Here is a 144,179-nt window from a genome sequence, read left to right as displayed (position 1 = left end):
CCAGATGTCAGGGGTATCAACATAAAGAATAGACAACATAAATTGGCGCTGTACGTTGACGACTTGCTCTTATACGTGTCGGCCCCCCCACATCTCAATTCCATCTCTACTCCGTGAGTTTGATAGATTCGGACATCTAAGTAACTTTAAGGTGAACCTCTCAAAGACGGAGTTATTAAATGTATCTCTGGCCCCTGAAGCTGTAGCCACTCTCAGTGATAACTTCTCCTTTAAATGGAAAGAGCAAAGCTTGACGTATTTGGGCATCCAAATCCCCGCGCAACTACATTTGCTTTTCCCGCTTAACTACTTGCCACTGCAGAGGAGGACGCTGGAGGATATTCAAAAATACTACCTTAAACATCTCTCTTGGTTTGGCCGTATGGCCGCTTTTAAGATGGATATCCTACCGAGGTTTCTATACCTCTTCCAAACTATCCCGGTACATGTTCCTAGATCATACTTTCGAGAACTACAAAAAGGGCTGAACAAGTTTATCTGGCAGGCCAGCAAACCCAGGCTACAGAAACAGGTTCTGACTAAGCAGAAATCTTTAGGAGGCTTTGGACTCCCTGATATGTCCATCTATCATAGTGCGACTGTACTCACCAGACTGAGAGACTGGCTACACAAAGACTCTCAGAAACTGTGGGTTGGCCTTGAACAATCACTATCTCCTCTGTCTCTTCAGGCGTTGCCCTGGATTGTTTGGCTGACAGACCACCTATTGATGGATGGCCATACCTGGTGAGACATACCCTGGTAATATGGGATTACTGGATATCCTCTTCACAGGTTTCCACAAGACCCGGTCCTATGACTCCTTTACATAGTAACCCGGCCTTTGCACCGGGCCTTACCCCCTCCTCACTCCTCATTAAAACTGTTCGGGACAGTTTATTGAGGGTTAGAGATGTAATCACTTCTGGTCAGATATCCTCCATTGGGACACTTCGACAGAATACAGCCTTCACAGTAGTTTCGTGGTTGGGTTATGCTCAGGTACGGTCATTTATTAGACGCATGTTTTCAGGCAAAGAGATAGGCCGGCTGACAGACTTTGACAAACTTTACTTAGCTCCCGCGGACGGTCGAGGTACAATATCAGTTATGTATCAGATTCTGTTAAATCTCCAAAACGGAGAAAGAGCCCCATTTATTGATAAATGGGAGAGAGATCTACAAACTACCTTCTCGGCAGATGAAGTGAGGAAATTGTGTGCACTCTCCCATGGAATGTCAATGGCGACTCAAGTTAAAGAGAAGAATTATAAAATTATCTCCAGGTGGTACTATTGCCCTACTACTCTACACCAGATGTTTCCTTCGGTTTCAGATCAATGTTGGCGTTGTAAACAGGAAAGAGGCTCCATGCTTCACATTTGGTGGGGCTGTCCTTTGATAAAGTCTTTCTGGGAGCAGGTTTTAAAGATATATGCTAGCTACTCTAGTAAATCCATACCTAATACACCTCAAATCACTCTGCTCTCACTCCTTCAGGGACTCATTTCGCAAGTCAAGAAGGGGGCTTTACGGCTCTTTTTGGCGGTAGCGCGTATGGTAATTCCAAGACATTGGAAAACCAGTTCCTCCCCCACTTTGTTGGAATGGGCGAGTGAATTGAAACACATCTTAAGGATGGAAGAACTGATAGCAGATAGTGAAGAAAGAACAGATATACCTCTCTGACCTTATTTTTGGACTCTCAGGGATTTAAGGATATGATGTGAATTTGTGGATATTCTACTGCATTTTTCTGCAAGCATACATCGATACCCCTTGCCCCCCCTCCCATCCTTTCCCTCCTTCTTTTTGTATCCTATATGTTTTGTTTGACTTAGATATTAGCTATATTGAGGCAGAAGAATGCCTGATGCTCTCGTTCGAGTTTTGTGAGGTTTGTGACAAGCCTTATATTGTTACAAGCTATTGTGTCTTCCTTCCTTAAGGTCCCCTATTACATACAGGACGATAAGGATTTCTTTAGACGTATTGTATACTTATAATATGGCTGTACTATGAGGGTCCTGCGAGACCCATTGTTGGGCATTTTCCCGTTTCCTGTTTTCTACTATCTTTTTCTGTAAAATGTCATTTGAAAAGAAAAATTAATAAAATCAGATTACACATAACAAATCTCATGAAGAACAAAGACATTGTCATCAAGAGTGCAGATAAGGGGGGGAGTTGTGATCATGGATTCAGAATATTATGCAGCAGAGTCACTTAGAATATTGTCAGATCCTGAATATTATAGAACATTAAAGAAAGATCACACCAAGGTTTTTAAAATATGAACGAGGGATCATTGATAAAAAGGGAAAACTCTTTCTGAAAATCTTACATCTTCACGGTTCTATTTTCTACCAAACATTCATAAGTCCCTACTAAACCACTCCGAGAGACCCATAATCTCGGGGGTAGATTGCCTGACCTCCAATCTTTCAGCCTATATAGATAGCTACCTACAGAATTATGTGTCCATACTTCCATCCCACATCAGAGACACATCTCACCTCATACAGTCACTTGAATCCATCCAATGGGAGGAAAATTTTATATGGGTAACACTGGATGTCTCTGCCCTATACAGCAATATCAAACACAAACTAGGGATTGCAGCCATCTCACACATACTCTCACAAGACTCCTGCATGCCAGAATCCCATAAGGACTTTATCCTGAGGGCGATCGAATTCATAATTCAAGACAACTATTTTGGGTTCAATGACACCTTCTATATCCAGGTTCAAGGGACAGCAATGGGCACCAAATTTGCACTATCATATGCAAATCTTTTTATGGGTACTTTTTGAAAACAAATTTGGTTTACTGTCACACCCCAGGATAAAGTTCTACCGTAGATTTATTGATGACATAATTTTTATTTGGCAAGTAGAAGTTGTAGAACTCTGCCAGTATATTGAAATGATCAATTCAAATGATTGGAATCTGTCATTTACTCGTGAGTATGACCCTACAGAAGTAGTATTTCTAGACTTACATCTTACAATTGAGAACAAAAAGATAGTCACTAAGACCCACTTTAAGAGTGTGGACGCCAATAGTTACTTGGACTACAAGAGTTGTCACCACCGCAAGTGGAAGCGAAATATTCCTTATAGTCAGATGAAGAGGATCAGGAGGAACTGTTCGGATGATCAGACTATGAGAAATCAGATAAAATAGGTTTAGGGAAAAGGGATATCCCAAGAGACTTTTAGAGGACTCCACTAGGAGAATTTCCAACATCTCCCAAAAAGAACGTTTATTACCTAAAACACACAGGGACAAAAATAAGAGTTCATTTCATCACCTTGGTCTGGTTACTAGATATAGCTCCCAACACACCTTGATCAGAAAAACTCTGATAAAAAATTAGCCGATCCTAATGAAAGACCCTATTTTGGGCAAATTAATTCCTCCGGCCGCTATCATCATATTTCGAAGAGCGAAGACCCTAAAAAACCTACCAGACCCCTCATTCCCTAAATTAGGTAAGGAATCGAGAAAAACTGTGCTAAAAAAAATCAAGAAATTTCCAAGTGTAGAATAAACAGATGCAAATGTTGTAACATGATTACACATGGGATAAAATAAATTACAATTCCCTCTAGTGGAGCCAATTTCGCTATTAAACATAGAATGGACAGTGGGACCACAAATGTAATTTACCTTCTCCAGTGTCCCTGTAATCTCTCCTATGTTGATGAATAAACATAGGCCCAATATAACTAGGAAGATTACAACCTATGGTGTCTCCTGACATTTCGCAATAGCCCATAATGGGGACCCTTCATCCCTACGAGTCACTCCGATCGAATGTGACACTCAATCTTACCAACCCTTATGTCGTAGAGAGATGTATTGGATTTTTCTCGTACTTTTATCCATTGGGGGACACAGACCATGGGTATAGCGTAGAGGTATTAGTAGGAGGGACACTATGCAAATACAAAAGAACTCCTCCTCCTCGGGCTATACCCCCCGACTCCACCAGGAGGAACTCAGTCTTTGCTTAGTGACTGGTGAAGGAGGTTGACACTTTTTTGATTCGTCTCCCTTTTGTTATTTTTCTTCTAGATGGGGACACAGGTCGGCATGGCGCCTTCCTGGTCCCCCATGGAGTGCCCGCCGCCGTCTGTGGGACGTTGCCAGGCTGCCTATATTATCCCCCCAAGAAGGCAAGTGGATCCGGGCTCGACCTGTTAGCTCCGGCATCCCACCAGCTCCTGGGTCACCTGCTGCCACCCTCCACCAGAGCACTGCACTCCTGGTCAAGGAGTCAGAAGTCTGAAGAGGTGCATCCCTGCTGGTCCTGGAGTCGAGGGAGAAGATCAGCAGGAGCAGATAAGTATGAAGCTGCATCCTCTGTGTCCCCCCCCCCCCCCTCCCTCCCTCTGCACTAAAGACCTATGGGCCTCCTGGGTGAAGGGGATCTGGGTGTCATTGCTTGTTCTGTCTGGGGCGCAAGGGTCTGGAGGCACTTAGCTGGGCAGGCGTCTCTTGACGCTCCTGCTCCTTACGGCTTTCTTTGGCAGCATATCATTTTCTATGAAGCGGCTACTCTCTGCAGGCAGCGCACTTCCCCCTCCGGTCTTCGCTCTCTCTGGGCCTTACAACCCCCTTGCTGGGGATGCCATATCTTTGTTACTCCCCCGCCTCGCCGAGGGCGTCGGGGGCCATTTTATTCATCTTCTTTAAACAGAGAGCACGCTCTTTTCGCGCTCCTATGATGCGGCCGGCGCGGAGCCAAATCGCGATCGGGGGCGGAGCCTAATCGGCACTTCGGCTTCTTTCTGCTGCTGCGGCCGGGGGCGGAGCCTAATCGGCGCTCCGGCTCCTTCCTGCTGCTACTGAGAGGCTTCTCTCACTGAACGGCTGCTCCCCCGCTCCTCTCTGGGTTTGTGCTTGCGCTGTTACCTGAGCGGTAGGTTTTTTCATCACTTTTTGTGAGGGATCATCATGCCTAAGCCTAAGTCCGTTAGACCTCTTCTCAGACCCCAATAGGGTCCTGTATGGAGTGTCTGCTCCCACTTTCGGTCACTGGTACCTGTGCCTCCTGCCATGTTCTGCGCTGCCGCTGATTTGGCCCTGTTCGCCAAGGCAGCCATGTCTTTTATGGAACGTATGTCCGTTTCCAATCCTGCGGCGCCAACCACTCCGTCCCCTCACAGTGGTTCCCGCAGAGGACGCCTGACTACTAATAGGCAGCGTGAGCGACAGCATCCCTCCTCGGATGACTCCGCTTCTCCCCCTCGGCTAGAAGCTTGCTCAGACTCCTCTGCCCCCCCTAGGGAGCGCAGGTCTGAAGGGGAATTGTCCGGCTCGGACGAGGTCACGGAGAGGGATCTTCCGCCAAAGCTCTCCACCATGGTGGCTGATCTAGTAGCGGCTGTCCGTGACACCTTTAATCTCCAAGGGGATTCTCCTCCTTCCACTAGGAGAGAGTTCGCCCTTTTTCCTCCCAAAAAAACGGAGGCTGCTGTCTTTCCGGTCCATGAGGACGGCTCGGACGAGCCATGTCCTTTTTGGATTATAGGGCATTTGCAAATCCTGTGACGCCAACCACCTCTCGGTGTTTTTTTCCACAGAAGTTCGCCCGACTACTAACAGGGAGCGTGAGCGGCAGTATCCCTCCTCGGATGACTCCGTCTCTCCCCCCCCCCCCCCCCTTCGCCCAGAGGCGCGTTCGGACGACTTTCCCCTCCCCCTTAGGGAGCGCAAGTCGGAAGGGGAATTGTCCGGCTCTGACCAGGTCATGGAGCGGGACCCCTCGCCTAAGCTCTCCACTATGTGGCTGACTTAGTGGCGACTGTCCGAGACACCTTTATTCTCCAGGAAGATTCTCCTCCTTCCACGGGTCAGGAGTTCTCCCCTTTTTCCATCCAGGAAGCGGAGACTACTGCGTTCCCGGTCCATGAGGGATTTTTTTGCGGTCATATCCAGGGCCTGGGGCCGTCCTAATAAGGTTCTCGACCACCAAGCGCATGAATACACTTTCTCCTTTCCCTGCTGACGGCAAGGAGAGGTGTCTCCTCCCCCTAAGGTGGATCCCTCAATGGCCGGACAAGCCAGTTATACGGCCCTCCCTGTCTTAGACAGTTCCTCTTTGCAGGACGCTGTAGACAGGCGCATAGACTCTCCTTCCAGGTCCATTTTTCACTGGCAGGCTGTGACCTACCTTTGACTCAGCAGGGGTGGCCAGTGCTCTCTCGGTGTGGTTACAGTGCCACCACCAAGAACTGGCGGAACTAGATGCGTCTACTGACACACTGGATTTGGTTCTCCAGATGTCTCAGGCTTCTAAGCTTCTTTGCGAAGCTTCTGGGGCATTGTTTCCCTCTTTGCCCGCATGTTAGCCATTTCTGTCATTCAGTGCAGAGAGGTCTGATTAAAGGTGTGGGTCGTCGACGCATCCACCAAGCGTTCCCTCGCTAATCTCCCCCTTGGGGTTTTCAGACCTTATGGGGATCAGCTAGACGAGTTCATCTCTGCATGCCTTTTGCCTTTTCTCGTCTGGAAGGCCGTCACCTGCTTCCTCCGCTGGAGGTATCAGGTCGTCCGCAATAAGGCCCGCCTTCAAACCAGCCTTCTGGCGCTAGGGGCCCAGTCAACCCATCCTGCTGCTACTAAGCCTATCTACATGTCCCGATCGCGGAATCCCACCAACGATTCCTGCGCTTCGACATTGTCAGTTTGTCGACATTGTCAGTTTGTCACCCTTCCTTCGGGTTAGCGACCACCCCTCGGGTCCTTACCAAGGTCCTGAACCACTCATGGCGCTTCTTCGTACCAGGGACATTCCTTTGCTGCCCTATCGGGACGATATCCTGATAAAGGCCCCCTCTCTACCGCAGGCCGAGGACAGAGTCCGGATCACTGTTCAGACTTTGGAACAGTTCGGCTGGCTGATAAATCTCCCAAACTCCTGCCTCTTCCCGTCCCAGAAACTCTTCTTCCTGGGGATGATTTTGGACACCTCAGCCGCCAGAGTATTCCTGCCAGCCTTCAAGTCCTCCCAGATCCGGGGGCAGTGTCGCATATGTTGCGCTCCCCGTGCCTCTCCATACGGGAATGCATGCGGGTCCTGGGTCTTATGGTAGCCTCTTTCGAGGCCGTTCCAGGTGCCCAGTTTTCACACTCCCTGTGGCAACAGGAGATCCTTTCCCTCTGGGACGAGACCTCTCGGGGTCTGGATGATAGCATCTGCTTGTCTCAGCGGGTTCAGGCAGCTCTCCCTTGGTGGCTGTCCCCGATGAACTGAGGTCGGGGAGATCTTGTCTCCCATTCTCCTGGACGATCATCACCACCGATGCCAGCCTCCTGGGTTGGGGCGGCGTTCTCCAGTCTCGCACAGTTCAGGGGGTTTGGTCGGCGGCGGAATCTCACCTTCCGATCAACATTCTGGAGCTGAGGGCGATTTTTTCCACTGGACTTCTCTCCTTGCTTGCCTCCCGATGAGGATCCAATCGTACAGTGCCTCGACTGTGGTCTACATCAACCATCCGCAGCCGGATGGTGGTGCAGGAGGTGACGAGAATTCTGACGTGGGTGGAGTTGCACGTTCCGATGTCGTCAGCAGTTTACATTCCAGGAGGGGGCAACTGGACAGCGGACTTTCTAGGCCGCATCAAGGTGGATCCAGGCATGTGGTCTCTGAATCCAGATGTATTCGAAGAAATCTGCCACAGATGGAGCCGTCTGGATGTGGACTTGATGGTGTCTAGGCTCAACAACAAGCTCCCGGTGTTCCTGACTCGCTCCCGGGATCCGAAGGCGTACGGGGTGGACGCTGGTGTCTCCATGGCAGGACTTCAGTCTCCTCTATGTCTTCCCTCCGCTCTTTCTACTACATACGCAAGATCGGAGCGGAAGGGATTCAGATCGTTATCATCGCCCCAAAGTGGCCTCGACGCGCATGGGTCTCAGAGGTGGCTCGAATGTGGCGGAAGCCCCATGGCCTCTTCCCGACAGAAGGGATCTACTGTCTCAGGGCCCGCTCTTCCACCGGAATTTACGGCCTCTTCGTTTAGCGGCGTGGCTTTTAAACCCGCCATCCTGATGTAGAGGGGGTGCTCGGATTCAGTGATTAGAACCACGATCAGTGCGAGGAAGCCGGCTTCCTCCATGATTTACTATCATACCTGGAAGGCCTTCCTGACTTTTTGTGAGACCTCGGGGGTTCCCTCCCCTTCGTTTTTCCATCCCGGTGGTGCTGTCGTTTTCTTAAGTCCGGGCTTGAGATGGGACTGTCGTTGAGTTCCCTGAAAGGCCAGGTTTCGGAGCTGGCCGTCTTCTTTCAGAAGTCCCTTGCTCTTATGGGTCCTGTGAAGACCTTTCTTCAGGGATGTGGCACTTTCGATTCCCGCGTATGTTCCCCCCTTGCCTCCTTGGGATCTTAAATTAGTCCTGCGCGCTCTGAAGATGGCCCCCCTTCGAGCCTCTGAGAGAGGTCTCCCTGACTTTTCTCACCTGGAAGGTGGTCTTCCTTGTGGTCATAACTTCCATCAGACAGGTGTCGGAGCTGACTGCTCTTCCGGCCAGGAGCCTTTTTTCTGGTTTTTCTCCAGGACGAGGTTGTGCTCCGTCCGGTTCCCTTCTTTTTGCCCAAGGTGGTCTCTCCCTTCCACCTTTAACGGGGATCTTGTTCTGCCCTCCTTTTGCCCTTCCCCGGCGAACCACATGGAACGCGCTCTACCTTCCCTGGATGTCGTATGGGCCCTTAAGGGTATCTCGCGGCTTCCGCTTCCGTCCGCCGCTCGGATTCCCTCCTTGTGGTTCCCGAGGGACCTCGTGGGGGTCTGGCGGCCTCCAAGGTCTCTGTGGCGCTATGGATCCGCTCGGCTATTTCCGCGGCTTATCGCGCTCGTGGTAGGGTTCCCTCTGCTCAGATTACCACTCACTCCGCTAGGGCGGTGGGGGCTTCCTGGGCAAGGCGCAATCGTACCTCTGCGTCTCAGCTGTGTAAGGCGGCCACCGGGTCGTCCTTACATGCCTTTACGAAGTTCTATCAGTCTTATTCACTGGCTTCGGCTGGTGCTGTCTTTGGCCGCAGGGTTTTTGCAGGCTGTGGTTCCTGTTTGACCATTGGACATTCCTCCTGGCGGTGCTGTGATTTTTTTCCCACCCCATGGACTGCTTTAGGACGTCCCATGGTCTGTGTCCCCTATTGGATAAAAGTACGAGAAAAGGAGATTTTTTGTGAAACTCACCTGTAAAATCTTTTTCTTGACTTTTCCATTGGGGGACAGAGCTCCCACCCATTCTGCCTGTTGCAGGAGGGGTCTTCAGTTCAGTTTCTGTTTGGGGTTGGACCTTATGGCTTGGTCCGATGGTTCCATGATTTTTCTTGCTCCTTCTCCTACTGCTTGTGCAACGCCTGAGTTCCTACTGGTGGAGTCGGGAGGTATAGCCCGAGGAGGAGGAGCTCTTTTGTATTTGCATAGTGTCCCTCCTACTAATACCTCTAAGCTATACCCATGGTCTGTGTCCCCCAATGGAAAAGTTGAGAAAAAGATTTTACAGGTGAGTTTCACGAAAAAATCTCCTTTTCCGTCTCAAGCCTTTCAGGCTTAATGAATCGTTGGAGTATACCAACCACTAAAGGACCCTTAATGGGGGCAGTACAGTCCTGTGCAAACTAGAGTCTAATGCAAACGTAGGGACCTTTAATAGGGTCAGTACAAATTTAGTGCAGACTAGGATATACTGTATATTGTATACGAATGTGGATATAAAGTATATATTGTATATGGATGTGGACAGACACCTTAATGACAAACTATGAGGTGTGAGCTGGGATACATATTTATATATATTTTTCATACATTTCTCAGCTTTACTGCTTATATGTGTGTGCAGCCATTATTTATTTATTTATTATGTTTGCCTTATGGATGTGCACCCATGACTATGATTATGAATAAGAATATGCCAGTCTAAACTTTCTTGTAATATTTATCTGAGGGTGGCGTCTCTTTTAGACTGAGCACACGCCTATCTGCCTGGGGCTTCTGAGCAAAGTACAAATGAAGCTGGTTCCTTCACTGCCCTAATAATGTGGACTTGGATAAGTCCAAGAGAGGCGGTATATTAGTGATAGGGACCCATCTGCGGAAGCCACTTTAACGCCTGGTGGATGGGCCCGACACAAGTTTGATCAAAATGTGTGCTAAGAGCTTCCATTGATCCAAATAGTAGGTATAGTACCACTTGAATTTAGAATGATCCCCATTTCTCAGCTTTACTGCTAATGTGTGTGTGCAGACATTATTTTTTTATTTATTATGTTTGGCTTATGGATGTTCACCCATGACTATGATTATGAATAAGAATATGCCAGTCTAAACTTTCTGGTAACATTCATTAATCTTGTTACCAGGGACAGAGAACTGTTCATGAAGTAAAAGGAGGCGAATACAGGCTCTCACCTAATCTTATGAACATTGAGAGGCAAGCCGTCTCTTCATTAACTAATAACCGCAATTTAATTATCAAACCCACAGAGAAGGGAGGAGCCATTGTTGTGATGAATCGGACAGATTACATGTCAGAGATATATAGAGTGACACCAACATCTATACTAAACTTCCATATAATCCAACTACACAGATAGCCAATAAGATCAGGGCAATACTCACCTACCATCAGAATCAGGGCACTATCAATGAACATGTTATATCCTTTTTCACTAATCCCCACCCTATTATTCCTGTATTCTATATCCTACACAAAGTTCACAAAACCTAAGGGCTCTTTCACACTTGCGTTATTGTCTTCCGGCATAGAGTTCCGTCGTCGGGACTCTATGCCGGAAGAATACTGATCAGGATTATCCTAATGCATTCTGAATGGAGAGTAATCCGTTCAGGATGCATCAGGATGTCTTCAGTTCCGGTACGGAACGTTTTTTGGCCGGAGAAAATACCGCAGCATGCTGCGCTTTTTGCTCCGGCCAAAAATCCTGAAGACTTGCCGCAAGGCCGGATCCGGGATCAATGCCCATTGAAAGGCATTGATCCGGATCCGGCCTTAAGCTAAACGTCGTTTCGGCGCATTGCCGGACCCGACGTTTAGCTTTTTCTGAATAGTTACCATGGCTGCCGGGACGCTAAAGTCCTGACAGCCATGGTAAGTGTAGCGGGGAGCAGGGGAGCAGCATACTTACCGTCCGTGCGGCTCCCCGGGCGCTCCAGAGTGACGTCAGGGCGCCCCAAGCGCATGGATCACGTGATCACATGGATCACGTCATCCATGCGCATGGGGCGCTCTGACGTCATTCTGGAGCGCCCGGGGAGCCGCACGGACTGTAAGTATACCGCTCCCCCGCTCCCCGCTCCTACTATGGCAACCAGGACTTTAATAGCGTCCTGGGTGCCATAGTAACACTGAAAGCATTTGGAAGACGGTTCCGTCTTCAAATGCTTTCAGTACACTTGCGTTGTTACGGATCCGGCAGGCACCTCCGGCAACGGAAGTGCATGCCGGATCCCAACAACGCAAGTGTGAAAGAGGCCTTAGACAAACCTCCGGGACTCCAGATAGTGACCTCCACCGACTCAATCCTGTCCCTTCTGAACATCCTTTTCGGGAAAGTTCTCACCCCCCTCATTAAAACAGCTACGTCTTTTCTACTGGACAAATCTTCCTTTATACAATTTATTAGACAATTAGGACCAATGTCGGTTGTGACCAGATTAGTCACATGGGACATCAATAGTCTGTATACTTCCATTCAACATGACAGGGGTATACAACCAACCAAACTACAAGAAGCTGACATATTGATCCCTCTCACTCGTTTCTATCTAGACCTCTTGATGCTAGTCCTACAGAACAATTTAATGTTTGATGACACTTTCCATTTACAGACACAAGGGACCGCTATGGGCTCAAAAGTAGCACTCCCCTATGCTAATAGCTAATATGGCCCGAGTAGAACAAGAACACATTTACCCACATCACCTCTTTATACAACATGCAAGAACATGGAAAAGATATATTGATAATATATTTTGCGTATGGGAAGGTCCGGTAAACTCCCTATTTACATTTCATCAACACCTCATCTCTATATATTCAGAATTGCAATTCACTATGCATCACGACAACAATTCAATCAGCTTCATGGATACCAAGGTCATTAAAAACAGTCTAAGCATTCTCACTACAGATTTATACCGGAAACCTACAGATCGCAATAACCTTCTTCATTATACCAGTGGCCATGCCCAATCCAATAACCTTCTTTACCCAAATCACAATTTGAAAGAGTGAAAAGAATAGTCGCAACTGGTGATATGAAACCACTTAGACTACAAGAAAAGATAAGAAATTCCAAGAAAGGGGTTACCCCCAAACAGTAATCAAAGGTCTACTCCCAACCACTAGATCAGTATAGTATGAGAAGGTTACCTTTTGTCCACACTTTCCATTCTTACTCAAAATAGTTAATATTACCAAACAGCATTGGAACATTCTTACTAAATCACATCCATCTCCTATCATTTCCTGTACCCGTCGTCCGAAAAACCTACGTGACATTTTGGTCAAAGCCAACGTAGGTTCTAGTTTGAGAATATCCAAACAAAGTCAGACATCCACTAACTCGTCAACTATTCCAAATAAAAGGCTTCTATACATGTGATTTCAACTATGTAATATACAAAATGTCCTTGTGGGTTAATATATGTAGGTAAGACTACACAAAGTATCAGAGATCGTATATGTCAACATAAATCTACAATACGTTCCATTTCCACACAGCGAAACATATCTCTCAATTGAGATTTCAAGTCATTGAACAAGTATCTACACCTAAAAGACCATACAGCGGTTTAACAAGACAGGTTCCACTCAGAACAGGCCTCGCCATGGTCGACCAAAGAAGTTGAGTGCATGTGATCAGAGTCGTATCCAGAGGTTGTCGTTTCAAAATAGACATATGAGTGCTGCCAGCATTGCTGCAGAGGCTAATGGGGTGGGGGCTCAGCCTGTGAGTGCTCAGACCATATGCCGCACACTGCATCAAATTAGTCTGAATGGATGTCGTCCCAGAAGGAAGCCTCTTCTTCAGATGATGCAAACAGTTTGCTGAAGACAAAAAAATTACTGGAACCATGTCCTGTGGTCTGATGAGACCAAGATAAACTTATTTGGTTCAGATGGGGGTTCATTAAGAAGACCATAATTGCCAACATGTACTGTGAAATACTGAAGAGCATGATCCCTTCCCTTGAAAACTGGGCCGCAGGGCAGTATTCCAACATGATAACCAACTCCAAACACACCTCCAAGAAGACCTCTGTCTTGCTAAAAAAAAAAACTGAGGGTAAAGGTGCTGGACTGGCCAAGCATGTCTCCAGCCCTAAACCCAATTAAGCATCTGTGGGGCATCCTCAAACGTAAGGTGGAGAAGCGCAAGGTCTCTAACATCCGCCAGCTCCGTGATGTCGTCATGGAGGAGTGGAAGAGGATTCCAGTGGCAACCTGTGAAGCTTTAGTGAACCGCATGCCCAAAAGACTTAAGGCAGTGCTGAAACATAATGGTGGCCACACAAAGTATTGACACTCAGGGCACAATTTGGCCATTACACTGACTACTTTACGTTGTTTCAAAGTGTCACATCTTCTGTGTTGTCCCACGAAAAGATATAATAAAAAAAATACAAAAATGTGAGGGGTGTAATCACTTTTGTGAGATACAGTACGTACCAATATCATCCATTTCAAATTTTTTTTTTTTGTTTTTTAAAGATCTCTGTCTTTCTGATGATCTGGGCTCATAAGATTATAGAAAGGAGACTGCCTGCAATAACATAATCCTGCCACTCTCTACATTCAAGTAAAGCGATTCCAGTGGGTGAACTTACAAGAGCCAAATGGAATTGTTCCACTGTAGAAATCTATCATAGAGAGGCAGCAGACATCAAGTGTGGATTATCAGACTGGGTATTTCACAGAGCAGAAAATATTGTCAGCAAGAAAAATAGGGATCATTTATTGTTCTCCACGTCAGAACATAGAAAGGACAAAACTCAGGCTAGGTTCACATCACCGTTTCGTTTTCCGTTCTTTTGATGCATTATTTTAGACAGGAAATAAGTACTTTGTGGAGGACTGTAATTTAATAAGGATTTCAAAACATTTTGTCTTCTTTTAATGGTTTAAAATGTATCAACCACCAATACATCAATTGTAACAGAATGTGGTTTATTTCATTAACTGTACATTATTCAATTTAAATTAAATAGGGAGTACTCTCAGGACCTTTGAAGGTGAGCATCTATCTTATGCTGTGTATTTTGAAAAAAAAACAAAAAACGCTATGGCATACTGTATTGTCAGCGGTATCGCATCATGTTCTTCAAAGGGTGACACTTCTCACCTCACAGTCCAGGATGTTGAACTTATTAGTCTCCATCGCAAGTTACTGAATAGGGAATCACAGTTGATATTTAAGCTTAACACCTGTGCCCCATTAGGTATGGATCGAGATTAAGATTTCATATTACCCCACTAATGCTTTATATTCAACTTTTCTCTATATGTGCATGGCGTCTACCATTCTTTCAACTTTTATTTTGTTGAATATACTATTTTTGTATGTAACATAATATGTCTAGGGAAATGCAGGAGCAGAAGCTTCCCAGCTAATACGCTTCCTTCAGCTCACATAGATTACCATGGTGAGCGTGAACCTATGTTTTATGACTGAAGGTGGATTTAGACATATAGATAAACAGGCAAATCCTTGGCGCGTCTAAATGCACCTTAAGAATGCTTTTCCTACATTTGAAACGCGTCCAAAGGTTCCGTGTACCTCTGCTTGTGTTTTCAACCTTGGAATTTTATGAAAATTAAAATCTGTGAATTTTGTTTCCCGGCGGGATGCTTCTTTATTTATCATTATGCAACACTTAATCTGATTGTGACCTGCACCAACCCAGTAAAACATCCTTGATGCAAGAGCGCTGCTGATAAATTGAGATTTTTAAATTCTTGACCGAAACAAGAAGAAATTTAGTGTGAACCAACGGCGTTCCCAGCCGCCACTACTTTTCCAGGCGGGCCATCCCTGCCCTGTACAAACAAGTGGCGGGCAAATTAAGGTGTGCGCTGAGCAACGCCATCAGTGGCAAGGTTCACATAACCACCGATACGTGTACCAGTAAGCATCGACAGGGACGTTATATCTCCCTAACTGCTCACTGGGTAAATGTAGTGGCAGCTGGGCCTGAGGCGAAAAGGCTTTTGGCAAATGTCTGAGCGCCACCAAGGACTGATTGACGTTTATCGTTGCCTCCGTTTCTTCCTCGACCGCCTCCTCATCCGCTCAGCATACCACCTGCACCACCAACTTCAGAATAGCCAGGGTGAAACGACAGCAAGTTATTCTGAAACATCTGAGCCTGGTGGTGTGCAACAACGGGCAAAATCTCATAGCAGCTCTAGGCCTAGCCATTTTGATGCACATCCCTTACCTGGCGCATGTGCTGATCACATCTTTTTAGGGTGGCCTATCACATCCCCTGATCTAACTCCTCTCCATATATAGCTTATTTATCATTTCCTAAACCTGATCCTCCATCAAACTCTCCACCGCACCCACAAGCACTTTATATATCGGCTGGTGACTGACTCATGCAGCTTTACATCTACTCCCCTTTTTCCCCAAGATGGCTGGACCATTGTACAAAACTTGCACTTTTACCTTTTGTGTCACCCCTAAGTCCACATAGATTGTAAGCTCTTGCGAGCAGGGTCCTCATTCCTTTTGTAATTATTGACTTGTCTGTTATATTATTTATGAATGTTTATACATGAACCCATTAACTGTAAAGTGTTGCGAAATATGTTGGCGCTATATAAATTATTATATATAAATATTATTATTGTGTGACGTCCCCACAAGGTAGAACTCCACCTTGCACATGCTGGAGAGACTGTGCGAGCAGCAGCAGGCCATAGTGGAGTTTCAGTTGCAGCACGCACGGGTGCGTCGCTCTGTACCACTTCCACACTGAGTGGGCCTCCATGCGGGACTTCTGTGTCGTGTTGCGCTGTTTCAAGTACTCTACCAACATGGCCAGCGTTACTATCCCACTTCTAGGCCTTCTTGAAAAAAACGCTTCAGGCGTTGATGGATGAATGGAATTGCAGCTTACGTGAGCATCTAGAAGAAGAATTCAAGGCAGTGGATAAGAGGTTAAAAGCTAGGAATTATCCAGATTGGATGTTACAGAGAGGCAGAAAAATAGCTTCCCAGAAAGTCAGACACAGCATGCTTTTCGGGTCCAATGAGAAAAAAGTTGGTGATATGAAACAGGTGCTGGGTGTGAACGGACACGGGGTCGGGAGACAGAGTAATATCCCAGTTTTATCTATAACTTACAGCAAGGAATTTAATAAAATCTGTTCTATTATTAAAGGGTGCCTCCCAATTTTATACGATGATACGATTTTATATAAAGCACTCAAACTGGGCTGCAAAATAGTGTCTAGGAGGGCACCCACTCTGTCTAATTCACTGTCTCCTTCTCTGTTCACATCCAGCACTCAATTGAGAGGGAATGGAGGGGGATCCAGTTGGTTAAGGTATAGAGGGTTCACAAAATGTGGAAGTAATCCATGTAAATGTTGTAATTATGTGACCCCGGTTCAAACCTTCGATTCTTCAGACCACTCATGCAGCTTTCCAGTTAAAAATTACATTAATTGCAACTCTATGGGAGTCGTATATGTCATCCGATGCACAGAGTGCGACTTGATGTATATAGGCAGTACCGTGCGCAAACTCAAAAATAGACTCTTGGAACATTTGAACTATATCAGCAATCCAAATGCATTGGGTATTTCAAATGTGGCAAGACATCTTGTGCAGGTACATGCCCGTAAAGTCAGCAGTTTTACTGCTTATGGAATAGAGAGAGTTTCTGCCCCCCAAAGAGGAGGGGACCATCGCAAAAAACTCCTCCTGCGGGAGGCATTTTGGATCTATAGATTGAATAGTAGGGTCCCTGCTGGTCTGAATCTAAAAAGGGAGCTAATGTATATCTATCAATAACCATTCTAATCTGGTAATGCAGGAGTACTTCATAGGTATATGCTCTTTATTTATGTTATATATATATTTTTTCGTTTCTTCATGTTCTCATTTTTACCTAAAGGGAATAAAGTTGTCCTTTGAGGGTGAGAACGGTGCAGGCCGCACCTCTCCCCAAGGTACTGCTAGAAAGCGTAATAGGAAAATCAAAGGGGCAGTAACGTTTAAAACATGGTATTTATTGATATGACTAAAACATATATAGTCCCCTTACAAACAAAACAAAAACAGACAGACACAGTCGGGACCTGGGTACAAATGAGCCGCTGGAGATGCGGGTCACGGTACACAGAGTCCCTAGGGCGAGCCCTTTGTTAAGGCTGTGTGGACCCCAAGGGTCAAGAGGATCCACAATTGGTGCTGAGAAACACCCCCGCGTGGACGTCCTGAATCCCACTTGGAGAACAGGTGAATGCCCAATCGGGGTAAAATAAGGGTAGATCTTACCGGTATTGAGTCAAACCATGCGTGTGTACAGCGGACACAGGAGACAACCGGAAAGTTCTTTTCCCAGCACGTGGATAAGGTGTTCCTATGCGGGGGAGGGGTTCTTAATAGGTTAGGTCATACCTAATCAAGGTCCGCAGGGAAATGAGCTGTCCCTGTTGTACCCTGCTTGACCTACTATGACCCTGATACCCTAACACGGGATCCGTGCCCCGCAAGGGGTGGTCCCGTCCAGAACCTTACCCTGGTATAAGGTCCCTATAAGACCCTGCCAGGGTGATGAATAGGACACCTAATCTAGTGAAACTAGAATAAATGATGACAGAACCGTGGATATAAAGGAGTTATGTTCATGTGTCCCTACGCGTTTCTTCAATAGAACATACACGGAAAAGAAATAGTACTACATGCAACCCCTAGAATCGTCAGGGGACGGGGGTAAGTACTAGTAGCTGCTGCCTAAACCACTTAGTGTCAGTGATGTGCTACTGAGCACGGGTGGAAGAGGGCAGACTGAAGTGCATCACTCAGAAAGTTTAGTCTGTTTGCACTAAGAAAAACCTCATAACCAAATAAGAAACTATGCTTATGTTAGGCAGTTGGGAGGGAGGTGCTGGCTACCTCTAACCACTTATTGATAAGTAACATGGTTAATTTGTATCTAGAGTGCGTATGGCAGAGTCCAGGTACATCTGAAACACACAAAAAAAAAGAGGTACAAGACGCCCTATAAACTACTGTAAGGTAGTAGATATATCTGCTAGAAAAAACACAGGCAAGCACAATGACCCCTTAATGCCGATGTGTAAATGAACACTATCCAGGCATATATATAGGGACTCAGACATCAACCAGTGATTCTACTTACAATCAGGCCTAGGTGCGTGTGGCATCCATCTGGCCGGACCGGCATCAATCGGTTTGTGTGACGCCGGGTGTATGGCGTCTGGCAGCGCTGTAATGCGTGCCGCTTCTATTTTTAAATGGTAAGGGGGCGGGGGTCAGGCTGCGCATGCGTGCGCCGATCTCTGGTGGAGGGCGCAGTCTGATGACAGAACTAGTCGCAGTCAGATGAACGCATGATCACAGTCTGACGATGCGTCCGGCGGCGTGTATCACGTGGGCACGCGTCATCAGTCCGGAGGGCTGGAGCCGTCCTCCCACTATCGGCATCTGTCTGCCATCACATCTCCTAATGCACAGGTCAGAGCCAATGGATGGGCAGGGCTGGCAGATGCTGGTTGGACGGACGTATCAACACTTCCAGAGGGCTGGGTGGGTGGAGCTGAGCACGTCAGTTATGCTCAGCTTCAGCAGGCCACTCGCATATAATAAATCCGTGGCGGGTCATGGTCCCAGACCCTCCACTCCGGACAACAAAGTGAATATTTAACGGCAGGGGTAACCACAGTACCTAAGAGTAGAGCCCCTTTTATAAACAGTAGGAGAGCAAGCTAGTATGCAAGACTGCATGATGTGATCAATGCATACTCGGTCGGACACAGTTAAGTTATGACAACACAGTACCGCTCCCCAACCCACGCCCCCCAAAAGAGGGAAGAGGGTGTCCACAGATGGTCCTGTCAGAGGAAGCACCCAAACTGCAGTTGTTCGTTGAGCCCTAGGGGGTTAGTGGTTTTTAATTTAAAAATCCACCAGCACTCACGTTGGAGTATGCGCTTGTCCCAATCTCCTCCACGCTGGAGTTTATGGACATGTTCAATGCCCATGAAAGTCACTGCTGAGGCACGGCCCCCATGATTGGTCTGGACGTGCCTTGCTACCGCAGTGTCTCTCTGGTTGCGTATATCCCCAAAATGCTCCCCCATCCTCTTGCGTAGTTCCCTGCGGGTCTTACCTACATACCTCTTGCAGCACTCACAGGTGATATGGTAGATAACACCCGTGGTGCGGCAGTTGATAAAGTCACGTATGTGATAAGTGTGACCCGCCGGGTCCAACGCAAAGGATTTGCCCTGGGTAAGCTGGCCGCAGAAGCTGCAGTGTCCACACCTATAGCAGCCCTTAACCGGGTTGTCAAGCCATGTGCGTGGTTTCTCAGGTGGACTGTAGTGACTGTTTACCAGCTTATCCCTCAGATTTGTGCCTCGCCTGAAGGTCACCGAGGGTTGGGGACTTAGAACAGCAGTCAGGTCGGGGTCCATAAGAAGGGTCCCCCAGTTCCGGCTTATGATTTCTCTTACACTAATGGATGCCGAGTCAAAGGTCCCTATAACCCGTATCAGTCTCTGGGGGTCGCTGACTGGGTTCTTAGTGGGATGTAAAAGTGAAGTGCGCGTTTCAGCGCACGCCCTTTGGTAGGCCTTCTTAAGTGACCTCTCCGGATAGCCACGTTCACGGAAGCGCCTCCTCAGGTCGCCGGCCTGCCGCTTAAACTCCCTATTTTCGGAGCAATTGCGTCTGAGCCTTAGGTATTGCCCAACCGGTATGCCCCGTTTGAGTGGGGTCGGGTGGCAACTATCCCACCTGAGGAGGGAGTTTGTGGATGTAGATTTACGGTAGATAGTAGTCTGTAGTTTACCGCAAACACCCCTAGATATAGAAATATCCAGGAACGGGAGATGATCCTTCACTATGACGGAAGTGAACCTAGGACGCCCCTTGATGGGCGTTGTCTCTTTGTGGACCTTTGGCAAACAATAGAATGTTGCCATTACTGGGTGGGCGGGATAGAGGAACTCGAATTCGTCGGCACTGATGAGTTTGTCCGATTTAGCTTCTGTTAAGATGTCTAACAGTTCTTTTTGAAATCTGCAGGTAGGATTAGCAGACAAAATTTCATATCCCTGGGAATCTTGGAGAATTGTTAGACACATATTTCTATAGTCTGAGGTGTTCATGACGACTACGTTGCCCCCTTTATCTGAGGGTTTGATCACTATTTGTCTATCTTTTTCCAGGGCCTGTAATGCACACCTCTCTTCCTTGCTGCAAATAGACCTCATGGGGGTAGAGTCCATGGTAGCCAGTTCGGATAGGGTGTGTTTGAGGAAGACATCGATGCACGAGATTTCCCCATTAGGCGGCATTTTGGTACTTTAGTTTTTTAGGCCTGTGAAAGGACCTCTACCCTCAGGGTTGCTAGGCATGCTATCCAGATTGTATAAAAAACGGACGTCACCAAGGATCTCCACCGGTATCCCCAGCTCGCGACTTTCTTTTTTGTCCCTTAGCTGGAAATGCTTATGCCACTTAAGCTTGCGGGCAAACATGTGGAGATCCTTGGTCCAACGAAAAAGGTCGAATCTGGTAGTAGGTACGAACGATAGGCCACGTCTCAAGACCCTGACCTCTGTTAAGGTTAGAGGGCGAGATGATAGATTGATCACCAACCTATCATCGGTTAACACTATTGTGTTGCCGGGGGTTGGATGTTGCGATTCCGCAGTTGGTAATGCATCCCTTGATCTAAAAAAGAAGAAAATGAGGAAGAGGATGGTTGTGGGACGGGGGGAGTGCAATGCGGTTGATTACTATATTGGTTCGCGTTATAGCGGCCTCCCCGACGTCTTCCTTTATACCCACCACGGCCCCGGCCCCTAGTCTTGGGGTGTCTCTCTCTCTCACTGTCCGAGATATCAGTCTAGGTAGAGGATTGGTCTGTTCTTTGGGGGTTATCGGGGTTTGTCAGGAATAGGTATGCTTTATTTTCTTTAAAGTCCTGTGAGTCTCTGGTGAACTGCCTATGTTTGCGTTCTTTAAGGTGGTACTGATAACGCTCGATGGTGTTCTGCAGTTGCGTTTCCTTGTTGACTGATACGGGTTATAGGGACCTTTGACTCGGCATCCATTAGTGTAAGAGAAATCATAAGCCGGAACTGGGGGACCCTTCTTATGGACCCCGACCTGACTGCTGTTCTAAGTCCCCAACCCTCGGTGACCTTCAGGCGAGGCACAAATCTGAGGGATAAGCTGGTAAACAGTCACTACAGTCCACCTGAGAAACCACGCACATGGCTTGAAATCCCGGTTAAGGGCTGCTATAGGTGTGGACACTGCAGCTTCTGTGGCCAGCTTACCCAGGGCAAATCCTTTGCGTTGGACCCGGCGGGTCACACTTATCACATACGTGACTTTATCAACTGCCGCCCCACGGGTGTTATCTACCTTATCACCTGTGAGTGCTGCAAGAGGTATGTAGGTAAGACCCGCAGGGAACTACGCAAGAGGATGGGGGAGCATTTTGGGGATATACGCAACCAGAGAGACACTGCGGTAGCAAGGCACGTTCAGACCAATCATGGGGGCCGTGCCTCAGCAGTGACTTTCATGGGCATTGAACATGTCCATAAACTCCAGCGTGGAGGAGATTGGGACAAGCGCATACTCCAACGTGAGTGCTGGTGAATTTTTAAATTAAAAACCACTAACCCCCTAGGGCTCAACGAACAACTGCAGTTTGGGTGCTTCCTCTGACAGGACCATCTGTGGACACCCTCTTCCCTCTTTTGGGGGGCGTGGGTTGGGGAGCGGTACTGTGTTGTCATAACTTAACTGTGTCCGACCGAGTATGCATTGATTACATCATGCAGTCTTGCATACTAGCTTGCTCTCCTACTGTTTATAAAAGGGGCTCTACTCTTAGGTACTGTGGTTACCCCTGCCGTTAAATATTCACTTTGTTGTCCGGAGTGGAGGGTCTGGGACCATGACCCGCCACGGATTTATTATATGCGAGTGGCCTGCTGAAGCTGAGCATAACTGACGTGCTCAGCTCCACCCACCCAGCCCTCTGGAAGTGTTGATACGTCCGTCCAACCAGCATCTGCCAGCCCTGCCCATCCATTGGCTCTGACCTGTGCATTAGGAGATGTGATGGCAGACAGATGCCGATAGTGGGAGGACGGCTCCAGCACTCCGGACTGATGACGCGTGCCCACGTGATACACGCCGCCGGACGCGTCGTTAGACTGTGATCATGCGTTCATCTGACTGCGACTAGTTCTGTCATCAGACTGCGCCCTCCACCAGAGATCGGCGCACGCATGCGCAGCCTGACCCCCGCCCCCTTACCATTTAAAAATAGAAGCGGCACGCATTACAGCGCTGCCAGACGCCATACACCCGGCGTCACACAAACCGATTGATGCCGGTCCGGCCAGATGGATGCCACACGCACCTAGGCCTGATTGTAAGTAGAATCACTGGTTGATGTCTGAGTCCCTATATATATGCCTGGATAGTGTTCATTTACACATCGGCATTAGGGGGTCATTGTGCTTGCCTGTGTTTTTTCTAGCAGATATATCTACTACCTTACAGTAGTTTATAGGGCGTCTTGCACGCACTCTAGATACAAATTAACCATGTTACTTATCAATAAGTGGTTAGAGGTAGCCAGCACCTCCCTCCCAACTGCCTAACATAAGCATAGTTTCTTATTTGGTTATGAGGTTTTTCTTAGTGCAAATAGACTAAACTTTCTGAGTGATGCACTTCAGTCTGCCCTCTTCCACCCGTGCTCAGTAGCACATCACTGACACTAAGTGGTTTAGGCAGCAGCTACTAGTACTTACCCCCGTCCCCTGACGATTCTAGGGGTTGCATGTAGTACTATTTCTTTTCCGTGTATGTTCTATTGAAGAAACGCGTAGGGACACATGAACATAACTCCTTTATATCCACGGTTCTGTCATCATTTATTCTAGTTTCACTAGATTAGGTGTCCTATTCATCACCCTGGCAGGGTCTTATAGGGACCTTATACCAGGGTAAGGTTCTGGACGGGACCACCCCTTGCGGGGCACGGATCCCGTGTTAGGGTATCAGGGTCATAGTAGGTCAAGCAGGGTACAACAGGGACAGCTCATTTCCCTGCGGACCTTGATTAGGTATGACCTAACCTATTAAGAACCCCTCCCCCGCATAGGAACACCTTATCCACGTGCTGGGAAAAGAACTTTCCGGTTGTCTCCTGTGTCCGCTGTACACACGCATGGTTTGACTCAATACCGGTAAGATCTACCCTTATTTTACCCCGATTGGGCATTCACCTGTTCTCCAAGTGGGATTCAGGACGTCCACGCGGGGGTGTTTCTCAGCACCAATTGTGGATCCTCTTGACCCTTGGGGTCCACACAGCCTTAACAAAGGGCTCGCCCTAGGGACTCTGTGTACCGTGACCCGCATCTCCAGCGGCTCATTTGTACCCAGGTCCCGACTGTGTCTGTCTGTTTTTGTTTTGTTTGTAAGGGGACTATATATGTTTTAGTCATATCAATAAATACCATGTTTTAAACGTTACTGCCCCTTTGATTTTCCTATCTCATTTTTACCTCCATGCAATTTCTGTGAATTTACCCTAAGGATCCTCCTAATGCAATTTAATACAATTGTATATAGTAAAAAACGGTATAGCAGTTAAAGAAGGCCAGAATTTTGTCACTTTGTATATTATTTTGCATATGTCACATTATGTGGTTCACACTGTGCGGTTTCTGATGTGTTTTTCCCGCATGGATCTCACCAAAGCCATTATGGATCACCAGGGGTTAAGAGGCCATGGGTCACGGCGCAGTGTGAAACACAGGCTCTATTTGATTGAGTGAAGGGTGTTAACCTAATGAAACAACCAATAACGTCATTTCCCCTCCTAGCAATTTGGGGAGGAGATTTTGGAGATATGTATAAATTTTTGTGTTTCATTATGTTATGCTGTTTACGACTAAGGACTCAGTTCTGAAACGCGTCAACAGCTTTTGTGTACCGGGTGGATGTGTCTGCTGTTAACTATTATGTCTGAATAAAGAAGAAGTTTTTAGAGGACCTCTATGAGAATCCGGAGCCATTTCTTTCAATATTGTGATGATGGATGAGGTGGTGGCACAGGAGGAAGAAGAGGAGGAACAGGGATCATTCACACGGATATCAGGCCAGTCGTCCACGTGTGGCTCGGAGGGTGGGTTCCTGCACCAACAGCGGCCAGGTACACAACTTTCCAGCCAGGTTACAGTTTTGGAGGATGAGGATGATGACAAGGAGGAGGAACCGTGTTCACAGCAGGGTGGCACCCAAAGCAGCTCACGGGTATCAGGCATGGATCCCACAGGACTTGTCCATACCTTTAGCTTAGTAATTATAATAATAATAACATTTATTTATATAGTGCCACCATATTCTGCAGCGCTTTACAAGTTCATAGGGTTCATATACAAAACAAAAATAACTGGATAATATGCAACTGAAACACTAGGAGTCAGGGCCCTGCTCGCAAGAGCTTACAATCTATGAGACAAGTATACCGGCCGCACCCAGCCATTGTTATTATTTTAAAATGTTTTTATTTCAGGTTGACATAATAAAGAAGTACATACGATATGATGTTATAAGTAGTACTTTACATCAGTTCTTTTAGTATCATGTCATCAATAAAAGTTCCAACATATACCATCAGGATAGTGTATTGGAGCTGCTGCGTCAACCTTCCGACATTAGTCGGTTTTTCCATATAAGTGGAAAAGGGGGAAGGAAAAGGCATGGGATATGGGAGATTTAGCAGCACAGCTGATTCAGAAACCATAACTTGATACCCCGCAAACCACAGGGTGGGTAGAACATAACAGTAGCCCAACACGTTCACCTCTTCTCCACAGTCAGTGGATTTAAAACCCCATGAAGGCACGCGGTGTGCGGAGCGCCCTCCCCTGCCCAGCCATTGTTATACTGCAGCACAGTTTGTCCCAATGTTTTGGGGCTTCCCTCTTGGTGTGCACAGGCTCTGTGCCGGCCCAGAGTTTGTTCAATATTTAAATATATATACCATACGCCCACAACTAGTATAATATTTTTGGGGGTATTTATTATACCAAGCAAAAACACAAATCAAAAATCGAAATGAGGCTGAATGGACCCTTATTTGCGCAGTTAAAAACAATCAAAAATGGGTTTGCTTAGTTCAGGGAATACTTCTAGTCAACACAATCAGAGAAAAAGTAGGGTGCATTTACACGACCTGGAGAACCACTGTTACAAACCTCCAAGAAGAGATGCTAAAGGTGGTGCTTGTTGAGGATTTTCTCAGCAATTATTTTGAGATGACCCTAAAGATAAAATTTGAGTGGTGTGAGTTTGACGATCTGGGCAGCCATTCCACAGGACCACAAAGGCCAATCTAATGACCAGGGAATTGAATATCCAGCCACTGACGCACATATACTCTGTAGTGTGGTGTACTTTGTTTGCATACTATGTTTTACTTAGGGCCCATTCACACGACCGTATGAACGGATCCGCATCCGTTCCGCATTTTAGCGGATGGTATGCGGATCCATTCATTTCTATGGGCTCTGAAAAGATTCGGACAGCACACCGTGTGCTGTCCGCATCCGTAGTTCCGTTCCGCTGATCCGCAAAAATAAACTCACATGTCCTATAGTTGTCCGCATTAAACGTTCCGTAGCGCCATTCAAGTCTATGGTTCCGCAAAAATGCGGATCATACGGAAGTGCTTCCGTATGTTATCCGCTAAAATACGGATGAATGTCCGCAATTTACATATCCCTGCCCCCAGTAAAAATAGATACATTTATCAGACATGTCTATGTGCCCCTCACAAAAATCAGATAGAAGAGCCATATTTGTCTGACAGCAAAGATGTCTTTCTCTGTGGAGCGCTTGATAGTATTAATACAAGAAAAGCCAGAGCTGTGGGATACGTGTCCGTAAGGATAGGTCGTGGTACGAAATTGCTGAGGAGCTTATGCCTGAGGAGTGGGCGAAGGGCGATGGCAAGGTGCACAAGAAACTTGGTAAGTAAACTAAAAATGTATAAAAAAAGAAAAAAATTTAAAGTTGTATAGATTTTATTGTAGTGTAGCATGCTCGGAGAACTTTGCAAACTTCCCTGAGCATCCACATCATGTTATATAAGTGCACGTGCATCATGTCATTTGCTTTTAGTGTACTTGCATGTACTTTATTTTTTACATTTTGAAATTGTATTGTGACATTAAAAAATTCACACTATATAAATTTTTTTCTTTTATTAATTTTATTTAAATACAGTCAAAAACTTGAAAACAAGATGGCACTCTTGCCGTGATCAATTTCGGCGGGAGGAGACGTAAAAAAAAGGACGTAGTGGCGATAGTGGTGAAAAAAAAAAAAAAAAAAAAAAAAAACATATCTATACACCCAGCAACTTCAGTTCCTGAAGCCCATTTTTGAAATGCGGCCGTAAGTTTATTTACGTTAATTTTTTTCAAAAAACAAACAAACTATAAATTAGAAATTATTAATTTAAAATTATTTTTTTATTCCTTATTAAGAACTGTCGACAGTCTGGATGAAGGCCCATCTGAAACGCGGTCTGTGGATAGTAATCAGGTGATGTCACCTCCGGACCCCTGCTCTCCAGCGCGTACACCACCGCAGCCTTCAACTCCACCATCTGACCTTCCTGATGAACCCCAGAATAGCAGAGCATCCAGGAAGAGGAGACGACAGAGTCCCCCTCCGCAGCCTATTTCGGGATCAAATACTCGAGACCTGGTGGATACTCACGTTCTCGAGTATTTATCCCGAAACAGGCCGGAGTGCCAGGAGGACTCTATAATGCTAGGACTGGGACCATTTCTACAAAGAGTACCACGGTCAAGGCAGCATATGTGCGTGTCGTCATTGACTGCTGTCCTTGAATTATTTGCAGGGCCAATAATACCCATGAATATTTTTAATTCTTTAAATGAGGTGAGAAAAAAGCTGCATGTAACGTCTGACCAGCCAACGTTTGAGCCAGTATTGAGCCAGCCTCAAAGGGTCACACGAGTTTACCCCCCCCCCCCCCCCCCCCCCGCCTCTACCTCCTCAACATGTGAGGGTTACTCTTTTACCCAAGACCTGTATGAGTTATGATTTCAATTATTTTTTTTATACATTTTTTTTGGTTCAAACACATTTATGGCTTTTTCATACTGTTTTATTAATTCAGGTAACTCTAGATTGTGTCCAATGAGCTAGAGCAAGGTAATGTAAGCTCTTACACTACATTGTTTGATAAAAAATGTCTCAGCAGTTTTTTTTTTCTAATTTAAGTGTTCTTAAAAAAAAAAATGAAATACACAGCTAGATTGGAAGAGGTTGCACCTTACACACTGTAGTTTCGTTAATAACAGGATTCATCAAACTGCGGCCCTTCAGCTGTTGGAAAACTACAACTCCCACCATGCCATGTAGTAGGCTGATAGCTGTAGGCAGTCTGGGAGTTGTAGTTTTGAAACAGCTGGAGGGTCGAGTTTGGCCATCCCTGGTCTAGCCATTCAATAATTTTATGGCCTCTAATTACACACGGCCATTGGGCGGCCATGGCCGTGCCTGACTACATTCAGCCGTGATATAGCATAAAGTTTGTTTCTATATCCCAATGAGGTATTAGTCAGTTTTTTGATAAATCATTGATTAAATGTTTTAATGATTTTCCAAAATACCTTAGCTCGCAAGCCAACGTCAAGGCTCCTCATTATATTGCGAGTCCCTAATCTAATCTAACAATATGGGAACTAACTAACTAGAAAATTATTTTAAATTAATTTAGATAACCATAACCCAAAAATTAATGACGAGTACCACGGATGCTGTTCAGCTGCCATGATAATGCACCCTCTCTACTAATGAAGTAATCGGCAAAGAGTTTTCGAACTGCTAGTCCAGCAGATCCAGGCCTTCCTTGCGGATTATGGTCTAATCCAACAGATGTGGTTGTTGGAAAAGGGGCCACTTCAGGTTCAGAGGGTTCATCATGAATCCTGGTGAAGTTGTGTAAAATCACTCATGCCTGTATCACCATTTATTGGACAGTATCCCAAAAGCACATTCTACATATCGACGTGCACGAGACAGACGATAATTGAATATGCGCTTTCGGTCATCCAAATCGCGTCTAGGAAAAGCTCGCATTACATGTGGAGATAATGCAAACCCTTTGTCTGCCACGATTACAAATGGAGCGGCTGAAGCAGAAGATCCGGGTAGTCGTCTGGGCTCTGGCAAGGCAAGTTGGTTGGTGCGAAGCCGTTCACCCATTCGGGAAGAACAGAAGATGCGGGCGTCTGCTGTGCTTCCATATGCCCCAATATCAACAATAATAAATCTATAATTACTGTCAACTAATGCCAACAGCACTATAGAAAAATATTGTTTAAAATTAAAATACTGGGACCCTGAGTGAGGCGGTTTCTTAACACGTATGTGTTTGCCATCCAATGCCCCTAGGCAGTTTGGAAACTGCGCAGATTGATAAAACCCATCAGCAATTCTAAGCCAATCTTCTGCCTTGGGTTGGGGCATCACCGCATCTCTGAGTCGCTGCCAGATAAGTTGACATGTGTGACAGACGATCCCAGATATCGTTGAGATTCCCAGCAGATACTCATAATGTAAAGATGCAAAAGAGTTGCCAATCGCAAGGAATCTGCGAAGAGAAAAATGACATTATTAAGGTTTTTTTTCACTAAATAATAAAGGATAGACTAATAAACTTACCTCAACGTGACTAGAAGTCTTTCTTCAGGTGAGATGCTGCGCCTCATGTTGGTGTCCTGGAAAGTGAGCCCAGAACGGAGAGACGCGAGCAACATATCAAATGTCTGTACAGACATACGGCAGTAACCATGGAATTTATCAGGGTGCTGCCGTAAGTCAAAGTATAATTTGTGAAAGTGGCCCTTCTGTAGACGCTGCGAGACAATGGGATGAACCCACCGCCTCCTCCTCGGTTCTTCAGACAGCATTGCTGGCTGCTGTCCAAATCTGCGAGAAATTAGCCAGTACAGAGGAACCTCTCGATGAATAGCCATGATAGACCAGAAATATAGCACGAAACAGATGCCGACCAAGCACAAGTCTCACACTAAGCTCTCGGTGCAATCAAAGCCAGACAAAATGGCGCTCAAGCTATCTGACAGGAATTATTTATATCACTTTTTTTTCTGCACAGAGATCTTTATATAAAAATTACAAAGACACCTTCCTTTTTTTGCGGATCCGCAAAAACGGAACACCATCCGTTCCGGTTTTTCACGGAAGAACGGATCTGCATGTTTGCAGATCCGCAAAACACATACGGTCGTCTGAATGAGGCCTAAAACACATAGTGATACCTCCTAAAATAATTACTTTACATTCCCCATATGTCTACTTCATGTTTGGATCATTTTGTAAATGACATTTTCTTTTTGGTGACGTTAGAAGACTTAGAAGTGTAGTAGCAAATCTTGAACTTTTTCAGAAAATTTCCAAAACCCACTTTTTAAGGACCAGTTCAGGTCTGAAGTCACTTTGTTAAGGCTTACATAATAGAAACCACCCATAAATGGCCCCATTTTAGAAACGACACCCCTCAAGGTATTTAAAACTGATTTTACAAGTGTTCTTACCCCTTTAGGTGATCCACAAGAATTAAAAGAAAAAGTAGATGAAATTTCAGAATTTCACTTTTTGGGCAGATTTTCCATTTTAATTCAATAAAATTTTTCCAGTAACAAAAAAAGAGTTAACAGCCAAACAAAACTCAATATTTATTACCGTGATTCTGTAGTTTACAGACACACACCCATATCTGGTCGTAAACTGCTGTACAAGAACACGGCAGGGCGCAGAAGGAAATGAACACCATATGGTTTTTGGAGGGCAGATTTTGCAGGATTGGCTTTTGGGAGCTATGTCGCAAATGAAGACACCCTGAGGTGGCCCTACACTGAAAACCCCCAAAAGGTGACCCCCATTACAGAAACTAGACCCATCAAGGAGTATTTCAAGGAGTGTAGTGAGCACTTTGACCCATCAGGCATTTCACAGAATTAGGAAACACTTGGATGTGAAAATGAAAAATTAAAATTTTTTGCAGAAAAAGTTAATTGACACCCACATTTTTCACTTTCACAAAGGGTTACAGGACAAAATGCACCCCACATTTTGTTACCCATTTCCCCTTGAATACGCCAACACCACATATGTGCTCAAAAAAGAATGTATGGGCTCACAGCAGGGCTCTAGAGGCAAAGTGGAAAATATAGTTTTTGCAGGCTTGAATAAACAGACATGGATTTTAGGTGCCATGTCACGTTTAAAAAAAATCCTGAGGTCCCCAGAAATAAAAAAAAAACAAGAAGTGACCCCATTTTGAAAGGGCACCCCCATACGACCATTTTGACTGGCAGAAAGGGTACTTTTCAGCAAACAGGTGTCTCACAGTAGGCAGCAACACTTGTTAAAGGATTTCAAAGCACACATTTCTGAAAATGAAATATTACTAGCAGACCCCAATTTTTCACTTTCACAAGGGGTTAAAGGAGAAAATTCACCCCAGTATATGTTCCCCGTTCAGGAAACCCCCAATATGTGCTTGTAGCCTGCTGTATGGGCACACAGCAGACAAACAGCTAAATATGGATTTTGCAGACAGGCCTAAATTGGCAGACATGGATTATAGGTGCAATATCGCATGTTAAAAAATTCCTGAGGTCGCCAGACATTAAAAACCCCAAGAAGTGACCCCAATTTGGAAAGAGCACCCCTGTACGAACATTTTTGGTGGTATAAAGGGTACTTTTCAGCAAACAGGTGTCTCACAGAAGTAAGAAACACTTGTTAAAGGATTTCAAAGCACACATTTCTGAAAATGAAAAATTACTAGTAAACCCCAATTTTTCACTTTCACAAGGGGTTAAAGGAAAAAATGCACCCCAGTATGTGTTCCCCATTTTCTCCCCATTCAGGAAACACCCCATATGTGCTTGTGGCCTGCTGTATGGGCGCGCAGAGGCAAACAGCTAAATATGGATTTTGCAGACAGGCCTGAATTGGAAGACATGGATTTTAGGTGCCATGTTGCATGTAAAAAAATTCTTGAGGTCCCCAGAAATCAAAAACCCCAAGAAGTGACCCCATTTTGGAAAGAGCACCCCTGTACCAACATTTTAGGTGGTATAAAAGGTACTTTTCAGCAAACAGGTGTCTCACAGAAGGCAGAAACACTTGTTAAAAAAGTTCAAAGCACACATTTCTGAAAATGAAAAATTACTAGCAGACCCCAATTTTTTACTTTCACAAGTGGTTGAAGGAGAAAATTCACCGCAGTATGTGTTCCCCATTTTCTCCCCATTCAGGAAACACCCCAAATGTGCTTGTAGCCTGCTGTATGGGCGCACAGCAGAGGTCTAGAGGCAAAGTGCAAAATATGTTTTTTGCAGGCTTGAATAAACAGACGTGGATTTTAGGTGCCATGTCACATTAAAAAAATTCTTGAGGTCCCCAGAAATTTAAAACACAAAGAAGTGACCCCATTTTGGAAAGATCACTCCCGTACGAATATTTTAAGTGGTAAAAAGGGTACTTTTCAGCAAACAGGTGTCTCACAGAAGGCAGAAACACTTGTTAAAAGTTCAAAGCACACATTTCTGAAAATGAAAAATTACTAGCAGACCCCAATTTTTCACTTTCACAAGTGGTTAAAGGAGAAAATGCACCCCAGTATGTGTTCCCCCATTTTCTCCCCATTCAGGAAAAACCCCATATGTGCTTGTAGCCTGCGGTATGGGCGCATAACAGGGCTCTAGATGCAAAGTGCAAAATATGGTTTTTGCAGGCCTGAATGGGCAGACATGGATGTTAGGTGCCATGTTGCATGTTAAAAAATACCTGAGGTCCCCAGAAATTAAAAACCCCAAGAAGTGACCCCATTTTGCATAGAGCACCCCCGTACAAACATTTTAAGTGGTGTAAAGGGCACTTTTCAGCCAACAGGTGTCTCACAGAAGGCAGAAACTCTTGTTAAAGGATTTCAAAGCACACATTTCTGAAAATGAAAAATGACTAGTAAACCCCAATTTTTCGCTTTCACAAGGGGTTAAAGGAGAAAATGCACCCCAGTATATGTTCCCAATTTTCTCCCCATAAGTGCATGTAGCCTGCGGTAGGGGCGCATAGCAGATCTCTAGAGGCAAAGTGCAAAATATGGTTTTTGCAGGCTTGAATAAACAGACGTGGATTTTAGGTGCCATGTCGCATGTTAAAAAATTCCTGAGGTCCCCAGAAATTAAAACCACAAAGAAGTGACCCTATTTTGGAAAGAGCACCCCGTACGAATATTTTAAGTGGTAGAAAGGGTATTTCTTAGCAAACAGGTGTCTCACAGAAGGCAGAAACACTTGTTAAAGGATTTCAAAGCACACATTTCTGAAAATGAAAAATTACTAGTAAACCCCAATTTTTTACTTTCACAAGGGGTTAAAGGAAAAAATGCACCCCAGTATATGTTCCCCATTTTCTCTCCATTCTGGAAACACCCCATAGGTACTTGTAGCCTGCTGTATAGGCGCACAGAGGCAAACAGTTAAATATGGATTTTGCAGACAGGCCTGAATTGGCAGACATGGATTTTAGGTGCAATATCACATGTTAAAAAATTCCTGAGGTCCCCAGAAATTAAAAACCCCAAGAAGTGACCCCATTTTGGAAAGAGCACCCCCATACGGACATTTTAAGTGGTAGAAAGGGTACTTTTTGGACTGTTTCAGCAAACAGGTGTCTCACAGAAGGCAGAAACACTTGTTAAAGGATTTCAAAGCACACATTTCTGAAAATTAAAAATTACTAGCAGATCCCAATTTTTCACTTTCACAAGTGGTTAAAGGAGATAATGCACCCCAGTATATGTTCCACATTTTCTCCCCATTCAGGAAACACCCCATATGTGCTTGTAGCCTGCTGTATGGGCGCACAGCAGAGGTCTAGAGGCAAAGTGCAAAATATGTTTTTTGCAGGCTTGAATAAACAGACGTGGATTTTAGGTGCCATGTTACATTAAAAAAATTCTTGAGGTCCCCAGAAATTTAAAACACAAAGAAGTGACCCCATTTTGGAAAGAGCACTCCCATATGAATATTTTAAGTGGTAAAAAGGGTAATTTTCAGCAAACAGGTGTCTCACAGAAGGCAGAAACACTTGTTAAAAAAGTTCAAAGCACACATTTCTGAAAATGAAAAATTACTAGCAGACCCCAATTTTTCACTTTCACAAGTGGTTAAAGGAGAAAATGCACCCCAGTATGTGTTCCCAATTTTTCACTTTCACAAGTGGTTAAAGGAGATAATGCACCCCAGTATATGTTCCACATTTTCTCCCCATTCAGGAAAAACCCCATATGTGCTCATAACAGGGCTCTAGATGCAAAGTGCAAAATATGGATTTTGCTGACAGGCCTGAATTGGCAGACATGGATTTTAGGTGCCATGTTGCATGTTAAAAAATTCCTGAGGTCCCCAGAAATTAAAAACCCCAAGAAGTGACCCAATTTTGGATAGAGCACCCCCGTACAAACATTTTAAGTGGTGTAAAGTGTACTTTTCAACAAACAGGTGTCTCACAGAAGGCAGAAACACTTGTTAAAGGATTTCAAAGCACACATTTCTGAAAATGAAAAATTACTAGCAGACCCCAATTTTTCACTTTCAAAAGTGGTTAAAGGAGATAATGCACCCCAGTATATGTTCCACATTTTCTCCCCATTCAGGAAACACCCCCCATATGTGCTTGTAGCCTGCGGTATGGGCGCATAACAGGGCTCTAGATGCAAAGTGCAAAATATGGATTTTGCTGACAGGCCTGAATTGGCAGACAGGGATTTTAGGTGCCATGTTGCATGTTAAAAAATTCCTGAGGTCCCCAGAAATTAAAACCACAAAGAACTGACCCCAATTTGGAAAAAGCACCCCCGTACGAATATTTTAAGTGGTAGAAAGGGTATTTTTTTAGCAAACAGGTGTCTCACAGAAGGCAGAAACACTTGTTAAAGGATTTCAAAGCACACATTTCTGAAAATGAAAAATTACTAGTAAACCCCAATTTTTCACTTTCACAAGGGGTTAAAGGAAAAAATGCACCCCAGTATATGTTCCCCATTTTCTCTCCATTCTGGAAACACCCCATAGGTACTTGTAGCCTGCTGTATGGGCGCACAGAGGCAAACAGCTAAATATGGATTTTGCAGACAGGCCTGATTTGGCAGACATGGATTTTAGGTGCAATATCACATGTTAAAAAATTCCTGAGGTCCCCAGAAATGAAAAACCCCAAGAAGTGATCCCATTTTGGAAAGAGCACCCCCGTACAGACATTTTAAGTGGTAGAAAGGGTACTTTTGACCTAACAGGTGTTTAACAGAAATGAATATGTAGTGGTTGGTGAAAAGTGGGTCTGTAAGCTATGCGGACTAAATCAGAGATATCAGGTGGAAAAACTACAGGGTACATCATGGATGAAATTAAATAATTGCTCCACACCTTGCATCTTTTTTAGGTCCTTCCCTTCCTCGCTGTTTGGGGGACTTCACCAGGGAAATGTTGGGACACCGTAACTTGTAGAAGTTTTGGGGCCCTCAATAGCTTGATTTGGAAGAATTTGGGCCTTTATCGCCACCTCTTGAAATTGTAGGAATGTTCTTGTCTGGCCTCTAGATCTAAATAGCAAGTATGCACTGTACAGCGCCATCTGTACGAGGTGCACGGCCAGCTTTTTGTACCACACGTTTGTTTTTCGTGCGGCACTGTAGGGCTTCAGAACAGGATCTGAAAGATCAACCCCTCCCGTGTGCCTGTTGTAGTCCAGAATGCAGTCTGGTCTGGGGACAGTGGTAGTGGTACCACGTACAGCGGCAGGGGTGCTGGTGTTACTGTGAATGGTGGTCAGCAAAAGGACATCCCTCTTGTCCTTAACCACCACCATGTTCTCATGGAGTAGAGCACGGCTTTCTCCTTTTCTTAGTGGTTGCCCTACCAGGGATCTAGGGAGGCCTCTCTGATTTTTGCGTACTGTGCCGCACGCCACAGTACCTCTGGAACTTAGTGACCGGAACAGTGGTAGACCCGTGTGGTAATTATCCACGTATAGATGGGAACCCTTATCCAGCAGTGGGTGCAGTAAGTCCCATACTATCTTCCCACTAACTCCTAGGACAGGGGTACATTTTGGGGGTTCAATCCGGGTGTCCCTCCCTTCATAAACCTGGAACTTGCGAGTGTACCCAGAGCTACTCTCACAGACTTTAAACAGTTTTATGCCCTACTTTGCCCGCTTGCTGGGCAGGTACTGGCGGAATCTTACCCTGCCTTTGAAAAGTAATAGGGATTCATGTATGCAGACATTTTGTTCTGGGGTTTACACTTCTGAGAACTATGCATTGAAGTGGTCCAGGTCGGGCCTAATTTTGAACAGACGGTCAAATGCGGGGTCATTCTGGGGTGGGCACTGTGCATTATCGTTGTAATGCAAAAATTTAAGTATTGATTGGAATGGGATTACTGTAAATTGGAGTGTGGTACAAGACATGCGCACTCCAATACTGAGAAAACTTTGGTTTTTTAATAATAACCCCCATATGCAGCAAGAGCCCCCAAAATGTCATCATCTCCGCTGCACTTACTGGGGTCCAACCTTGGGGTCTAGCGTACGGCGAGGTGGGGTTCTGGGAAATAAATTGCTGGGCGTATAAATTTGTTTGGGTTACCATAAAATGGATTAAATCTTCAGAGAAAAAGATTTTAAAAATATAAATTTCTGTTAAAACCCGCACAGTCTATGTGAATTTCTGAGTTGCCCACAAACTCAGGAATTTGGGGCTGATAATTGTCAGGGGCTCACTCTGGGGGGGCTGCCTCCGCTGCTACCCTGGGGCGCCTTCTAGAGGGTCCCTCATCAGCGGATGATGATGAGGGGGTAGAGGAAAGTGGCATCCTCTTCTCCCTGCAGACTCAGTATCGGAGGCAAGGATGGCGTATGCCTCTTCAGCTGGTAGTACACTCATTGGGACGGATGGACCATTTTTATTTTATTGGGGTGTGACGTGTGAAATGTGGAAACCTTTATTTAGCGCGAGGTGTGTGTGTAGTGTTTTCACACGTGAAGGTGCTTCTAATAAATGTGAAATTAAATTTTGTAAAAAAAAAAAAAGTCTTCTGCACAAAAAAATTAACTTGCAGTGCAAACTGAGCGGATGCGATCAGTAATGGACACTACTGATCGGTGCTCAGTGGTTGCAAAATTAACGTACGCAGATGGTGCGCTCGTGCAAAAATCTAAACTGACACTTAGGGTCCCATTCGCACGTCCGTAGAATGTGTCTGCACCCGTTCCGCAATTATCCGGAACGGGTGCGGTCTCATTCATTCTCTATGAGGCAAGAATGGATGCGGAGAGCACACAGTGTGCGCGGCCCCGAACTTCCTGTCTGAGGCTCTGGAAAAAAAAAAGGACATGTCCTATTCTTGTCCGCAATTGCAGACAAGAATAGGCAGTTCTATGGGGGGTGCCGGCCGGGGGTATTTAATTTGCGGATCCGCAATACACTACGGACGTGTGAATGGACCCTAACTGAAATATATATCTAACTACCACTAACGGCAGGTGTTTTTTCACACAAAAAAAATGTAAAATAAAATAATGAGCAGAGGCGAATGAGCACACTACTGATCGGTGCTCTGCAGCACGCGCACAGATCGTCCGTAATAGCGTCCGTAAAAAAAAAAAAAAAATTAAAAAAAAAAAAGGACGGGGGGTGGTGCAGGGATCTGGAACTGCTGCAAATGCTACCCATAGCTCTCCCCAACATGAGTATCAGCGAAGTCAAGTGACCACTGACATCACACCTGATTTACCATCATGAAGACCCTCAGCAAAGATCTGCGCCCTCATGGCCCTAGAACACCGCACGTGCCCCCTCAGATCTGCGCCCTCGTGGCCCCAGAACACAGCACGTGCCCCCTCAGATCTGCGCCCTCGTGGCCCCAGAACACAGCACGTGCCCCCTCATGGCCCCAGAACACAGCACGTGCCCCCTCCCCCCTCAGATCTGCCCCCTCATGGCCACAGAATACACCCGGATCTGTACTATGAGCCCCCGTAATTGCACCAGATTCCACCGCCCCCCGTGTATGAGCTCCATATGCTGCCCCTCACTGTTCCCCTCCCCATGAAGGTCTGTGTAGTGTGCACTCCAGCAGCACTAGCACTGTAACGCAGTGAACGCACATTACGTCACTACGCCGCTCGCACGCACGCACAGCCCCTCCTCCTCCTTCCACAAGCAGTCGGTGTTTGTGTCATGTGACCATGAAGGAGCATGTGACCAGTGACGTCACGAACCTCCTTCTAACACCTCCATTCTAGCGTCCACCGTTCAGCCATTAGCGCTCTCGTACAGATCTGACCGATCATGTCGGGGGGGCCGGCGGTTCAGATCAGCATCGAGTCTTCCGCCGAGAAGCAGATACAAGAAGTGGGGCTGGATGGCTCGGAGACCTATGTGCAGCCGCTGTCTATGTCGCAGAACCTGGCCCGCCTGGCGCAGAGGATAGACTTCGGCCAGGATTCTGATGAAGAAGGGACTGGAGAGGGGATCGCACCCCAGGAGAACGACTGGGTGGATCAGGAGGAGGAGGAGGAAGGTGAGTGTGGAGGGAGATCGGCCGATGTGGTTGCTGTCATTGATCGTACGTGGGGTTTTGACTGATTGCAGATCTCATTGGATTTCCCATTGGTTATATCTTATTGCTGACATCCCTTTCCCCGATTCCACCTCCCATTGAACATCCCTGGCCAACCTGCGGCAACTACAACTCCCAGCGTGCCCAGACTGCCTACAGCTATCAGCACACAACCGGGCATGGTGGGAGTTGTAGTTTTACAACAGCTGGAGAGCCGCAGGTTGCCATAGAAGATGCTCTCTATAGATTTCAATGGGATGTGAGCCGATGATCTAATGTTGTGGCAGATGTCGGGGTAGAGAATGATTGGCCATGTTGGATTCCCACATGCCCGCTCCCTTTTTTTTTTTCTTTTCGGGGACACAAGCCTCCTCCAGAGGTGCTGAGCTTGTTCCCCTCTCTTCACGTGTATGGGGGGCAGCGACAGGCGTCAGCTCCAATGCCCCTGCTGCTCCTTTGGACCCCTTCATTTCTTGTTTTCCTGCTGCGGTGCCGTACATCCATGTGACCGCGGCTGATCACTGGCCTCAGAGGGGACGAGTCCGCGGATGGCGGTGATTGGCTGCAGCAGTAATGTGTATGTCCGTGTCATCACATCAAAGACAAGTAGACAAGTGGCACCGGAGCTAGAGCGACGGGGGATTCAACAGGTGGAGTAATGGATAGTTTTTATCACATTGCCTTAAAGACGACCTCTTTCCATCCCCTTCACACACATTTGCTGCTGCTGCAAAAAAAAAGAAGCCTGTTTTTTGCCGACCAAAAAATGTTTGGGTTCATTTGTCAAACTGATGTAAAGTAGAACTGGCTTAGCAACCAATCAGAGTCCACCTTTCATTTTCCAAAGTGGAACCTGACTGGTTGCTATGGGCAACTAAGGCTACTTTCACACTTGCGGCAGGACGGATCCGACATGCTGTTCACACTGTCGGATCCGTCCTTCTGCTATTTCGCCGGACCGCCGCTCCGTCCCCATTGACTATAATGAGGGCGGAGCTCCGGCGCGGCACGGCAAAAGCCGCCGGACTAAAAAGTCGGACATGCAAGACTTTTTAGTCCGACGGCTTTCGCCATGCTGCGCCGGAGCTCCGCCCCCATCCCCATTATAGTCAATGGGGACGGAGCGGCGGCACGGCGAAATAGCGGAAGGACGGATCCGACAGGGTGAACAGCCTGTCGGATCCGTCCTGCTGCAAGTGTGAAAGTAGCCTAAGCCAGTTCTACTTTACACCAGTTTGACAAATGACCCCATTTATGTATTTTTCAGTGTTTATTTTTTTTCTTTACACTTGTATGGAGAAGAAAATGAGAAAATTCCAGGAAAAAAAGCCATTGAATTAAAATTTAAAAAAGCCTCAGACACAACAAAGTGCCCCAAATGGTAAAAATAAAAGGCAGTAGTGGGAAAAAAAACCTGTGTCCTGCGTTTCATATTTAAAGGTCTGTCTCACTTCAGTAAGTGGCATTTATTATGTAGAGAAAGTTAATACAAGCCACTTACTAATGTATTGTGATTCTCCATATTGCTTCCTTTGCTGGCTGGATTCATTTTTCCATCACATTATACACGGCTGGTTTCCATGGTTACAGATCACCCTCAAATCCATCAGCGGTGGCCGTGCTTGCACACTATAGGAAAATGCACCAGCCTATGTGCGCTCCCGCGATCCCGGCCACCAGAGAGGCTGACACTTTTTTCTATAGTGTGCAAGCATGACCACCGCTGATGGATTGCAGGGTGGTCGTAACCATGGAAACGAGCAGTGTATAATGTGATGGAAAAATGATTCCAGACCGCAAAGGAGGCAATATGGAGAATCACAATACATTAGTAAGTGCCTTGTGTTAACTTCCTCTACATGATAAATGCCATTTACTGAAGTGAGACGACCGCTTTAACATAGACTTTGAGCTCAGATCTAGAGCCAGTGGTTTTGGGGGGGGGGGAAGCCACTAAAAAGCTATGAAGGGGATCATCTCATCTGAGACATTGGCGTATCGCTAAGACAGGTTGGGTCCCACCTCAGAACGTGAGAGCAGCCGCGCAAGCACAGCCACCCCCCGTTCATTTCTGTGGGACTGATGAAAGTACAATCTACAATCGCTCAACTATTTTAAGAACTGCCATAGAAATGAATAGAGAATGCTCCACCGGGGGGGGGGGGGGGGCGGGGGTGACGGAGATGGGTCCCAACTCTATCTGAGACTGTCTCAGATAAGACAACCCCTTTAAGATAACATCTGTAATAACTGATGATGTGGAACCCACAGACTCAGCTCTGTTTGCAGATTTCTCTTACGTGCCGCCTGCAGCACATCGCACTTTTGAGGGGTTGTCTCTAGTGTTGAGCGAACTTGTGTTTTCAAGTTCGGCATTCGGGTTATCTAAGAATTCCATTATGGATTCCGCTACCATGGACCATAAGTTATCCTCCGTGGTAGCGGAATCCATAACGGAATTCTTAAATAAAAACCAAAATTTGTACTCCGACCTTGAAAACACAAGCTGTCTCACTTCAGCAAATAGCATTTATCATGTAGAGAAGGTTAACACAAGGCACTTCCTAATGTATTGTGATTGTCCATATTGCCTCCTCTGCTGGCTGGATTCATTTTTCCATCACATTATACACTGCTCGTTCTCATGGCTATGACCACCCTGCAATCCATCAGCGGTGGTCGTGGTTAGAGGTCGCAATAACACCTGCTCAAGCATCCAGGCCGTTTTACTCCCTGGGAAAAGTCTGAGGCCCCTTGCAGACAAACAGCGCAGCTCCCGTCCTGACCTCCCAGCGCTGACGGGTCACATAGCATTAAGATGCTGTGTAACCCTTACAGTTCTGGAACGTATTGGATACCACTGGCAGCGTTATGTGCTGGGACATCAAGCCGGGAGCTGCGCTTCAGACTCGCAGCGTGACGAAGCGCTCGTCTGCAAGGGGCCTAAGGCGTACCGATACATCTTAGACTTTTCCCTCACATTCATCAGCGCAGCCTGTAATAACCAATAACAAAGCTCCTCACAGCAAGGAGCTTTGTTATTGGTTGGTTTGGGCGATCGCCGGAGCGATACAGGTCCTGGAGCAGGGGAGGCTGGCGGGAGCTGGAAGAAGGAGGAGGAGGGGGGTGTGTGGGATGTACAGTACAGACCAAAAGTTTGGACACACCTTCTCATTAAAAGAGTTTTCTTTATTTTCAGGACTTTGAAAATGGTAGATTCACACTGAAGGCATCAAAAGTATGAATTAACACATGTGGAATTATATACATAACAAACAAGTGTGAAACAACTGAAAATATGTCATATTCTAGGTTCTTCAAAGTAGCCACCTTTTGCTTTGATTACTGCTTTGCACACTCTTGGCATTCTCTTGATGAGCTTCAAGAGGTAGTCCCCTGAAATGGTTTTCACTTCACAGGTGTGCCCTGTCAGGTTTAATAAGTGGGATTTCTTGCCTTATAAATGGGATTGGGACCATCAGTTGCGTTGAGGAGAAGTCAGGTGGATACACAGCTGATAGTCCTACTGAATAGACTGTTAGCTGTTTTTTTTCTTGCCATAATACAAATTCTAAGTAAAGAAAAACGAGTGGCCATCATTACTTTAAGAAATGAAGGTCAGTCAGTCAGCCGAAAAATTGGGAAAACTTTGAAAGTAAGGGCTATTTGACCATGAAGGAGAGTGATGAGGTGCTGCGCCAGATGACCTGGCCTCCACAGTCACCAGACCTGAACCCAATCGAGTTGGTTTGGGGTGAGCTGGACCGCAGAGTGAAGGCAAAAGGGCCAACAAGTGCTAAGCATCTCTGGGAACTCCTTCAAGACTGTTGGAAGCCCATTTCAGGGGACTACCTCTTGAAGCTCATCAAGAGAATGCCAAGAGTGTGCAAAGCAGTAATCAAAGCAAAAGGGGGCTAGAGTTGTTGCGATACCAAATTTTTGATTCGGTTTCGATACCATGAAAAAGTATTGCGATACTCGATACCATTCGATACCACGCGAAAAAAATAAACAAAAAAAGCCACGTGCATTCCTCATTTTTAAAAATGGCGAATCGCGCAGTTTTTATTTTATTTTTTCTGTTCCGGCATTCACCACCTAGATTTTTTTTTTATATTTTAATAGTTTGGACTTTTCTGACGTGGCGATGTAATATGTTTATTTATATATTTTATATGTGAAATTGGGAAAAGGGGGGTGATTTATACTTCATATTTTAGTGTTTGTTTTTTTTCACTTTTTATTTAATAACTATTTCCCCCCTTAGGGGCGAGAACCTGGGATCTTTCATCCCTTTTCCTATTCACCCTGATAGATCTCTATCAGGGTGAATAGGACTCCACACTGTCCCTGCTGCTCTGTGCTTTGTGCACACAGCATCAGGGATGTTACCATGGCAACCAGGGCTTCTGTAGCGTCCTGGCTGCCATGGTAACCGATCGGAGCCCCAGGCTTACACAGCTGGGGCTCCGATCAGAAGCTGCCACTGCACCACCAATGAGGGGGAGTGGAGAGGTCCCTGTGGCCACTGCCACCAATGATTTTAATACTAGAGGGTTGAGAGGGGCCGGCGCACTGTGCCACCAATGATTTTAATGGGATGGGGGGATTGAGGGGGGGGGGGGCACACTGCACCACCAATGATTTTGGACCACCGCTGATCGCAGCTCCCTGTCAGGGGCAGGGTGCCGGCAATGCGATTCTGCTGCCGGCACCCGCCTCCTGTATGTGTTAAAGACTGACTACTGTATATGAGTCCAGACTTTCACTATTAGGCCACACAGAGCGGCGCCCAGCGATGTCTCAGCACTCACCATTTAGTCCTGGGCGCCGCTCCGTTCGCCCGCAGTGCCTAGGGTTGCCACCTTTTCTTCAAGCCAAACCCGAACAGAAGGGAGGGAGGGCCCTTTCCAGGCCCCACCCATGTCCCACCTCCAGCCACGCCCATGCCCCGCCTCCAACCACGCCCATGTCCCACCTCCACCCCTGATTGCTGTCGCACCGCAATCGTTACGCCCCTGATCCCACGCCTGCGCCGTACTGTTTAGTATTCGACGCAGACGCAGGATTTACGGGACGAAGAGGAGAACTCGGACGTCAATCAACTAAACATGGGCGTGCCACTGCCAAAGGTGAATGGACGGAGCCTCTAGGTGCTGCAGCAACGCCCTCATAGCACCTAGAGGCTCATTAGCATATCATGTCTTTATTTTAAAGGGGTTCTGTCACCCCACTAAAGTGATTTTTTTTTTTGGGGCTAGTTAAATTAGTTATATTGCAATATATGAAAATATAATGGTGTTACTTACTTTGATCCAGCAGTTTATTAAAAAAATGAAGTTTTATAATATGTAAATTCGGTCTCTACCAGCAAGTAGGGCGTCTACTTGCTGGTAGCTGCTGCAGAAATCTGCCCCCTCGTCGTGTTGATTGACAGGGCCAGCCGGCATTTCAAAAATCGCGCGCCTGTGTGGATTCGGCGCAGGCGCTCTGAGATGAGGAGGCTCGTCTCCTCAGAACTCCCTCAGTGCGCCTGCGCCGATGACGTCTTCTATTTTGGTGATGTCATCGGCGCAAGCGCACTGAGGGAGTTCTGAGGAGACGAGCCTCCTCATCTCAGAGCGCCTGCGCCGAATCAACACAGGCGCGCGATTTTTGAAATGCCGACAGGGCCAGCCGGAGGAGGAGATCCCGGCTGGCCCTGTCAATCAACACGACGAGGGGGTGGTTTTCTGCAGCAGCTACCAGCAAGTAGACGCCCTACTTGCTGGTAGAGACCGAATTTACATATGATAAAACTTCATTTTTTGAATAAACTGCTGGATCAAAGTAAGTAACACCATTATATTTTCATATATCGCAATATAACTAATTTAACTGGCCCCAAAAAAAAACAACACTTTAGTGGGGTGACAGAAGCCCTTTAAGAGAACGGCAGCAGGCAGGGAGTTATAAAACACACTGTTATGCACTGCTGACATCAGCCCATCGCTAATGTCAATCAGCTACATAACATAAATGTTTTTTCTGATTGACAGATTCAGAAACCTGAGGCTGTTTAAACACTGTTACAAACATGCTTCAAATGTTTTATATTTATACCTTTTTAGAAGTAAAGTAAGTGATTACCTAGTGTCACAGTCAGACTCAGTCTTGGTCATGTTGAAAAACTAGCAGGGCACAGCGGGCACAGTCTGGGCTGGGCACTAGTTGGGCAGGCTGCTGGAGCCTGGAGCTGCTGGAAGAATGATTTCAAATCTCCCTCCCTGCCTCTCTCTCTGATGTCACTTCCTGTGGACTTGACTTAGTTCCTTATCAGAGAGAAGGAGGGAGGGACTGAGAGGCAGAGGAGGAGCGAGGAGACTGGAGACTACTAAACAGTGAGTGAGCTGCTGCGGCTGCGCTGCCTGCCTGGCAGCCGCATCACTGTAGTGATTGTAGACTGGAGGAGGAGGAGGAGGAGGGGGACTGGGGGAGGGAGCGCTCCGCTCAGCTGATCATCAGTGACAGTGCAGTGCACTCAGACAGCAGCAGCTTAAATATGCGATCGGACGGACTCCACACTGACTGTCTGCAGTTTCAATGAATAGAATAGAATAATCCTGTGTCCGGGTCTAAGAAAGGCTTGTACCCGGGCACAGGATTGCAAACCCGGACTGTCCGGGTCAATCCCGGACGGGTGGCAACCCTAGCAGTGCCCCATTACTGTCTCCTCTCCTGCTCCACATGCTGCTGATTACTATCGGAGCGATGGGAGGAGACATCAGCTTCACTAGTGGGCGTTCCTTCTCCCTGGCTGTAGCGCTGTCCAATCGCAGCGCAGGGAAAAGGAACGCCCACTAGTGAAGCTGATGTCTCCTCCCATCGCTCCGATAGTAATCCTATCATTGGTGGCGCAGTGCGCCCGCCCCTCCTCCGCCCCTCTCTTCTCATTGCCGCCCCTCCTCCACCCCCTCTCTTCTCATTGCCGCCCCTCCTCCACCCCCTCTCTTCTCATTGCCGCCCCTCCTCCGCCCCTCTCTTCTCATTGCCGCCCCTCCTCCGCCCCTCTCTTCTCATTGCCGCCCCTCTCTTCTCATTGGTGGCAGCGGCAGCAGCACAGGGGGAGGGAGGACAGCTTCCTTCTCCCCGTGCTGCTGAGAGAGAACATGAGCGCGCCGATAGCAGCGCGCTCATGTTCAGAGATACTAGACTGCGCAGCAGCGCAGCCCAGTATCGAAAAAACGGAAATCCCGGTATCGTATCGATACCGGGACAAAAGTATCGATTGGGTATCGAAATTTCGATACCCGCAACAACCCTAAAGGGGGCTACTTTGAAGAACCTAGAATATGACATATTTTCAGTTGTTTCACACTTGTTTGTTATGTATATAATTCCACATGTGTTAATTCATAGTTTTGATGCCTTCATAGTCATGAAAATAAAGAAAACTCTTTGAATGAGAAGGTGTGTCCAAACTTTTGGCCTGTACTGTATGTGGTGCGGTGTGTGTCATGTATCTGTGTGTGTGTGGTGAATGCACAGCAGGCTATTATAGCCAAGTGATAAAGTACAGGGAAGATCCGCCATATTGGACTGGACTTCATCACTTCGCTATAGTTACCTCATGTTACTCAGACCAGTAATGGTTCCCTGCATGCTCTCACCTCTCAGGCCCCGTTCACACCACCGCTGTTTATTTCTTTTGTTCTGCTCCATTAGACGACCAGAATACTGAAACTAACGGGCACATAAGGGTGGGTTTTTGTCATACGTTTAGCATACACAAAAACCGTATACGTTAACGGACGCCTCAGACAGATGCCATACTGTGTCACCCGTCATCATAGAGTTCCATTGTAAAAAAAAATATATGAAAGTTTTCTTTTTTTTCTTTTTCAGGATGGGAAAGCGTGGTGTATCATGTTTTTCCATCCTGCAAAGTGCAGCACAGGCTAACGTATACTGTTTTTTAAATGTATTTATTTTATTTTTTTACAAACTCTATGGTGACTGATGACACAGTGCGGCATCTGTCTCAGGCGTCTGTTAACATATATACGTTTTGTTGTGTCCGTTAAATGTATGACAAAAATGTGATGTAATCCCGGCCTGACTGACCGGAAAGAAGCTGAACAGACCCCGCCGACTAGGATGGAGTCCATTCAGTTTCCATTCACGAGCTTGTCTTTTTTACCAGACAAAAAAGTGCTGCACACAAGGCTTTTTTGTCCGGTCTTTCGACAGAGCCCCTCACTCACTGAGGGTGGGAAAGGTACAGTAGAAAACAGCTATGGTGGTGGCTCACTCCAACGCAGATGGGAACAAGTGTAGTCCTGCGGATTATGTATTTGTGTTCCTGCAACTTTTGTTCTCCACCTCTGCTAAAAATACTCTTCAAAAATGGTAAGAGGGGTATTTTTACTGTTACAGAAAAAATGTAGTGCGACCTCTGGCCATAACAGTGTGTCCTCCACAGATCCCTGACATATCGCATGCGGAAGCCTCCCACCCCCCCTCCCCTCGAGCTGGCGGCGCGGCCCTGCTCAGAAGTGGGGAGCGGCAGCGGGACACAGAGAGATGAGCGCTTCCATTGTGGAAGCGCTCATCTCCATAGTCACCTGTATCGCAATCGCCGTCCTCAGGACAGCGATACAGATAGAAGTGCTGCGTCAGGGGAGGGAGAGGCGTGTCCCTTCCTCTGATAGGCTGCCGGCAGCCTATCAGAGGCCGGCGCAGGCAGCGCAATGACGTCATCGCGCCGCCTGAGCCATACAGCGCGGGACACAGGCCGGAAGAGGTCAGCATCGCTGACATGGCGGTAAGTATAAGTGTTGTTTTTTTTTTTTTTTTTTTTTATATGTACAATCGTTTTACTGGCACATTCGGGGGGGCTGTTATTACTGGCACATTCGGGGGGGGCTGTTATCACTGGCACATTCGGGGGGGGCTGTTATTACTGGCACATTCGGGGGGGGCTGTTATTACTGGCACATTCGGGGGGGGGGCGGGGCTGTTATTACTGGCACATTCGGGGGGGGCTGTTATTACTGGCACATTCGGGGGGGGCTGTTATTACTGGCACATTCGGGGGGGGGCTGTTATTACTGGCACATTCGGGGGGGGCTGTTATTACTGGCACATTCGGGGGGGGGCTGTTATTACTGGCACATTCGGGGGGGGGCTGTTATTACTGGCACATTCGGGGGGGGGGCTGTTATTACTGGCACATTCGGGGGGGGGGCTGTTATTACTGGCACATTCGGGGGGGGGCTGTTATTACTGGCACATTCGGGGGGGGGGGCTGTTATTACTGGCACATTCGGGGGGGGCTGTTATTACTGGCATATTCGGGGGGGGCTGTTATTACTGGCATATTCGGGGGGGGCTGTTATTACTGGCATATTCGGGGGGGGCTGTTATTACTGGCATATTCGGGGGGGCTGTTATTACTGGCACTTTGGGGGGGGGCTGTTATTACTGGCACTTTGGGGGGGGGGGGCTGTTCTTAGTGCCCCCCGTAGATGACACTGATAAGGGGTATTTTATACTTGCAAATTATGGGGGACACTGAGGGCATCTACTGGGGCATTTTATACTGGTACATTATGGGGGGCACTAAGAGGAAGGGGGAGAGGAGTACTATGGTGGCATTTACTGGGGGCACTATATAGCGGTATTTTATACTGGCACATTATGGGGACATTCATGTGGAGTATGTTTATGTTATACACATAAAGCATACACTGTGCCACACAATGTACAGTATACCGCTACACTGTGCCACACAATGTACAGTATACCTCTACACTGTGCCCCACAATATACAGTATACCTCTACACTGTGCCCCACAATATACAGTATACCTCTACACTGTGCCCAACAATGTACAGTATACCTCTACACTGTGCCACACAATGTACAGTATACCGCTACACTGTGCCACACAATATACAGTATACCTCTACACTGTGCCACACAATGTACAGTATACCGCTACACTGTGCCACACAATGTACAGTATACCTCTACACTGTGCCACACAATGTACAGTATACCTCTACACTGTGCCACACAATGTACAGTATACCGCTACACTGTGGAGTCTGTTCTATAAGCACTATTGTTTTGTGGCAGCGGTCAGAAAATCGGCATATAATCTGGAAGTGCCCCTCCCGAGACCAGGCTCTGCATCCCACACATGTCAGTTTGTGTCCTGATGGCACAGATACAGTTGAAATCAGAACATGCGGGGGTCCAGACGCCTGGGTACCGGGATTTGGATTTGGACCATGGTCCGCCTTTTCAGTACACCAGTAAGAAAAGGGAATACCTGGAGGGGACGGCACCCAAAAAGGGAGCTAGAAGTGGGGCCATACTGTATTAATACAGGGACCAAACCCTGCTGGGGGGAAATGGTAGGCAGCCCGCTGTGATCAGAAAGATGGAGAAAGAAAAAGCATTCACTCATCAATAAGAATGGACGAGCAGAAGTACGATAAGTCACCAGCAATATTTATTCTTCAAGAAGTGGAGGTGGACCATAGATGTTCCGTGGTCTCCTACAGTCCATTAGGAAGTGTCCATGGCAGGTGCTGATGGATCGAGTAAGAATTTTTGCAGATCAGGAGGTCCAAAGACTGACCCAGGTTCTACTTAGGGGGTTCAGGTGGAAGTCCACCCCAAAAAAATAACTCTTGGTAGTAGCTGTAGTCTGTGTGGTGCTGCACACGTATCGGTCTTGTCATTGCTGTTTATGTGCATGAAGTTGGATGGTGATGAAGATGGAGTCTTCCCATAGGTTGGGTTCTGAAAAGCAAATATAAATATGAACAGATGTAGCAGAGCTTAAAGGGTATTCCGGTGCGGTGAAAAGCCGGTCTGATGGGCTACTCCTCTCTAAAAACAGTCCAGGACGTTACTCACCTCCCCGATGTGATGATACCCAGACCGCGCTGCGCTCCACCTCCTGCTTGTGTACCCGACATGGCAGTAAATGGATGGAAATGCCGTTCTGCCAGTCATTGGATGATGGGAGTCATTGCCGCAGCCAGTGATTGGTGGAGCGGCATTCCCATCTATTTCCTGCCGTGCTGAGTCCACAAGCAGGAAGTGGAGAGCAGCGGCACCCGGGCACCGTCAGACCAGGAGCGACAAGGTAATAGAGTAATATCCTTTATTGTTCTCAGACATTCCCAGCCCATCGGGCCGGCTTTTCATGGCTCCGGAATCCCCCTTTAGTTCCTTATTGAGGTCTTTGTGGCTGCACGGTTATAACGCTCTGTGTTAGGACGTCTGTGGATCTTTTCTATTACAGTATGAAATATTTATGGAGGAAAATGTCTTTAATCTACAATTTGATTTGGTGGGAAAATGATGGAAATTTTGCTGCATGTAAAAGTCACTTACCTGGAAAAACTCCAAAGACTCTTACAGCAATTTCCACGCCCCCTCGGAGCACCGCGCAGTTTTCTTCTGTCTTGATGTTGATGACAGAAGAAGCGGATGTTGGTCTTGTGCTCCGTTAAAAGCAGTCCCTGCGGCACAGGGGACAGCGGGTGTTATTCTGGAGCCACTGGTCGATGCAGGCCTGGTGGTAGATGTGGCCGCAGGGCAGGGATGTCACCTGCTCACCCCGGATGAAGTCAGTGAGGCAGATGACACAAGACTCCTCTGCATTGATGGTCCTTGCAGGGATGTCTCCAATTTGCGCGGCCCTGGAGCTTGGTGGAGGCTGGTGGGGCACACCCAGTGGAGCCGGTGTTGGGGGCTCTGGCGGTGGTATGGCCTGAGGTCTCATGGTGCCCATCCCCTGCAGCTGTTCTAAGATGTTAAAGAGGCGATCCCATGCAGGGTGTATGGGAGACCTCCTGGGTGGCTGCATCTCCCTGGTCCTAAGGCTCGGTGGTATGGGCCGAGGATGGCGGAACTCAGGGGTGGTGGGCCCAGCACTCTCCCGGCTGCTCTCCCCAGATGGTCGGGGGTCTTGGGCCGGCGCAGGTGTTATTGGAGAGCGGCTCCTCTCTCTGGCAGATGGTATTTGCTGAGGAGGAGCTCTGGAGACATTACGATGTTGCCTGTCTCTCCTGGATGTTCGCTGAGCTGATCTTAATCGCTCTCGAATGATAGTCTGACCTAAAAGAGTAAGAATGGAAGTATTTCTAGTATATGATTGATATAGAGCCCTACAGACCATAAACACAATGGTCAGGAGAGGACCTCACTGACTTCTATGGGAGAGTTTTCTAGGCATGCTCTGTGACCTGTGCAGAGGTCATTGTACAGGGAAAGAAGAGATAAGCTCTGACCATCACCTGGTGGATCCTGTGTTATCTGTCATCCAAATCCTGCCTGTAATGACATCATCTCTGTGTATAGATAAGGGTACTTTCACACTTGCGGCAAGGAACTCCGGCAGGCTGTTCCGGCGGGTGAACAGCCTGTCGGATCCGTGCTGCCGCTAGTGCACACATACCTCCAAACTACCGCTCCGGTCCCATTGACTATAATGGGGGCGGGCTGGAGTTCCGGCAATGGGGCTGGAGTTCCGGCAATGGGGCTGGATCGGTAGTCCGGGGAATGCGTGCACTAGCGGCAGCACAGATCTGGCAGGCTGTTCACCCGCCGGAACAGCCTGCCGGAGTTCCTTGCCGCTAGTCTGAAACTAGCCTAAGCAGGTAACTGCAGTTAAGTGATCTGTACAGACCAAGAAGTTGCGCCTATTATGAGGCTTAGTGGAATTCATGCAAAAACTGCAGGATTTCATGTTTTTTGTTAAAGTATAGCTATTGACTTAGAAAATTAAAACAACATCACCAAAAATTCTTTAAAATATGTTAAATTAAAAATGTGATTTATACAATAGGTCATTTTTTGGTGAGACATTTCCTTTAAGTCAAACTTTTTTGTCTTGGGATGTTCCTCCACTTTCTGCACCTCCCCTTCACTGGAGCAGTTTTTGGGTGTTTTTTTTATAAAGTCTCCATTGATGAATGTGGGTTAAAGGGGTTGTCTCACCTCATCAAGTTATATTTATTATCTTTATACCACTGAGTAAAGTAATTTACTAATGTAGTTTCATTAGCAGTAATGCCTCTCATCCCCACTATCTTCTTTCTTCTTCCTCGTTTGTAGACTGCTCTTCTCTAGGGGTTACGGCCACCGCTGCGGTGACCGCGATTACGCACAGAAATGAAGAAAAGCCTGCCTTTCTGGTGGCCGGGAATTGATGGAGCGAGCGCGCACACGGGGCCGCACGCATGCGCATTACCTCCCGTTCCCGGCCATCTCTCGTTCTCCACATTCATGTAGAAATCAGAACGCGGCAACCTCTTATCATTGGTTGTCACGATCTGGACAGGGTCTGCTTCCACTGAGACTGCTAGTGATTCTGATACACTAGCAGCCTCAGGAGTGTGCACCTACAGGTAAGGGGCGGGATTATATTATTTAAGCACCCCTTGCCTGCTGCATCACTTAAAGCAGAGGCACCGCCCCCACTACAGCACGGGAAGTGCCCCGGGAGCCGTGCACAGAGGACTGAAATGAGCAGGTGAGACAACCCCTTTATAGAGGACCTTCCACCGGTCCTGACATTACAATAGAAGTACCTGGCACTGTAGGACATGTTGAGGCGATGTCCTTAAGCTTATTCTTTTTCCCTATGGGCTGCTCCGTTCCCCCGTTGTGCCCCCTTTTCTGGTTTCCCTCCCTGTATGCTAATCCATACCATCTGTACAAGAAGGAGGACATAGCCATGACACCCTCTGAGAAACATGGCCATCTCCTCCTCCCCTTACGAATGGTATGGATTAGTAGAAAGGGCGGGAAACCAGAACTGGGGGCACAACAGGGGATCGGAGCAGCCCATAGGGAAAAAAATAAGCTTGAGGACATTTCCTCAACATGTCCTACAGTGCCAGGTAATTATATTGTAATGTCAGGACCGGTGGAAGGTCCTCTTTAAATCAGCTAGACAGGCTAACCATACCACCCACTTTACATATCTTGAGTGAGTGGTGTAAAAAAAACTAAATGTCTCAAAATATGTGAGTAAGTAAGCTCCAAAAAGTATAAGAACTCTATTTTGGGACATTTTTAAAAGCAGAATTTTGGTGTGCAGCCCCCTCCCCCCCCCCTCCTTCAACATCTCAATATTCACCCCCCTTAAACATCTCAGTTATCACCAGATGACATAGTTGCCCCCATGTGTCCTGGTGGAGTATAGACTGGTTGTCCCCATTACAGATAATGAAATCAAAGTCTGACCAATTCTTCTTCAGAGTGTCACTTACCCTCGTTCTCGGGGCGACTCAGCCAGGTGTTGTTATCCGCAGTCAGTTGTCTTAATTCCCGGGATCCCATCTCTGGTTTCCCGAGCCGGACCTGATGACAATGTCCTCAAGTGGCCCCGATGTTTTTGGGCCTTGAGGAAAAAAATCTAAGGACAAAATAATCGGAAGCAAACACTAGAAAAGGTTCTAGCTCTCTCTTCCGGAGCCAAAAACGAGTTTACACCGAGGTGTGAACTCAAGAAAATGGCGCTGAGCTGACTGTGCAGAGGTGTCTTCTAGGTTCCTGGACATTGTGATGTCATAGAGAGGAACCTGTTGTAGATCACTGCTCTGTGACATCACCACAGCCTGGCCGCCATGTTGCTTCCTGCCAACTGCTCAGTATCTACAATGGTTGTTATCTCCTCTAGATTATTAGTCTCTTATTTTTTAATAATTTCTTATTAAACTTTTTCTTCTTTTTGGATCCCCTCCCGGCTTTGTCTGTAGGGAAACCGCATCATGAAGTTTATGTGTTTCCAATAGTGGCGGAAAAAAGTCACAGATTGTGGCACATGCTGTATTTACACCATAATATCTGACTTTTGTGCTTCTCGACAATTTTCCAAAGTGGTTAAAGGGTTTCTATCACTTCGTTTTCACCTAATTAGCTTTCAGACACTAGCGATCCGCTAGTGTCTGCTCTACCAAACCATCCTAATATAACAGCTTATTGTCCTGCCGTTTCACTAAAAAACTAACTTATATCGATATGCTAATGAGCCTCTAGGTGCTATGGGGGCGTCATTAGCACCTAGAGGCTCGGTCTACCTTCACAAACTGCCGCCGCCCAGCGCGTGCCTCCAGCTCGCCCATCTCCTCCGGAATGCGATCCTCCCCGTGCGCGTCTGTATTCGGCGCATGCGCAGTGAATGTCTGACCGCTTTCTGCAAAGACATCTCCACTGCGCCTGTTCCTCGGAGCACTATGACGTCATCGGCGCAGGCGCAGTGGAGATATCTGAGCAGGGAAGCAGTCAGACATTCACTGCGCATGCGCCGAATACAGACGCGCACGGGGAGGATCGCATTCCGGAGGAGATGGGCGGGCTGGAGGGACGCGCTGGGCGGCGGCAGTTTGTGAAGGTAGACCGAGCCTCTAGGTGCTAATGACGCCCCCATAGCACCTAGAGGCTCATTAGCATATCTATATAAGTTCGTTTTTTAGGGAAACGGCTGCCCCAAAACCTATCATATTAGGATGGTTTGGTAGAGCAGACACTAGCGGATCGCTAGTGTCTGACAGCTAAATATGTGAAAACTAAGTGATAGAAACCCTTTAAAAAGCTGAGGAGCGAAGCCTCCCCGGATTTACTATAATTTACACCAGGAACCGACATAAATTATAACTCCTATCTAATCCAGCTTCTGGAGGACATGGATTTGACTTTGTGGCGCACGGAGGGTCTGAGATGTCTCTGATTTATTAAGAATCGTCTTCCCCTTCATATATCTGGTCCATCTCACTCCGGGGCCCAGAAGATCAGGTCTGACGTGGTAATCTCCAGTCTGGATGAATCCGGGCACAGAGTCCCTGCCGCTCAGGACTGTGCAGTGTGGACCCTCTTTGTGTCGCTGTATGGTGCTCTGTGGGGTCCGTGTTACATAGAGAATACATTGGTTACATGGCACCCAGTGGGGCGTGCCGCCATTTATTTTCAGTGGATTGATTGGGCGACCCCTTTACGCCGCACACTGCAGGGCGCTGACATAGGAAATCCACCCCTCCCCCATCTCTTAGTGCAGCTCACCAGTTCTGGGCCCCTCGCATGGATTCTGTGTGTAAACAGTTGACTCCAGCATCACGTCCATAGCAGTGAAAATGGCAGTTGAAAGCATTCAGCGCATGTGCAGACATACAACAAGTGCCCCTGTATCTGCGCATGCGCTGAATGCTCTGTGAGCCGGCACAGAAGAGGACACAGCCGGGCACACGGGTAAATGACGTGACCTCCGCCATCTTGATTGCTGTAGACGGGGCTGCTGCTGGCGGCCACTGTTTGCTCACGGAGTCCATGGACGGCAGGTTTCCCAACACACACCTGTTTATGGCATTGTAAAGGGGGCTTCAAAAAGTGACCGACCCCTTTAATCATCTCCATGTGGAATACAGTAGAAGACCACCACCGGTATGTTTTGCCTATAAGATACACGACACAGGGGTCAGCAGCCTTCACACTTTAGCCCTTAGCTGGAACTCTATGCCGCAGTATGTCATCTGTCTGAGGCGTCTGGTAACATACATACGTTTTTTGTCTGTCCTTTTTAAATGTATGACAAAACGTGATGTGAACCCAGCCCGGCCAGCGAAGAAGCAGAACAGACCCCGCCGACTAGGATGGAGTCCATTCAGTTTCCGATCGGGATCCTGTCTTTTTACCAGACCAAAAAAGTGCTGCACACAAGGCTTTTTTTGTCCGGTCTTTTTGACAGAATCTGCAACAGCGGCTCCGAACGCAGATGTGAGCCTACGTATTATGTATCTGACTTACCGCGACTTTCATACTCCTCCTCGGGTAAAAATACTCCTCAAGAATGGTAAGAGAAGTATTTTTACTCTTCCAGAAAAAATGTAGTGCGACCTCTGGTCATGCTTGCTCACGACAGAAAAAAATGGCGGCCTCTCTGGTGGCCGAGCCTGCAGGAGCGCACATAGGCTGGTGCTTTTTACTATACTGTCCAAGAACGACCACCACTGCTGGATTGCAGGGTGGTCATAACCATAGAAACGAGCAGTGTATAATGTGATGGAAAAATGAATCCAGCCAGCAAAGGAGGCAATATGGACAATCACAATACATTAGTAAGTGCCTTGTGTTAACTTTCTCTACATGATAAATGTCATTTGCTGAAGTGAGACAACCCCTTTTAAGCCTCATTCACACAACAGTATTTTGGTCAATGATTGTGATCTGAAACCAGGATTGGAGTCTCCACAGATACAAGGTCTAAGGAAAAGGTCTTCTCCTGTGTTTAGAGCCGCACCTGGTTTTGACTCGATCACAGATGGAAATCACTGACCGAACACTGACTGTGTGAATAAGGCCTTATCCAGCGCTGTTGGAATGTAGAACTCGGTGCATTTTACGATGTGAGGTCCGGTAGCTTTATACTCCTTTGTTCTGGATGAAAGTGAATAAATGTTTAGTATTTTATTCACCATTTCCGAACCTCGTTCCCCGCAGGTCTGGTGAAATTTCAGCCATCCCTGTGGCCCTGGGACTCTGTGCGGAACCATTTACGAGGAACCCTGACTGAGATGTGTGTATTGCACGATGTGCTGGCTGTGGTGAAAGACAAGAGGTTCATGCACCTGGATCCTGTCTCCCAGGAGCCCCTAACCCCAAAGCAGGTATGTACGCCCCGGGGTCACTACTGCAGCCTGTAGGTTCGTTCCTATTGTGGATCTCTATGCAGATTTGTGCAGCCGCCCTCCATTCATTTTCTATGGGGCCACCGAAAAATAGCCGAGCGCTGACTCTGCTATTTTTATGGGGAGAGTGCTTGGTGGTGGCCGGACCAGAGTCCTCCAGCCACCACCTTGCGGGGCTCTGTTCCCGATATAGGGACCTGCACATATAAAACAATGGGGGCATATCCTAGCGAAATGCCCCCATTGTCTGTGATGAGACAACTTTAAAGAAGCTCTGGTATAAAAACGGTTCAATCTCAGGTCCTTCTCTCTCCTCATCTGAACCATCGTCTAAACGGATTTATGGCCAAATCAAACTTGAACTTGGTTCTAAATCAATATAGAAGATAATTTAGGGATAGAGAGAGAAGGGTTGGAGACTGGACCGTCAGACGAGATCTTGATTTCACTGATAATAGCTGTGATACATAGAAGCAGCAGAATCCAAACAATGCAAAATTTTAATTAAACCGTATTGCAAAAATACATGGATTTAATAAAAAAAAGAATGCCCGCCGTAGATGCTCATAGATGCCTATTGGGCACCTCTGGGGCAGTTTTTTTGCACAGGGCCCAAGGTGATGACTATGACATATCGAAAGTTTTTTTGTGTAAGTACAGGTACACTTTAAGCTAAATTCTTATTGAACTGATAAAAATTTAGCTTAAACGGGTTCTCCGGGAATTAAGAAAATGAAAATACTTAAATATTACTTTATTATAAATATATTCTCAAATACCTTTCATTATTTATAATGGCTCGTTTTGTCTGGGGAGCAATCAGCGTAACAAAATGGCTACTGTCCTATTAGTTCACACAAAACCTGTCCTGATTACACATAAGGACAAGTTACTTTACAACGCTGAGGTAAAGAGCTGCCTCGTCCTCCTCTCTGCTCTGCTTGTCAGGGGTTATGATCCTGGATACAGATGATAAGATCTTCAGCTAAATTTCTGGGGAATTTAGTTCATGAGGAGACATGAAGTACAGAGAGGACGGACAGGACAGGTTGTGGTAATGGAGACTGTAAACAAGTGCTGCTGCTCATTATCCACACCTCACCCTCCTCTCATGTCTCCTCATCATCTCCATTCCCACAGAGATTCACCTGTATTCAGGATCATGATTCCTGACAAGCAGAGCAGAGAGGGGGATGAGGCAGCACTATGGCTCTTTGTGGTGAAGCAACTTGTCCTCCTGTGTGATTAGGACAGGTTTTGTGTGTACTGATAGGACAGCGGCCATTTTATTTCTCCTAATGATTGCTCCCTAGACAAAACAAGCCATTCTAAGTAATGAAAGGTATTTGTGAATATATTTATTATGAAATAATATTTAAGTATTTTAATTTTTTTAATACCTGGAGAACCCCTTTAAAGGGATTAGCCCATTTTACACTTTGGTGGCATATCGTTGGGATATGCCACCCGTGTCCGATAGATGAGGATCCCAGAGGCGGGATCTGCACCTATCTCTAGAAGGGGAAGCCCAAAGTGAACAAGGGCGCACCGCCCTCCAATCACTTCCATGGAAGTTCTGAAAATAGCCGATCACTGGCTCAGCTATTTTTGAATCTCCCATAGAAGTGAATGGAGAATGAATTTTGAATTGACTTCGATGGAAGTTCCGGGAATAGCCAAGCGCGCTCACTTGGCTCTTTTTGGAACTCCCATACAAGTGAATGAAAAGCATGCCACACATGTGCGGTGCGCTCTACTTCTCTTTGATGGTCCAGTTCCTGAGATAGATGCTGGTCCCATTAGTGGCATTTCTTAGCTGTATGCCACCAAAGTGCGAGATGGGCCAACAGCTTTAAATCAATGTTTTTTAAGCGGTCAGGAAACTACAAATGGAGCAGTCAGAGCTGCTTTCTGACCGATCGGTGAGGAGGAGAAGCAACTGTCTGAAGAGGTGGTGGAGATGAAAGCTGTAGAGGAAAAACTGCTGAACATTTGTAATAAAGACCAATTTTTAGCCCAAAAATAAGTAGAATGCAATGATAAAAAATGGCCCCAAAGGTGTCCATAGCGTTTGAAGGGATTCTCAACCATTTGAGGGAACAATTCCCACGGATAATCTGATAGTGTTCTGCCGTTGGGACCCCCAGTGATCACCTGTAATCTAAAAGTGAACCTGACGCCGGGGAAGTAAAGTATAGAAATCAGTAGCCCGTCAGTGTAATACATAGGTGTGAGGGGTCGCTGGCAGCAGCAGTGACCCCCCCCCCTCGCCACTGACTGACCAAGCACCTCCTGCATGTCCAGTGGGGACCCGGTAAGCGTTGGAACGGTGGTGGAGCGGTGAGGTGAATAATGGTTTGAAGTTTGTTTTTGTTTTTTACTTCTTTCAGAGTCAGAACAGTTTGCTGTTGGTTTCTAAAAGGAAATCCCTTCTCGGCGCTGCCCAGATTCTACTTAAAGGAGGCGAACGACTGTCAAAGTCTGTAGCAGAGAACCAGGAGAACAAGAGGCAGCGCGACTTTAATTCTGAACTGCTGAGGTTACGCCAACATTGGAAGCTGAGAAAGCTGGGAGACAAGATCCTGGGGGACCTGAGCTACAGGAGCGCAGGTAGATCTCCTATAATATGGTATATGAAGCTCGGCTTTCAGCTTCTACACTATGAGCAAATGGGGCTCGGATGACGAGGACAAAGTTTGTCACTTCTAATCTATCCCCCCGAAACCGTGATGTCAGAAAATCCTTGTATGCAGCACTCGTCCTTCTGGTAGACTGTGCAATGAAATAGGAATTGGTCTTACCGGTAATTTGATTTCCAGGGAGTCCATCATGACAGCACCACTAGAGGTTGTTCTCCTTTGATCTTCATGGGACAGGAAACACAGAGGTTAAAGGTGTTATTCGAGACATAAAAATGTCCCCCGTGTGCCCGGGCCCCTCACACTGAATATACTTACCTGGCTCCCCGTGCCGCTCCCAGTCCCCACACCGCCGCTCCTGCTTCTCCCCGTGCGTGGATGAACACATCCAGTGTTTGCGGATAGCCAATGGCAGACGACAACAAGCCTCGTCCCCGCCTGCCATTGGCTGCTCCCCCCGACACCGGATGTTTTCATCCACGCACGGGGAGAAGCCGCTGTAGCGGTGCGGGGACCAGGAGCGGCGCGGGGAGCCAGGTAAGTAGATTCAGCATGAGGGGCTTTTTTTTTTTTTTTTTTCGTCTGGGACAGGGTGGATTTGATTTATATCACGATTTATATCACTAGTCAGTAAGGCTTGATTTAAATCATAGTTTTCTACATAAAGACTAATTCTTGCTGGTATAACTTATAACATGCAAGTAGATGAAGATTTTTAGAATAACAGCTTTTCATATTAGTTTGATTAGGTTGATTCTGCATTCATAGGTTTGTAGAAGTTAAGATTAAGGTCTTTTTCTCAACTCTGCTCATGTTATAACATTTTTGCTGTGAAGAAGAGGCCTGTGATCTCTGCTGAGTCAAATTCAGTTTTGAGAACTGCAAAAGTAAACCAAGCATCTGTGATAATATCTTGTAGGCAGAGAAACTGCCCAATAATCTTAGGCTACTTTCACACTTGCGGCAGTGTGATCCGGCGGGCAGTTCCGTCGTCAGAACTGCCTGCCGGATCCTCCGATCTGCATGTGACTGAAATCATTTGTGAGACTGATCCGGATGCGGATCTGTCTCACAAATGCATTGCAAGAGCGTATCCGTCTCTCCGCTTGTCATGCGGACAGACGGATCCGTCTTGTATCTTTTTTTTCACATTTTTACCAGTCTGCGCAAGCGCAGGCCGGAAGGACGGATCCGGCATTCCGGTATTTTGAATGCGGAATCCAGCACTAATACATTCCTATGGGGAAAAATGCCGGATCCGGCATTCCGGCGAGTCTTCACCGGAGATAAAATGGTCGCATGCTGCGGTTTTATCTTTTGCCTGATCAGTCAAAATGACTGAACTGAAGACAACCTGATGCATCCTGAACGGATTTCTCTCCATTCAGAATGCATGGGGATAAAACTGATCAGTTCTTTTCCGGTATTGAGCCCCTAGGACGGAACTCTATGCCGGAAAAGAAAAACGCAAGTGTGAAAGAGGCCTTACAAAAACCTCTGGAAGAGCATGACATTGTGAATGGAATTTATTTACCAAAAAAATTAAACATATACAGCCTTATTCTACATAATTAAAAAACGAATCTTTATTTCATGATGGAATAACCTTTGGATGGTAATATATTTTCCTCAAAAAGCATTTTTAAAAAAAAAAAAAATCAGATTTTAAATAAAAAAAATCAGATTTTTTTTATTTTTTAAAAATCATAGATTTTTATCCACCCTGGTCTGGGATGTCCCTTCTTACCTCCAGCCTCCAGTGTTTTCCAGATTACCACACCAAGATGGATGCAACTGATTTAGTAAAACCATAGGAAGTCTTATATGCTAAATTCCCATAGTAGTTAGTAAGGGAGGGAAAGTACGGGTGCTGTCATGAGGGACTCCTGGAAATCAAATTACTGATAAGTCTAATTTCTATTTCTCTGTTCATCCCTCATGACGGCACCACTGGAGTAATGCTGGATTACAACTCCTTTGGGGGGGGCAAAGCCTGAGGACAACATGTCCGAGGTGTTTCTGACTAGATACAACATCCCATCTAGAATCGGGGAATAACCACGAGAACAGAAATCTGAGTCTTCAAGAGAATCTAAATCTTGAAAAGATTTTATTTGGAAACCCAGGACCAACCCTGACACTACCTCTCATCCAAATCCCTGACCAACAATCCTGCGTCTGTCCATAGACTTGTATACTTATTTAGAAACGTAGGCGGTTCATTTACTAACCAGAAATACACCTATGGTAATCGCAGTCTGTGACCTTTTCCCACTCACGCCAGGTCTAAAAAAGAGGTGGAGGAGGGCTGGGCGGCCCGTCTCATGTACTATTTTCTACACCTGCTTTAGGCATAGAAAATGGTCTACATGTAAGACAGCTATGAAGCGGTCTTGCATTTAGCAGTGGCGGCGGATTAGCATCTACATAACTACTGCGGATCCACCGCCAGCTATAGGGGATATTAAGACCGATGTCTAAAACGCCGGTCTGAAAAAAATTACCTCCTTAGAATATTGGTGATCAGGAAATAAAGTATTAGACATTGGCAAGAAAGATGGCTGACCTCCACTCCTAAGACTAGTTCAGATGATAAGTACCACCTGAGGAAAGGGCAAGATGCCACGGTCTCAGATACTGTAACATCCTATATAAAGATGTGGACCCCTTGCTGATGTTCATTCCCCAGAGCCCATAATATGATGATTGACCGACCCCGGGATGAGCTACAAGGCATTGGTAAGAGGCGAGCTCTGGTGCGCAGTGTGCTCTCCTTCACTTTGGGGGAGGGTCTGAAGGTAGGTGCGCACCTATTGGTGACCTATACTAGGGGTCTGCCATTAATGTCTGAGATGGACAAACTCCTTTAACCAACCCATGTAGGCTAGAGGCAGCAGCCCACTGGATAACAGATCAGTGGAGGACTGACAGCTGAGGCCCCATCAATTTTGAAAACAGGGGCCCCATATGCCTGAAATGAATGGAGCGAGGGGTCAAACATTTATATTGCTGCCCCACTTTTATTAGGGACTGGCGAGATAACCGCACAGAGCTTTGCTGTCTCCGGCAGTCTGAGAATGAATGATCAACCTCCTCTCCATTCATATGGGGCCCTCTGTCTCGTGACTGGTGGGGGCCCCAGCGGTTGCCCCCACCCTTTAATAATGGCTGGATATTCTATGTTCATGGGTGTCCGACCAACAAAACAGTGACCATAAGACTCTAAGCTTATGAGACAGTCTGGTGCCTCTTGTGTTAGACCTCATGCACACATGTTTGAGACCCTACTGTTTCTCTTTATGCCCCCAATTTGATGATGTGGGGGGGGGGGGGCAGACATCGGCCGTGACCCAGTAATTGTGATACATTAGTAGTAATGTTAATGTGGCCGACCCCTCTAAAGTAGCAGGGCTGTTGAAAACACCATGAAGACCACTGCAAAAATGCTGAAACGTGTGTGTGAAGCCAGGCTAAGGTGCCATTCTCGCAAAAGGCCACTGGGCAGCCACGCGGGACCCACTTCCTATTGTTTTCAATGGGAGGCCGAGGTTAATGGTCGCAACTGCACCAAGAAACCGTGGATGCATGAACAGCACCATGGCCTCCCATTAAAGACAACTGGCGGTGGATTATGTGCAAGTGCCCGATGGCATTAAAGCACAGAATCCGCGCCACATTATGTCTGTAAAAACCGCCATATGACTGGCCCCTTACTTACAGGTTTAATGGCTGTTCATTTGCCGGATGTCCTGTAGAATTCTCAGGATCTGATCTCTGCTGGTTCTTCATGTTCCTGCTCTGATGTCCTCTCCTTTCTTTTTCCTCCATGGGGTAGGTTCACTCTTTCCTCACCAAGGAACATTCGAAGTCATAAAGAACACGGACCTAGATCTAGATAAGAAAATCCCAGAGGACTACTGCCCGCTAGACGTACAGATACCCAGCGATCTGGAGGGCTCCGCGTACCTGAAGGTCTGTCATTTTGTTTTTTAGATCCTTATAGCATCTTAAACCTAAAATGTCACTGTGTGTTACCCCAATGCCACACACTCATTCACCCCATGTAGGACTCCCTGATTAGGTCCGATGACTATCTTAGCTCTGTCTGCATCTACTGGAAGCCACTGTGCTGGTGTGAACTAGACTTGGCTCATTCCTTTTTGTATTGGCAGCAGACACACGTCCTTCATAACATGGGGGGAAAAAACTTTATAAATTTGGTATCGCCATAATCGTGCATAGGTGCAGAAAAACGTTAACAGGTATTCACATCTCAGTATTTGTGGCATGCCGCCAGGATATGCCAAAAATGTCCTATAGTAGTAGATCCCAGCTCTGGGACCTGCACCTATCTCCAAAACGGGGCCTCTAAAGCGAAGCGAGAGCAGTTGCGCATGTACGGCCACTGTTCTTTCACGACTGGAGGAGTTCTGAAAACCTGCTCTGCTATTACCCGAAGTCCCAGAACGGTGAGTGGAGAGGTATCTGCACATGTGGGGTGTGATATGCCACAAATGTTGAGATGGGTAAAACCCCTTTAGCATGGCATTTCTGCCACCCAGTTAAATCGAAACCGAAAAATGGTGGAATAACAGTGGTGCCGTTAAAGAAAAAAATAATAATCTTGTCCCCCCCCCCCCCCCCCCCCCCCCCCCTCCCCCAAAAAAAAGCCCTCCAACTACGTCAGTGGAAAAGTAGCAAGCTATGACTTTTGGAAGGCGGGGATGAGAGATTTTCTCTGCTGCCAAAATTGGTTGACTTGGTCCTCAACCCTTTCGTTACCAGTGGCGTGCTGCGCTGGAGTTATGTTTAAACATGGCGCCCGCTCGCACGTGCAGCGGACGCCTTGGCCGGCGGGTCTCTTTTGTTAGAAACAGCAGAGACCTGCGGCTAATTACCGTGACAGGCAATAATGCCAATCGCGGTAATTAAAGGCTTTAGATGCCATGATCAAGTGAGATCACGGCATCTAAAGTGTCAAAGACTTTGGGCTGTCGGTAGTTGCTTTGGATGCGCTGAGCCTCGCTGACGGAGCTCACAGCATTCATGCTGAAATTCTTGTTTTGGCCACCAGATGGCAGGCCAACATAAGAAATGAGCAAATATACAGTAATAAACTCATTTTAAAAAATCCCTGGTTGTTCAAAATTAAAAAATAGATTTTATAGGCTCATGTATGAGCTTCAAAATCATTACAAAAAATGTAAAAGAAAAGTGTATATAAAAAATGTAAAAGTTTAAATCACCCACTTCCGTAATAAAAAAAATTAAATATCTAAATAACAAAAAAATATAAACATCATGGGTATCACCGCGACTGAAAACGCCCGTACTATTAAAATCAAAAAATATTTTTCCAATACGGCGAATGGCGTAATTTTGCCATTTTTTCATTGCTTCTCTTACCCCCAAAATTGTAATAAGATGTGATCAAAAAGTTACACACACACCAAAATGGTACCAATAAGAACTATAGATTGTCCCGCAAAAAATGAGTTCCCCCCCCACAGCTCAGTAGATATAACTATAAAAAACTGTTATGGGGGTCAGAATATGGTGATGTAAAAAAATATATATATTTTCATACTATTTAGACATAAAAAAAAATATACATATGGGGTATCATTTTAATCTTACTGACCCGGAGAATGAAAGGGTCAGTTTTGCCACGAACGAAACGCCGTGGGAACAAAACCCGTAAAATGGTGTAGGAATTGCGTTTTTTTCACAATTCCAACCGATTTGGATTTTTTTTTTTTACCGCTTCCCACAACATTTTATGCCTTAATTAATGGTGGTATTAGAAAGTACAACTTGTCCCGCAAAAAAAAGCCCTCTTACAGCTATGTGACCGGAAATATAAAAAAGTTATTGCTCAAGGAAGATGGGGAAGAAAAATGAAAAACACAAAAACAAAAACACCTCCGGTATCCTAAGGGTCACCGGAAAGGGTTGTTCGTTTTTGTTATTTTTAAATCCCCCACTCACCAGCAAGACCTGTGAAGGGACCTATACGTACTCTCCGCTGCTAGGTTTGGGGTCTATGGCTTCCACGCTGTCTTATCAGTCTGACTTCTTGTCCACACATGGGGTCACTGACCCAGCAGTGACGGGCTACTTGGGGACATGTCACCGCTAAGGTAGCCACACTCCTCCTCCATACGGGAGAATCTGTTCACCAACAGTAAAGATGTTGTCTTATTAATTTCTCACAAACCTTATAATTTGTTAGTCCGCTAAAGAGATGAATCCCGACTCAGACGGCTGTTTCTATATCCATCAGTAAAACACAGACGGGTGTCCAGGTGCTGCCCGGTTTTATTTGTATTTTTCAGACCTATTCATTTTGAATACATGAGCCTTGGGCTATCCCCCAACAAAATATTAAAAGAAATGTAAAGAGCATGTTAATTAGTTCAAGATTGCTCGTTTTAACCCCCCCCCCCCCATCCCTCCTGATGCAGGTGCCTGAGCGTCAAAGGTCCCTGTGTCCTGCAAAGGTTACTGTTTGTGCCTGTGTTCCTGCATTCCTGACCCGTCTTTAGATTCTGGACTTCGCTTCTTGTTTGATCCTTATCTGCTCCATCTCGACTCTCCTACTGCCTGACCTCTACTTGTGCTGCCTTCCCTGAATTTTAGTTTTTTTTTACACTTTGGGCATTTTTTTTTTTTTTTTTATTGCTGATTTATCGTAATAGTAATTTATCGACTCAAATGCATTCGGAATATTTTAGTGGGAATTTATTAAGACTGATATGTCATACAAAAGTCGAAATAATTGAAAAAAGAGACACAAACTTCCTCAAAATGTTGGCACATCATGGGATGTCCATTCCCCAGAGCGTAGAGCTAACCTATTTCAGGTGTAATTAATGCTAAATAATCGTAAATAATGGTAAATTTGCTGGGCATCGTTGCTACAGGGAGCTTGATAATATCCCCCTTTTGGTTTTATGTAGTTTTTTTTTTTTTCACCACTGATAGCTATGTCCACTTAATGAATTAAGAGCATTCCTCTGGTCCGGTGATGCTTCTCTTCTTGTCAGTCGAGGAGAGTGCAACTGAGCGTGTTCTGACAAGTAGAGAAGAAGCTTTACCAGACCGGATTAATGCGTAGCCAGCAGACCAAAACAAATGGTGCCTGCACGCCCACAGCAGGTTTACTGGTCCAACATTTTAAGACTGCTGGTCTAGACACCATAGTCCTTTTTTTTTGTTTTAGTTTTTTTTTTTAAGTTTGTTTGCTTCATATAACATAGCTAATTAATAACTAACAGTCCTTTTAGCCTTACACAAAATCTTATTATTTTTTATATTTTTTACTATAATGGGACATCTCACAAATTGTTTGACCACAGAACTGCACTTGTTACGTTGCAGGTTTCCATTCAGAAGCAATCCTCAGATATTGGTGACCTCGGCACAGTGAATCTGTTCAAAAGGCCAGTGCCCAAAGCCAAGCCAGGTAAATTCTGAGGACTACGTGTGCTGTACAGTGGGTTCTCCCACAGTCCCCAAATTTAAAACACAAATAGTAATGGGCTGTTCTAGACATTAACATAAATACTCGCCTGTCGCTCCGTTCTTTCTCTGTTGCTGTCCTGCGGTGATGACGCTGCGACTACCTGCTCTTCACAAGCTGGAGGTTTGTTTGTTTTTTTATTACATTATTAAATGTTCAAGGGGTTTTCTGGTTGCACAAAAAAATAACCGCAGCATTCAGCCTTGCTGCATTATGTGAGTCAGATGAGTTTGACTCCTCCAGGGTGACTGTGATCTGTGACCCGCACCTTCTGTCTTCGAGACTCGCGGGGAGCGTCTGTAGCATCAGATCTCTGCTTCTCCTTTCCGTCACAGCTCTAACGTCACATAGCCAAGCCTGCTTGGAGCCCCGACCGATAAACCCGCGCTAAGACATGGCGTCATTGCTGGCATCACATCTACAGGGAAGGGTCCAGGAGAATGAGAGGCAAGGTCGCTAAGCCCTACAAGCCTCATATGTAAATGTGATGTCATCGAGATAGGGAACCAACAACGGAAAATGTCACCTGGCCGTCCTCGGAGGGCAGGAAAATGGGGCATTACAGATCACGATTAGTAATCGATAATGTGCTGTTTTCTGTCGATTCATGCTGAGAATTGAAAAGCCAGATTACCCCATTAATAACTGGGTATTTATTCCAAGACTCTAATATTGAAGAGCTAGCCTTAGGTTAGGTCATCACTATCAGAACCTCAGGGGTCCAAATGTCGGCACCTGTGCCAATCGGCTGTTTGCAGGAGCCACGGTGGTCCGGAACAAGCGCAGCTCTGTACACTGGGTGGTGGCTCGGAAATGTCCTGCAAGCTCCGTCCCAATGGGACTGACCTGGATGTACTTTCCAACAGCGCTATCCTGTCTACTAAGCTGTGCTGACACATTGCAGCCCCCCCACTGAATTCTGTTCTGTGCCGTTAGGTCTTGTAGTGCAGTAGAGCTCTCCCTAAAATGAAGGGGCTTTTCAGGACTTGCATTTTAAAGGGGTCCTGCCATGATTGATGTAAAAAATGCAAATCGGAGACCTCATACAGTACATGACAAACTCTTCCTAATAGGGATGAGCGAACTCGTGGAAGTTTTGGGTTCGGCCGAACTTCAGTTCAAAGTTCGAGACCTGAACTTGACCCCGAACCCCATTGAAGTCAATGGGGACCTGATATTCACTTTATTATTTTTTTGCTGTAACATGGTTATAGCGGAAAATAATAGCATTCTTAAGACAGACTGCAAAAGAATTGAATATGGCAATTTAGGAGTTAAAAAAAAAAAAACACATAGTGAGCGCGGTGACATCATCGCAGGTCCTTTTGGGGGTCCTGCTGCAAGAAGATAGAAGACAATGCGGCAGCGCAATCAAGTGGATGAGGTGAGTTGTTGTTTTGGTTTTTTTTTACCCCTAAATGGCCATATTCTTTTACATTCTCTCTTAAGAATGCTATTATTTTCCGCTATAACCATGTTATAATGGAAAATAATAAAATGAGCACATTTCAGTGAAAAAGTCCGGGTACCCGAACCTGCAAAGTTCGGTTTCGCTCATCCCTACTTCCTAACAAAGCTAGAACCAGCCCTGTACCTCACATGGGTCCAGGGATCTCCTTATTCACTGCTCCAGTTCCTCTGCTAGATCAGGGATGGCCAACCTGCAAAACTACAACTCCCACCATGGCCTGCTGTAGGCTGATAGCTGTAGGCAGACTGGGCATGCTGGGAGTTGTAGTTTTGCAACAGCTGGAGAGCAGCAGGTTGGCCATCCCTGTGGTAGGTTATCTTCAGCCTGGCAGCTCTGGGGGCATGTCCTTTCTGCTGCAGCTCTCTCCCTGTAACTGTGTCAGCTCCTAACAGAACATATGGCTGGTGCTAGTTGAAGATTTGAACTGAGCATGTGCGACCAGCTCAGTACAACGGACAAAAAAATAAGCAACAGCAGATGGCGCTATACAGATACATTTTATTGAATAGCTCATTGGCTAGTCTTCATTTTTAATTACATGCAATTACAAAAGTATTCAGATCCAGGTGCTGGTTTGAAAAGTGTAGCATATTATCAATATCGATGGGGGTTTGACTCCGGCACCCCTGCCAGTCAGCTGTTTGAAGACCCCCAACTGATCAGACATTAATGGCCTAACCTGAGAATAGGTCATCAGTATTTTTAAAGGGGTTGTCCAGGAAAATATATTTGACTTATCCTCAGGAGAGGTAATTGGTATCAGATCAGTGGGGGTGCAACACTCGGGACCCCTGCCGATCAGCTATTCCTAGGCCAATGACATCACGGTACATCGGTCACATGACCTAGTAGCAGTGAGACCCATTCAAGTCAGAGGAGCTGAGCTGCAATACCAAGCACTGCCACTATACAATGTGCGGCGCTGTGCTTGGAAAGCTGCTGGGAGCCTGCATCGCTCACCAGAGCATCGGTGAGGGCCAGCGGCTCCATGAAACCGCGGGGGTGCTGGGTCTCGGACCCTCACCGATGTGATAATGATGACCTATGCCAAGGAAAAGTCATCATCTTTTCTAGGAGAACTCCTTTAATTCCTGGAAAACTGCTTTAGGCCGCTTTCCTAAGGGCAGTGTTTAGTCAGTGTTTGATCAGTGATTGTGAGCCAAAACCTGATGCTGGGGCAGATCTTTCCATTCCACCGTCTCTCAGTGAAGGCCCGCTATCGCTGATCAAACACTGCCGCGCCCTGGCCCCGTCAGACCACAGATCACCGAGGGTACGGAGAGCCAGACCCCGACCGATCTGCTAATGACGGCCTGTCCCGATCTCAGAAAACCCCTTGACGATGCTTCTATTATCATGTTTGTTACTTGCTCTATTCCAACCGTTCTGCTGGTGGCATCTGCTGCTGATCAGCCTGGCGCTCTCAATATTTAATTCCCCCCCCCTCCCCCGTGCTTCTCGGTTCCAGGGACACCACATTGGCAGACGAAGCTGGAAGCTGCACAGAACGTCCTGCTCTGCAAAGAAATATTTGCCCAGTTGTCTCGCGAAGCCGTTCAGATCAAATCTCAAATCCCTCACATTGTCGTCAAGAACCAGATCATCTCACAGACATTTCCCGGTAAGAAGAGCTCTCCCCATCTTTTGTCTCTTTCTTCCTCCGCAGTGTGCGCCATCCATATTCATGGTGTAGCCGCCTGAGAGATGGGGGGGGGCTCCCATCATACTGACGTGAACGTGACATCTCGGTGTCAGGGCGGAATATGCATTGGCTGCTGCCTCGGGTGTCGTTCCCCCCCCCCATGTCGAGCACCATTGATAGGCTTGTGTCTGCCCACAGGCTCCTCCAGTAATGGTTTCTTGCAAATGCTGATGCAAGCAAAAAAAGCTGAATTAGGCTACTTTCACACTTGCGGCAGAGGATTCCGTCACTGGAACTGCCTGCCGGATCCGTCAAAACGCATGCAAACTGATGGCATCCTGATACATATGGCAAATGCATTGAAATGCCGGATCTGTCCCTCCAGTGTTATCTGGAAAAACGGATCCGGCATTTATTTTTTTCCCTGTCTGAGCATGCGCAGACCGCAATGCCGGATCCGTTTTGCCAGAACACTCGGGGGGCCGGCATTAATGCATGTCAATGGGGAAAAAAAGTGTCCCGGAATTTTGGGCGGAGATAAAACAGCAGCATGCGGCGGTATTATCTCCGTCCTGAAAAGTCAAAAAGACTAAACTGAAGACGTCCTGATGCCTCCTGAGCGGATTAGTCTCTATTCAGAATACATTAGGATAAAACCGATCACTTCTTTTCCGGTATTGAGCCCCTAGGACGGAACTCAGCGCCGGAAAAGAATAACGCTAGTGTGAAAGTACCCTTACACTGCAGAGCTGCAATCTGGAAACAGTCAGAAAGTCTGCTGCTAGCGGCTTTAATGCAGTAGGACAGTTTGGTTTTCCAACGCAATGCTTAAATACTGTACAACGCCAAGTATAAAGACACAGGCTATAGGGGAGCAGGAAATGCTTTCAGCTCTGAAGGTTTCTAAATGCTGCTGTGGAATTCCAAGGCTGTGTTCACATCTCCTTCAGTTTTTCTGTTCCATCTGAAAAGCAAAACATGGATTAGTCCTCATGCCTACGACCGTATTTCCGTTCTACATCCAATCCGCACTTCAGTGGGGCAGCACAGAATATGGACAGCACGCTATGTGCCGTCTGCAGCAATATGTCGCCATAAAAGGCAGAGAACATGTCCTATTCTTGTCCATTTTGCCGACAACAATAGAACATTTCTACAGGTGGTGAAAATAAATTGCAGCATGCTCACGGCCAGGATCCGTGGTTTGTTGACCTCAAAAAAAAAAACATACAGTCGTGTGCATGGGGCCTAAAACAGAATCCCGGAACCGTCATATGACCGACATGTCACCCGTTGACTTATAATGGAGTCCGTCATTTTGATAGGAAGAATGTCACTGCATGCGGCACTATTCTTCAGAAACCCCAAGCAGAAATGTCAACAGAGGCTGACTAACTGACGCTGTGAAACGTTACAGTGTAAGGGTCCATTCACACAACCGTACGGGCACCGGCCGTGTGAACTCCGTACTGCGGACCCATTGACTTGAATGGATCCGTGATCTGCAAGATACGGCAAAAGATAGGACATTTCCTGTCTTTTGCAGTGCGAAGGCACAGATCGGAAACACATCGAAGCCTTTCCGTGGGCTTTCGGGTCCATGCCCCCGCACCGAAAAAGGTGAGACTATCTTGTGGATAGCGGACCCATTCAAGTCAGTGGGTCCGCATCCACAATGCGGAGTTCACACAACCGGAGCCCTTGTATTAGCAGTCTGCAACACGGAAACAGCGGCCATACCTTAGTCTGAATGGGGCCTAAGGCTGTGTGCACACATGTTGGATGGATTCCACATCAGTCTAATCATAGGACCAGATATGGCGGGCAGCCGAAAAGCGCATGGCCCTGCTAGCTGCAGACTCTGTAGGTTTAACACCCACATCTTGACTGCCCGGCACCTACCATGTCTGGTCCTACCCTTAGGGAATATTCAGACATAGCAGTTGAGGTACGGTCAACCACAAATAATAAAAAAAAATGCCCGCTTCTTTGCAACGAATTTCAATGTGGTTCTGCTTTTTACAGGTGAAACATGTTAAAGAAATGGGTTTCGCCTGTAACAACGCTACCGCCCCTGGTGCGACTGTGCTCTTAAAGGTCCATTCGCATGTCCGCAAGTGTTTTGCGGTCTACAAAATACGGACCCCAGCCATGTGCGCTTTGCATTTTGCAGTCCGCACATGGCCGGCACTATAGTAGGAATGCCTTTTCTTGTCTGTGGCTGCGGACAAGAATAGCACATGTTCTATTTTTTTGCGGGTCCACAGAACGGAAGTGTGTACCGTGTGCTGTCCGCATCTTTTGCAGCCTCATTGAAAATAAATGGGTCTGCACCCGTTTTGCAAAATTGTGGAACGGATGCGGACATGTGAATGGACCCTAAGGTGAGTCCAGGTGTACCAGACACAGTGCAGCGCAGGCGCATTTCGGCTGAAAACCACATTGACGTGGGTTATTAGTCATCAGTGGTATGTGTGCGAGTGGCTGTTCATCGGTGGTATGTGTGCGAGTGGCTGTTCATCGGTGGTATGTGTGCGAGTGGCTGTTCATCGGTGGTATGTGTGCGAGTGGCTGGTCATCGGTGGTATGTGTGCGAGTGGCTGGTCATCGGTGGTATGTGTGCGAGTGGCTGGTCATCGGTGGTATGTGTGCGAGTGGCTGGTCATCGGTGGTATGTGTGCGAGTGGCTGGTCATCGGTGGTATGTGTGCGAGTGGCTGGTCATCGGTGGTATGTGTGCGAGTGGCTGTTCATCGGTGGTATGTGTGCGAGTGGCTGTTCATCGGTGGTATGCGTGCGAGTGGCTGTTCATCGGTGGTGGGCGTGCGAGTGGCTGGTCATCGGTGGCAGGTGTGCGAGTGGATGCTGACAGGTGCTGATTAAAAAATATTTAGGCTGCCTGCTGCCACCATTCCGGGGGATCTTGATGTATAGTGCATTAGTATGGACTTCAAAATGGGTTGTGTCACTTCAGCAAAAGCCACGTATTATGTAGAGAAGGTTAATACAAGGCACTTCCTAATGTATTGTGATTCTCCATATTGCTTCCTTTTCTGGCTGGATTCATTTTTCCATCACATTATACACTGCTCGTTTCCATGGTTACGTCCACCCTGCAATCCATCAGCGGTGGCCGTGCTTGCACACTATAGGAAACTGCACTGGCCTCTCTGGTGCCTGGGATTGTGGGAGCATGCACAGGGACACATGCGCAGTAGCTCCCTTCCCAGCCACCTTGTATCCGCACTACAACAGTGGTCGTAACCCCTGGATACAAGCAGTGAATAATGTGATGGAAAAATGAATCCAGCCAGCAAAGGAAGCAATATGGACAATCACAATACATTAGTAAATGCCTTGTAATAATTTTCTCTACATGATAAATGCCATTTGCTGAAGTGAGACGACCGCTTTAAGTATAAAAGTACAGAACTGGACCACATCATTATGGGGATAAAATAGCTGTTTCCATAGCAACTGTCTTTATTAACCCCTCTCTTCCATGTTGTATCCTGACTTTGCCTCCCAGGGCACATCATGTGTTAAATCATTTCTAGTTTGTATTTAACACTTTCTTCTTCTTCTTTTTTGTTTCTTTAAACAAGCGCCTCGGATGCGAATACGTTTTACGCCCGGTTATAGTTAATAAACACGAGAACAAAGCGTCTCGGGGAGGGAGTTGCGATCTCTTTCGGTTGCGTACGTTTCCATGTTAGACAAGCCCCACGTTTCTGCTCTTGTAAATGCACAGCCGGAGAGCTGACACTTCGTGCCGTTTCCTTGGCAGCCTTTGTACTAGACCAGCATCCATCTTTCGCTGTGCACAGGCTGTTCTCTGGCGCTCCGCACTTCCCACGTTGTGTACGGGGCTTGCTTTGTATGCAGCTTGCTCGCTGTATTGTATGTTTGGTTTAATGGGGGGGGGGGTGCTAAGTCCCTGTACTGATGGTATATATCCGCCATTTGTTCTTAAAGGGCATCTGTCAGCAGTTTTGTACCTATGACACTGGCTGACCTGTTACATGTGCGCTTGGCAGCTGAAGACATCTGTGTTGGTCCCATGTTCATAATTTTATGCAAATGAGCCTCTAGGAGCAATGGGGGCGTTGCCGTTACACCAAGAGCTCTCTCTGCACTTTGATTCACGGGGCCAGGCAGTAAAAACATCTCGCCTTGTCCTGTCAAAGTGCAGAGGACGCAGCAGTTTCAGAGAGAGCAGAGCCTCTAGGTGTAATGGTAACGCCCCCGTTGCTCCTAGAGGCTCATTTGCATATATAAAATGAGTTACAAATCTGCTGACAGATGCCCTCTAGCAACACCGGCATAGTGCCTAGAATGGTTGATCATGCTGAGTTCAAGGAACCCTCTCCCATGCGTGTTTATTGAGCCCCTCGGAGAGTCACCCCCTCTCTCTGTGATTGACCAGGCTAGGCATCCCCGCCGTTCCGATACTTGGCCGTAAAAACTCGTGCGTGCGGCGTCGAGAGTTCAATTCCCACATGCACAGTAGATCTCATTAAGATCCGAGCTCCTATTGGAACACGCACAAGATTTCGGAGCAGGGAAGTGACGAGGGGGGAGGAGGGGTGAAGCGGTACTCTGAGGAGCTCCGAGCACTTCATTAGCATAAAAATGAATGAAGACACATCGCACTCAGCATGATCAACCCTTCCAGACAATATGCCTGGGTTGACCCTGCTGACCGATGCTCTTTAATGGGGGGGGTGAGTGCATCTTTAAAGGGGTTGTCTGATGGTTGAAGAAATGTAATTGGCTGCCAGAAATGTTATTTAAAAAAAAAAAAAAAAATCATTCACCAGTCTGTGCCGTGCATGTTACCACTTAGCGTATTCATTCCCGTAGTGATGAATCGAGTGACTGCACAAATGCTAGACCGCCATTCCGTTTATGCAGGGGATCAGGACCCCCATTCTTGGCATGTGTGGGGGTCCTAACTGTCAGACCACACAGATCAGAAGCGTACTTACTATTGTAAAGAGAGAATAGGTTGAAAGCACGGTGCCATCCCGTTGAATACATTCTGACTGTCAGCAGCTAAAGCAGCTGCCACTAGAGGGAGCTACAGCTTAAGCCTCATTTATAGTGAAGTATCCAGTAAAATGCACTTTTTTACAGTAGGACCTTATGGGTGGCAGATGTCCTGTATGACATCCATCAAAGCCATCCAATTAATATATATATACGATAAACTGAGGCCATGTAAACAGAATTTATCTCCAGTCAGCCTCCTGTTGTGATGGTGGCAGTCAGAATATGGAGACATGGGTTTGCTGTGATTACTGTGAAGCGAGAGGTGCTGTGACTGGCTGTTGAGGTAGGGGGTGTAGGGTGGCGCTGCTGTGATCCCTAGTAGAAGGAGGACCTCATGTGACTAATGGGTATTTTTGGGAAGGAAGGCCTGCTGTGAATACTGGGGAAATGGAGAGGAGAGCGGGATCACACATAGCAGAGCCGAGGCTGCGGTGACTACATGTGATTTGCAAGGCTCACATGGCTAAGGTCAAACAACCAGGGCAGCGTTTTAACCTGTTCGTCCCACACTTCTGTCCAGGTTACAATCTGTAACAGACTACACACAGGGTTTGTTTGTAGTCTGTAACCATGGAGACGGGTAGGTCTGCACAGGAGCTGTAGACACAATACAGAAGGATGTTTTGAATCAAGACTATTTGCTGACATGCTTCACTTTTCCTTTTGATGCACTGGAGCGATGGACCATTTTAAACAATCGGTGGTCCTGGTCATCCAGAGGTTTAAGGGATTGTTCACCTCCCTGCGCTGCCAGACCTGCAGAAGAAAGCATACCTACCTGCTCCCTGCCGATGGGTTCCTGCTCCTTCGTTCCCTTGATGCCTTTGGTCTCTGCCTGTCCGCATACTGTTTGCAGGTCACGTGGCTGCTGCAGCCAGTGAATGGCCGCAGCAGTGATGTGTCCCCTGTGCGTCATGTGGGACATGTCACCGCTGTGGGCAGTCATTGAACGCAGCAGCCACTTGACCCACGTTAAACAGGATGTTGACACAGAGAGACCAGGGTGAGACAGCGGGGCGCAAAGTGTGAGGGTCTGGCACAAAGGCCCCCCGAAGGTCAGCAACCTTGTAACGTCTGTGTGTTTGTCTCTCCTCGCTCTCAGGCCTCCAGCTTTCTATATCCTTCTGTCACTCCACAAATGACAAGAAGTCTCAGAAGTTGTCTTCAGATAAGATTAACCCAGAAGATCATCTGTATGTCCTAGAGCACAACCTGCACCAGCTCATCAGAGAGGTGAGCGATTGGCGGGGGGGATCTGCTGGTGGCCATACCAATCACTACTGACATGGCTGACTTCAGTATCCTGGATTTTGTCCATTTTATTCTCTCAGTTCCACAAGCAGACGCTGAGTAACATTGTCATGCCCCATCCAGCGAGCGCTCCGTTTGGTCACAAGAGGATGCGACTTGCTGGGCCTCAGGCTTTTGATAAGAATGAGATTAATACCTTGCAGCAGAGCGAAGGCCTCCTGGAAAAGATCATCAAACAGGCCAAGCACGTGTTCCTCAGGAGCAGGTGAGTGGTGGCAGGGAAGATGAGAGGCTTCCTAACGTTATCTCAGTATTTATTACCATCTTTAAAGCGGTATTCCGGTTGTAGCACGGTATCCCATATCTGCAGGATAGGGTACAACTTAGGGCTGGGCGATATGGCCTAAAATCTAAATAATATATGGTTATATCGCACATGCTTCAAATTATATCGCGATATATTATTTTCTCCTGTATGTATACAAATTACATGGCCATTATCATCCATGTCCCCCAGCCAGCGCAATCAGCCCCATGTGCCATTGCCACCATCATGTCCCCCAGCCAGCGCCATCAGCCCCATGTGCCATTGCCACCATCCTCATGTCCCCCAGCCAGCTCCATCAGCCCCATGTGCCATTGCCACCATCATCATGTCCCCCAGCCAGCGCCATCAGCCCCATGTGCCATTGCCACCATCCTCATGTCCCCCAGCCAGCGCCATCAGCCCCATGTGCCATTGCCACCATCCTCATGTCCCCCAGCCAGCTCCATCAGCCCCATGTGCCATTGCCACCATCCTCATGTCCCCCAGCCAGCTCCATCAGCCCCATGTGCCATTGCCACCATCCTCATGTCCCCCAGCCAGCTCCATCAGCCCCATGTGCCATTGCCACCATCCTCATGTCCCCCAGCCAGCGCCATCAGCCCCATGTGCCATTGCCACCATCATCATGTGCCCCAGCCAGCGCCATCAGCCCCATGTGCCATTGCCACCATCCTCATGTCCCCCAGCCAGCGCATCAGCCCCATGCCATAGCATGATGATACAACCGTCTGCATCCGTTATGAACAGATCCGATTGTTTTATCTCTAAAATAGCCAAGACGGATCCGTCTCTAAAACCATTGTAAGTCAATGGGGTACGGATCCGGTTTCTTTTGTGTCAGAGAAAACGCATCCATCTCCATTGCCTTACATTGTGAGTCATGACGGATCCGTCTTGCTCCGCATTCCAGGACGCACTCAAAAACGCTGCTTGCAGCACTTTGGTGTGCGTCATGGGAACGCAAAAAAGCTGAATGCCTTCTGTTGCACTCCGTTCCTATCAGTTCAGTTTTGTCCACATCACCAATAAATGGGGACAAAACTGAAGCGTTTTCCTCCGGTATTGAGATCCTGTGATGCATCTCACTAGCGGAAAGGGAAAGCGCAGGTGTGAAAGTAGCCATAGAGATGAATGGAGCGGCAGTGCGCTTCGCCGTCCCTCCGCTCCATTCATTTCAGAGGTCCCCATTATTGCGAGTGATCCGTGGGGTCTCAGTGGTAGGACTCCCTCCAATCTAATAGTTATCCCTTATCCTGTCGATAGGCGATAACGTATCTCAACCGAATATCCCTTTAAGAGTTTCTAGGATCATGAAGCATCACTCGGGGTCCACCACAAGATCCAGGTGGCTGAAGAACCTCTGTGCATGGCATACGTAGGGTTCTTTCCAGCAATGTCCGCATGCAGTGGGACAACGGGAACTACATTCATCAAACATATCCATGGGCACCCATGCAGCCGATGGATGCCTATATAATGGTATTTATTAGAGGTGTATATCAAGATATCCTCACGTCACAACAAAAACCAGTGTCAACGTACCCGAAGATCATTCTCAGGATCGGTGGGTGTCTCTTAGGTTGAACTGCCAGGAACCATAAAGTCCTGGCAGCATGACATCTTTGTAACCCTCTAAGGGCTGTATTACACCAGCAGATTATGTGACCAATATATGTCCAATCAGACCAATAGCCATCTGACCAATGATTGGTTAGAAAATCTGTTGGTGTAATTCAGCCCTAACAATCCAGCATTAATCTGATATCCAACAGCTAGCAGCAGCCACTTAAAGGGGTTATCCACCTTTCTCGCTCGTATCATTGGGGACACAGGACCGTGGGTATAGCTGCTGATGCCGCTAGGAGGCGACACTAGGCTAAAAAGTGTTAGCTCCTTCTGCCGGCTATATCCTCTCCAGCCTGGAGAGAGTATATCAGTTTTTAGCTTAGTGTTGTAGGAGGCAGACAATTCTGCTATTTTTTTAGTTTTAATTTCCCTTTTTTACAGGTAGGGGGAACAAAGTCGCCTAGCCTCCCTGTTCCCCCAGGGAGCATGGCCTGGGTCGGTTTCCCTCCCCATCTAGCCTTCCCCAAGAAGAAAAAGTGGACCAGGGCAGCCTCGCTCTCCTGCATCCCGCCAGCCGAAGGGTCACCTGGATCCAGCCCTCCCTCCATGCTAGCTCCCTGCCACTTCGGTGCCAGCAGCTGAAGAGGTGACCCTGCTGGTCCACCAAGGAGGGGGAATGGAAGAGGAAAAAGATGGGGTGAGTACTCTGGTTCGTTCCAGAGGCATCACCCTGATCCCCCTATCTGGACTACATCCTCGTCAAGGCTGCGACCTTCGGTCAGAACGAGGAGAGTTTACGCATCACCCTGGCTCGTTTTGGCTGCACCCCAGCAGGCAGATCACTTTCCTCAGCATGATGCTCGACATGGCCGCAGCAGTAGTAGTCCGCCTCCCCCGGGACAAGAGGTTTTCCCTTCAGCGGTCGGTTCGTCTTCTCCTCCGGTCACAGGCGTCCGTCGATCTGGTTTTGCATGCGAGTGTTGCGTACGATGGTCTTTTCCATCTAGGTGCTCCCTTTTGTGCAATTTCATCCTCTCCAGCGGGCGATCTTGTCATCCTGGTATAAGACACAGAGTTCCTTGGGCCATACCATCTCTCTTCCCCTGCAGGTGCAGTCAGCCCTCAGATGGTTACTCTTAACTCCAAACTTGGATTCCGGCAAATCTTTTCTCCCGGTCTCATGGTCGGTCATCAACACCAATGCCAGCTTCCTCGGATGGGGTGTAATCTTCCCACCTCGAATTGTCCAAAGCAAATGGTCTCTGTTGGGGTCCAGACTGCCCATCAACATCCTGGAACATCGGACCATCCATCTGTCCCTGCCACATTGGACTCCTCTCCTGAGGGGCCTGCCGGTCCGGATCCAGTCGGACAATGCCACAGCAGTGGCGTACATCAATCATCAGGGAGGGAACCCGCAGTCGGGCGGCGATAGCGGAGTCGGCCAAGATTCTAAGGTGGGCGGAGGAACATGAACCAGCTCTATCGGTGGTCTACACTCCATGAGTTGAGAATTGGACGGCGAACTTCCTAAGCCGGAAGACCATGGACCCGGGCGAGTGGTCTCCGCACCCAGAAGTGTTCAGTTCCATCGGTCTCCTTTGGGGCCGTCCGGAGGTGGATCTGATGGCATCCAGGATCAACCACAAGCTTCCCACCTTCACCTCACGGACAAGAGATCCCCGGGCATGTGCAGTAGACGCACTGGTGGCCCCATGGGACGGCTTTTCCCTCCTGTACATCTCCCTGCCCCCCCTTCTTCCTCTCCTACCCCGGGTCCTTTGCAGAATCAAGAGGGAGGGCATCCAGACGATTCTCATAGCCCCGGATTGGCCGCACCAAGTCTACTACATCGATCTCGTTCTTCTAGGAGACGCTCTGTGGCCTCTTCCACTCAGGGATGACCTTCTCTCTCTCAAGGACCCGTCTTCCACCAGCATTTAGAATCGCTACGTTTGACGGCGTGGCTATTGAGACCGCCATTCTGAAGCGGCGTAGTTTCTCTGTAATTCACCCCATGATTAAGGCCAGGAAGCCAACGTCGTCCAAGATATATTACAGCACTTGGAAAACTTTCCTGCGCTTCTGTGCTCTCCGTCACCTCCCTCCGCTCCTTTTTTCCCTTCCCACGATCCTCTCCTTTTTGCAAATGGGGTTGGATTTGGGCCTTGGTCTTAGTTCTCTAAGGGGCAGGTGTCAGCGCTTTCCATCTTTTTCTAGCGACCTCTGGCGCAAAAGACCTCCGGTTAAGACCTTTTCTCCAAGGGGTGACTCACACTGTCCCTCCTTATCACCCCCCTTTGCCCTCTTGGGATTTGAACTTTGTGCTTGGTTCTCTCCAATCAGCTCCCTTTGAGCCTCTTGACACGGTTTCTCTCTGCCTTCTTTCCTGGAAGGTTGCCTTCCTGGTGGCGGTCACCTCCATCAGACGGGTGTCTAAATTGGCTGCGCTCTCATGTAGGGAGCCCCATCTTGTTTTGCACCAAGATAAGGCGGTGCTCCGCCCCGTGCCTTCCTTTCTTCTGAAGGTAGTCTCCGTCTTCCATGTCAACGAGGACATCGTTCTCTCCTCATTTTGTCCCTCGCCTTCACATCCTAGGTAACTGGCCCTCCACCAGCTGGATGTGGTTCGTGCCCTGAGGATTTATTTATCCGCTTCAGAGTCATTCCTGAGGGTCCTCGCAAGGGTTTGGCAGCCTCCAAAGGAACGATTACCAGGTTGATCCGCTTGGCCATTGCTGAGGCGTATCGGTCCCGGGGCAAGGCTCCGCTCCTCCGTATCACGGCTCACTCGACCAGGGCGGTGGGCGCTTCTTGGGCCCAGTTTCCACCAGGCTTCCGCTTTGCAGTTGTGTAAAGCGGCAACTTGGTCTTCCTTTCACATGTTCGCCAAGATCTACCAGGTGCATACCTTTTGCGTTGGCAGACGCCACTCTGGGCCGTTGCGGTATGTTAGACTCCTGCAGCTGTGACTTCCATGGGCGTGTGGTTTATTCCTCCCCGTGGACTGCTTTGGGATGTCCCACGGTCCTGTGTCCCCCAATAATACAAGTGAGAAAACTAGATTTTTGTGGACTCACCTGTAAAATCTTTCTCGCTGAGTTCATTGGAGGACACATCTCCCACCCTTTGTTTGTTCTCTAATTTTGCCGCAGGTGACGGCGGTTTAACTGGTGGGGTCCTCAGTTTTTGGTTCGGACTCGCTGGTTATTGTTATGTTATTCCATTTCTGATTTCTTTTCCTCCTACTGCTTGGGCACAAACTGATATGCTCTCTCCAGGCTGGAAGAGTGTCGTCTCCTAGCGGCAGCAGCAAGCTATACCCACGGTCCTGTGTCCCCTAATGAACTAAGCGAGAAGGCGAGTCCACAAAAATCTCGTTTGTTCAGACTGATCTATTCTTTGGATCGGTCATCAGCATAAAGTGTAAATGATAGTGCGGCAGAGGTTAGGGGTAAGTGGGTGGTATACTAAAGCGTTAAAAACCATTGGATAAGATGGTCACGGCATCTGTGGATACGGCATTACATTGGTGTCGCCGTACTCTGTATTGACAGACATTATTCTTCCATCCCAAAGGATTTGGGGGAAAAAACGAATTGTTGGCAAATGTCTTAATGTCGTCTGTTATTCCAGCTTTTGCCCATTTTTTTAAAAGTTTTGGCAGTACTGCGGTGTATCTAACGAGACCACTGACCTGCTGTCAGAGATGCTTTCTGTCCCAGGCATGCCCACCAGACGGGGTCACTGGTCTCGGCAGTCACGTGTCCCCAGGCGGCACATATGGATGGATATGGATGGATATGTAGATGTCTGGCACTAGAAGCATCACTAAAACCCCATTTCAGGCAACCATATTTTTGCTCTGCATCCAATCTGCATTTTTTACAGATCAGATGCGGACCTATTCATTTCAATAGGGCCGCAAAAAATGCGGACAGCACGCCATCTATATGTCCGTTCCGCAGCCCTGCAAAAAAAGATAGAACTTGTCCTATTCTCGTCTGTTTTGCGCACAAGAATAGGCATTGTTACAATGCGTCCGCCAAAAAAAAAATGAATGTGACACGGACGTCATCCGTATTTTTTGCGGACTTCAAAATACATACATGTGAATGGGGCGCAAGAGGAGTTTCTGAGCTGGAGCCGAGCGGCCGGACCAGGTGAGTGGATATGTTTCTTTAGGTACAGAGCAGTAATGGCCAAAAGTAGAAATTTGCCAAAAGCTGGAGTAACCACTTAAGGCTTCGTGTTGGCATCATCTGTTTACGCTTTTAACTGATCGGTTTCTAGACAACTCCTGATGGTTTCAGCTCATTCCCAGCTTTCCTGTCTGTTTTAGTAAACTCTTGCCCCTCCCCTTAGAAATTTGTGTTCTTCAGTTATTCCTCCTAGAAATATATCAATGTAAGGGATTGTTAACACGACCGTATGGCTTTTTCAGTGTTTTGCGGGCTGTTTTAACGGATCCGTTTTTTTTTTTTTGTTTCAGTAGTGTTTCCGGTTCCATTCCATTTTTCCGTTCCGTTTTTCCGTATGGCATATACAGTAATTACATAGAAAAAAATTAGGCTGGGCATAAAATTTTCAATAGATGGTTCTGCAAAAATGGAACGGATACGGAAGACATACGGAGTACATTCCGTATGTGTTCCGTTTTGCAGACCCATTGACTTGAATGGAGCCACGGAACGTGATTTGCGGGCAATAATAGGACATGTTCTATCTTTGAATGGAACGGAAATATGGAAACGAAATTCATACGGAGTACAATCATATATATATATATATATATATATATTTTTTTTTTTTTTCGGAACCATTGAAATGAATGGTTCCGTATACGGACTGTATACGGAACGCAAAAAACGTTCGTGTGAACGAGCCCTAAGCCAACAACCAATGTCAGTGTGGGAATAAAATGTATTGACAAGAATTGTCAATTTACATTTCAAGGAGGAATAACTGAGGGGCAGCACAATACAAAGTACTGTAATTGTGGCGAACATTTCTGTGCTGAGGTGTCCAATGATCATTTAACCCATGTGTTTATTTTATTTTTTTCCTGTTACTATAGGGCGGCCCGCACTATAGACAGCCTGGCCAGCAAAATCGAAGACCCCCAAATCCAAGCCCATTGGTCAAGTATCAATGATGTCTATGAGTCTAGCGTGAAAGTCTTAATAACTTCCCAAGGTTATGAACAGATCTGCAAGTGAGTGATTGTATTATAGGGGGTTCTCTCATGACCACAACTTATCCCCTGTCCACCGGATAGGGGATAAGTGTCTGATTGGCAGGGGGCTGGCTACTGGTGCACCATCTGATCACTGGAATGGGGGTCCACGTTCCCCATTTGAATGGAGCAGCAGACACGGCTGTCCGTCACTCCATTCGGGCTGCCGCCGAGTACAAGCACCAATCGGACACTCATCGCCTATCCTGTGGATACAGTATAAGTTGTTGTCATGGAACAACCCCTTTAAATTACAAACTTTTAACTCCTCTTTCCCCTGTGTCTTTCAAGCTATTGCAAAAACAGAACTCTCAGGATGTTGTGCATCCTGGGAGTTGTCGTTTTCGCAGCAGTTGAAGAGAGACTGCTTGCGGACCCCTGATGCATCAGAGGGGAAATCCATGTCCTTAGTGGGGAGAAAATTTTAACAGGATCTGCCACAGTGTTTGTATATAATGTCGCGTGGGGGTTGGGGTCGGCGATGACAGACTTTACAGGCCCCAATAGTTAAAGAGTGCAAGCCACAGTTTCCAGGCACTGCCACTGATTGAGCATTTCAGCCCTGTATTTATTCCCCCAGAAATGAGCCCAGCAGCTACATCTGGGGAAAGTGGTGTGCTGAGAAGGGAGGGAATGGCAGTACCAACTACCAACACTTATCTGCCATTCCTTAAAAATCCAGCCCATCGTACACTTTGAACAACGTGCCTCGGCAAACTGCACTTTACTGAAACAACCCAGTTTTCGGGATTCTTTTTACATCACCCATCTGAGCGTTCTGGATGAGATGTACACCCCCCTGCAGTACTTTACCAGACACCATCTTACAATGTATATAATGCAGAAAGGACGCCTTTCAGGCACACACTCTGCTACTCGTGTACTATGGATTAGATATTACATTTCATGGTCATTTCCCGATCAGCCGACATCCTGGTGCAGTTGTCGGCGCTCGTATTGAACTATCAGCACTGGGCGATTTGTTTTTGCTTCACTTTCTTTGTCATTTTTCTTCCTCCAGATCCATTCAGTTACAGCTGAACATCGGGGTGGATCAGATAAGAGTTGTGCACAGAGATGGGAGAGTGATCACCCTGTCCCATCAGGAACAGGAGCTGCAGGACTTCCTCCTGTCACAGGTGACGTCGCCCATATGTCCTACAGTCCTGCAGATTTCTACGCTGGTTAATTACACTTGCATAGTACTTTTGTCCGTGTGGGGAAACCTGTGAGCACATGTCAAATGTATGAAAGCAAGGGTTACCAGAATACTGGTGGCCTAGCCTTAGGATAGGCTATCCATATCGGATCGGCATGGTCTCATTCTCAGCACCCTTGCCGATCAGCTGTTTGAAGGGATCATGACCTTTACGCAAGCCTCTTCATTGTTTACATGGGTCCATCTACCTGCAGGCAGTCTTAGTCTGCAGGATATCGCAGCATTGTCCCATTCATTACCAAGCAATGCCACGGAGAAAAGTATGTTGTATGGCACAATGGACATTAGAGGCTGCAGCGCTCACCCGAGCACCACGGCCCCAACAATCGGCTGTTTGGAGGGGCTTTGGTGCAAGAATCAGGCCCCCACTGAGTTTCAGAAATCTTTTAAAAGGTTTTGATTGGTGGGGGTCTCTTGCTATGAGCAGAGAGAAGCGCTGCCATAGCTCACTCTCGCCATTGGAGATGGGCTCAATAGAAAGCCTATGCTCCAGTCTCGCTTACATCTCCTGCAATAAGGAAGAGCATGCTACGTGAGTGCATCTCCTAGTACTAGAGGTCGGTGGGGGTCCCGTTGCTCACAAAGAGGAGAGAGCAGCGCTGCTATAGCGCACTCTCGCTGTAGGAGACTGCCTCAATAGAAAGTCTATACACCTGCCTTACTTCGTACAGTGAGGAGAGGGCATGCGATGTGAGCTCATTTCCTAGTTCTAGCGATCGGTGGGGGGGTCTCGGCTCTCGCTAATAGGAGAGAGAAGCGCTGCCATAGCTCGCTCTTGCCATAGGAGATGGGTTCAATAGAAAGCCTATGCTCCAGTCTCATTTCTGTCTTCTGCAGCAAGAAGAGACTGGGCTATGCAAGCGCATCTCTCCCCTAGTTCTAGTGATTGGTCGGGTGTCAGCACTCGGACCCCCACTGATCAAAACCTATGATACGTCATATCCAATGTTGTCTGAAAACTCAGTAACCATCATACTGATGGTCTATCCTAAGGATAGGCAGTGAATTTTTAGAACTTGGATAACACTCCCCCCACCACCTTACATGATGCCATTTTCTCTTTCTTCTGCCACCACTAGAGGGCACTTGCTGCATACTGAAAATGTCTGAGTGCTGCTCATCCTGTATTTTATAAGGAGCCGGACATGTTCTTATTATTCACTGCTGTCTCGTGTTTTCTCAGATGTCTCAGCACCAGATCCTCGCCGTTCAGCAGTTAGCCAAAGTCATGGGTTGGCACGTCCTCAGCTTCAGCAACCATGTTGGTCTTGGCCCAGTAGAGAGCGTTGGCAACCCATCATCGATAACTGTGGCTTCACCAAATGGGGATTATACTGTTTCAGGTACGTGGACCGTTGACTCTCATGGTTTCCTGCATTCTCAGGCCCTAGCTTTTAGGGAGAGGGGTGCACTCACCAAAGTTAGCCTTCATCCAGTAGCAGTGCTCAGGGATTTCAGCTCTGGAGGTTGCAGAATTGTGAAAGGGACTGCTTGTATTACAAGTAATAGGAACATATCACAGAACCAGAAGAGGGTGATTATCGTCCTATGCTGTGACTGTTTCTGTGGCCTCGGAGTCCCTTCTCACAGAACCGGATACCGCACGTTGTGCAGGCGCAGGACGTCACTACTCCTAGCTCCCTTTTTGCTTTCAGATTCCAGAGACAACCGCTCGAGTCTTGCCCTTGGCCGTTGTTCTGTAGTTGTATATGGCTTGTTCCTGCTGCACAGAGGCCGGTGTTATATACTGCCATGTGGAGCTCCGTTCTGTATATATCAGAGCTCCGTCTCCATGAGCTGGTCAGAGCCTGCGCCGCCTCCTGGGACTGATAGAGTGCCTCCCATCATTAGGAGGACATAGATTTCCTGTCATTTGTGGCCTGTTAATGTAAAGATTAGTGTGAAGAATCCATTATGTAATAAGGTCTGTCTCATCTATCTCCTATCTATGTCATGCTGGACTTAAAGGGGTTCTCTGCTTTTGATTGATAGCCTATCCTCAGGATAGATCATCAATATCGGATCAGCCGGGGCCCGCCGATCAGCTGGTTGACGAGAACGCAGCACTCGTATGAGCACCGTGTTCTCCTCACTGCTCACCATCGACAGTGTAATTACACCTAAGGCTACTTTCACACTGGCGTTTTGAATTCCGTTTATGAGATCTGTTTCAGGGATCTCAAAAACGGTTCAAAATGGATCAGTTCAGCCCCAATGCATTCTGAATAGATGAGGATCCGCTCAGAATGCATCAGTTTGGCTCCGTTCAGCCTCCATTCCGCTCTGGATGCGGACACCAAAACGCTGCTTGCAGATGCGGAGCCAAACGGATCCGTCCTGACTTACAATCTAAGTCAATGGGGACGGATCCGTTTTCACTGACATAATATGGTGCAATTGAAAACGGATCCATCCCCCATTGACTCTCAATGTAAGTCAGGACGGTCCTGTTTTTAAAAGAATAATGCAAACGGATCCGTTCTGAACGGATTTAAGCGTTTGCAGTATAGGTGCGGATCCGTCTGTGCAGATAACAGACGGATCCACACCTAACGCAGGTGTGAAAGTAGCCTAAGCCGTTCTATTCACTTCAGTGGGACAGCTCCCTCTGTTTCACTGGAACCCCCTCCAATCTGATATTGATGACCTATCCTGAAGATAGAAAAAAGCAGAGCACCTCTTTAAAGGGGTATTCCCATCACAGACAATGGGGGCATATCGCTAGGATATGCCCCCATTGCCTAATAGGTGCGGGTCCCACCTCTGGGACCCGCAAACTACAACTAGAACTGAGCGGGGAGAGCTGTTGCTGGACGACCCGGGGTCCGTCTACCACCAAGCGCTGCTCCATTAAAAGTGAATGGGAGCGCACCGTGCACGCGCGGCCCCTGCTCCCATTTATTTCTATGGGGCAGATGGAAATAGCCGAGCCAAACTATTTTCGGCTGCCCCATAGAAATGACTGGAGGGCGGTTGCGCATGCGCAGTGCGCCCTCCGTTCATTTCCCTGCTCCTTTCTCATTGTAGGTGCGGGTCCCAGAGGTGGGACCCGCACCTATTAGACAATGGGGGCATATCCTAGCAATATGCCCCCATTGTCTGTGATGGGAAAACCCCTTTAACCACCTCCGGACCGCCTAACGCAGGATCGCGTTCCGGAGGTGGCAGCGCTGCGCACAGTCACGCATATACGCGTCATCTCGCGATGGCCGAGATTTCCTGTGAACGCGCGCACACAGGCGCGCGCGCTCACAGGAACGGAAGGTAAGAGAGTTGATCTCCAGCCTGCCAGCGGCGATCGTTCGCTGGCAGGCTGGAGATGTGTTTTTTTTAACCCCTAACAGGTATATTAGACGCTGTTTTGATAACAGCGTCTAATATACCTGCTACCTGGTCCTCTGGTGGTCCCCTTTGTTTGGATCGACCACCAGAGGACACAGGTAGCTCAGTAATAAGTAGCACCAAACACCACTACACTACACTACACCCCCCCCCGTCACTTATTAACCCCTTATTAGCCCCTGATCACCCCATATAGACTCCCTGATCACCCCCCTGTCATTGATTACCCCCCTGTAAAGCTCCATTCAGACGTCCGCATGATTTTTACGGATCCACTGATAGATGGATCGGATCCGCAAAACGCATCCGGACGTCTGAATGAAGCCTTACAGGGGCATGATCAATGACTGTGGTGATCACCCCATATAGACTCCCTGATCACCCCCCTGTAAAGCTCCATTCAGATGTCCGCATGATTTTTACGGATGCACTGATAGATGGATCCGATCCGCAAAACGCATCCGGACGTCTGAATGAAGCCTTACAGGGGCATGATCAATGACTGTGGTGATCACCCCATATAGACTCCCTGATCACCCCCCTGTCATTGATTACCCCCCTGTCATTGATTACCCCCCTGTAAAGCTCCATTCAGACGTCCGCATGATTTTTACGGATCCACTGATAGATGGATCCGATCCGCAAAACGCATCCGGACGTCTGAATAAAGCCTTACAGGGGCATGATCAATGACTGTGGTGATCACCCCCCTGTCATTGATTACCCCCCTGTAAAGCTCCATTCAGATGTCCGCATGATTTTTACGGATGCACTGATAGATGGATCCGATCCGCAAAACGCATCCGGGCGTCTGAATGAAGCCTTACAGGGGCGTGATCAATGACTGTGGTGATCACCCCATATAGACTCCCTGATCACCCCCCTGTCATTGATTACCCCCCTGTCATTGATTACCCCCCTGTAAAGCTCCATTCAGACGTCCGCATGATTTTTACGGATCCACTGATAGATGGATCGGATCCGCAAAACGCATCCGGACGTCTGAATGAAGCCTTACAGGGGCGTGATCAATGACTGTGGTGATCACCCCATATAGACCCCCCTGTCATTGATCAACCCCCCTGTCATTGATCAACCCCCCTGTCATTGATCACCCCCCTGTCATTGATCACCCCTCTGTAAGGCTCCATTCAGACATTTTTTTGGCCCAAGTTAGCGGAAATTATTTTTTTTTTTCTTACAAAGTCTCATATTCCACTAACTTGTGTCAAAAAATAAAATCTCACATGAACTCACCATACCCCTCACGGAAACCAAATGCGTAAAATTTTTTAGACATTTATATTCCAGACTTCTTCTCACGCTTTAGGGCCCCTAGAATGCCAGGGCAGTATAAATACCCCACATGTGACCCCATTTCGGAAAGAAGACACCCCCAGGTATTCCGTGAGGGGCATATTGAGTCCATGAAAGATTGAAATTTTTGTCCCAAGTTAGCGGAACGGGAGACTTTGTGAGATAAAAATTAAAAATATCAATTTCCGCTTCCACTTGTGCCAAAAAAAAAAAAATTTCTATGAACTCGCCATGCCCCTCATTGAATACCTTGGGGTGTCTTCTTTCCAAAATGGGGTTACATGTGGGGTATTTATACTGCCCTGGCATTCTAGGGGCCCCAAAGCGTGAGAAGAAGTCTGGTATCCAAATGTCTAAAAATGCCCTCCTAAAAGGAATTTGGGCCCCTTTGCGCATCTAGGCTGCAAAAAAGTGTCACACATCTGGTATCGCCGTACTCAGGAGAAGGTGGGGAATGTGTTTTGGGGTGTCATTTTACATATACCCATGCTGGGTGAGAGAAATATCTTGGTCAAATGCCAACTTTGTATAAAAAAATGGGAAAAGTTGTCTTTTGCCAAGATATTTATCTCACCCAGCATAGGTATATGTAAAATGACACCCCAAAACACATTCCCCAACTTCTCCTGAATACGGTGATACCACATGTGTGACACTTTTTTGCAGCCTAGGTGGGCAAAGGGGCCCACATTCCAAAGAGCACCTTTAGGATTTCACAGGTCATTTACCTACTTACCACACATTAGGGCCCCTGGAAAATGCCAGGGCAGTATAACTACCCCACAAGTGACCCCATTTTGGAAAGAAGACACCCCAAGGTATTCCGTGAGGGGCATGGCGAGTTCCTAGAATTTTTTTATTTTTTGTCACAAGTTAGTGGAAAATGCTGATTTTTTTTTTTTTTTTTCATACAAAGTCTCATATTCCACTAACTTGTGACAAAAAATAAAAACTTCCATGAACTCACTATGCCCATCAGCGAATACCTTGGGGTCTCTTCTTTCCAAAATGGGGTCACTTGTGGGGTAGTTATACTGCCCTGGCATTCTAGGGGCCCAAATGTGTGGTAAGGAGTTTGAAATCAAATTCTGTAAAAAATGACCTGTGAAATCCGAAAGGTGCTCTTTGGAATATGGGCCCCTTTGCCCACCTAGGCTGCAAAAAAGTGTCACACATCTGGTATTGCCGTACTCAGGAGAAGGTGGGGAATGTGTTTTGGGGTGTCATTTTACATATACCCATGCTGGGTGAGAGAAATATCTTGGCAAAAGACAACTTTTCCCATTTTTTTATACAAAGTTGGCATTTGACCAAGATATTTCTCTCACCCAGCATGGGTATATGTAAAATGACACCCCAAAACACATTCCCCACCTTCTCCTGAGTACGGAGATACCAGATGTGTGACACTTTTTTGCAGCCTAGGTGGGCAAAGGGGCCCATATTCCAAAGAGCACCTTTCGGATTTCACAGGTCATTTTTTACAGAATTTGATTTCAAACTCCTTACCACACATTTGGGCCCCTAGAATGCCAGAGCAGTATAACTACCCCACAAGTGACCCCATTTTGGAAAGAAGAGACCCCAAGGTATTTCGTGATGGGCATAGTGAGTTCATAGAAGTTTTTATTTTTTGTCACAAGTTAGTGGAATATGAGACTTTGTAAGAAAAAAAAAAAAAAATCATCATTTTCCGCTAACTTGTGACAAAAAATAAAAAGTTCTATGAACTCACTATGCCCATCAGCGAATACCTTAGGGTGTCTACTTTCCGAAATGGGGTAATTTGTGGGGTGTTTGTACTGTCTGGCCATTGTAGAACCTCAGGAAACATGACAGGTGCTCAGAAAGTCAGAGCTGCTTCAAAAAGCGGAAATTCACATTTTTGTACCATAGTTTGTAAACGCTCTAACTTTTACCCAAACCATTTTTTTTCTACCCAAACTTTTTTTTTTTATCAAAGACATGTAGAACAATAAATTTAGAGAAATTATATATGGATGTCGTTTTTTTTTGCAAAATTTTACAACTGAAAGTGAAAAATGTCATTTTTTTGCAAAAAAATCGTTAAATTTCGATTAATAACAAAAAAAGTAAAAATGTCAGCAGCAATGAAATACCACCAAATGAAAGCTCTATTAGTGAGAAGAAAAGGAGGTAAAATTCATTTGGGTGGTAAGTTGCATGACCGAGCAATAAACGGTGAAAGTAGTGTAGGTCAGAAGTGTAAAAAGTGGCCTGGTCTTTCAGGGTGTTTAAGCCATAGGGGCTGAGGTGGTTAAAGGGAACCGGTCACATTGAACATGTAGTCAGAGCTGCAGGCATCATGTTATAGAACAGGAGGAGCTGAGCAGATTGCTGTATAGTTTTATGGGGAAAGATTCAGCAAAACTTGCATTTCATTCATTTATATTCTGTTGAAGTCCAGGAGGCGGAGCTATCAGTGATTGACAGCCTTCTCCCTATGACTTTGTATACAGAGATAGCTGTCAATCACTGATAGGACCGCCTCCTGGACTTCAAAGCCCAGAACAAGCAGGAATTTAACTGAATAACTGAAGTTTCAGCTCCTCCTGCTCTATAAGCTGCAGCTCAGACACCATGGTCAACGTGACAGGTTCCCTTTAAAGCTTCTCTAATTGCTAAACAGTGGGAACACTGTCATATTCTTTAATCGGGCATTCATTTTAAAAAATCTGCACCTGTTCTGTGTTTAGAGCCGCACCTGGTTTTGGCTCAAAATCACTGACCGAACACTGACGTGTAAATGAGGCTTAACTATGGCTTCTCTGTATACTCTCCTTACAGTGCGCAACGGACCAGAGAGCGGCAGCAAAGTCATGGTGCAGTTCCCCCGATGTCACAGTAAAGAGATCCCCAAGAGCGACGTGCTGCAGGACACCAAGTGGAATTACCTGCGAGGACCCTACAAGGAGGTTCAGTGGAATAAAATGGAGGGACGCCATTTTGTGTATAAGATGGAGTTATTAATGGCGGCGCTGACGCCGTGCTAGACTGTTACAGGACACAACCAGGGATGATCTCGATCATTTCATTCTAATAAATGAGCTTTTTTTTCTTAGCCCTGTTTGCCAGCCATATATGTATAGGGACGGTCAGTCATGTCTGATATGTCATATTACATGTCGGCCTTTCAGGTGAGTAGGAGCAGGGCTGCAATATCCAGGCACAGCGGTCAGAGCTCTCTAGGTCCTGTGCCTGGTTATGGTTCTAAAACCCAGCAGATCGGCGGAGGTGTCAGGAGTCGGACTCCATCTGATACTGATGACCTATCCTAAGTACAGGCCATCCATAGTAAACTCCTGGATATTGAGCATGGGATTTGATCCTAAGAATGGAGCTGCCACGTTCCGAAATTCCTGTGGAGAGGTTTACCATGTGGATGCTCCAGTCTTCATTAAATTCTATGAGGAATTTGGAAACTGCCAAGCCTGCTCCTATGTTATTTATATCCAAATCGTTTGCAGGTGGGAGAAGATGACCAGCTCTTCAGAACGGTGGAGTCCCAGCCTTCCACCCTGCCGTTTACAGGCCAGCTCACAGGTTGGCATCATGGCCTTGCAGCCCTGTGTTTATCTCTGCCAGGGGTGACACTTGCATGGAGATGATGGGGTCTGCCCTTGTTTAGTCTGAACCCTCCTGGGTGAGTGGTGAAGCTGTCAAGCAGAGAAGTAACACATGACTGACTACTACTGATCCGACTACTCAAAGGAGGCTGCACCCATGGAGGCACACAGCAATGTTTTTTTGCTTCAAACCATAAAAAAAAAAATGGTGGCAAAGGTAGGCACTATGCATGCTGAGCCCACTATATACTTCTCCTGGAGCCAAATGGCTACTGGTAGGTTCTATATAAGCAGACTCAGTTTTATACTGACTTTAAAACCAGCCTCCAGGGCAGACTAACTGGTCAGGTGTGCATGACTGCATGGAGATCGCCAAGCCTCCAATACCTGACCAGTTAGTCTGCCCTGGAGGCTGGTTTTAAAGTCAGTATAAAACTGAGTCTACTTTTACAGCGCCTACCAGTAGCCATTTGGCTCCAGGAGAAGTATATAGTGGGCTCAGCATGCATGTTGGTACTTGCATCCCTGGATCCGATGAAAGCTGTCACTGCACCGGACGGGGTTAAAAGCAGAGTGTGCCTGGCGTGCATGCTGTACCTGCGCTCCCTGGATTTTGTGTGGCTATCATGACCCATAACAGGTAGGTACTAGTGTTGGGGACCACTCATAGAGGCGACCTTGATGTGGTGAGTGGCTTATTGCGCTTTGGCCAAAATGTACACCAATGCCTCATTTAACATCCAGCATAGAGGCAGGGCAGAGTGCTGGTTGCAGAGTGCTATTGCATTTGTTTTTGCGTTTGTATGTGTATTTCGCCATAGCGATGTGCACCTGCATACAAGGTTGTGCTGACTGAACCCCCCACATTTTTTTCAAGGTAGGCACTATACCTGGTAGGATTGATCCTGCGGATGAAATGATACTTGCCTTATGACAATCGTTTGCGGCATTACTGAGAAAAAATGTTTTTTACTCTTCATGCAGATGAGGGCTTCAGCAGGATGTGGCCAGCACTGGAAAGCTGAGGGGCTAGGCCCGCCCCTTGGTGCCCTGAAGCCCTCATTTGCATGATGCATAATTTTTTATTTATTTTTTCCTCAATCAGTTTTTACATGACAGGTATCTTCCCCACCAAACAGAAGGTGTGGTTTTAATAGGGTTGATGCTGGTGACAGGTGTTCTTTAAAAGTTTTGAAGGCCAAAACATTGATCTCCAGTGACTTCATAGTTCACATTTTTATCTTCGGGCTGATCGTTGCATGTGTCGAGTCTCTTCTATAGTGCGTAACAAGAATGAGTCATTTGCAGGATCTGGAATTTCCAGTTTGATCGGTGTGCATTGGAATTAACCCTTTGCTATAAATAACTTGCACTGAAGTGATGCACGTGGCTATGTACTGTAAGTGTGTCCTCCTACAGATACAGGACATATGAAGCCATCGGTAAGCTTCTGGATATTCCAGTAATACCTTCCACACCCCATTAGAGGTGTCGTAACATGGCGATTGACCAGTACCTGAGAATCTGTAGCTGTTTCTCCATGGAAGCCCAATTCTTGAGGTCTCTTCTCTCAGCAGCTCGCACTTCAGAATAACAGAGTTTACACATGACCACTATGGCGGCCGTAGTAGGGAGCGTCTCGCACATGCTGAAAGCCACACATCCTACTGCTGCTCTGTTTCTATAGAAAATGCATGGCTGTATTCTTAAAGGGGTTCTCCGCTTTTGACAATCCCTGCTTGTTAAAAGGGCCCTTTGACAATAAGCTAATCGTAAAGTGTCCCTATGTTGGCGACCGCAGTGATCTGTAGGAATGCCTGGCACTAAGGGGGTAATTTATTATGACCCCCTACTAGTGTTGATCGAGCACCAAAGTGCTCTGGTGCTCGAGTAGAACACTTTTTGGGATGCTAGGGTGCTCTACAGAGTACCTGTCACAAATGTAGTAGGGGAGAACACCAAAACACAAGAAGGAAGGTGAAATACACTAGGCTTCACTGCTAGGGAAGGAAAAGGGTCATCACCTATAAAACCCTGCTCCTGGCCCTAACTCCTATCTGTATGGTCACCTCTCGATGGTAGAGATGCCCATATACAGGAACCTAGAAAACCCTGGTGACCTTCGGATGCCCTAAAGGTAATGACAGGGCATAGACAACCCGTTCCTTCCTCCTGTGCCTCCAACACCCTAGCCTCGAGATCAGGATAAAGAGCGGATATGACTACCCCTTCAGATAAAATAGGACTAGGGTAATTAGACTCACCCACCCCCAGGAAAGCTATGCGACAAAGCATCCGCCTTGACGTTCTTAACCCCAGGGCGGTAAGTGACGATGAAGTTAAATCTGGTGAAAAACAATGACCATCTGGCCTGCCTTGGGTTCAGTCACTTAGCCGACTGCAGGTAGGCCAGATTCTTGTGATCCATAATAGGATGAATTTCTCCTTCCAACCAATGACGCCATTCCTCGAACGCCAACTTAATTGCCAGCAATTCCCTTTTCCCCACATCATAATTCCTTTCAGCAGTCGAGAGTTTTTTTTTAGAGAAAAATGCACATGGGCGCCATTTACTGGGTCAAGGACCCTGCGACAAGATTGCTCCTACCCCTACCTCGGACGCGTCAACCTCAACAATAAATGGGTGAGACGCGTCCTTTGTAACCAGAATAGGGGCCGAAGCAAAACATTCTTTCACAGCAGAAAAGGCCTGTAATGCCGCATCAAACCAGATAGAAATATCAGCACCCTTCCTAGTCATGTCTGTTAAAGGTTTAACCACCAATGAATAATTCAAGATAAATTTACAGTAGTAGTTGGTAAACCCCAAAAACCGCATAAGCGCTTTTAGATTTTCGGGTCGGTCCCAGTCCAACACGGCACGGAGCTTCTCGGGATCCATGCGAAAACCTGAGGATGAGAGCAGGTAACCCAGAAATTGCACTTCCTGTACAGCAAATACACACTTTTCCATCTTAGCATACAACTTATTCTCTCTTAGGATCTGTAACACCTGTCTCACATGATCCTGATGAGTCTCCATATTAGGCAAATAAATTAGTATGTCATAAAGGTATACAACGACAAACCTTCCACCAGATGATGTCATTGACCAAGTGTTAAAAAAAACGCAGGACCATTGGTTAACCCAAAGGGCATGACCAGGTTTTCAAAATAACCTTTGGGCGTATTAAATGTGGTCTTCCACTTATCCCCCTCCTTGATCCTTACCAGATTATATTCCTCCCTCGGATCCAATTTAGAGAACACCTTGGCACCGACTAAACAAATCCGAAATCAAAGGAAGGGTGTAAGGATCACGGACGGTAATTGTTAATTTCTAACGATAATTTGTTTTCCCTTAGTCCTAACAGCAGCACAGATGGGGTTAACTACCCCCTGTGGACTGGTAGGACCAGCGGAAGTTTAATGAGCCCAAGTACCAATAATATACTTTACTCCCCTACAAAAGGAGGGAACCGCCCCCCAGCCCACTGTGTTTATAGCAAGAATAACTTTACTAGGGTGGGATATTTGTAAAACAAATTATCGTTAGAAATTAACGATTCCCTTACGTCCTACCAGCAGCACAGATGGGGAGATAGCAAGAAGAACCCCTAGGGAGGGCCCTCATTCCTGGCAGAGCTAAGAATAGTCTGCCCAAAGGCCAAAAACTCAGCTACCCTGGCATCCAGTCTGTAGTGGGAGATGACGGTAGATTCAGAGCTCCAGGAGGCAGATTTACAGATTACATCCAGAGGAGCAGAAGAGATCCCGAAGGGCAAGGCAACGAACTGGAGGTGCCTGCGGACACCCGAGACCTGGACCGCGATCCTGAGATACTTCCTGGAAGCAGGCTGGAGATCCAGAGTTGCCATCACGTCTCCAGGATTGAGAACGTGAACCACTGACCTGATAGTTTCCATACAAAACTTTGCCTTCTTTATATATCAATTGAAAAATCAATAATCATCCGGAGATCACCAGATTTTTGGGGGACTAGACAAATCGGAGAATAAACCCCTAAGCCCCCGTTCTCCTGCCGGAACCTCCTCCAGTGCGTCCTTGAGAATGTAGTCCTAAATGTAGGACTCCAGAATTGCCTGCTTGGCAGGTTGTAAGCGCTGGTTGGTGATGAATCTGCCTGGGGGAGGAGATTTGAGACTGATTAGGTAGCCCTTGGATATGACCTTTAGGACCCAAGGGTCCAGAACTTCCTGGGCCCAAATTTCCTTGAAGTGGGCCAGACGCCCCCCGACAGGTACAAGGGGGCAAGGGATCTGAAATACTTCTGGAAGAACGGCAGGAGTAGCTGGGGTTAATCAAGAACCTCGGGGAGGCCCATAGTCAGGAGGGCTTTGCCTACTTGGCTCCTCTGCGAGGGCGCTTCGAATTTCTTCGCTGCGCCCCCCAGTCTCTACGCGATCTTGCGTGTTGGCCAGACCTACCGCCACGGTCTTGCCTGCCCCGCCCCCGAAAGGGCTGCTGGGGAAGACTTTTGCCCTTCTAATCGGAGAGGCCCACCATCATTTTATCTAATTCTGAGCTGAACAAGCGGTCCGGCTCAAAGGGGAGACCGCACAGGTTATATTTGGAAGCATTGTCAGCGACCCATGGTTTGAGCCATAATGGCCTGCGGGCTGCTGACACCAGGGCCATGGATTTGGCCACCAATTTTGATTGTAATTGTGCGGTGTCGCACAGAAAATCCATCGCTAGATTAGCGGTCTTGAAAGCGGCCAAGATGTCGTCACGCGAGATTCTCAGATCGACATCAGTCTGGATCTGGTTTAGGCGGGCCCGGAGAAAGGAAGTAACCTCAGTGGCCGCAATAGCGGTAGCTGCGGAAGCTGCAGCTGCAGAAAAGCTTCTTCTTAAAGTGCACTCTGCCCTCCTATCAAGGGGGTCTTGCAGACTAGACCCATCGTCTGCTGGCACCAGAGTGCGCCTAGACAATTTGGCAATAGCCATGTCCACCTTGAGAACGGAACCCCACGATTCCATCAAGGATTTCGCCATGGGATACATGGTCTTGAATTTTTTGGTTAAGACCGTACCCTTCTCAGGCCTTTTCCATTCCATCCGCATGACGGAAAGAAGGGTCTAATCCGCCTTAAAGACATGCTGTGCCTGTCCGGCGGGATCGGAGGCCTCCCCAGTGTCAACATCATGGTCCCCTGACCTGATGGACTTTAACAATTTCTGTGTTTTTTCTGGGGGGAAAAAACACGAGGTTAACTCCTCTTCGTCCGAAGAGGAAGAGACCAATGAAATGGCTGCGGGTCTTTCGACGGGCACGGAGGTATCCATAGGTGCCTGGGTGGGCGCAGGGAGCCTTTCGTCCAATAGGTTTACGATGCCCTTAATGGATTCATCCACGTATCCTTTGACCCACGCATACATCTCTTACATGGTGGGTTCAGTAGATGGTTGGGGCCTACGACAACCTTCGCATCTGGAATAGGGGAAACATGTAAATGTGTTGGAATGGCCCAGTCAAAGCCCAGATCTCAATCCAATAGAAAATATGTGGTCAGACTTAGGGCTCATGCACACGAACATTTTTTTGCGTTACATATACGGGCCGTATTTTGATTCCATATACGGAACCATTCATTTCAATGGGTCCGCAAAAGATGCGGACAGCGCTCTGTGTGCTGTCCGCATCCGTTGCTCCGTTCTGTGGCCCCACAAAAATTATGAGGCATGTCCTATTCTTGTCCATTTTGCGGACAAGAATAGGCATTTCTATAATAGGCCTCCTGTTCCGTTCCGCAATTTGTGGACCGCAAAAAAACGGAACGGTCGTGTGTACGAGCCCTTAAAGATTGCTGTTCACAAGCGCAAACCATCCAACCTGAAGGAGCTGGAGCAGTTTTGCAAGGAGGAATGGGCAAAAATCCCAGTAGTAAGATGTGGCGACTGCTCATAGAGACTTATCCAAAGCGACTTGGAGCTGTGATTGCTGCAAAAGGCGGCTCTACAAAGTACTGACTTTAGGGGGGGTGAATAGTTATGCACATTGACTTTTTCTGTTATTTTGTCCTATTTGTAGTTTGCTTCACAATAAAAATAAAAAAACACCTTCAAAGTTGTGGGCATGTTCTGTAAAGTAAATGATGCAAATCCTCAAACAATCCATGTTAATTCCAGGTTGTGAGGCACCAAAACACGAAAAGTCAAGGGGGGTGAATACTTTTGCAAGGCACTGTATATTAGTGGTGGGGGGGGGGGGGGGGGTTGGTTCATTCTATATTAATATGTAATACAGTAGAAAACGTATTTCTCTGCATCGTATGATTGTATTATTAAAAGTTGGACATGATTTATGAAAATGTCTTTCTGATTGTATGTACCTATTTCTTTATCCTCTGATGGGTTCTTCTTTTTATTTCTGTATATTAAAAATTGTTAAAAAAAACTATCTGATTAAAAAAAAAAAAAAGTTTTTGCATGCCATTACGCCTAAGTTTAAGCTCCGATGGTGTTTCTACGATGCCCCTCCACTGCAGGGTGGGGCCATAGGCTTTGGCACATTCCCTATCATTTACTCCAGATTCCTGGCGAAAACGACAATTGAAATCTATTCCAACAAGGGCGTGAAGTAAATTTCATTCTTGTCAGAAATGAAGCGCATCCTTCAGCGCCGCAGAGGATATCAAAGACTGGCGTGAAACGCTGGGTCTTTGATAAATGACCTTCTAAGTGTTCCGTTTTCCCACAGCGCCACCACAGGGGAAATAAAGCATTGCACAGAGACCATTGAAATCAATGCGTTGTCTGTGTATTGCAGGACAGGTCCTCCCAGAGTACAAGAAGCTCTTTGCAACCGCTGTTCACTCTGACCAAGAGATGGAGATCCTGTGTGGAGGAGCCCCATTCAATGAAAGGGATATTCTGGGATATAAATATTGATGGCCTGTCCTCGGGTTAGATCATCAGTTTCAAAGCCGGGAGGTAGGTTAGACTCTGGCATCTCCGCCGATCAGCTATTTGAAAGAGCTGTGGCACTCAGATCAGCGAGCGCTCCGTACAGTATTAGAATGTATTGGCTCCTAAGGCCTCTTTCACACTTGCGTTGTTGGGATCCGGCATGCACTTCCGTTGCCGGAGGTGCCTGCCGGATCCGGAAAAACGCAAGTGTACTGAAAGCATTTGAAGACGGAACCGTCTTCCAAATGCTTTCAGTGTTACTATGGCACCCAGGACGCTATTAAAGTCCTGGTTGCCATAGTAGGAGCGGGGAGCGGTATACTTACAGTCCGTGCGGCTCCCGGGGCGCTCCAGAATGACGTCAGAGCGCCCCATGCGCATGGATGACGTGATCCATGCGCTTGGGGCGCCCTGACGTCACTCTGGAGCGCCCGGGGAGCCGCACGGACGGTAAGTACACTGCTCCCCCGCTACACTTACCATGGCTGTCAGGACTTTAGCGTCCCGGCAGCCATGGTAACCACTCTGAAAAAGCTAAATGTCGGCTCCGGCAATGCGCCGAAACGACGTTTAGCTTAAGGCCGGATCCGGATCAATGCCTTCCAATGGGCATTAATTCCGGATCCGGCCTTGCGGCAAGTGTTCCGGATTTTTGGCCGGAGCAAAAAGCGCAGCATGCTGCGGTATTTTCTCCGGCCAACAAACGTTCCGTACCGGAACTGAAGACATCCTGATGCATCCTGAACGGATTTCTCTCCATTCAGAATGCATTAGGATAATCCTGATCAGGATTCTTCCGGCATAGAGCCCCGACGACGGAACTCTATGCCGGAAGACAAGAACGCAGGTGTGAAAGAGCCCTAAGTTATTAGAAGTTATTACTGGTACCTTGGAACCGAACCCGAGTTCGGGAAATGTTTTTTTTACAGTAGAAATCAAGTTATGAAGTTATTACCCGAAGACTTCGGAAAGTAATAACTTCAGGTCATCGGAGCCAATACATTCTAATACTGTATAAAGCGCTCATACAGTTTTATGCAAATCGACTTCAGATGTTTAATCGGAAGTCGATTTGCTCATCCCTATTCATGTGTGCCCGCATTGCAGAGAAAAACGAGGTTTTATTATATGCAAATGAGCCTTTAGGAGCAATGGGGGAGGCGCCGTTACACCTAGAGGCTCAGCTCTCTCTGAAACTGCTGCACCCTCTGATAGGGCCAGTCAGGGTAAATGTGAACAGACCTGGTCCTGTCAATCAAAGTGCAGAGGGTGCGTCAGTTGCAGAGAGAGCAGAGCCTCTAGGTATAATGGTAACGCTCCTGGAGGCTCATTTGCATATATTAAAGTGTGATTTTTCTCAGCAGTGCGGGCACATATGAACATGGGACCAACACAGATGCCTTCAGCTTCCAAGTGCACATGTAACAGGTCAGCCGGTGTCATAGCTACAGAACTGCTGACAGATGCCCTTTAATTCAGAATTCTCTGATAGGGTATATAAAGATGGGTTTTCTAAATGAGACAACTCCTTTAAATTTTAGGCACCTCCTATCAGTGTGTGGCTGACATCGCTAATTAGAAAGTGTATCCAGGTTTTTCTATGTCGTGTAAACCGGTATAATGGCGTCCATTTTTACAGGAGCCATGACAGATCCATTTACAGGAAAGACTACCCCAACAGTCTACATCTTAACCTGGTTGTTGAGGAGCAATGGAGACCTGACTCAAATGGACCCTATCGCCGGTGTGAGCATAGCCATTGTTGGTTCCTTCTTGATCGATGCAGTACATGAAAGCATCCACCATAGCCATTAGGCCCATCTGTGGGTCATGATTTGAGAATATCCTGCAGAATGAATATTGGTGGTAAGTCCTGAATGATGCCTTGACACCTGCTCAATATTAGGCCGGTGGCCGTAATTGTGGTCCGCAAACAGCGTGTCCGCAATATGCGGGCACCAGCCGTGTGCTCCCCGCATCACGGATACGGACCCATTCACTTAGATATGTTTATGTGATTGACATACATTCATATTGTAACCTATTATTTTAAGAAAATTTTTCAATAAAAATTATTGTTCAAAAAAATAAATAAAATGGGTCCGCAATCCGGAGCTGCAGTGTGGAACGGAGGCACAGAACCCCACAGACGCACCACGAAGTGCTTCCGTGGTGTTTCTGTTCGTGCCTCCGCACCGCAAAAAAAAAATTTTTTCACGTTGAATGGGTCTCGATCCGTCTCTGCCGCCGCACGGATGTTGCCTGTGCATTGGGGACTGCCAATTGCGGTCCCCAATGCACGGAACGGCCGCACAACGGCCGTGTGCATGAGGCCTTAAGGAAATCCTGAAAACGTGACCGGTAGGTGGACCCTGAGGACTGGACTCGAGTAACACTGACCTAAAGAATTACTTGGCTGGAACATGAAGGCCGCTTGAACGAGGTGAAATAAGTCTTTTTAGCGTAGCATCCCGTTAAAGCGATTGCAGCTTGTTGGCGGGATGGAGCGAGCTAAAGGTTGACAGGTCTTTTAAGGTCAACCTCAATTTTCCATCTCAACGTCACTGGAGGGAACTCTATGGGGAAGGTATTGTTTTCCCTCCCAGCAGAATGTAGATTTTTTTTGCCTCGCGGGTGGTAACAGACGAGACTTATACACGTAATGATAATATTCGCACAATGTAGGCTCTATAGCATCCTATGGCGGGATGGTGTACGTCGTCTTTTTGTTGGAATGTGACTGCGTTATTTCTTCGACGTTATGTGTGTAATCACATCAAACAGAAAACACGGATCTCTCAAGTAAAACAATCCGACATCTGTGTCAACATCTCGGCGGGAAGCGCCCAGCGTCTCGTTCCTCTGCACTGCTGTGCTTAAATAATAATACATAATGTCAAATCGTAGGGCTATACGACGGAACAAGAAAAATCCAGCCGAACCTCCCCAGCTTCCGGCCACCTTCCCTGGAAAATTGTAGGATCTGCAGTGCTTATTGTGAACCGCTGTTACATGCCCTGCAGGTAAGTGGGCGACGGTGCTGACTCTGGTATAAGGAGCTACGATGTGGTCACCTGCTGAGGAAAGCTTCTGTTGCTAGGCAACGGGTTCACGATGCAGTCAGCGATTATCACGTAGGACAATGGCCAACAAGGTCAGTCTTAATAATGATTATTAACCACTTCCAAACCGGGACACCTGACTTTTGTTTTTGTTTTTTTACCGTTTGGTTATATAAATAATTAAATAATTTTTGTGCCTTTTTTTTTTCGGTCAAACATAGGGCTTTTTTGTCTTTTTATTTTTTGGGGGGAAAATTGCCTGTTTTTCACCTGTTTTCTCGTGCAACTACAATATGTTGATCATTAACCACCTAGAGACCAGGCGATTTATCCCGCTTCTTTTTTTCTGTAAAAAGAAAAATTCTATTTGGTTATGTTCATTTTTTTATCTTTTTTTTTGGTCATGAATAGAGCTTTATTTTTATGTGATTTTTATTTAAAAAAAATTCTATACTTTTCATACCCAGGGGAAATTTTTTATTTTTTTTTAAAGGAGTAAATAGTCTTTTTTTCACCTTTGCTTCATCTTTTCTTGTTGACAGCACAACGTACAACTCTAAAATGTTTTTTTTTCTTCCAAGTTATGTTCCCTTTCTGTTGATATAAGAGATGTATTCATTAGGGTTGCTGGGGACGGGGATAGAAGCGGTGTGTGGATGGAATTTTTTTTAATTTTTTTATTTTGCTTTACTGCAGAGCGGTTCTCAGCTCATGCAGGTGTGTATTGCGCAGTGGGTAAGGCAGGGACGGCAAAAACTATACCTGTCTTCTCTACGGGGAGTCCTCTCATTGACAGTGTTCTACCTGCTCCCACAGCTGCACGCCAAGGATCTCTGCAAGGACTTTTAGAAACGTCAAAGATCAATACCTGCTATATATACTCAACGTGCAGTCAGCAAACGGTTAAAGGGGTTGTCCAGTTTAGAGAAAAATAATGTCATATACCCTATTACCCTATATAACCTAGGGAATTCAAAGCAAATAGGGATGGGCGTCCTCTGTTCAGGATTCTCCTTTCTTTGTCACAGTGTAGAGCGGTTACAAAGAGTGTCTCTCGTTCTGGAGGACCTGTTCTGTCCTGCATCCCACAGATTACCCATTGATGTGGAAGGCTGTTGTGTAATGCTTCATTTCTCCTGGAGAGACGCTGCAGGTTTCCCTCCCAAATTACAGCAGATCCCTGGGGGGTCCTTACAGGGGGTACACTGATCTCAGCTTATTGTCAGGGGGCCAGTATGGATTGTCCAAAACAAACTACCTCATAGGACATGTTCACGCGGTGGATTTTCCACTCTGTGTTGGTGTGTATTGTATTCCGCCATCAGTTGTTAATCAGTGTGAACGCGCAATGCTGTTTTTATGATTAGGGTTCATCCGCTGTCTGATACGCAGCTGACAAACTACAATTGTGCAGCAGAAATCCAAGGGTCAGCATCATAGTGCTTACAAACTGCACCCATTAACCCACTCAGTGTCGTAATTGTACATGAAAGGGATGCTGCAGGCTGAAGAGCTGGGACCACACCATCGATGTCATGTAATGTTACAGTACCGCACTCACTGACGTAATTGTACATCAGAGCAAGAAGGGGAACCTTGCTCTCACTGACAGGGTCAGAGATAACTTCAATTCCGACAGTTTAACCCATCAGATGCCATGGTCAGTAGCGACCGCGGCATCTTAACTCCTTCTGTCATCCAATCAGCTTCTGTGAGTGCAATATGCAGGGTGTTGAGTAGATGTCATGGCAGCCAGGGGCCTTCTGAATGTCCCCAGACCTAAAGTGTCCTGGCTCCTATTACACCCTGCCCTGAACTCTGGTAGAATGTAATAGACTGTCAGTAAATATCCCTATACCGTCTAAAACGAGAGTCCGATTTTTTTTTTCTTTCCCCTTTTCCAAAAAGCACCATTCTTGTTTATGGGCTAAGTCTGGTCCCTATTCAAGTGAAGGGGTTAAAGGGTTATTCCTGCATCAGAATTGGTAGGGAGCCCTCACTGATCAGCAGTTTGAAGGGGCCACGGTGCATGTGTTTATCCTCATGCAGTCTACGTAGTAGCAGTGCACGAGCAATGCAGCCCCCACAATCTATCGTCGGAGGTGCCCAGAGTGGGATCACCCACCGACCTGATAGGGGAAGGTTTATCCGGAGGATAGGCCATCAGTATACTGAACCCAGAATACCCCTTTAAAGAGGTCCCATTAAAACAACTTATCCCCTATGCCATAGGATCAGCACAGGTCCAACCGCTGGGGCTTCTGGCAATTACTAGGGGGCTCATGCTCCTTGTTTGAATGGATCGTCAGACGTGATCGATTGAACTCTATGGGACTGACGGAAGTAGCTGAATACAAGCGCTCGGCTATCTTCAGCAAGCCCATGGCGTCAAAGAAAGCTGTGGACACACATGACCGCCGCTACGTTGAAATAAGGGAGCAGAGCAGGGGTGGATTGGCCATAGACCTTACAGGGAAATTTCCTGGTGGGCCAATGCCCTGGGGGCTGCCCAAACCCCCCTCTCTGCTGCTGACTGGGTACATAATGAGCTATCAGTGGTAATTAACTCTGTGAGAATCAGGAACTCATGTACCCGGCCAGCGACATACCCTCCTGAATTCAACTATGTCCCACATCTCACAACCTAAGCACCCTGATCCATATCTTAATCAGAGACAACTGGAAAAGGAGAAGAGAAAATGGCCTCTATTGATGGCCAACTCAGAAGGACAGTGTCACGGTAGGTGAGGGAAGGGAAGAAAACCAAATACAACAACAATAACAAAAACACCAGGCTAGGCCCCAAAGCTAGGGAAGAGGGAAAGGTCACCACCTGACAATCCCTGAGACTTTCCCTGACTGCTGACAGCATGAGCAACTCCTAAAGGCTGAAGTGCTCATGCGCTGGAACCTAAGCCCTGCTGACACTGAGACAAACCCTCAGCTAGGGAGCTGGAGATAAGACAACCGGTTCCTTGCTCTTGTGAAGAAACCAGCGTCTCCCTGAGGCCTAGCCAGAACACACAACGAAAGGGAAGGAAGGAGGACTTAGCTTTAGACGGACGGGGAGCAGGAGATCCACCAAACACTAGCTGAGAACTCCAGGAGCAAATATAAACCGCAAAAGCTGTAGTGAGAGGCTGGCATAAATAGAACCACTAAATAGCTAATGAGCAGAACCTGTGGGGAGGTGGGATCCTGCCCAAAATTACGCCAAGGAAAAAGAGAAATATCTGTCAGATAGACTAACGTGCAGCAAGTCTATCAGATCTTCTCAGGCCTCTCACAGGGCAGGCCGTGACAGACAGCTTTTGGGGCAATATATATCGTGCGGCACTTTGCTATGTGGTATTTTGCACTATGGTATTGCAGACCCTCCTACTTTTATTGCCCCGCCTCCTGTCAATTTAGACCCTCCTACAAAATGGGGCCACGTTTAGATATTTTTTTCCATGGCCACTTTAGGTTCCCAATTCGCCCCTGGAGCAGAGGACCCCATTATCATGACCCTAGAGGTTCGCACCCCTCTCCAGCAAAAAAATTATCTCCTATCCTATTAGGGTTGCTACCTTTCACAACTAAAAATACCGGCCAAGTTTAGCCACACCCCAAAAGGAGTGTGGTTGTGGGGGTGTGGGTTAGCACAGAGTGTTAAGCCGCTATGTCATAATATAGCTCCCAGTAATAATAATGCACCCATTAGTGCCCCCAAGTAATAGTAATGCCTGCAATAGTGCCCCCCAATAATATTAATGCCCCCCAGAATTAATAATGCCCCCATTAGTGCGCCCCAGAATTAATTGTGCGCCGTTATTAGAGCCCCCAGTATTAGTAATGCACCCACTTGTGCTCCCCAGTAATAGTAATGCCCCCATTAGTGGCCCCCAGAATTAATAATGCCCCCATTAGTGGCCCCCAGAATTAATAATGCCCTCATTAGCTCCCCTCAGAATTAATAATGCCCCCATCAGCGCCCCCCCCCCCCCCCCCCCCCCAGAATTAATAATGCCCCCAGTAATAGTAATGCCCCTGTCTGTGCTCATTAGTAACAGCCCATGTAGGAAAATACCGGCAATTATTATTGCCCGTAGAAAATAATTACCGGCACTGGCAGGGGCACTAAAATACCGTCTTGGCCGGTGAGTTATCGGCTGAGTGGCAACCCTATATCTTATAGGATAGGGGATAAGTTGTCTTAATGGGACAACCCCTTTAAACTCTAATACCAGGCACAGAATATAGACAACAGTGGCGCTGTTTCTGGAAAAAAGTAGAACCCTTTTTTCTAATCCAGAACAACCCCTTTAAGGACAATAAAGAAAATCTTCAAAATGCTATATCCTCCATGCTAATATGGCAGCTTTGGCTCCAGATTTCACCTTTTTCATAAATCTCCCCTCGCTCTGTGATTTGTTGTTGTTTGTAGAATGGCCTCAGCAACCAATCACAGCGCAGATTTCATTTTTCAAGAGCAGAATATGAAATGAAATCTGCTCAGTGATTGGTTGCTAAGGACATTCTACTAAGACAGAAAACAAAACACAGTCTGTTGCCCCTTGCAACCAATCACAGCGCAGCTTTCATTTTTCAACAGCAGAGTATGAAATAAAAGATACGCTGTGATTGGTTGCTAGGGGCAACATAGACATTTTCAGACCTCCAAATAAAGACCGGGGAAAATCCACTTCACAGTTCCATTTATAAAATGTATACGTCTATACAGTGCATGATATTTACAAGGGCTCACGTTTCAACACCACATTTTTGAGCATCGCTCATCCATCGACTCTGACATACTGACAACTTAAACACAGACGGTAAACAGGCTCCATACAGTGCATAAAAACACAACATAACCGTACACGTGGACCTTGTCGTTACCAGCGCGTGCTGTAACAGGTCGCCGAAGAGTGCGCCTTCTCTTCGAGGTAAAGGAATCTCCACTGACTGGTTGTGTCACTGATGAGACACTGGAAACAATGGGGTGTACTGGTTGATCTAGTATGCACTTGGTTGCGGACTCCAATCTATCAGATGGAAATGTCCTTCAAACTGCGGAGCGTGCTCAGTAGTGCCGCATCCAGTGCGTACTTATCCGTTACCATGGTGACATACTGCGCCCCCCCCTACCCCTGGTCACTGGTAAACATGGACTGGACAACAGTCTCTCTAGTGGCTTGAGGTAGGTGGTCCATGCCGAGGTCGCTCAGGCTGAGATGATACGTAGCTCAATCTCTTCTGCTGTAAGTAACAGAGAATGAAGGAGATATTAGAGTTTATGGATCAGGAAGATCAGATTATACAACACATACACTGTTATACGCCTGTAAGTCAACAGAGCCAGGGTTGCCACCTTTCCCAACAAAAAATACCGGCCAAGTTAAGCCACACTCCAAAAGGGGTGTTGTTGTAGGGGCGTGACTTAACACGCTATGTCATAATGTGGCTCCCAGTAATATTAATGCCTCCATTAGTGCCCCCCAGAATTGATAATGCCCCCAGTAATAGTATTGCCTTCATTAGTGCCCCCCAGAATTAATAATGCCCACATTAGTACCCCCCAATAATATCAATGCCCCCATTAGTGCCCCCCAGTATTCATAATGCCCCCATTAGTGTCCCCAGTAATAGCAATGCCTCCTTTAGAGCCCCCCCAGAATTAATAATGTCCCCCATTAGTGCCCCCCAATAATAGTAATGGCCCGATTAGTGCCCCCCAGAATTAATAATGCCCCATTAGCGCCCCCAGTAATAGTAATAGTAATGCGCCCATTAGTGCCCCCCAAAATTAATAATGCCCACTTTTCTGCTTGTGCAAAAAATAATAATTTAAAAACACCTCATCCATTTGATCATGCCGCAGTGTACACTTGATGCTCACTGGAAGCTTAGGACAAGACCTGCGAGACGTCATCACGCTGGAGCGCAGGTTCTGTCGAGTGTTCACTGCGGCACGAGCAAATGGAGGAGGTGAGATACTTTTTTTTTGGGGGGGGGGGGAGAAGTTAAAGGCTGTACTAATGAGCGCTACACAAATGAACAGTCCATATAGGAAAATACCGGCCACGGCAGAGGAACTAAATTACCGTCTTTGCCGATGAGTTACCGGCGGAGTGGCAACCCTAAACAGAGCTCTAGTTTGGACCCCAAGAGCTGACTGTTCTCTATGGTGTCCAATCCACAGAGTAGATAATAATTCCCTTCTTACAGCCAGGGACGGACTGGCTGTAGACCCCACAGGGAAATATCCTGGTGGACTGATGCCCAGGGGGCTGCCCAAGCCCTCCGCACAGTTGCTGGTCGGGTACATAACGATCTCATGCTCTCAGCATTAATTAATGCAGGGAGCATCAGGTACTTATGCCTCTGGCCAGCGGCCGCAGGTGCCCTCCTGAATTAAATTTTATCAATATCCTCAGTATGGTGATAGGGCAGTATATTATGCTGCACTGTGGTATTTGGTTCTGCAGGGGCGGTACTTTGTGCTGCACTATGGTATTGCTGGCCCCGCCTATTTCTGTTGGCCCCTGCCTACTTGTAGCTTGTGTTGGCCCTGCCTACTTGTGTACATTTCTGTCAATTTGGACTTGCCTACAACTTGGGGCCATTTTTATGTTTTGTTTTTTTAACGGGCCCACCTTAAGTTTCCAGCCTGCCCCTGCTTAAAGCCATAATCCCACCGCTCTATTCTGTAAGGAGCCGTAAAAAGGGCGTGGGGTCTGATTTCATTTATGGGATCTGGTCAGGTGACTGATTTAATTTCGGTGGCCTGGTTTGGGGTCTGCATGGTATTTTATGTCAGACATGTAGGGGGACCCTATCTATACTTAACAGTTTTATATGGGGCACTATCAGTATTCTGTGCTCCGTATGGTGCTATAAAGAGATCCCAATGTACACTCACCTAAAGAATTATTAGGAACACCTGTTCTATTTCTCATTAATGCAATTATCTAGTCAACCAATCACATGGCAGTTGCTTCAATGCATTTAGGGGGGTGGTCCTGGTCAAGACAATCTCCTGAACTCCAAACTGAATGTCAGAATGGGAAAGAAAGGTGATTTAAGCAATTTTGAGCGTGGCATGGTTGTTGGTGCCAGACGGGCCGGTTTGAGTATTTCACAATCTGCTCAGTTATTGGGATTTTCACGCACAACCATTTCTAGGGTTTACAAAGAATGGTGTGAAAAGGGAAAAACATCCAGTATGCGGCAGTCCTGTGGGCAAAAATGCCATGTGGATGCTAGAGGTCAGAGGAGAATGGGCCGACTGATTCAAGCTGATAGAAGAGCAACGTTGACTGAAATAACCACTCGTTACAACCGAGGTATGCAGCAAAGAATTTGTGAAGCCACAACACGCACAACCTTGAGGCGAATGGGCTACAACAGCAGAAGACCCCACCGGGTACCACTCATCTCCACTACAAATAGGAAAAAGAGGCTACAATTTGCACGAGCTCACCAAAATTGGACTGTTGAAGACTGGAAAAATGTTGCCTGGTCTGATGAGTCTCGATTTATGTTGAGAAATTCAAATGGTAGAGTCCGAATTTGGCGTAAACAGAATGAGAACATGTATCCATCCTCTGATGGCTACTTCCAGCAGGACAATGCACCATGTCACAAAGCTCGAATCATTTCAAATTGGTTTATTGAACATGACAATGAGTTCACTGTACTAAAATGGCCCCCACAGTCACCAGATCTCAACCCAATAGAGCATCTTTGGGATGTGGTGGAACGGGAGCTTCGTGCCCTGGATGTGCATCCCTCAAATCTCCATCAACTGCAAGATGCTATCCTATCAATATGGGCCAACATTTCTAAAGAATGCTATCAGCACCTTGTTGAATCAATGCCACGTAGAATTAAGGCAGTTCTGAAGGCAAAAGGGGGTCCAACACCGTTTTAGTATGGTGTTCCTAATAGTTCTTTAGGTGAGTGTATATATCACTATTATTATGGAGCTCTATCTGTATGGTGCTATTTACCGTAGGGTTCTTTACGTGTATGGTGCTATTTACTGTGAGCTACAGGCTTTTATAGCAGTACAGTGCGGTGATACTCTGTATACCGCCTGTGTAGTATTAGGCCACTTATTGTATGGTAGTAATTTTCTTACTTCGGTACTGATTTTTACATATTAACAACAGTATAGTGGTATTTTTCGGTCACTGTGTGGTGGTTTTATTTAGTCACGGTAAGGAAGGGCGGTAGGGGTTGTGGGGAGTTTATTATCCAGTCACTGTCTGGTGGTAATATTCAGTCACTGTCCAGTGGTATTATTTAGGCACGGTTTGGTAGTATTTTTTCATCACTAGGGCAGCGTGAACTGTAAATGCCCCCCTGCCAACAGACTATGTTACAGCGGCACAAAGAGTCACTATAACGAAGTGCATGTGAATAGATTTGGTTGGGGCTATTCTGAAAGGCATTATCTCAGTGGTCTGAAACCTTTAACCCCTATACAGGGATCCAGACTTCACTGCAGAGAAACCACCAGGCCACTACCTCTTGGAGTAGTGTGAATTCAAGTGACGGCTGATCCACAGGTAGGGCAGGCAGTGTACGTGCAATCCAATAAACAGTGTGAGGTTAAGGTGGGCAACTCAGGGTCAGAATGGAGATCAGGGTCAGGTCAGGCCAGGCACCGTAGGGTCAAATCCAGAAGTTAGGCAGTAGCCAATACATAGGACGGTAAAACAAGCTAACTGCACACCTTTGCAAGACGATACCATACTTCAACCTATTGCTCAGGCACCTTCCCACAGGGGAAGGTGCCTAAAGTAGCTCATGGTAAGATTAGGGTGCATGTACTGGCCCTTGGACAGCCAGAGAGAGCATGAGCATGCCCCCCTTTTGGGCAAGAAGCAGGCCTCAGCTTGCTTGGGAGGACGTTGTAACTTTGGGAGATGTACTCCGTAATGTAGTTACCTCTCCGATGCTGCTTTTTCCTCTGGGCAATGTTAATACATTTGTTGCAGATCCACATCAGGCAGACCAACACGGCGGATCCTGTGGCGAGAAATGCAATGAACACAGCCACAAAGTAGAACTCTTCATAGCGGATTTCTGAAACAAGAAAGAGTCATGAAGAAAATGGCAGCAATTCGACCTTAACATAAGAAAACGCCAAGAGAGGAGGAGAGAGGTTCTACCATGAACATTGAGGATAATTGTGCTCTGCTTGGTACTTCCAAAGTCATCACTCACTGTGATCATATAGAAACCAGTGTCTCTCACTTCCACGTTCTGCAGCTGTATGGAGCCATTCTCAAACCTGTGAACCCGTCCTGTGTAACTGGCAGAGATATTAACGTAAGAGTTCACCTTCCACTCAATGATACACTGCGACTTCCAGCTTGACATGTATTGCCATTGTATCCACGGGGTTCCGTTACTTCTGTACTCAACAGACAGGAGGACATTTTGGGTCACTGTTGCGTTTATGATAGGGTCCGAGACCAGGAGTCTGATTCCTTTAGCTGGAAAAAAGAGAAAGAAAAACCTCCATGAAGTGATATTATTTGCAGATTCTCTCTAGTTTACACATTTTCCTGACGGATCTGGTCTGAAAGTCATGAAGGATCTGATCTGACACATTCATGATGGACTAAACATGGATCAGTGAGACCACACTCTATGGGTCCATCATTCATGTCTTTCATGCACAAGGAAGAAAGGTTCTCTTTGACTCTTCGAACTGGGACTGTGAGGGTTGGAGGACTCTGAGTGACCAAAAAAGGAAACCCCATGAGGTCTACTATGGCTGCCAGCTACTTCCTGTCCCAGAAACTGAAGACAAGAGTCTTGATCATAAAGTGTTAAGTATATAAGGGAAATAACACATGCAATTACTCCAGAGATGTAAAGGGTAGGCTCATAGGAAGCTGTCCTGAGTGGAAGAGTCCCCACTAGGATGTCCATATGCCTAACAGGGCATATGGAAAGGTGTTGTCTTTATAAGATAACTCCCTTAAAAGGGTCGTCTCACCTGGAACATTGGTAACATGTCGCTAGGATATGCCACCAATATCAACCTCTGGGACTGGCACCTCTCTCTAAAACAAAGTTTCCAAAGAAAACGAGAGTGCACCGTGCATGCGCAGCCACCGCTCCATTCACTTCTATGGAGCTCCCATCTGAGGGGCCAGTTGTGGCCCCTCCTCGCCGATCAGATATTGATAACCTATCCTGAGTATAGAACATCAATAGTGAAGGAACTGACAACCCCTTTGACAACATCAGCATAGAATTTGGATGTTCTCCCCATACTCTGGGCTCTTTCACTGTTGAATTTGTCTTACTTTATTTTTTTTTACTGCTAAAAAATACAATAAAGCCACATGTATTTTTTAATGTCACATGCTTTTTTTTTTGCTTTTTTTTGTGTTTTAGTTTAATTTCTTCACACGTGTAAAATGCATTTTTTTCTGGTGTTTTTTTTTCCCCCTCATAAAAACGGTTATGGAAAAATGCAAGAACAAAACCCATTGATCCAGGGAGTTATTCTGATTGCCTGACTGGAGTCGGGAAGAATTCTTTTCCTGCTAAAATGATGAAAATTGTCTTCTACCTCATTAAGGTTTGTTTACTTTGCCCTCCCCTGGATCAACTTTGCAGGATAACAGGTTGAACTGGATGGACGGATGTCTTTTTTTTTAGCCTTACAAATTATGTTACCATGTTACCTGCTAAAATAAAAAAAATAAAAAAAATAAAAAAAACACCCTGGACAAAATAAATTACAATATGAAAAAAACACATTGGTGTCCTGCTTTTCAAAATTCCCTTTGACTTTCACTTAACATCTAGAGATGGTGTTTGTGCTTCAAAACAGCAGCAGCAGCAAAAAAAAAAAAAAAAAAACACGCATCAAAAGACAGCAAAAACACCATAATAAACCTATGTGTAAACCCAACCCCAGGGATAATAGGGACCAAAGTAAGGGATGACACTCTGTGCACAGCGCTGTGGAAGATGTTAGCGCTATATAAATGACTACAATAAATAAAAGGAGATGTGTTCTTCAGTATTCTCAGCTATACACATGTTTTACCAATTTGTATTTTAAAAAAATGTCAGTCCCTGATTTTTATTTTTTTTACATTTTACCAGCTATCCCTGATCTGGCATTTTGCATCGGTTCATGCTGTACTATAATTCTCTTCTTTCTATAGTGCTGTATGATCTGTATCGTCTGCAGGCGCTCAGGTTAATGCACTTTGATCAAAGCCGCTTCACTAATAATGTTCTAAAGACTTCCTGAAATATCCTTAACCATTGTTTGAAATGCTAGATAATCATATCAGCTTAGCTGGTGATTGGTTTCTTTATGACTCTTGTGATGTACAGCACTGGAGCATCTTTTCTTTGAAGGCTGCAATGAGACGATAGCAGTATGAGCAATTCCCTTATAGGATGTTATCATTGTCGGAATCCTTCCATTTACGAGCATAAATTCAAGAGGCTTCAGGGAGGCTCCTAATCCTGTGGGCACATTAGGATAAAGACGAAATCGTACCGTAGGTTCTTAATGGGGTTGGCCACCTTTTGTTTTTTTTTTGGTCACCCCACCACCACCCCTCCTAGACAGACCTTCAGAGGAAAGCATACTTTATCTCCTCCCTGCCTCTGGGTCCCGGCTCCTTCGCTCCCCGGGCTTGGCTACCTTGCTCCGATCCCCTGCTGTCAGCATCTGCAATCGTTGGCTGCAGCAGTGACCTGCTCCCTATGCATAAAGTAAATTGGCCGCGTGACGTAAAGGGATCAGGTCACCCATGCGGCCAGTGATCGGCTGCAGCGATATCAAAGAAGAACTTGACAGGGGAGACCCAAAGGAGGCAGCCGAGACCGGGAAGCGGGTTAATATGCTTCCCTTTGAAAGTCTGCAAAGAGCGGTGGCCAACCCCCCAAAAAAAAGAAAAATGTGATCAATCCCTTTAAGGTAGGTAATCAAATCAGGGAATGATGACATCAGCAGAGGATGAGTGTGCTGATCTTGTTGTAGGCAGTGACCTGCTCCACCAAAGCATGCAATAGTGGGTCCAGTTTCTAACACAAAATCAAGGCCCAGAAGGTTAAACTCATGAAGATGGTTCACCTTCATCACTTTTTTTTTGTTATTTGACAGCCCATTGACAACTTGTCTTGTATGTGGACAAATTGGTCTTCAGAATCATTTCTTTCAATGAGCTCAATTGGAAGGTCACAGCCGGTTTCACATACACATATTATGGCAAGAGCATGGAGGGTAGTTGTAGGTTGTAGACCTTCCTGAAGAGGTGAGTTTTCAGGTTGCTTTTGAAGGTTTCAGAGGTGGAGAAAAGTCAGATCAGTTAGGCCTGTTAGGGTAACAAGTTCTAGAATAGTGGGGGGGGTGCATGGAGTGTGAAAAACAGACTAGAGGAGAGCAAAGAAGGAGGTCTTCTAAGATCGGAGATTACATGTGGGGATGTATTGTGAGATTAGGTCAGAGATGTATGGAGGGAACAGACTTGCATGTCGTCGTGAATATTTTGTACTGAATTCTCTGGGCAATTGGTATCTAGTAGATAGACTGGCAGAGGGAAGGCGCAGAGGAAATGAGGGAAGAGATAGATTAAAGCTGGGTCTACATAGTTTTACATAGGACCTTTCTGAGACAGCAAGTCTCAGAAAGGTCCTATGACCAAAAAGATCTGGGCGACTTGTCTACAACTTACACGTTGCACGAGTATTTTAGCGCTATGAACTCACTGTAAAAACACTTAAAAATAATTAGATCTGATGTCTCAATACAACATCACAATCTTCATGTGGCTCAACACATGTTTCCTTGTAACCAAACTGAGTGTAGATTGGAGGGATGCAAGAGTGTTAGATGGGAGGCCAAAGAAAAGGATGTTGCAGTAGTCTAGGCGGGAGATGATGAGGGCATATTATGAACACAATGCCGGAACCCCTGCAGTTCTATTGAAGCAAACCTAGATCACTGTAGATCTCCATGGTGATCTTTGCGCAAGATCTTTAGTTAAATCATGGAGGTTCTGGGTGTTGCAGCCAAAGTATGGAAAATGAAAAATACTCATATTGACCCCCAGTGAAACCGATGCAAAGTATCAAACCTTCTCTCAGTGCACCAGAATGGACTTTGCTTTGTGATCTTGCCCTCTTATTGTGTACCATATAGTGCCCAAATAAATAATAGTACCCTATAAATAAAGTAGGAAAGGTAGTTGCCTATGGCGCATCCACTTTTCCATATGTTATAGGATTGGGTATGCAAGATCCAGGTGACCAAAAGGTCCATTGGGCGGAGTCAAGCATCAGAGGCAATTGCAGTCCTCATATGAATATAGATAGAGGTAGATGACCTACTGTAGGTCTCTGAACATGATGTACAGTTTTCTGCCTAATCGTAAGTACAAATGAGATGAATAAAGCGGGGGAACCCCATTCTTTCTGGAAATTGTTTTATTTATGAATCTACAATCAATAATTGATGCAGACGCTTCCTGCCAGGAGAAAATAAGAATGCATTATTGAGTGGAGATAGTCCAATTCTGCTAAGTGCAAGGCACACTGTTGTCAGCTCAGTACAATGTATTTATTATTTTTTTATATAGCACATATCCTGCAGCGCTTTGACATTGTCATCACTTGATTGGCCCTAGACCTTACAGGGAAATTTCCTGGTGGGCCGATGCCCATGGGGCTGCCTGGGCCCTCCACACAGCCGGCCAGTGGAAGTTTTTGGGGATGTATTTTGCACTGCTGGCAGTATTTTGTGATCCACTGTGGTATTTGGCTCTGTTGGAGTTGTATAATGTGCAACAATATGGTATTGCTGGCCCTGTCTTCCATCAATTTGGACCCGACTACAAAACAGGGGCACTTTTAGTATTTTTTTTCAGGACCACTTTAAGTTCCCAGTCCTCCTCTGCATCAGTGGAGCTTGCAAGTTCCAGGAAACCCACACAGACACAGGGAGAACATACAAACTCCATGCAGATGTTGTCCTTGGTCAGATTCAAACCTAGGACCTCAGCGCTGCGAGGCACTAGTGCTGACCACTAAGCCACCAAGCAGCCAAGTGAATGATTATGCAAAAAAACCTCAGAAAGTGAATATGGGTCATTGACGTCCTTAATTCGGGACTTAAAAAGTCTTTGCATCCAATTCTTAAAAGGGTTATCCTACCTTCTCCCCACTGCTGGGACCTGGCTCCTTTGCTCCTTGGCCTCGGCTGCCTCACTTCGATCCCCCTCTGTCAAATTCTGCTTTGACACCGCTGCAGCCAATCACTGGCCGCAGCAGTGACCTTCCCCCCCTTGCATCAGGTGACCAAATAACATGATGCAGGGAGAGCAGGTCACCACTACAACCAGAGATTGGTTGCAGCAGTGTCAAAGAAGATGTTGACAGCGAGGGACCCGAGCAAGCAGCTGAGGTCGGGGAGCACAGGAGCCGGAACCCAGCATCAGGAAGCAAGTTTCCCTTTGCAGGTCTTCCAGGAAGAAGAGGGGTGCGCTAACCCCGACCACCACCACAAATGGTGACCAACCTCTTTAAAGGGTAGACGTGTCCTCCTGCTAGGACTCTTTGGGGATATCTGGCAGCAAGTGTTCAAGCTTTATACAGTTTGCTCAGCTCTTTTCAGAAATCCCATGGCAATGAATGGAGAACATGGCACATGTATGGTGTGCCCTTCTTCACTTCGGGGCCCCGTTCTTTAGATAGGAGCAGGTCTCAGAGGTGGGACCTGCACCTGACATTGATGGCATATCCTAGCGATATGCTAGCAATGTCCCAGATAGGCCATCCCCTTTAAGAAAAAGTTGCATTTTACCACCTTTTTTACTGCATTATTTTTGCATGCTGCTATGTATGAATGCACCATTAGACTGTAATAAAAGACTTTCTGGCTTGTAAAAGCCCAGCGTTCACTCTAGTTTAATATTATACAATGAGTCACTTATTAAGACTCATCATGTAGTTACCAATTTCCATGTCTCATAAAACAATATCTGGGAGGTTTACAGTACTAGTATGTCAAGGAGAACAGACCTCTGATCTACCTCAATGTAAAATCTAACAATATATGGGTTATTGTCCAGGACTGGTCCGCCAGACTACCGGAGGATCCTCCAGTGAATAAGAAGCCCCAAATATCTAAATAAAAAGCCCCAAATATCCATCTGAAGATAACCCCATTTGGAGGTGACTTTAAGGGCCTATCGCTTATCTCGAGGGTCTGTTTCTAATAAGATGACTTATAAATAACCTATTAGACCTTATTGATGCTATAACCCGCATGGACAGGCACCGGTTTTGCATGTATGGTGGGCTCAAGGACACCCAGTCCATCAATCAGAACTGTTACTGGGGGCACATGGTCACATTGTCTGAAAATGATTTGAATCTTTTTTATATAAAGCCACCAGGAGTGTAGCTATAGCTTATACAGGGGGAACAGTTAAAGGTGCCTAAGGGGTCCCAGAGACCCCTCTGCTATATAAGTATTATAAAAGGTCCATGATGGGTAAAGGCGGGTCAACCCATATTTTGCATTGGAGCCCAGAGGATCTACAAAGTCCACAGAGCCTTTGAAGCAGCACACGGAATCCCTATGGCTCCGTACTAGACGTGTCACTACATGGTGCCTGCATACAGAAGCAAAACTTCTAGCAGAGAAGGCCTACGTAATATGCCATCTGACAGGGCATAACAGAATCTGAAAGGCACAACCAGAGGCACACAGATATATGGTAAGGGCCTGTAGACTTCTACTGGTGCCATAGGACAGTTCTTAGCTTATATGGAGCCATAACCCACATCTAGAACTGTCATCATATTTCCTAAAATTTGTGGATATCCAGTAGCTGTTCCTACATTTAATTTCTTCTTTTTTTTGTGGGCACAACAACTTTAATTCTGTTACTTTTTCATCTAAAGTTTTAGGTTATTTCAGTACATTTTTTCCTACATAGATATAGGAGAAATCAATATATACTGTATATTTTAAAAAAAGTTTAAGTATTGGGAAAATTTTAGAAAAAAATTCCCTTATTTTTAGAAAATTATAAAAATTATATTATAGAAATCAATTGGGAAATAACTATACTATAGGAATGGATTTTTTTTATTTGTTTACATCTTCCAAATTATTATGAAAAGGATATTTTTCATTTCAACTTCTCAGGGGCTGAGCTGCGCCTAGGCTATGGGACTGATGAAAGTGCCCAGGGCAAGAGGGGGCCCAGTCTTAGTTGGGATTATCTCCTCTTCTACTGGAGGTGAAAACTTGGTCAGGACTCTACCCTCATTGAGAAGGGTTTAGGCAGAAACCCTTGTGTTCTGTGTGGGGGTCCTGTTTGATCCTTGCTATGGGGCCCTTACTTCTTTATGTACGCCACTGCTGATGACCTATCCAGAGGACAGGTCATCAGTTAAAATATCTCAGAAAACCCCTTTAATAATATCTATAAGATTATTATTTCTTGTAAACATATAGAAAGAATGTCGGAAACTGCTGTGTAAAGGCCCTTTTTTCATGGGCTGAGAATTATTGGGGCAATTTTTGGAAACGACTATTGCCCAGTGTAAAGCTAACACCAATTACCCAAGAAACGAGCAAACATTTGTTCATTCTTTGGGTGATTACATCTTTCATGTGGCTCATCAAATCATTTGATGTGCCACATGTCCTCTGTAAACCAGGATCTTCTGCCGGCAAACAATGAATCAGTATGGGGAGAAACTATCACAGCAGAGCTCACTCATTCCCTTAGTGAGAGAATAATTGCTGTGTGTAAATGCAGCCCTACTGTGGCTCAACAATAGGCAATTATCGAGATCGAGCTGTTTGTTCCTGATAATTGCCTGTCAATTGGCCTCTGTAAATGGGCCTTTACCAGTCTCAGACATTGATGGAATATCAAGTTTTCACCTCCAGTAGAAGAGGAGATAATCCCAACTAAGACTGGGCCCCCTCTTGCCCTGGGCCATATAGCAGTCGCATGGTTTGCCGCTATGGTAGTTACGCCCCCTGTTCATCAGTATCTGGTGGGGGTCCCACCACCACCCATCTCTCAAATTGGCCCCCGAAGTGAAGGAAAGTGTACAAGTGCGGCCACAAGTTCCTAAAACAGAGCTGGTGGCTGTGCATGCACGGTGTGAAGGAGAGCGTACAAGTGCAGCCACCGTTGATTCACCGCTATGGGATTTCCGAAAATGGCTGAGCATGCTCGCTCTGCTATTTTCGGAGTTCCCATAGCAGTTAATGGAGCACGGTATGCTCTCCATCACTTCAGGGGCCCCATTCTGGACATAGGAGTGAGTCCCAGAGGTGGGACCCTCACCTTTCTGACATTGATGGCATATCCTAGCGATATGCCATCAATGTCTGAGATGGGAATACTCCTTTAATTTTGCTAAACTTCTGTTTGCCTTGTCTTATACTGATTTTGATTCACGTTGTTTTCCTCTCTGTTCACACTTAAATTTAAACTAATTTCTTCTTATTTCCAGCTATTAGGTAGTAGTAGTAGTAGTAGTAGTAGTAGTAATAATAGTAGTAGTAGTAGTAGTAGTAGTAGTAGTAGTAGAGGCAGGAGCAGTTGAAGCTTAAAGGGGCTGTCCAGTACTTTATATTGATGACCTATCCTAGTCCAGACTGATTTGAAGCTAAGACAGTGAGAGAAAAGGAAACAGAAAGTGGCCCTGGGGGAAGGAATTAACCAGCCAGCTTGAGAGACAGTGCCTTACACCAGCCTCTTAGGAAGCGATTGAGACTGCATTGGAGTGTACCAGTCATTTAGAGGAGATGCGTGCTAAAAAGTCTGTGGAGATAACCTGTATACAGGTTCTAGACTCCATAGCACCTTACCCGGAAGAATAGGAACCTTGGCATACTTTGGAGACAGATTGGCCACCTATTAGGAAGCTATGCCCCACCAATGGTGCAGCTTTTTGAAGGGAATAGAGATAGAGAGAAATACAGAGGGAGGGAGGGACTACACCCCCGTGACTGAATAGAGAAAGTATAGTTACTGGATGAGAGGAAACTACTAGGCCCGTCTACCACCTTTGCAAACTATGGAAATTGCAAGATCTGCCGATCCATGCATAATCTGAACTGTGACTAGAGCATAGAGTATGTATATGTACACTTTGCCACCATTATAGTCCATAATGAGTTGTTCATTTATTAAACCGGCCTCCTCATTGGAGTTGCGGTGTGGGAAAAAAGTGACATATTATGTCCCCGGCTTGTCCCTGCCTTGAACCCCACAATGCTTTCTAACACCAAGGGCACCCCACCTAACACCAGGCAGACCTCGAAACCAGGGTGTGCCCCGAGGGAACAAGGGAGCACTGGGGAGGACCTAAGCCACCGTAATGACAATAACCCTCATCCTCACTGCCACCACTCCCGTCCTGTCGCCTGCTGATTGGCACTGCATATCACACCCCATAGTCATGTTCAGGAAATCGAATAACAAATCTACAAACAGAAAATAAAAACATAAAAAAAAGAGAGAAACAAGTATATGTGTCGCTGTCTGGATTTAACTGGCAGAAAAATTTTTATAGGTGGCACCTTCCCAGGGTTTGTCCCATGAAAAAGATTCTACAGTTTTTAAACCAGCCCCTGGATCTGAATACTTTTGTAATTGCATGTAATTAAAAATTTTGTATAGCCACTGAGTTATTCAATAAAATATATATGTGTAATGCCACCTGCTGTTTTTTTTTTTTTCTTATTTCTTTGACCTGCTCACTGAGATGGCCGCACATGCTCAGTTTCATTTTTCAACTGCCTCCTGAGCTGTGATAGGGAGAGATGAGACACGCCCCCCTGAGCTGCAGCAGAAAGGACACTCCCCTTGAGTCAGCTGTAAAGGCACTCGCACTTGATTTTTGATGCAGAGTTTAATTTTAGTCACATATTAAAGGGTTTCTACCACCTCGTTTGGACATATTTAGCTGTCAGACACTAGCGATCCGCTAGTGTCTGCTCTACCAAACAATGCTATTATAATAGCTTTTTGTGCAGCCGTTTCCATAAAAAACGAACTTTTATCGATATGCTAATGAGCCTCTAGGTGCTATGCGGGCGTCTTTTCAGAACCTAGAGGCTCGGTCTACCTTCACAAAATGCCGCCCAGCGCGTCCCTCCAGCCCTCCCATCTCCTCCGGAATGCGATCCTCCCTTTGAGTCAGCGGACGAATTCTCGCGCATGCGCCGTGCGCGTCTGTCTTCGGCGCAGGCGCAGTTAATGTCTGACCGCTTTCTGCACAGACATCTCCACTGCGCCTGTTCCTCGGAGCACTATGACGTCATCTGCGCAGGCGCAGTGGAGATGTATGTTCCCTTTAAATAACAAACAAAATGCAAAGGAAAAATCATATCCTCAGATTGAGGAATTCCAGAGACCTCCCATGTTATGTTTGAAAAGGGCTGACAATATTAGAGATATGATAGTCAGGGCCGACGTTGGCAGTAACAAGCGAGAATTGAGACAGAGTGTGTTATCCTCTCCCAGACAGGGCCCATTTCCAGGCCTGAATTGTGTTAACTGCTCAACTGTGATCAGGGGGACTCATTTTTCTCACCCACATTCTGGGGAGAGAATTCCCATAAGAGGTGTATTCACGTGTGATAGCAGATTTGTTATCTATATCCCGAAATGTCCGTGTGGACTACTATACGTGGGTGAAACCTCTATGAGAATTAAAGACAGGCTGAGCAAACACAAGTCCACTATCAGAAAGGGTAACTTATTGCTCCCCGTACCATATCATACAATAGCACAACTACGCTATCAGGTGATTGAAAGTGTGAAAGTGTTCTATTACCCCGCTGTGGTGGTGATCGAAATATATTACTCTTGAAAAAGGAAGCGTATTGGACCCATCGTTTGCAAACAATGGAGCCAAGAGGCTTGAACCGTGAATACAATATAAGCAGTTTGATCTGATAATTAAAATCCTTTTTTTCCTTTTCAGCGGAACTAATCATGGGACTTTTTCCACTATAATGCATGGAGACTCACGGGGCTTCCCTATCCACTAATGTATTTCTCCAGGGGGAAGAGGCAGTGATGTGACGTCAGTTCCTTTGCATTTTGTTTGTTATTTAAGACGTGTTATGAGGATCCTTGTACATAGTCTGATGAAAGCACGTTTGAGCGCTGAAACGCGTCACTATGAATTAATATGTGACTAAAATTAAACTCTGCATCAAAAATCAAGCGCGAGTGCCGGTCCCTCCTTTACAGCTGACTCAAGGGGAGTGTCCTTTCTGCTGCAGCTCAGGGGGGCGTGTCTCATCTCTCCCTATCACAGCTCAGGAGGCAGTTGAAAAATGAAACTGAGCATGTGCGGCCATCTCAGTGAGCAGGTCAAAGAAATAAGAAAAAAAAACAAACAGCAGGTGGCGTTACACATATATATTTTATTAAATAACTCACTGGCTATACTAAATATCAAGCGCGAGTGCCGGTCCCTCCTTTACAGCTGTATCACTGGGATGCCCGCCCGCTGGCACGTGCACCGCCGAACTACAAGGAGCAGTGCCGACCATCTAATCTTGTATAGTACATTCCCCTTGAGTCGTCAGCTTGATCAAAATCTAGCAGAGCAATGAATGTGGAGATCTCTGGATCCATGTGAGGTCCAGGGCTGGTTCTAGCTTTGTTAGAAAGAGGTTGTCATGTCCTGTATGATGTCTGATTGAAATTTTTTACATTAGTCATGGGATAACCCCTTTAAGTTAGATCTAGACTATGATGTTACATTTGCGGTATATACCATAAATCGGAGAGACATTCCAAGAACTATTTTTTATTTTTTTGCTTTGGATGTAAATGGAGAAGAAACCTTCAAAATAAGTACAAAATGAGAATATGAACAAACTGATGAAACTTTTAATTTTGAATCAAACGACAACACGTCAGCCATACGATAGATCATCAGTTCATACACCGTAGGTTCTTCCTGTTATCGTACTGGTACTATTACTGTAAAGCAAACACCTAGCCCATCCCTGCCTTATCTGGAGGTGTAGCCGCAGTATAGTATGAGAAAGCTGTGTGGGGTGTGGACACTTTCCTGGTGAAAGTAATTTCCCACTTTATCCACCCTGGTAGATACACACAAGGTGATCACAGAGACAGCAGAGCAGTTTATTGCAGGATTTAATATGTACATGCAGTTATACACAGACTGATACCAGAGTGGTAGCTTTTACCTTTACTATACTAATGTATGGACCTTGTTTGCTTTGTTTTCACTGCATAGTTTTTTGCCTTTAGAATTTCTTGCACTGCAAGGCTTTAAGGGGTTTTCCAGAATCTACATATTAATGGCCTATCCTCAATATAGGTCATCAATATCATATTGGTGGGGGTCTAACTCTTGGGACCCCCCCGCCGATCAGATGTATAAAGAGGCCGCGGCCACGTTCAGTCATATGGCCTAGATGCAGCTAAGTCCTATTTAAGTGAATGTAGCGCCGCTGCAATACCAAGCACAGCCACTATGCAATAGAGGGCGCTGTGCTTGGTGAGCTGCGAGGAAGCTGCAGCGCTCCAATGAGCCCCGCTCCTACCTCAAACAGCTGATCAGCAGGGGTGTTGGGGGTCAGATCCCAGCCGATCTCATATTGATGATCCATCCTGAGGATAGGTTGAGCCTGGTGAACCTCTTTAACAACATTTTTTGTTAAACATATCAGCAAATTACAGTGTAACCAGGCTCATCATTGGGGAGGTGCTACACATTGACTACTTTACATGTAATTAAAATCAGATTTTTCTTTAAAAAATTTTTTGTTTTTCGGGTTTTTGTCACTTTCTATAATTTTTGGCTTTCCACATAAAAAATATCTAAAAGAATTGCAGTTGTCATTCTAGTCACTTGTCAAAATAGGCTGATGTTTCCTGTTTTTTTCCCCTGTTTTATTTGTGAGCTTTGCTGTGTAGACTTAGACAGAATAAGCAGAGTGATTTCATTATCATTAAGCCTCATGCAGACGTCCGTGGAACATGGTCCATGAGATACCGGAACGGCATTGCAGGAGCGCACGGTGTCATAGCAATCAATGACGCCTCTCGCTCCTGCAATGCCAGTCTGGTATCTCACGGACCGTCTGCATGAGGCTTTAGTGGGGGCGGGCAAGTTAATGGCAGCACTAAAGCAGGGGATGATGGCATGAAAGTACTATACACACACTATATGCACAGATAAAGTTATAAAGCTTTGTATGCAGCTCCTATATCACCCCGTGGTCTCAGGGGAAGGGGCTGGACATTTTTATTTTCTGGGGGTGTAATAATCTATGACATTCCTCTGCAGCTGGTTGGTTTTGTCTAGGGAACAATCATTAGGAGAAATAAAATGGCAGCTGTCCTATTAATACACAAAAACCTGTCCTAATCACACAGCCCTCCCCTGCATAATGGAAACGGGACGGATCTGTTTTGCAGCCCATAGACTTCTATTATGACGGAATGAATAACGGAATGCCTCTAAAGGCATTCCGTCATAGAATCGCATTATGGTCCATGGTAACGGAATCCATAATACAATTCTGCTTTTACCACCAAACGAAGCGTGAACGAATTCCAAAATATGAAATTCGCTCATCTCTAATTATAACTAAAGAAAGATATTTGGGAATATATTTATAATAAAGTAATATTTTAAGTATTTTCATTTTCTTAATTCCCGGAGAAGAACCCCTTTAATGATTGCGCCCTAGAATTTTTTTTGTCATTCTAACTAATGAAAGGTATTTAGGAATATATTTATCATGAAGTAATTAAATATTTTTATTTTCTTAATTTTTAATATCCCTTTTGTAAGCAGCAGTTTGGCCTCATGCACACAACTGTATTTTCGGTCCACGTCCGATCCCCTATTTTTGTGGGTTGCACACAGACCCAGTCATTTCTATGGGTCCGCAAAACAAAATTGGACAGCATGCGGATGTCCTCCATGTGCTGTGTGGCCGGGCCGCAAATGATAGAACCTATTCGTGTCCGTTTTGCAGACTTAAACAATAGGCCTTTTTTTTTTTTTAAAAAGTGGGTACCCAGAAAATTTCAGGATGCACACGGATCGCCTCCGTATTATGCAGATACATGATTTGCAGACTGCATAAACGAATATGGTCGTGTGCAGGAGGCCTTATCAAGAGAAAAAGCTCTGTGCGGTCACTCATGAACGCCCACTGCAGGAGACATGTATTATTATACGCCACCATTTAAAATTAATGAGCAACCATGTAACAAAATCATATTTTGTATTCCTTCTTTTTCTATTATAAACATTTCTTATGTGGCCATACCCACGGACAAGCCCTTTAAATTGCAAGCCCAGCTCAGCACTTCTATGCTCTAGATGTATATTCATCCATATGCATGAACGGGCTGATGCATTATGTTGATACAATCTGTAGATATTTTATGGCTGGTATTATCAATTAACCTAAGAAGAGCCGCCTATCGTCCATGAAAATCTCGCTACCTGCCGTTTACAGGATGAGAATATGACCCCCCAATGACGCGTTCTGCAGCCCTGTGCATGCAACCTGTTAGAGGAAGAGCTGCGTCCATTAGAGAGCTGGCGACGGATTCCCTGAGATGATACTTCCACAGCATCAGATCTCCATGCTGAGTTTACACAGTGACAAACGTATGGGCAGAAAATGAATTACAGAGACGTCGGTCTGAGCTCAGCTTTGATATGTTCCCCATTTTTTCCAATTTACACGCCGCATTGTAGGGGTCTAATCGCTAAACCGCCACTAGGGTTCAATTATAGCAATTCATTTTGTGCATAAACTCAAATACTAATAATGCCTTAAAGGGGGCAAGCCCATGAGGGGGAAGGGGGGGGGGGGTCATTGATTAGAAATATATTGCATTAGTAGTGTAAACATTAGGATCTGCGCCGTGTAGCAGAGCTGAATTTGTAAGTAGCAAAATATCAATCTCAGCCCTGCTACGCCTGACAGACTCGACTCTGCTACGTCTCTAGTGCAATATTAATGGCAGAGCGTTTGCAGAGATAGGCAACATGTGGCCTTCCTGTTGCTGCAGCGCTACGGGGAAACGCTGGCACTTGTGGTTCCACAGTGGCCGCAGAGCAGTCCCTAGCCGTCTCCGTGCTGATCGCCGACACTTACTTTGCTGGAGCTGATGAATGAGACATAACGCGACGAACACGACAGATGCTCTGACTGGGCTCCAGCCTTTGAGATTCTTCATGGGAGAGACGGCGAGGGCACATGTCAGGTCCCTTTCATGATGATGAGGACGGGTGGTGTCATTCCGTCTTCATAGATGGAGGCGAGGAGAAGAGTGGAGCCCTCGGCGGTGTGCACAGCACCTGCACTATGCACATCACCTTACTCCTCGCTGCTCCTTATATCTGAGGCTGCCGTCGCTCAGACTCTGGTTAAACCAGTTTTCCTAGGCACGTCCTTTAAAAGAGACAGACACAGCGAAGGCAGCCAGCCTGCTCCCAGCACATGCCCAGTTATTGATTTATGGTCCTGCTGGCTGCACTACAAAGACATCCGAGCCGAGGGAAGGCCGTCATGGCTGCAAGTGCATGCATCCCTCCACCGCCAGCCTCAGACACACCGGGGGTTAATCCTCTCCCAAGTATTAGATTTGAAAATGAAGGACGGATATGTGCAATGTGTGCGGCACAACCATTTGTGCACTTGTCTTTTTTCAGATACAAGAGTAACTCCATGACAGTATCAGCCACAGTACCCCCACAATGCAAAATGCTTTCGCAGCACTCCTTTAACATAGCTTGTAATAGTTCCCCCCATAACACAGCCTACCAAAGTGCCTCCATAGCAAAGCTCATCATAACACAGCTACTGCCTGATTCTTAAAGCCTGCCAGAGTGCCCCTATAACAGCAGACATGCAATCAGAGTACCTGTCGCATTGTTCCTATAGCACAAACTGCCACAGTACCCCCATAACTCAATGAATTGTTCACGTGCCACAGTGCCCCCATACTACAGCTTATCACAGACTACAACATCTTCTTAGTACAGTGCCCACATAGCACAGCTTATCCCAGTGCCCCCAGAGTACCTATGTAACAGAGCCTACCACAGTGCCCCCATAACACAGTCTGCTAGTGCGGCTATTGCACAACCTGCCACAGTGCCCCAAGACATAATTCATTTTTACTTGCTCCTTTTTTGGATGCTACAGTGCCCCCATAACATAACCTGACAGTGCTGCTATAGCAAATCCTACCACAGCGCTCAAAGAGAAAATTCAGGTGCCTCAGTGCCCCCATAGAATCGCCTGCCAGTGCTGCTATAGCAGATCCTGCCGCAGTGCCCCCAGACATAATTCATTTTAATCGCCTTTTTTTTAGACGACACAGTCACCCCATAAAATAGCCTGACAGCGCAGCTATATAATATCCTGCCGCAGTGCCCAGACCTAATTCAGGTGCCTCAGTCCCCTATAAAATAGCCTGTCAGTGCTGCTATAGCAAATCCTGCTGCAGTGCCCCCAGACCTAATTGAGGTGCCCCAGTGACCCCATAAAATAGCCTGACAGCGGGGGCGGAGCCTGACCGCACATGGAGAAAGACGTGTGAGCAGAGAGCTCCTGCATAGCAGTCCCTGCAAGCTAAAGAACTGACCCTCCAGAGATGATAAAATGGTCAAATACGGCAGAGATAAGAGAACAGAAGCAGCGGGTACACACCTGAACCCAAAGAATTCATCGGACATCCACAGATTCCTGCATAGCAGGGCTCAGAGTTCTCAGCCCCGTTCACCAAAAATGGCGGCTGAAGAAGCAGCGGCGGTGGAGAGCGAGGAGGAGGAAACTCAGCTCAGTGGCCGCAACGAAGAGCATAGAGATCTAGAGCTCACTGCCTCGTCTAAAGACTTCTTTAGATCAACAATTACTCAAGCACTCCGTCCAGTCCTATCAGAGTTATCTGAGATTAAATCGGACATTAAACACATCGGAGCATGAGTGGAGGCTTTGGAGAACACGTGCGCAGATATAATGGCGCACTCAGCGGCCTTGGAATCACAAGCTACGGATCACGTAGTCCACCTAAACAGAGCGTTAACGCTTATTGAGGACCAGGAGAACAGGAACAGAAGGCGGAATATCAGAATAAAAGGCTTACCTGAGTCCTGGGCAGTGGAGTCTCTGAGGAAGGTGGCAAATGAAATCTTCTGCGATCTCCTAGGGGAAACAGCGGCAAGGGCCGTGACCATAGAAAGGATTCACAGATCTCTCAAACCACCACCCTCTCCAACGGACCCGCCGAGAGATGTCATCTGTGGTATCCTGTCTTACACAGACACCGATAAGATCTTGAGAGCAGCAAGAGAGAAGGCTCCCATTTAATATGCTGATGTGGAGCTGGCTCTTTACCAGGATGTTGCTCCCTCCATATTAGCAAAGAGGAGGCTCCTAAGACCGCTTCTGGAAAAGCTCAGACAGAAGAATATAGTATACTCCTGGCTCTATCCTTTTGGCTTAATGGTGAACCATAATGGCCGCAGGATTTGAATCCACACACCAGAAGATTTACAGAAGTCCTGGCATCCAGGAACAGACTTCCTCGGCCGGAGAAGAATCTGAGAGAAAAAATTCATGATCCTGCCTGAATGGGACTCTAACCACCATTAGGTATCATTTAGCACTCTGACATTAATTTGTCCATGAGTGTTAGTCCACACCAGATAGTTCTCAATGTTATGCAGTTGCACTATTTTTTTGTCATAACCTTGTTCTTTTCTTTCTTCGGCATATTATTTTTTATCTGGTGTAGGGATCAATAGATCAGGTAGAACCAAAGGCTCGTTTCTCAGTTATACTCACCATACTGTTAGAATATAGTTGCTTTTCATCCATAGTATTAGACTTATGTCTTTGAGATATCTTTCATAATGTGCTCTGGTTACTAATCCTTTCCTTGCTTTACCCAACCCCCCCTCCCCCTCCTGAGTCGCCCTTACACTTTAGGGAAATATTTTTTAGGTCCAATGCTCAATGCTTTCACCGTCATGGTGAATATTCCCCCCCCCCCCCCTATCTTTTCTGTGTCCCTTTTGCAGTAGTATGCTGCCAACAAATGCCACTAAGAGGTCTTACATTACAACTTAGGGAAATGCTTAATCCTTTCATGATCATTATGGGATACAGACTACTCAGCCGGGTTTTACCATACTAGTTATATGCTAAAAAATGTTAACTGAATTTCTGCACAATATAACACTAGGGTCAGCTCATAAAGAACCTTTTTGTTTCTATTACCCCTTAGGAGGGCTTATTTTTACCCCTCCTAAATATTGAAGCTTGCACACTGCAGGTCAGGACAGGTACTGTCCTTGCTCCTTAATACATCCCCCATAAACCTAGAGGAATATCGACTCTGATATCCTTTTTCTGCAGCTTAGCCGCAGATTCCCCCTCCCCCCCCTCAAATACCCTTCTTTCAACTCAGTGCCCATCCTATCACTTGACTTCCCTTAATAAATCTTTACATATCCCACCCTTTCCCGTTGATTACCTTTCCCTCCCTCCCCTTCTCGCATCCACACCAGCGGTCATAGATGGATTGCAATATTGCAACACTCAATGCAAAGGGTCTTAACTCGCCTAACAAGCGAAGTCATGTCTTGCTTCTTATGAGAAAGCTCAAAGCACATATAGTATTCCTACAGGAGACACATTTTAAAACTAATCGCATCCCAAAATTGCCTCGCTCGCCATTTACACAATGGTACCATAGCCCTAGTGCCTCCTCAGCATCACGAGGAGTATCAATAAAGATTCATCATTCAATACCCTTCGTGCTTGCTAAGTCATACGTAGACACAGAGGGTAGACTAATATTCTTAAAAGGGGAAATTGGCACACAAAAATTCACGTTTGCGAACTTTTACGTCCCCAATACAGGTCAAGTGGCGTGGCTATGTAGAGCCATGGACACTCTGCAGTTGTTTGCAGAAGGTACAATAATTGTAGGAACTGATTTAAATATGACACTTTATCCCCTAGAGGATTCGTCAGAGGGAGTATCCAAAATTTCTGCGAAAGAAACTGAGAAGTTGCGAAACAAACTACATGACTTAAGGTTAGTTGATGTTTGGAGACTAAACAACCCCTCAGTGCGAGACTACACATTTCACTCCGCTCCTCATAACTCTTTTCACAGAATCGATTACATACTAGTGTCTACTTCAGCCCTAACTTTATTCTCGTCAGCACAGATAGGAAACATCACAATTTCAGATCACGCTCCATGTTCGGTACAATGCCACCTCGCTCAACTCCCTCGTGGAGAATGGATATGGAAGCTGAAAGAAACATTGCTGGATACAAATGAAAATCAAACTCGCATCATGGAACATTTACTTTCATTTTTTGAAAACAATGACACACCGCAGACCAAACCAACCCTTCTATGGGAATCTCACAAGGCCTACATCAGAGGTGTTCTAGTGGCATTAGGCTCTAAGGATAAAAGGGACAAACAGAAAACTATTGACGCATTACTAGCGAACATAAACACAGTTGAAAAAGAGCTGAAATCTAGTAACTCCCCTGATAAGCTGGAGGAACTAAAAAACCTAAGGCGACAACTGAAACACATACTGGATTTACGTTACGCAAAACAACAACTTTATTTTAGGCATAAGCTATATGCACATGGAGACAAATGAGGAAGGCTCATGTCAACCCTCATAAAGAAATCCAGGGACAAGGCATATATCCATAAAATCAAGTCCAAGCAAGGAACGATATATACTCAAACGCCTGACATAGCAAAAGCTTTTCATGCCTATTACACAGGCCTATACAATCTTAGAGCCAACTATGACACACTCCAAGCAGAACGGATACAAAGTTTTCTTTCTGCCCTAAATCTACCCACAATATCAGCAGAAGAAGCCTCATGAAATCATGTTCAGCTTCCCCCCAGGAAAAAGCCCAGGACCTGATGGTCTCCCCCTCTTGTATTACAAAAAATTTAGCGATGTTCTAATACCCCGTCTCACAACATTATGTAACAACTTAATGTCAGGAGGTTCATTATACCCACAAGCACAAGAAGCACACATAACGTTAATTCATAAAGAGGGAAAGGACCCTCAGGCATGCGAAAATTATCGCCCCATCTCATTACTAAATTTAGATCTGGAGATATGGGCTAAATTAATAGCCACACGTATTAGCCCTTTACTCACCCATCTTATAGGAACAGAACAAGCAGGTTTCGTCAAGGGGAGAGAAGGGCGCGACAATTCACGCAGACTTCTGCATGTGATACATGCGGCACACCAACATAAACGTCCATTGACGCTTTTAGGGATAGACGCTGAAAAAGCGTTTGATAGGGTGGACTGGATGTTCATGGAGGCCACTCTGCGTAAGTTCAACTTTCCGCAGAATCTAATATCTGCCATATTCACGCTATACGATAAGCCTTCAGCCCGCATAAAAGTTAATGGCACACTGTCGACCCCATTCAAAATTACGAATGGTACCCGTCAAGGGTGTCCACTTTCTCCATCTCTCTTCATTTTAGTCTTAGAGACACTAATACACAGTATTAGGCAAAACCCAAATTATATAGGCTTTCAACTTGGATCGTTTAGACTTAAGTGTGTTGCTTTTGCCGACGATCTTTTGTTTTTAATGTCGGACCCCACCTCAGACCTACGAATCTTGATGAAACTATTTGAAGAATTTGGCGCAATCTCCTCCTTTAAGGTAAATGTTTCGAAATCTGAAATACTAAACATTACTTTCCCTCCGAACAAATTTCGCAAAATAGTAGGGCAATCATCGTTCTCAGGAGCTTTTACCTCCTTGAAGTATCTGGGCATCCATCTTCCGGGTAAACTCACTGAATTATATGCTTTGAACTACGTCCCTCTCTTACAAGAGGTCAAAAAACTATTACAAGAATATGATTTCCCGTATATATCCTGGTTAGGGAGAAAAAATCTCCTCAAAACGTACATAATGCCAAAAATAATATACAAACTCTCGATGATTCAGATAGACTTACCAGTGTCGCTCTTCGCATCCCTCAGATCTTGGTTTTCAAAGTATCTATGGAAGGGACGGAGGCCGCGTCTGGCTTACTCGCTCCTGACCAGAAGGAAAGAAGCGGGGGGTATAGGCATGCCAGACATAACGGCTTACTATAAGGCAATACATATAAATAATTGGCTGGAACTAGTGAAGCCCAACAAACAAATCAACATCATCCCTCTAGTCCAAGCTTCGTTAACGACACCGCTAACAAAAATCCTATGGTGGCCAACTGACAAAATCCTATAACTATAACCCATTACTAAAAGTCACATGTAAAGTCTGGTCAACGATGAGACAGAGTTTAGCACCCACTCCATCACCTCTTATGCCCGCGAACTTAGTACCATATATTGTCACAAATATAGACTCTCCATACTTAGATCTCTGGGATAAGCTAAAAGATCATTCTCTAGCTGATCTCTTCACGCTAAACAAAACCCCGTCGCAGGCAGAACTACTAAGGTTGCTTAACACCCCACATATAAACGCCCTCCACTTGGCGCACTTCCGCAAGGTAACGGAGAGATTCCTTGCTGCTTTTTCGATTAATAGGCAGCTCACTTCATTTGAAACTCTCCTGAAAGCAAATCAAGCTTCATCGAGGAAAGTGGGAAACTTATACGCTCAAATTAGCTCCCCGCAATCAGCTATAAAGCCAGCCTTTCTATCTGAGTGGGAAAAATAATTAAATATCACACTTTCAGACACTGAAGCAAAAACCATTCTAGCTACATCACAAGGTTTCTCCCAATGTGTTAGGTTGCAAGAAAACCACTACAAGATATTGACCAGATGGTACAGGACACCGGAGTTCCCTTTTAAACATAATCTTTCCCAAACTAACACCTGTTGGAGATGAGAGACTGGTTAAGGCTCGCTCTCTCACATTTGGTATACATGTCCAGCGATCACCACCTACTAGTCCCAAATAGAACAAACAATCAACAAAGTCAGTACAACACCTTTAATACTGAAGATAGAACACATAGTATTAGCAAATACATCAACCTCATATAGACCGTCTAAACTTAACCTAGCCACTCATTTAATCGCAGCAGTTAAAGCATTAGTCCCAGTCCATTGGCTTAGCAGAGACCCACCTACCCATCATGAATGGACCCAGAAAGCTGATCAAATCTGCAAATTCGAGGAGATCTGTAGCTATAACAATAGAACTAGAGACAAGTTTCTTAAGATTTGGAACCCATGGCGAGACTTCCAAGCATCAAGATAGGCCGTGTCTTTTATAACCACTGCGACCAAACGACTTTCCCAAAAAGACCCTTTGCATTGAGAAAAGTTGAGAAATGTTGCTGCTGTTTTTTAACAATGATGCATAGACGAAAGATGCGTCAATAAAATGATGCACTAATGATAAATAGATAAAGAATAAGCAGTATGTGCGTCAGAGAAGCTGGTACCGCCCCCCCCACCCCCCCCCCCCCCCCCTCCTCTCCCTTTCCCGTTCTACCCAAACCCTTGTTTATTTTAAAGTTCGGGCAACGACTTACTCCCCACTGTCGATTAGCTGACATAGTTGCACATGGTAGCAACCGTCTACTCGAAATGTTTTTTAGGGTTGATACATCTCAAGAGACACAGTAAGATGGACTTGACGCTATTGTAAACATAATGCCCAATATGTCCTCTTTTTCACAGGTATTATTCCAATTACTGTACTGTAATTTCCGGCACCTTGTACCTATGCAATATCTCTGTGATGTATCTGTTATGATATTTTATTGTACGTTGATAAATATGAAAATAAAGAATTATAAAAATAGCCTGACAGCGCAGCTATAGCAAATCCTGCCGCAGTGCCCCCAGACATAATTCAAGTGCCTCAGTGCCCCTATAACATAACCTGCCAGTGTTGCTATAGAAAAACCTGCCACAGTGCCCCAAACATCATATTTACTTGCCCCTTTTTCAGATGCCACAGTGACCCCATAATCCAGCCAGTAAACCCACAATGCAGTCCGCCATAGCGCCAAATACATTACTCCTATTGAAGATCCAGCCACAATAACCCTAGTAGTAACAGTAGAAGCACACTGCCTCCATAACGGTAACACTGACAGTGCCCTGTAACACAGCCAGCCTCCATAACTATGGTATTGATTTCCTTCACAACAAAGCCTAACATGCCACTGCAGTATATCAGAGCCATCCACAGTGCCCCATGAAACAGCCTGCCACAACCCCATCATGATGGTGCCAACCATGGTGCCCCCATACTGTACCAACCAAACTGCCTGCATGTAACAGCTCGCCACAACCCCCTATAAGAATAGCAGTTATGTGCCATCAAATCACAGTTTACACAGTGTGTCCACATACCAAAAAACTGTGATAGACATAGTGACCCCATCATAACAGCAGCCACACAGACTGGACTGAAACACGTGCGACTGACATCCACGGGTGTTCTGCTGCACGCTACCATAAAGTGTTAAAAAAAAAAAATAGAATGAAAAAGACAAAATGCTCCATGTTTGACTATTCTACATCTAAGGTACAAACAACAGTCTGGGCTGGCTCTGCCCAAATCCCTTCAGACTTATCTAGTGCGAACTTGACAGCAAGTGTTCAGTCTGCTTCCAGCAACTCCACTGGAAATAAAGTATCACATACAACCTTCCGTGAAAAGATAGCATTTCAATTCCTTAAGGAAGAGAAGATACCCACTATAACAGATAAGGACAACTCCACCACTGATATAGATTCATCCAATACTGATAGGAGTACCAATAGTAAACCCCCAAGTAGAGGATGTAGTAGGGGCAATAGGGGTGGAAGAAGGCCCTATCGAAGTCAAAGGAGATCACAGGGAAAAACCCCAGAAGCTTCAAATGGATCCTCATTTGGTGGTTCCTCATCCAATTTTTTATCGAGAAGAGGGGGGTGTCACGACCCATGGTTAGGTCGTGACTCTGTGTCTTCACATGCGGTTGCCTTTGGCAACGTGGTTTGCATGTGAGGCACTTTTCCTTGGATGTGGTGTTTCCCCATTTTAGTATGCACGGGGTTAAGGTGTGTCTGGTAGGTGTGGTGGGTGTGACCTCAGGCCTCCTTATATGTTGGCGTGGTGGAGCCTGAGGTCAGTTTGTGTTTTGTTGCCAGCTTGGTGTGGAGCTCTGCTCCTGGGCTGTTTGTGATTATGTCTGTGTGAGCCACCGTTATTTGTTATATTGTTTTCCCTTGCTTTCCCTCCTGCTTGCTTCTGTTTACCCTTCCCCACCTGTGGTGTATGTTGTATGGTGTGGGCCTTGTTTGCTGGTGTGTGTGCTCCTAATGGGGCTTGCTTTCCTGGAGGGGTTTAAGCAAACAGCTAGACTGTGAGTTTCCGGTTCATCTCGTCGGCGACAGGTAAGTCCTGATAACTTTTGTTGTCTGTTGTCTTATGTACTTACCTGTCGTTCGGCTGTGGCCCTGTCTAGTTGGTGGTCAGTTGCTGGGCTTCAGGAGACACCATTCATCCGTGGTGAAGGATGAATGGGTGGTCTCTGCCCTGTCTTCAGGATTAGGGCACAGCAGGAATTCCCAGGGTCCTAGGTCGGTGAGCATGAGCCCCCTTACCATCTGAGGCGGCTCATGCGCTAGGAGTCTAGGGAGAACCTAGGGTTGCATTAGGAGGTGACTTGCTCCCTGTTCCCTGCTACCTGGCTAGCAGCCACCGCCATTGCACGGCGGGGGTTTCCCCCATGCCCTGCCGTGACAGGGGGAATCAGATAGGCCCACCATATTATCTAAGGGACAGGGATACTCAACGAGAAGACAAACACAAGTGAATGAAAATCAAGTGGTAAACCTCTCAGGGAAAACTCTCTCACCTAATGAACTACAAGTACTCTCCAAGGGACTATCTTTTGTTCCAATAACTGATTTTGATCTGTTTTCCTGGGTGAAAGATATTAATTTATTCACATGCAGGCTAAAATGGTATGAATTCTATAAGAATAATGACAGAGAAGTATGTGCTAAATTAGGCATTCCACTAGACTGTCTAGAGGGCACTAGAATTTTATAGTCATTAATAAGGGAGGAAGATAAGAGTTGCTGGACAAGGTCCATTTACTCATTTATGTCTGATGAGTAAGAGGATGCCGCCACAACAGGATACCTCTGCCATTGACATTTTCTGAAGGCTGGTGACGCAAGAGATTGAAAAAATATCTGTTGATAGGGATAAATCACCCAATTTAACAAAGGAGGAGAGAGATGCATTATGTACGTTGGAAAAAGATAAAGATATTATTATAAAACCGTCTGATAAAGGCAGTAATATAGTACTTCTAGATCATGATATGTATTGAGGATAATCGTTCCTGCTATGAGGTGTTACAATCTGATCCTACAGAAGTCTTCATTGAGGAGGGTCCATTTTAGTGGAGGCCCTTGAGTGTAAATTAATATCAAAGGACGAAATGAAATTTATGACTCCAAATAACCCACAGATTCCATCTTTCTATTCATTACCTAAGATTCATAAAGGATCCAACCCTTTAAAGGGGAGACCGATAGTTTCAGGGGTGGATTCCTTATCTCAGAATATTAGTGTTTATATTGATAGGGTTTTACGTTTGTTTGTTACATCCTTACCATCTTACATCAGGGACACCACCATCAATACTCAAAATTCAGGATATTGCTGTGGAGCAAATTATATATATCTGGCATCAATTGATCTGGATTCAAGGGGTATTGAGTTTCGTCCACACAATCAGTTTATAATAAATCTACTTAGATCTATTTTAACACACAACTATTTTCTTTTCAGATCGACGTTCTACCACTAGCTCAGGGGCACCGCTATGGGTAGCCCCTGTGCACCGACTTATGCGAACTTGCTCCTGGGCTGGTGGGAAGACAGGATCGTATTTGCCGAGGAGGAAGAGCACCGGACCACCCACATCCTCTTTTGGGGAAGATACATCGATGACATTTTAGTGTTGTGGGATGGTCCAGTGGATTCCTTCAAGACCTTTGTAGAAACCCTGAACACTAATCCTATTGGTTTACATTTTACATGGGAAGCTAATAAGGATGCAATATCTTTTTTGGATTTAAGAATGTCAAAGAAGAAAGGCATGTTACACACTGAAGCGTACCGAAAAACCACAGCTACGAATAGCTTGCTCCATTAGAAAAGTCATCATCCCCAACCCCTAAAGGGGGATACCAAAGGGGCAATATATTCGTATCTGGAGAAATTGTTCCGATGCTCCAACGTTCCTTCAACAATCTAGGGATATCAAAAACAGATTTCTGGAAAGGGGGTACCCTGAAAGAGCATTAAGAGAGGCCTTTAAACATTCATTAAGGACAGATAGAAAGGAACTCCTTAAACCCCAAAAAGTGACGAGTTCTGAGAGTCCCATAAGAATAATAGGAACATTTGATAATACACAAGGCAAAGTCCTTGAGATTCTGTGGAGACATTGGAACATTCTCCGTACAGACCAGGATTTGGAAAATATCCTGACTCCATATCCGTATCACCATATCAGTTACTTTTCAGAAAGGTAAATCACTTAGAGATCGTTTGGTGGTAATGATGTCATATCTGGTCCCTGCCGCTGAGTGGAATGCATTTGCGTTCTACCGCGGCATTTTTAACATTTATGAGCATTATATAATGTGTAGAATTTCTGGGACCGCTTTAGCCTACCAAGGGAGCAATTTCTAATGATGGGCACAACTTATAACGAAGCAATAATGTGTATTTTTATACTTTTTGATAGGGGAGGTCGGAAGAAGAATAGGAAATGAAGGGGAGGAACCAAAAGGGGATGTATCCTTTATAAGGTGCCAGTTTTTGAAAGGCACATAGACGCCATTGATCTGAAGCATCTAGGGTCTTTTCCCTAACTATAGGAACTTTTTTTTGGAGGAGACATGAGCCTGGGGAACAGGATCATCGTATCACCAATGGTCTGTCTCCCTCTTCACCACAGTATCCCCTGAAGAACCAGTGGCAATACTGGGGAAACGCAGCATTGGGACTTGGGATTTCATTTTACTAATGATTCCTTTGTTTGGGACCCTTTTTTTCTATAAGAGCATTGGACTTATTTATTTATAATTTCATCTTTTTGGGAATAACAATCAATCTAGAGGGCAAGAGCAGGGACCTTAAAGGGTTTAGCCACCGAGAGGTGGGGCCGCCCCTTTCAGGGTGGATGCTCTGCCTGTAGGCAGGGTGAGATCCAGGGATAAAATAGGGAGATATATGTTATTTCCAGAAAACCTGGACCCAGTGAGATGACTGGGACATACCATATACCTTATACCTGAAGAATTGTGAATATGAAAGATACTCACCATATCCCTCTCCAATCCTTCTCTGTGTCAACTAGCTGTGAGTAAGTGTCACGGAACAGCCAATGTGAACCCACGGTGCCACTGACTAGCAATACTCTGGAGGGGAGTAACTAAGCAACTACCCGGATTTCACTAGAGCCTCAGATGGTAAGGATAGGCTTGACCGTCGGTAATTGCCAGGGGCTACTCCAGAGTGTAAACCAGTCAGTGGCAGTTGGTCCAGGCAGACCAGGAGGTACCTGCGAAGGTACCGACAGTACAGACATGGTCAGACAGGCAGGGTCGTTACCAGAAGAAACAAGACAGGAACCGGAGGAAGAGGCAGAGACGTAATCAGAACAAACAATGGGTCAGGGCAGGCGGCACAGGAACAAGGTCAGACTATCCTGGTCGGCAACGGGAGAGGCGATGCAAGCAGGCAGGGATCAGACGATAAACGAAGTCCAGGAACGAAGTATGACGTCAGGAACATGAGTGGTAATCAAGCTCTTTAGCACAAGATTAGGACCTTGACTCTGAGGCGTCTGGGTAAAGGGCTGAGCCACTTAAATACCTGCAGGAGAGCCAGGTTAGGTTAACGAGATCACATGACATGACTCAGCCCCGCCCAGGGAGTGATGCGTACTGCCACATCAGCAGCCGAGTACAAGCAGTGTCCAGGTTAAATGGAAGTTGTGGAGCGGAATCCACATAGGTAATACCAACCGCACAGGCAGAGTCCAGAGCTGCAACAGAGGCTGGAAGTAGAGATCACAGATGAGCACCCGGGACCATGGTGATGAGTGGGGGTCGCTGTTACAGTAAGAAGAACATTGAATGCCCCACCTCTTAATATGTCTGCCTGAGATTCAGATCCTATATAGATGGTGTATCATATGATTGATTATGATTTAATATTGCATTATTTATAGGGATTTTTATTTGAGATATTTTAATGAGTATTCAATAAATACAGGGAGTGCAGAATTATTAGGCAAGTTGTATTTTTGAGAATTAATTTTATTATTGAACAACAACCATGTTCTCAATGAACCCAAAAAACTCATTAATATCAAAGCTGAATATTTTTGGAAGTAGTTTTTAGTTTGTTTTTAGTTTTAGCTATTTTAGGGGGATATCTGTGTGTGCAGGTGACTATTACTGTGCATAATTATTAGGCAACTTAACAAAAAACAAATATATACCCATTTCAATTATTTATTTTTACCAGTGAAACCAATATAACATCTCAACATTCACAAATATACATTTCTGACATTCAAAAACAAAACAAAAACAAATCAGTGACCAATATAGCCACATTTCTTTGCAAGGACACTCAAAAGCCTGCCATCCATGGATTCTGTCAGTGTTTTGATCTGTTCACCATCAACATTGCGTGCAGCAGCAACCACAGCCTCCCAGACACTGTTCAGAGAGGTGTACTGTTTTCCCTCCTTGTAAATCTCACATTTGATGATGGACCACAGGTTCTCAATGGGGTTCAGATCAGGTGAACAAGGAGGCCATGTCATTAGATTTTCTTCTTTTATACCCTTTCTTGCCAGCCACGCTGTGGAGTACTTGGACGCGTGTGATGGAGCATTGTCCTGCATGAAAATCATGTTTTTCTTGAAGGATGCAGACTTCTTCCTGTACCACTGCTTGAAGAAGGTGTCTTCCAGAAACTGGCAGTAGGACTGGAGGTTGAGCTTGACACCATCCTCAACCCGAAAAGGCCCCACAAGCTCATCTTTGATGATACCAGCCCAAACCAGTACTCCACCTCCACCTTGCTGGCGTCTGAGTCGGACTGGAGCTCTCTGCCCTTTACCAATCCAGCCACGGGCCCATCCATCTGGCCCATCAAGACTCACTCTCATTTCATCAGTCCATAAAACCTTAGAAAAATCAGTCTTGTGATATTTCTTGGCCCAGTCTTGACGTTTCAGCTTGTGTGTCTTGTTCAGTGGTGGTCGTCTTTCAGCCTTTCTTACCTTGGCCATGTCTCTGAGTATTGCACACCTTGTGCTTTTGGGCACTCCAGTGATGTTGCAGCTCTGAAATATGGCCAAACTGGTGGCAAGTGGCATCTTGGCAGCTGCACGCTTGACTTTTCTCAGTTCATGGGCAGTTATTTTGCGCCTTGGTTTTTCCACACGCTTCTTGCGACCCTGTTGACTATTTTGAATGAAACGCTTGATTGTTCGATGATCACGCTTCAGAAGCTTTGCAATTTTAAGAGTGCTGCATCCCTCTGCAAGATATCTCACTATTTTTGACTTTTCTGAGCCTGTCAAGTCCTTCTTTTGACCCATTTTGCCAAAGGAAAGGAAGTTGCCTAATAATTATGCACACCTAAAATAGGGTGTTGATGTCATTAGACCACAACCCTTCTCATTACAGAGATGCACATCACCTAATATGCTTAATTGGTAGTAGGCTTTAGAGCCTATACAGCTTGGAGTAAGACAACATGCATAAAGAGGATGATGTGGTCAAAATACTCATTTGCCTAATAATTCTGCACGCAGTGTAGTATATTTTAAGAAAGGGAGTTTAATTTTTGATTTTCTTCTGATTTATCACATACACCAGTGGAAAATGGAAAAAGAACACCTTGAAAACTCCACTCTGCTGAAGCCTTGAGCTATGGAGCAGAGCTGAGCGAGCGGGTGCAATCAACAGCTCGCATAGCACATCCCTACCCATGTCTGTGCACACTCCGCTAAAGCCAGGCATAGCACATCATTGCTTTTAGCTAGCTGGTACAGGCAGGGGCAGAGGTGTGTGCTCCTGCCTGTACAGCGCTCAGTACAGCCCTAGTGGAATCCGAACACCAGTACAGCGCTGACATGATGATTTCAGGCGCCTAATTCGCAAGAAAAACTTTAAAACAAAAAATGAAATTACAAATATTATTTTTAGCACATTTAGTTTAGGTTTTGATAAAAATGATATGAAACTATAGGTAAATGTCAATGCAGTTGAGCTGAGACTGACAAAAGTTTAAATTACTAGTGGTGCTTGGTCAGTGATCACTGAGGTCAATGAGGTGGTTCCCTTTATTTTGGGTTCTGCAGCAGGGTATATGTTGAGGAAGGGTCACATTAATACTGGGTGGCATCTCCCCTTACTGTGATACAGGCTGCCACTCTGGCATGGTGACTATCACCACGGACCTGTAGTTCAACCAAGGTGGTGGTTGGCTGCTGCACATGGGAGATCCTTCACCCCATCCAGTCCTAGACATTCTCATTGGGAGAGAGATCTGGAGATCGAAGTGGCCAGGGGAGCTGCTGGATACCCTGCAGAGCAAGGGCAATGTGTGGGAGGCCGTTATCTCAAGTAAAAAAAGGCAGTAGGACTGGTTTCAAAATGTCTTAAACATACTTAAGGCTGGTCAATGTTCCTCCCACGAATACCAGACGGGAACGGGCATGGTAGCAAATGGTGCGGCACACCATGACACCTGGTGTTGGTCCTGTGTGTCTCTGTAGTGCCCTTGAGGCAGGGTACTTTGGAGTATGCTTGTTGGTGGACATTTGCCCCTATTGCTACTATGCAAAGCCATAAACTCCCTACTTTATTGTACTTTGAAGAATAAACTTGCACTATGGTTTAAGCCGTTGTGGGGCATGGGCAGGAAGGGGGCGGGCCACTAGGACCATCTCACTTATCATTTTCTATGCCTGTTTTAGGTATATGAAATGTTCTAAATCTACGCCAACAAGGAAGCTGGCATAGATTTAGACTGGTGGTGGATGCACCAAATAACCCCCTATATGTTTATTGTAATATATCCAGTTTATTTACACTGTTATTGCACTATAGTTGCACTGCACCGTGGAAAGGGTTAATATACAGCCAGCTAATAATAGAATTTACAGAGCTAAATTTTGGAATAAAAAAACAGATACAGCAACCATTCGACTGTCTAGACTGTTGTTTATAACTGAACATTGCTTACTCATTCCCACTGACTTGTATTGAGTCTCAATACAAGTCTATGGCAGACTGAAATTACAGCATTGTTTCTGTTAGGCTGTGATTCTCCACCCACCCTTTTCACTAGAAGGTTATAGTTCAGTTAGAAACTGTTTCAAAAAGAGAGCAGTCAGAGCCCCTAGTTGTCTGCATATTCTGCCACAGATGTACGTTAGAGAAGTCTCTGACTGGTTGTGAGTGGTAATCCCTGTACAAGCAATGGTAGACAGCTCAACTCACTAATATCCCTAGGTCGTGGTACCAGTTGTATGTGAAGATCCAGTGAGGAGGATACAATGGAGATGCTTTGGTAATTTATTGAGTTTAACTTGAGCAAAGACATATAGAGGACATTAGAGGAAATTAGAGGATATTAGAGATCAAAACGAATGCTCTCACCAGCTCTGAGTCTGCTGCAGAAAAGAAAGATACAGGACCAGCACAAACAGGATATGATGTCATCGAAAGGGAGGAGTAGACAGAGAGCAAAGGCAATGGGATTCACATAATACATCAGGAAACCTAAAACAAGAATGACCACAGGGTGGCAGCATTACATAACATGGTAATGATATGATAACACAAATACAGCAATTTATCTTAAATGGAAGAAATAAATGCTGGGACAGCACACTGCATGTAGGGACCAGCGTTTAGTGGAAGAGACTGTGCCAGACTACATAAGTGACCAGAAGATGTTGAGATGTGGGTGCTGAGCCACTGACTCTAGGCCACCAATCCTTTGGCCAGTTTATCAGCCTTCTAAAACAGAGAGGGACAGCTAGCTCAAGCCTTTCATCAGCGCCAAGCCTTCTTCTGCCAGGGAGGAGACTGGAGAAGCCAGCCCAGTGCCTCACCTGTATTGTTTTGCACTTGAGTTCCACCAGTAAAGAAGCATACTGGTTTACTGCAGACCCTGACTCTCTAGACTTATTTCCCATTGGGTTGCACCTAGCTTTATGTAACACCCCAGAGTGGTGTTACCACTCCTGCACCCTGCTACTATCTCTAATGGGCTAACGCAATGTCATCCTATGTATTTTTGTCCAGGTCCTCCACAGTGTGCATTCCTAATCTTGTTATGCAACTGTTCATATGTACTGTGCCTGGTTCACCAGCAGGTGGCAGTAAACACAGCAGAGCTATAGGTAGAGACAATGGAACTTACCATTCCATTCTAACCAGCCCTACTTCCTGAAGGAAGGGTGGGGACCAGTTTGAGTTAGTCTAGTTTACCCCCAGCAAGGGGAAGGGTGTGCAGGAACATGTCTCTGCTGTATGTGCCCATGCCAGCCAGAGCACCCTAAGCTCTGCTGGCCATGGACACAGAAATTCGAAGCCTCAGAAGCCAATAGCAAAGTCCTCTGGCAGAACCAAAGTCCGACTAAGGATAACTAGTTACTAAGCTAGCTTGTCAGCACAGCAGAGAGAAAGAGATAAAGCAGAGTTGAGTTTGCCTGCCAGTTCATGCTAAAACCTGCTAGAACCAAGACAAAGCCTGAAAACTGTTTGAAGAAACATTCATTCAAGTAAAGCTGCCATTGAACTTCATCTCAAGGTCTGGACTCAAGTTAATCTTTCCCTCAATTATTCCCCCTATTTATTGCTTCAGAGCCAAAGCCTGGGGTCCAGCGGTATCCAGGTAGGAGCATTGTGACAAACATAAAGAGACATTTATGCCGCACTACACCACTTGGCATTCCTACTAAACCTGGGTCGCAATATAGAGGAGGGCTCTGGGGGGAGGCGCACGTTGCACTTACCACCCCCTCTGAAGAGCAGCAATATTTGACACCTCAGCGGTGTTCAGGGGACCCAGAAAAGAGTTGGGGCCACTCCAAACCCGACCACTGCAGTCGTCGTTCATCAGCCCTCCTTTGAAC

The 144,179-nt window shown here is 46.2% G+C and overlaps 2 protein-coding genes across 5 annotated transcripts; one reads left to right on the top strand and one right to left on the bottom strand.

The window, feature by feature from the left end:
- Positions 1-37,699: 37,699 nt before the first annotated feature.
- On the top strand, positions 37,700-91,397 carry MED17 (mediator complex subunit 17). Of its 4 annotated transcripts, XM_040426331.1 has the most exons (14): positions 37,700-38,010; positions 40,593-40,595; positions 55,550-55,716; positions 58,128-58,347; positions 62,212-62,348; positions 65,757-65,841; positions 66,016-66,021; positions 68,838-68,990; positions 75,165-75,295; positions 75,394-75,578; positions 82,285-82,422; positions 83,465-83,582; positions 84,846-85,005; positions 91,130-91,397. In XM_040426331.1, exons 1-14 carry the CDS (start codon positions 37,779-37,781, stop codon positions 91,333-91,335), a joined length of 1,941 nt encoding a protein of 646 aa, XP_040282265.1. In that variant the 5' UTR covers positions 37,700-37,778; the 3' UTR covers positions 91,336-91,397. The 4 variants fall into 4 exon arrangements, with proteins under 4 accessions (XP_040282265.1, XP_040282268.1, XP_040282269.1 ...); XM_040426334.1 differs by lacking the exon at positions 40,593-40,595; XM_040426335.1 differs by lacking the exon at positions 66,016-66,021.
- A 15,197-nt stretch (positions 91,398-106,594) lies between these two features.
- On the bottom strand, positions 106,595-126,307 carry VSTM5 (V-set and transmembrane domain containing 5). The gene is made up of 4 exons (XM_040426330.1): positions 126,082-126,307; positions 111,065-111,391; positions 110,841-110,978; positions 106,595-107,144 (listed from the first exon to the last, which is right to left on the bottom strand). Exons 1-4 carry the CDS (start codon positions 126,161-126,163, stop codon positions 107,110-107,112), a joined length of 582 nt encoding a protein of 193 aa, XP_040282264.1. The 5' UTR covers positions 126,164-126,307; the 3' UTR covers positions 106,595-107,109.
- Between the last annotated feature and the right edge of the window lie 17,872 nt (positions 126,308-144,179).

This window comes from Bufo bufo, chromosome 3 (genome assembly GCF_905171765.1).
Source record: "Bufo bufo chromosome 3, aBufBuf1.1, whole genome shotgun sequence".
NCBI lineage: Eukaryota > Metazoa > Chordata > Amphibia > Anura > Bufonidae > Bufo > Bufo bufo.
The sequence above is the reverse complement of the archived record's forward strand: the minus strand, read 5'-3'. Positions and strand labels throughout refer to the sequence as shown.

What these genes read in the sequence shown, in the direction of transcription:
- MED17 (XM_040426331.1), top strand. Translation starts at nt 37,779, where the DNA reads ATGTCGGGGGGGCCGGCGGTTCAGATCAGCATCGAGTCTTCCGCCGAG. An exon ending in TGCACCAGCTCATCAGAGAG is followed by an intron (nt 75,296 to 75,393) that starts GTGAGCGATTGG and finishes TTATTCTCTCAG; the next exon opens with TTCCACAAGCAGACGCTGAG. An exon ending in GGTTATGAACAGATCTGCAA is followed by an intron (nt 82,423 to 83,464) that starts GTGAGTGATTGT and finishes TTCTTCCTCCAG; the next exon opens with ATCCATTCAGTTACAGCTGA.
- VSTM5 (XM_040426330.1), bottom strand. Translation starts at nt 126,163, where the DNA reads ATGAAGAATCTCAAAGGCTGGAGCCCAGTCAGAGCATCTGTCGTGTTC. An exon ending in CATTCATCAGCTCCAGCAAA is followed by an intron (nt 111,392 to 126,081) that starts GTAAGTGTCGGC and finishes TCTTTTTTCCAG; the next exon opens with CTAAAGGAATCAGACTCCTG. An exon ending in AATTATCCTCAATGTTCATG is followed by an intron (nt 110,979 to 111,064) that starts GTAGAACCTCTC and finishes TTCTTGTTTCAG; the next exon opens with AAATCCGCTATGAAGAGTTC.